This window comes from Pteronotus mesoamericanus, unplaced genomic scaffold (assembly GCF_021234165.1).
Source record: "Pteronotus mesoamericanus isolate MK-2021 breed Mesoamerican mustached bat unplaced genomic scaffold, CSHL_Meso_final contig_105, whole genome shotgun sequence".
NCBI lineage: Eukaryota > Metazoa > Chordata > Mammalia > Chiroptera > Mormoopidae > Pteronotus > Pteronotus mesoamericanus.
Window position 1 is genome coordinate 4,075 of NW_026555006.1, and position 141,605 is coordinate 145,679.

Consider the following 141,605-nt stretch of genomic DNA (forward strand, 5'->3'; position numbering starts at 1 on the left):
ATGACCTTGAGGAAGCCTAAGACCAAGATCAGTCCAGAAGCCCACAGGCCCAGGTGAGAGACGCTCTCAGAGAGTAAGAGAGGCCCCATGGCTGGAGTCCCAGTCACCTAGGCTCCTCCTGCTGCTTTCTGGTCTCCTTATACACCTGGCCAGGTCCTGCCCCCAGCCAAAGAGCAGCAGCTACCCAGAGTGGGTGGAGCTTCATAAGGCACAGTCAGCAGTCCCCGAAGTCAGCAGACAACAGAAGAGACAGCCTGGCTGACCAGTCTCAAAACGGCTGCAGAGGAACCAGGTGGTGGACTTCAACGAAAGCAGACAAGGTGCACCATGCCTTAGTTACTTGGAGGAGCAAACGGAAGGCAATTTTTGTTACAATCGTTGGCATAAAACTGCTTTTTCGTAGAAGCACCTTGTTGTTTCAGGAGGTTTCTACACACTGTGTCTATTAACCCCAGTGAGGAGGTGGTCATAGGTACTCTCCCTACACCCATTTCCAGGTTAAAAAAAACTGAGGCTCAGCTTGCCTGAGCTCTCATCTTTCCCTTGCAATATGGGCCACTGGGAGGCTTGCACTTAGGTGAGGCTCATGACACTTTGAGTCCTTTTCTGAGAGGTGCAGTCAGGGACAAGGTTCTAGCGCCAGAAGGGAGATCCTGGATCAGAGAAGGGCCAGCTTCACCCCAAGGCCACAGGACACACTTGACACTAAAGAACATGGAGTGCGACTTTCAGGAGGATGCGGAGGATCGTCAAACTCAGTGCCGCCTGGATTAATGGAACAAGCCACTTGGGCCCAGAGAGGGGCAGGGAATTGTCCAAAGCTTCACACAAGGCAGGTGTAGCTCTCAATTGCCCAGCCCAAGTTCTGTGAAAGACTAAGGTTGGTCCAGGCCCCAGCCGTGCCTGGGGAAGGGTCTGCTATTTCTACCTCCAGTCCTGGGTGTAACAGTCAGGGTCCCACGGGAAACAAGTCACTGGAGGTGTTTCAGATGAAAAGACATGGATGCAGGGCTCTTTCTAGAAGGAGAGCAGAACTGAGGAGCCAACCAAGGTATGATGTGGTTTCCAGAGACTGGCAGCAGCAGCAAACCCACGGACATCCCTAAGCTGAAGGAAAAAAGGGACAGCGTTCCTGAAGCCTCGTAGGGGCGACTACTGCCAGAGAAATGATGCCGGAGACGGAAGAAGCAGAGAGGAAATGTCCAAGCCCCTTTGTTCTCCGACACTCCAAGCTCCTGGTGGTATCTCCTTTCTGCCAAACCCAACCTCATGGCCTGTGAGTCTTCAGCCTGGGAATTCCTGAAGGTAGGGGCAAGTCCCCCTCCAGGACCCATCCTTGGGTCCTAGACATAGGCTGCAGAAGCCCAGCTGAAGCTGCCTCTTCGGGCTAAGGCTTTTGTTGTGGTCGGCAATTTCCAGACCTAATTTCAGGGGCTCATGTTAGAGAAAGTGGTCTAGAGCCTGCGGATGGTCATGGCTGGGAGGAAATGTTCCCCCGTGTATAGCAACATCTGTCCGATATGGCTATGTAAAACAGCTCTGTCTTCTCCAGAGGTCCTGAAATATTCTTGGGGGACATAATTATACCCAAACCTCACCTACATACTCCCTACAATTGCAAATGAGCATCATGGTTAGCACTGAGCTCCTTGGAAGCCACGGACAAAGGGAACCACAACGGATATCGGCATTTTAGGTTTGCAGATCAGCGCTCAATCCACAGAGCCACACCAGCCAGGGGGATGTCAGCATTTTAGCTCATGAAACCCAACAGAAGGTGTCAATAAAGGTGCCTTCAATAAGCAGTTCCTGAGTCAAATAAACCTGAGAAATGCTGCCTATAGTCCCCCCTACATCCTGTTTGAAGATTCCTAAAGGCATTAAATGTTGAAGGCTCAGAGGCATCCAGCAACTAAATTCTTTTTATTCAGAGCTTCACAAGGTTAATTGATCATGGAGACCGTGTTATATCTAAAATTTATCGACATTTTGCAAGAAATCAGCATTTTGGGTAGATCAGTTTGGAAAATGCTCATATATGTAGTTTTCCAGGTGGGGCAAAATATTTTTTCCTGATGTTAAATTCTAAGGAAGGGCCAAGTATATCTCTGTTTCCCTGCCAGTTTCTCCCTGCCCACATGTCTGAAGCTCTCTCTGTCTCTGTGACTCTTTGTCAATATCAATGTCCTCCAAATTTCTGAAGGTTTTGGGGCCCAGGATAAATTACCCTGGCGGAAACTCATCTATGGTGGTTTATCAAGGTTAGCGGGTGAAGCCAAATCAAAACTTTGGAGGTGAGCACAACTCCCTCCAAAGAGGGAGAAATTGGTCCCAGAGTTGCAGAGAGAGGGCATTACAAAGTGTAGCGAGGTCTTGAGACCCTTACCTGAATCCAAGTGGGTTTATACTCAGAGACAGCCTTGGGTTTAGCCAGTTGCCTTTGGTGACCTCCTTCCACATTTCCCTGTTCCCTGCTTTGGGGGAGATGGGCCTGAGGAGCAGAAAGAAGGATTATGCCAAGAGATGCAAAGGTTAAAGGCCTGCAGGTCATCCTGGCCCTGGGTTGAGCCTCTGCCTTTTCAGGACTGAATCCTGAAACAGAACTGGGTCCTTGGAACAGGCTGACGTAACCTTGGAACCTTGACTCCTCCGGGCACACAGTCCCCGTCCCATTCCATCAATATTTGCCTGAAGCACGACTGTCTCTGCCACTAGAATGGAGCTCCTCGAGGGCAGGGCCAGGTATCTGTATCTTCCCGGGGTTCCCGGCACCCAGCGTGATGGGGGAAGGGGCATCAGAAAGTGCTTGGCCATTAACACTTGTGGCGTAGCTCAGGTTTTCTAAAATGTCCGCAGTCATGATCTGGTTTGGGATTCACAGCAACAGTGTGAAACATGGGAGGGATCATCACCCCATTTCATAGCAAGGAAACGGAGGCTCAGATAGGTGGTGATATATCCAACCTTCCTACGGCTGGTGAGTGGCCGTCTGCATGCTACACCGCGCCTGCAGCTTCCGGAGGGATTCCGACTGAGGCTGGTGTCCTCCCGCTTGGGACGCTTGGTATAGTGGGGTGCCTGCTCTGGGTGGGGAGACAGGGAGCTCTGCCTGGTCTAGCACCTGTGAAACTCTTCCCAGTGGAGTCTGTGCAGTTTGGCCAGCAGAGGGAAGCATCGCATCACAGAATTTTGGAAGCCCAGGACTCATTTGGGTTCACCCTCCCTTCGCAACAGAACCTCAGCAGAGATCTAAGCAAACATAATGAATGCCATTTACTGACCACCTAGTGTGTGTCACAATTCTTATTATTTCCAATCTTCAAAACAACTATGCATGGAAGTGATGACCGTCTATCTCCATTTTCCAGCCAGAGAAACTGGGTCACTTGCTTGAGGCCATGGACTTAGGAAATGGTACGCCAGGGATTTGAACCAGCTCTGCTGGGTCCAAAGGATGGTGCATCAACCGCAGCAGGCCCAGGACAAATGTCTGCAGAATGAACTTGTCGAGTGATGCCAAGGTAGGGCGCCCCCACTCTCAGGGACCCTGCTCCTCCCAGTCACCTACTCCTCTGAATGAACACCGCACAGCGCTGAGTGCAGATGGCCCGCTCCAGGAGGAAACCATCCTGCTCCCGCTTCTACTGCCCGAGCTGTTGCTGCCTGAAGTCTCCCAGATGCTTTCCTCTCTCTCTCTCGTCTCTCTGGCGCTGCCTTCGGTGATTCTTTTCCATTCAAACAGGAGCTGGGGACTGGAGTCAGGGACATTGGACCAGGCTGGATTCTGACCTCTGGCCTTGCTGATGGTCCTGGCCTCCCTTCTGCTCGTGCTGCATGCAGGTGATCCTCATGCCACTGCCCTATTAGAAGCCTCCAACACCTCTTGTCAGCCCTCCTCACTGCTCTCCCACCCTCCAGGCCTCCCCACACTGTTCCTCACTTCATAGCTAGAGTGGGTCTCGCAGGCAAAGCCTCAGTTTCCTTCACACCCCGCAGTGTTCCCCGTGGCCTCTAGGGCAGATCCGGGCCTGGCCTCCCTCTCTAGCCTCTTCCTTCCATCTTCCCCACCGTCATGCCCATGCATAAGCTTTCTCCCACAACCGGCCACCTGTCCCCTGCCTCTGTGCCCTTGGCCACATTACTTCCTCTGCTAAGGCATACTCTTTTGTCTTTCCAGACTCAGCTCTAGGGAAACCTCTTCTGGGAAGCCTCCCATGCCCTCTCTTCTCTTTCCACCCTGGCCGCAACAAATTCTTCCTCCATTCCCCTCCTTGCCGTTCCAACACCAAAAACACTGGGCCACCCTAATTTATTTTGTACCTTTCACTGCCATTCGTCTGTGAGGTCCTCGATGGCAGGGAACCATGTCAGAGCTCTGTGTCCCAGCCCTCAGCACTGGGCCCAGCACATAATAGTAGCTTAGCGCACGAACTTGACCGCAGATGGCTTTGCCGCTCAGGCCCACGCCTTCAGGCTCCTGCTGCTCCGATCTCCTCTGAGGTCACAGGGAAACTGTGCAAAGTGATGTCAAGAATGAGCTGGCTTCGGTGTCCCCGCAGGGGTCAGGCCACCCATTCCTCCAGACACCCTTCCACAATTAGGGCACATCTCCCCCCGCATCCCACCATGGCCAGAAGGAGACCCTGCCTTTGAGTTCTGCCTTGTCATAAGCTTTGAGACACAATACCTGTTTCCTTCTTCCCCAATGACTCCCCCTCCAAAGGTCTGTCCCCAGTTTTCATAGTCTCTGTGCAGCTCCCAGCCTCCCACATTACTCATCCCCTGTTGCTGTCATTTATCAGGAGAGAAGAGGGAGAAGGTGAGGTTGGAGACAGCAGAGAGTGAAGGTGCAGAGGGGGAGGGATACAGTGGTCCTCCTTTACCCATGGGGATGTGTTGCAAGGCCCCCAGCGGATGGCACCACAATAGTACTGAACCCTGTGTATACTTATTTTTTCCTTATATGCATACATATCTATGATAAAGTTTAATTTATAAATAATGCAACTGAGACCAACAACAATAACTCCTAATAAAATAGAACAATTATGACAATATACTGTAGTAAAAGTTATGTAAACGTGGCCTCTCAAAGTACCTAAATGTACTGTACACACAGTGTGGATACACTGAACAAGTTGATGGTTTATGCCCCTGACAGACACAGAGCAATGGCGCAAAATTTCATCACACTACTCAGAATGGCACACAATTTAAAATTCATGAATTGTTTATTTCTGGAATTTCTCATTTAATATTTTTGACCTCAGTTGACAGTGAGTAACTGAAACCTCGGAAAGCAAAACCGTGGATAAGGGGGGACTGCTGTGCCTTGTATCCTAGGGCTTCACTCCTCATGGAACGACAAGCACGGGGTAAGCAGAAGCAATCCCTCCTGTCCGGCACGTGCTGCCGGGAAGGGGACCGTTGCTGTACGGCCAGAGTCCTCAGCATCTTCCCAGGGAGGGCCCTCGGAGGCAGCCGGAGAGGGCGAGCCCCGTGCCCTTTTCTTTCTTTCTTTTTTGTCTTCTTTTGGCAGAACTGGATTCACATCTTTGTCCCTTGCCTTGTCCTCTCCATTCACAGACATGTTTGCTCTACATACAGTCCGACCAGTTTCTTTTAGACACTAATTGTGGTGTGGAGGGATCCATTTTTCAATCTATCTGTGCCGACGATAATTGCCTGATTTAGTTTGGGCGTTTTGATCATGGGCGAAATATTACCCACCTCCGGGTATGTCCAAAACAGTCTTTGTCAGTCCCAAAGTCAATTCCAGATGCTCGTTCCCAAGTCTGGAAACGGCTGTACCTTCTCTTGTAGAGATATTTCCCTAAGTATCATAAACGTGACACGTTCATCAGATGAGAAGCAAGTGCGTGCCTGCCATGCAACCTGAAACCCCGAACCCTTCCAAATGCCCCAGGTTACCCACCCCACAATACTATCCAATGCCCAGGGCGGAGGGTGGTGAACTTACTGTCCACTGATGGCATCAGGTAAACGAACCGGTGCTACCACCTTGGGTTCCTCTAAGTCCTCCAGCCTCTGAGGTCACCCTGCCCTTTGTTACTCAAACAGAATCATCCATACACGGTGGGAGAGAGAGCATGCCCCTCACAATCACTATTTCAGAGATTCTCAGGGGCTCGTGCTTCCCTGGGGACCTCTTGGTCTTCGTGTCTGTGATATTCTCCCTATCAAGAGTTGGAGCCTAGCTCTCCTCCCCTTAACTGGAGGCTGTTCTCTTTGATTTGCTCCTGATGAACAGCATGAGGTGGTGGTGATGCTGGTGGGTGCCTGAGGCTGGATCCTACAAGATTTTGGCCCTTCTGTCAGGCTCTCTCTGGAAGCTTGGTTTTGGAAGGAGCTGCCGTGTTGTGAGTAACCCCAGGCCACTCCGGGAAGCCACGTGCAGTGTCCTGGCCAATAGCCTCAGCTGAAGTCCAGGGGTCATGTGAGTGGCACGAGAGTGAGGAAGCCCTTGAGAGGACTCAAAGTCCAGCTACCGCCTGACCGCCACCACTCTATGTCCTGGCGGCGCTGTCCGCTTCCCTTGCTTCTTGGTTCCACACCCATCATTGCCCTTCCTCCTTCAGCCTCATGCAGCCTCACTAAGGCAAAGCTAGTGTGTGCGGTGGGTGAGGTGGAAGATTAGGGGCCGCAGAGGGGAGCTGCATCAAAGACCAGACAAATGAGGAGTTCACCTTGAGCAGTATTAAACCCACTTTGGCCAATGTCACGGGTACTACCTACCACGGGGGACTTTTGCTGGTCCTGTCCACACTTGGCCTGACGCTTTCTGCCATCTTCTTGGGCTTCTCTTTCTGCCCTCACCCTCTGTCCTCCTCTCCTTCTTTAGGTGCGTTAATCTCCTTTTCCTAGGAGCCCCCCAGCCAATAAATGAAATGCTTCTTTCCCCTACGTTTAAACTCACTAACGTTTTCCCAACATTCTTCCTACAACTGGCAGAAATGTATTTACCTCAGTCTCTTCAGGGTCTCCTTGCTCCCTCTGCCAGGTGTGTGTCAAGGTCTAGGGGTCAATGCTACTGAGGCTGGGTGTGGGGTGTCTATTCTCGGGGGGCACGCCCAGAGCTGTTCGCGGTTCTGTTTCACGCTCATTGTCAGAACATGAGCTTGGCTGCTGTGACCTCATTACCAACCGTAAGGTCTCTCCAGGTCCGATTCCCTCCCAGCCAGCCCTGAACCCTGCCTGGCTGCACAGAACACTCATTCGCTCCTGTGCTGCGAGGGTGTTCAGACCCATCAGCCTAGAAGCGCCATGCTGCTCCTTCTTCGTCACCCTTCCAGAGCCACACGGGCATTGTTGCTTTCCTGGGCTTGACCCCGGAGGGACATGTGTCCTTTTTGGCTCTCTGAGTTCCCAGCATAGGTAACACAAGGTCCTCTCTCGGGGACTCGTCAGAGTCATCTCTTCTCCATGACTTTCTTCCTCATTCAGTTCAGTTCTGGTCTCAGCTGTGGGAAGGTCACTCTGACTGACCATGTATTTCTCCAAAGCTATTTTTTATGTTATAGATTTTATGCTCCAACTCCTTGAGCGCTTAGGCTTTTGAAGTTCAAAAGCCCAAATTTTTGCAACTCAAGGTCTGGGGTTTTGAATCCCAAAATCAAGGATTTTACCATGATTGCTAAGAGCTGCAGGTCTAGCTTCCTGAGTATGGATTGGGAAGGCGAGGGGAAGGGGAAGGAAAGGGGAGCGGTGCATAGACGTAGCAGAGTGCTGGGGAGTAAGCATCTTACACAGAGATTTAAAGAGCCTTTGTCCACTCAGCTCACATCTAAGTGGTATCCATGGAATTTCATCAAAGTATACTTTCTATGGTCTTTCTCCAATCAAAAACAAAATGTTCTTTCCCTGAGAACTATTCTAACTTTTTCCTAAGCCAAGAGTGCAGATAACTTTTAAAAATAGCACTTTCCCCCTCCTTGTTTCATAATTATAAAAATGTGTAACCAGAGCTATTGTGGAAGCCAGCACTGGGGACCTAGGGCAGAGAGTAGGCGAAACAGACTGCAGGGTGCACCACGGAAGACTCCCTGGAGGAAGGGAGCTGGCAAGAGCATTCCAAGAAGAGAGATCAGCACAGAGGTGCTGCAGAGGCTGTGCTGGGGACGATGAGCGGGAGATGTGGAGGGAATGCAGGGTGCAGGTAGGGAGGGAACACCAGAGCGACTTCAAGGAATCAGCTTGTGCGGGGCCTGAGTGGCCAAGGGTTTGGCTTCCATCCTGAGGGTAAGGGATGCAATTCCATGGGTGGCTCCTCGACAAGGCAGTGCCATGATTCAGATAGTTTTCTCTCTGTTCCCTCTCCTGTTATTTGCTCATTCCACTCTCCCCATCTGAAGGGGCCAGTACCATTCTTTTTCTTGTATGGGAAAGACTTCTGGTCTCCCTGAGTCCCTGCGTCCTACCTCCTTCCCCTTTACTCCTAAACCCTCCGTCTCCTGGCACCTTCATTACAGCTGCTGTGAACTTGCAACTTGTGAATATCCTCTTTACTCTTCTTCCTCCAGGTCTTGCTTTTCTGTTCCCTCCCCCCTGAAATACCCTTTCCAGACGCCGTCTCTGTCTGGTTATCTCTTATTATCCTTCAGGCCTTGGCTCTGTAGCTGCCTCCCCATGTGATAGTGAGCCTTCTTCCCACAGATGTTTCTGATCTGTGTCTTCTCTAGTACCTCAGAGGGGAGCCCGCCTAATGCTTGGCCTATAGGCTCACATCCCACGCGGAGTGGTGGTCCCTGAGTGGGAGTGACGGGAGACTGAGAAAGGACACAACAACACAAAGACACAACACAAGACAATTTAGAGAAAAGTGAGGGCCAGGTGGGACATTGTTCCTCTGATGGAGAGACAATGACAATGACCACAGTCCCCACGTTTATTTTATAGGGGTTGGTTAGATAAAGCTCAGGGGAGTTTTGCAGACTTAGGGGAACACAGTGGGCACAGATTGTTCTGTTCCCAGGCTACCTACATGATAAAACTTTCTTCTGCAAAGGTCGCAGTTGTCTTCAGCAGAAGCTTGGGGTTATCTACTCCCTTCTCAACCCTCCCAGGCTCGGGCGGTCGCCGGTGGCCAGCTTGCTCTTGCTTTGCAGATAACAAGCGGTCGAGCGCGGCTTTGCCAAGCGCTTAGCCTGGCTTTTGACATCAGCCTTCACCATCCTCCACACCGGCCTAATGCTTGGCCTCTGGGCTCAGTCCTAGCCCAGACCTGCCTGGGCAAGCTGGCTGAATTGTATCCTGCCGTGGATTTCTTTGGCAGAAGGAGCAGGGAGGTGGGAGTGGGCAGTGTTCTCAGGCCTTAAAGCCTGTTTCTGCCCAACATCCGGGGCACATAGTATACAATAGTTGATGTTTATCACATTGATGTTCCTCTCTCTCCCTCTCACTCCCCCTTCTCTCTCTCTCAAATCAATAAACACATGCTAGGGTGAGGATGGAACAAAAACCAACATGTCTAAAGAACTTGGTGCTCCAGGCATTATTGCAGGAATTGCAGTTATCAAGAGAGGCCTGTGGGGGCCCTCAGGAGAGAGGGATTCACTCTGCTTGGGGTGAGCAGGTCCTGCCTGCCCACCAGCGCTGGCCACAGGACCTAGCTTACCATCCAAGGAGGCTGCGGTCCCCACTGACTATGCCCTCTCTGCTCCGGACAGTTCTGCTCTCCGTCAGCTCCCCCGGTATGCTGGGTCCCAGCCCTGCCCCGTGTCCTTTCCGACTATTCCCGGCCTTCTCTGGAAGGCCACCGTTTCCTACTCAACTCTCCTCCTCAGGGCAGCCTCCCCTCTGCCCACGGTTGTCTCCTCCTGCCTGGGAAGGATCCAGCAGTGTCCTTCTCCTCCACACCCCCTCAACATTCCAACCCCCTTTCTGCCCCTTCTCCCCCTGGGCTCAGCCAACCCTACACTGCAGTTCTCATGTCCTCCGTGCTTGGCACCTGAATCCACCTCTGTCCTGCATTCTCAGCCTTGTTCACTACCAGCATCTTCCCTTTGGCATTAAAAAATGTTCAGTCTCCCCACCTTAAAAGTCAAACAGCCTCAGGCGTTTACTGTTGACCTTCACTGTGTACATTCCTCACCTCCCATTCACTCTTCCAGCCACAGCGTTCCACCTTCTGGCCTGTAAGTTGTTCCCCTCACGTGTCTTTGGCCCACATTAGCAAGGCACTGCCCACCCTCCATCCCTGCTCAATCCACGGGACCTTTCTCTGAGCCCGTCTCTTTTCCTCAACCTGCCCAGCTCCCCGACAACAGGCCTGAGGGCCCCCGCAGTGTTTGCTTGGCCCCAGAAACGGAAACTTTCCCAGGGTAGGGCAGGAGGCTGAGCAGGGAGCCAAGGTACTGAGTGAGCTCTCCAAGGTTTTGGAAGCTGTCCTAATCCTAAGTAGTGTCCAATTGCTTGAGCACACCCGCGGATGGTGTTGCTGTAACCTGAGCCAGGCCACCCCAGCGTCCTTGACTGTCCTTCCTGGAGACTGGGCCACGCTTGGGTCTCTTTTGTTGAAATGAAGCCCTGTTCCCTGAATTAGAGAGGAAGGAGTTTCTGAGGGCGTTGATTCAACCCCTCCTCCTCTACCCCACGGACTGGAACTCCAGCTCTGTTCGGTCACTTCCAGCGATGGGGAGCACACGGTCTCATAGCTCAGCGGCACTTGCCGGGCAGGCTGGTTGTGTAATGGGCCCGGCATGGTAAGAGCTCTGTAACTGTGAGTTCCGGTTCTCTTGTCCCTTCCCTCTCTCCAGGCAGTGCTTGCTGCACATCGTAGAATTTTTTCCCCCATTGGGTCTGGTACCATGCCTTTTTGATGAGTCCCTACATTTGGCTTCACCCTGCCCTACAGCCCAGGAGAAACCCAATGAAATATCGAGTCATCTTCACGAAACACCGTCTTTCTGTGCATATGCAAATGAAATCTTGGCATTTGATCTTCACAGGAACCCTGCCTGGAATGGGTGGTATGTTTTGGGGGTGGAGTGGGGACACCTAGAGAACTTGTTTTCTGCACTTACATAACAAGTACTCTGTTTTTTACTTAAACTGTACTTCTGAGGGACATGTTTGTGGGAGACTCTTGGAGTCTATTCAAGGTGGGGGGTGAGCTAAGAAACCCAAATTGCTTCTTGGGCTCTGTCACCAACAGTGTCCTCAGTATGCAGCTGTAGGGCTTCCCCACTCTCCCCCTCTCAGCTGCGTGCAATGTTGGTCCTCCCTTACCCTCCTGGATGGGGTCATGCGATCTTTCTTCCATTTTATTTAAGTCTTTCTAATCTTTATTACTACAAGTGGCCTTTCCCACTTTTTCTATAATGCTTTTCTCTTCTTGCTTTCTTTTAGATTGATGGAACACTTATTCGCACTTTTCAGCTACAAGTTTAAATTTGTTATATTCTTAAGTGTCTCCCTAAACACTTTAACATGTATACTTTACATATCAAAGTTTACAGTTAAAGTAAAATTAAGACTTTATCCCATCCCGAAAAATTCAGGGACCTTTGAACACTCTTCCCTTGTCCTCCTCCTGCCCACATATTATTACTACCAGTTAATTTAGTTATATCTTTTTAAAAACATTCCACAAGACATTATGAATACTGTTGTATACAGTCAATGCTTAATTGCACTGACCCACGTGCCTGCCGCTTTCTACTCACCATTGCAACTCGGACCTTCTTTGTCGGATTTACTTTCCTCAGTGTTGAAGTATATTTTTTACACTTTTCGTCAGTTAGGGTCTGATGGTGACAAACTCTCAGCTTTTCCTTGTCTGAAAATGTCCTCATTTCCTCTTCATTTTTGAAAGGCCATTTGTCAGGGTATACAAATCTAGGTTGAAAGTTGTATTTTATTAGGCTTTGAAGATATTAACCTACATATTCTGGCTTTAAAGTAGCTGTTGATGAGAAAGTCTTTAGTTACAGCTAAAATCTTACCCTGGTCATCCCTATTCCCTTCCTCTCTCCATAACAGTCTAACCTGAAATAAGTATGCTTCCAAACAGGTTTTTAAAACTATGGTGTATGTGTAACACGTAGTATTGCTGTTTGTGTTTCAGTGATATTGAAATGTCATACATGATAACAGCAGATTTATAAATCAGTATGGATAAAGGAAATACAAATGGTGCTGTGAATAATGACTGTCCATGTGGTAATGGGAAAATGAGATCACTACCTCATATCGTGCACGAAATTTGAAATGGATCAAAGCCCTGCACTCCCCAAACTGTTTCTCCAGAGACCTGATCCCGGCCCCTCAGCTAAAGGCCCTCGGGCCACTGTGGAGATAAGAGTCTGGCTTGCCTTACTGTGTAGGGACAAGGTCGGCTCCTGGGCTTCCTGATCCCGCCCTACCCTACCCACATTCCACAGCCAGAGCCTCCTCCCTCCACTTAGTACACACCTAGGCCTAGGTACAATACCAGCCAGGGGCAGTTGGGATTATTCGGAAGCAACTGTATCTCAGTGAGATGAGTTTTGGGGAGCCAAAGAACCTCCAGAACCCAGGCTAGAAATTATCTCACACATTCTCCTTTTATTGATTGTTACTCACCCAAAAACAGCTGTGTGAATATTTAGTTTAATTGTACTGACCACTCCATGTGGATGGAAGCTGGGTGCTTTACACACATCTTATTTAATCCTCCAAACAACCTTATGAAGTAGATAGTATTACAACCTACAGATTAGAACAACCTAATGTGTTCTGCAGGTTAGCAGCTGAGATTTACAGAGGTTAAGAGACTTGTCTGGGGCGGGATGTGTATCTCAAGACAGTTACATCCACTTACCATTTTCTTCGCTAGCCCTCGTCTCCTCCCAGGTGAATCCTAAATGGTTCTTGCTGGGAGCCATGGCTCCTTCATCAGGTAGGAACTCCCTCAGGCTCCCCCAAACACTCCATTAAACCATCAGGCTGAGACCACACTGATAAATAAATTCACCCTAAACTATGGAAGTCTTCTGATAGCCCTTCTTGCAGCCTCACTCTCTGACCTGGAAGGCCAGCTTGCTTTTATTTGTTTGTTTGTTTGTTTGTTTGTTTGTTTGTTTGAGAGATAGAGAGAGAGAACTATTGATGTGCTGTTCCACTTATTTATACATGCATTGGTTGTTTCTTCTATGTGCCCTGACCGTGGATTGAAACCCCAGCCTCGGTGTATTCGAATGATGCTCTAAGCACCTGGGCTACCCGGCCAGGGCCTTGGATGACTTGCATTTGAAGTGGAGCACTCAATGTTCTGATCTAATGCAATGGAGCACGCGTGTGCGATTTCAGACCTCTCTCGGGATTCCTTTTATTATTCTGCCACCCTGCCTTCTCTGTCTATGGGAAGACTGGATAGGGTGTTTCCCTAGCAGAGGAGCTGGAGACCATGTTGGCATTTACCATTCCCCGAGTCAGTGCCTGCCATCAGAGTTCAGAGATCAGAGTTCTGAGTCCACCTGTTTTCTGGTTGGTCCCCGACCATCCCCACGCCAGGCCCAGCCGTTGCTCTTCTTGCACTGCTGGGAGGCTGATTCCCATGTGCCGACTCCTCCGGGCTCCCTTGCCCTCTCACCGGAGGTTGGGTTTGGCAGAAAGGAGATACCACCAGGAGCTTGGAGTGTCGGAGAACAAAGGGGCTTGGACATTTCCTCTCTGCTTCTTCCGTCTCCGGCATCATTTCTCTGGCAGTAGTCGCCCCTACGAGGCTTCAGGAACGCTGTCCCTTTTTTCCTTCAGCTTAGGGATGTCCGTGGGTTTGCTGCTGCTGCCAGTCTCTGGAAACCACATCATACCTTGGTTGGCTCCTCAGTTCTGCTCTCCTTCTAGAAAGAGCCCTGCATCCATGTCTTTTCATCTGAAACACCTCCAGTGACTTGTTTCCCGTGGGACCCTGACTGTTACACCCAGGACTGGAGGTAGAAATAGCAGACCCTTCCCCAGGCACGGCTGGGGCCTGGACCAACCTTAGTCTTTCACAGAACTTGGGCTGGGCAATTGAGAGCTACACCTGCCTTGTGTGAAGCTTTGGACAATTCCCTGCCCCTCTCTGGGCCCAAGTGGCTTGTTCCATTAATCCAGGCGGCACTGAGTTTGACGATCCTCCGCATCCTCCTGAAAGTCGCACTCCATGTTCTTTAGTGTCAAGTGTGTCCTGTGGCCTTGGGGTGAAGCTGGCCCTTCTCTGATCCAGGATCTCCCTTCTGGCGCTAGAACCTTGTCCCTGACTGCACCTCTCAGAAAAGGACTCAAAGTGTCATGAGCCTCACCTAAGTGCAAGCCTCCCAGTGGCCCATATTGCAAGGGAAAGATGAGAGCTCAGGCAAGCTGAGCCTCAGTTTTTTTTAACCTGGAAATGGGTGTAGGGAGAGTACCTATGACCACCTCCTCACTGGGGTTAATAGACACAGTGTGTAGAAACCTCCTGAAACAACAAGGTGCTTCTACGAAAAAGCAGTTTTATGCCAACGATTGTAACAAAAATTGCCTTCCGTTTGCTCCTCCAAGTAACTAAGGCATGGTGCACCTTGTCTGCTTTCGTTGAAGTCCACCACCTGGTTCCTCTGCAGCCGTTTTGAGACTGGTCAGCCAGGCTGTCTCTTCTGTTGTCTGCTGACTTCGGGGACTGCTGACTGTGCCTTATGAAGCTCCACCCACTCTGGGTAGCTGCTGCTCTTTGGCTGGGGGCAGGACCTGGCCAGGTGTATAAGGAGACCAGAAAGCAGCAGGAGGAGCCTAGGTGACTGGGACTCCAGCCATGGGGCCTCTCTTACTCTCTGAGAGCGTCTCTCACCTGGGCCTGTGGGCTTCTGGACTGATCTTGGTCTTAGGCTTCCTCAAGGTCATTCGTCTGCTGATGCGGAGACAGTTTTTGGCCAGGGCCATGGACAGCTTCCCAGGGCCCCCCATGCACTGGCTCTTTGGGCACGCCCTCGAGGTATGTGGCGGGTATGAGGAGGGTGGGGTGGATAAAGACAAAGGCGTCTTTTGCTTCAGGAAATATGGCCCAGGCACCGGGGCGCCAAGGAAGGAGACCCTCCCAGGGCAGGGAAATGACGTCTCGGGAAATGGTTTCCATTCAGCTTTGCCACCAGATCTGCCCCATTCGATCCTGCCTTCTGAGCGGGCCTGGGTCAGGGCACTTAAATGCTGGAGTCCAAGCAGGCCACAGGCTCCCTCCCATCGTTTAGAGGCCCAAGGCTCAGACAAAGCCTCTGCTAACGTATTAGCATCAGGGCAAAAACCCAGGACAGTCTGATAAAATTAGGCAGTCTCGTTTAAAGTTTAACCAGCATCCCCTTTATCTGTCAGTGTAAAGGATTCCATTTTGACGCGGAAAACTGAAGGGAAGGCAGAGATGAGTAGTGTCTCCTGAAGACCTCCCAGGCCATCTAAGCCGTAGGTGCCCCCAATGGCGGGATTCTCCTGGCCGTGCCTATGGGCTGGGTCAGGGGATGTGGCATCCTCTTGGGTTCAGATCGTCACTTGCTGCCTCCTGTTACCTCAGGGTGCGCAGACCACCTTAACACCCATTGTCAGGAACACCTCTTCGCTCCCTACCTTCATGGGGCCTAGGCCAGAGGTTTCTGCACACGGGGCGAGGAACACTTGCAATGGAATCAACTGGGAGAAGTTGATTCCTTGGCCCTCAGCCCCGGGCGATCCTGATTAGCGTATTGAAGCAAGAGCCTGGATTGCAAAACTCTATGAGTGTTGGGCTCTGAGCCAGGTTTGGGGATCCAGGTGTGGATGCTAGAGATTAAGGATCAGAGAGAGGCATGATTACTTGCTTCTCCTCCGTCATTGGTGCTGAAAAGGAACTTGGCTTTCAGATGCGGCTCGCCCAGGCTTCTTCTTGCCCCCACGTCCAACTCCTCTCTCAGGAAGGCTTAGTAACCTATGTGCACGTTGGAGACACCCAGGAACGGAAAGGACGCATCAGAGGGGTGAATCACCCAGGCCCTGCTCTCAAGAAGCTTAGTGTCCAGAGGGGAAAGCTGACACCAGGGGCTTCCCTGCCCCCGGCTGGTGGGGTGCCTAACCAGGAGTTTGCATCAGCCTCATGCTCTGTATGTCAGCACTTGTCTCACTGGGGTGTCATTTTCTGTCGGTTTGTGCATCTTCCCCACTAGCCTATGACCCCTAGAGGATAGAGATCGGGTCTGATTCATCCTTGTACCCTCAGGGTCTAGCACAAAGCCTGGCTCAGAGTAGGCATCACTGAATGAAGAAGCAGTGGATGTGGGAGAGCGGGGGCGGGTATCAGTGGAGGGGAGAGAGTGCAAGGGAAGACAAGAGGAGGAACCAGAAGGGGTTTGGGAGAGGCTTTGCTAAGTACAGAAAGAGCTCATGGGAAGGCTGATCTGACCCTACTGGTGGTATGAGAGGCATTTGGGAGACCTTCAATCCCTATTCTCTCACAGCCCCTTCACTTCCTCTTGCCTCCATCCAGCTGGCTTTGCTAGGACTGAGACCTTGCTCCCCTACTCTCATGTCAGAGTTTGCTGGTTTTTTTCCCCTCAGATACAATCCTCTCCGCGCCCCACCATGACCCACTTTGAGAGTACATAGAAGGCCTGGAGCATGGCTTAGCTCTGGCTTCTTGGCTCCAACACAAGTACATGAAGGGTCGTGGCACCAGGAAGGGCCGGGAGGGGCGGGTGCTCTCTGGGACTACTAGGGTTTCCTGGAAGGCTCAACAGCTCTGCACTCCCCTAGGACATGGCACCTCTGCTCTGGTCCGACTCATGCCTGGGCTTGAGGAATACGAGGGAGAGGGGACGGATTATTTTTCCTAATGTGTAGATGAATTTGCCTATGTCCATGGCGTAGCTTAGGAATTGAGTTGAGGCTGGACGGAGGACCCCCGCCTTTTCATTCAGGATATAATCAGGTCCTAAAAAGTGACCAGTGTGTTTGGGTGGGAGAGGGAATGCCAGCTCCCACCCAGAAAAGACTGTCCCTTGAGTCTGCATGGAGTTGTTGGGCTGCTCCTTACCTGGGCCCTGCGGAGAAGGGCATGACGGTGAAATGCTGGTGTCTGGGCATGTTCTGAGGGCAAAAGTGCGGGGCGGTCAAAGGCCTGAGGGGACAGGCCTTACTGCAAACCCTGCCGGGCCCAGGGTGGGGTGATTCTCACAGTAGCCCACTGGGCCTCTCGGCCCCGGGATAGGGTACTGCATGGTGGGCCGCACTGCGCTTTTCTCTGGAGGGCGTGGATGTGCAGAGAGATCAGGCTGCCTGTGGGCAGAGCAAAGGGTGGGTGACCAGTTGTGTAACTTTGAGGAGCTGGCCAGGCAGCCATGTGACACCCCAGATGGAGGACACCCCAGGGCTTTGAATGGGGCTGCAGCTCCAGTAGTGGGACAGGTGCTGAGAGCTGTCCTCACTCCTCCCAGGTTGCTGGGACGATCAGAGGCAGGTAGGAGAAAGCTGGGCACGGGACGGCCGGGGCTGGTTCAAACTGTGGATGCGGTCAGCATGAGGCCAGGGTCTCCGGTCCCGGGTGGGGATGTCGCAGAGGGGCACAGTCATGGCTGAGGAGGAAGGGAGCGGGGCTGAGATGAACCAGGTCAGCCCAGGGCTCCTTCCAGCCTTGAGATCCTCTGAGTCTGGCTTCCCGGTAACTTAACCCCCTCCTGCCCCGTCCACCTGGGCTTCCTGGACTTGGGGAGCATGGAGCGGAGGCGAGCAGTCATGGTGATGAGAAAGTAAGTTGGCGAGGGAAACCCAGGAGAACAGATGGAAACATAGGAGAGACTCGGGATGAAGGGTTCCTTCTAGGAACGCCAACCAGCAGGGAGGAACAAAAGGGGTCAGGGACACCAGAAGGTCCCTGTTACTGGTTGATGGAAATGATGTTTTTCCCTTTGTGTAGTGATACACTTTCTGACATTTTGTGCACCAGGGCAGTGAAAAGACAACCGCTCCCATCCCCGGCTCCCGGGTTGAACTCAGGAAGGTAATTCAGGGGCAATGAGTGAGAAGATCAATGGGGAGAATGCACTGGACTCAGCAGAGGGCCTGGGAGGAGAAGAGCCCCAGAGGGGGCAAAAGATGGGTGGCTGGAGACCAAAGTAGGCAGGCCCAGTGTCCAGGGCCCCTGGGGAAAGTGGTTTGGGTCAGACATCATCAGGTGCTCAGTGTCCTCCTTCAAGCCTCTTTTCTGGAAGACACATGAATTAGTTGCGTGGGTGTGGACCCTGCAAGGGAACTTTACAGGAAGGAAAAGCAGGGCCAGCACTTGCACAGACCTTAACACGAAGGGCACACCCTCGGACTGTGCAGCACACAATTTATGCAACTGAACTCAGCAGCCCTGACAGACTTCACTGTGCAGAAGGGACTGTGAGGGCTCTCCCCTGAGTCAGAGCGGTACTAACCCTCAAGCAATAGGCAAGTCATCGTATCTCCGAGCCCCAGTTTTCTCATCTGTAAAACGGGGGTAATTATCCATTCTGCACGAGGCAATCTATGAATTCACTCACGTAGTACCTGACATATCTGTCCCCTTCCATTTTCTATGTCAAGAGGTAGAATGCAGCCCTGACTGGTGCGGCTCAGTTGGTCGGGCATCATCCTGCAAAACAGAAGACCGACAGTTCAGTTCTCCAACAGGGCACTTGCCTGCGTTGTGGGAAGGTCCTTGGTTGAGGTGTGTGAGAGAAGCAACAAATCGATGTTTCTCCCTCACGTTGATGTGTCTCTCCTTCTCTTTCTCCCTCCCTTCCCCTCTCACTAACATAAATAAATCTAATATTTAAAAAACAGGGATAGAATGTAGAAACAAGCACCAAATCTGGATTAGCCAGAGCAGGCATTTAGAGCCACCTGGGAGAAACCAAAAAACCAAAAAACATCTGCAATGCTGTTTGGCAGACTGACTCTCCAGATTGAGCAAGACTTTGGGCTGGTTCCTCATGAGATCGACGATCCCTGCCCAGAGTTTCCATTGACCAGATGCTTTGCGTGCTCTCACCCCTCCTATCTTGTCTTTGTTCTTTTTCATATCCTGTATTCATTCTGTTCATTCCACACACACTTTATCAACTACGTACAGTTTCTGAGGCCTTGTGCTAAGACCTGCAGTGACCTGGAGGTGCCGCAGATGTGAGCTGTGCCCTTGCAACTCACAGCCCAGAGTGGAGGCTTGAGTCCTGGTATGAATTCCACTTCTATTGCTAAGTAACCACGAAACAGAGAGTCCCTACCTCATCTGTGTAGTGGGGATTATGACAGTGTCTGTCTCGTAGGATTTTCTGAGCATTAAATAGAAGGATTTGTATATCAGGATTAGCACAGTGCTGACCACGTTAAATGATCAATGAATGCCAATAGGAACATTATTAACATCTTTGGCCAAGTATGCAAGCAAGTATAACACTAAGCAGAACATGGGTTCGGTACTAACAGTGCTGGAGTGGCCGGGAGGAAGCAGATTTCAGCTGGTGGAGGATAGAGAGGTCCCTGGAGCAGGGCATTCAGACTCTATGTCCAGGAAGAGGCAGTGCTCAGCTAGAGGGTGTACGTGGAGCAAGGAATGGAACAAGCAAAGGCACAGACAGGGTGCCACCCTCCAGGAGGCTGTCTTAGTTTCAGACATTCAGACACACAAGGCCGCCATGGGCACAGGTAGCATCAGACATCTCCGAGGATACAGGCAGCTTGCCAGCAATGGTGTGTCAGGCATTCCTCACAACACCCACATCAGCCATCAGCAATCCACCTGCTCCTACGCGGCTGGCCGGGGGCATGGAAATGAGACCCATGTCGGGGTGGTGTCTACCATGTCTTAAATCCTCAAGCCCCATGGCCTCCCACTGTCTGTCCCAGGGTTCCTGCAAGGGCCATGCACTCACACTCTGGAGAACCCAAAGCATGTGTCTCTGTCAGGTGCTCCTCGTTCACTCATGGTTCTTCGCAGTCCAGATGTTATTTACCGACCAAAGTTCATTTTTGAGCCATGTTGCCGACAACCCCGTTGACATCCTCCAGGTATGAAGTGTCCAAACAAACAAAGTTAGAGGAGTGTAAGCCAAGGTCAGCTTCCATGTGACAGGGGACAAGGTTTGGTTAGTCCTTTACCCCCAGGTGGAAGTATCTTAGGGCACTCAAATGTTCAGGGCACATTTTTCAGTGTAGCTGGGGCATTTGGGAGTAGGATCTGTCAGCAGATGCAGGGAGGGGGCTTGGAGGAAGATGTTGGGGAGAGGTAGGTTTGGAGGGGAGGGAACTACTTGCAGAGGGCACACCTTGTGCAGAATGCAACTCTAGGTGCATAGTTCATCACTGAAGGGCCTCGAACGGCACATGACAACACCTAATAACACACATGCCCTGCATGATTTCTCTAATGCCGAAGCAATCCTGTCAGCTAAGTATTATCAGCCTCATTTTACAGGTGAGGAAAGTAAGACTGAGAGAGCTGAAAGAACTTACCCAAGTTCACACACCCAGAAAACAGGGGACATTTGTATTCAAGCCAAGTCTGTCAAGCTCTGAAGGTTGCTGGCCATTGAGTCACCTTTCCTGTCTCCCATCCGGCTTCCCTGACATGCCGTCGGTCCTCGGCAAGGAATCTCAGATCTCTGCACTTTAGGCTCCTCTGCCTTAAAAGGGGGCCGAATAGAATTGTTGTAACCATTGGATGAGGTCAAGATGTATGGTGCTTAGAAGAGTGCCTGGCACACAGCAAGTGCTTAATGAGGAGTAGCTGTGCTTCCTCACATATGAGGAAGCTCAGACTTTATTCTGAGACCCACGGGCTGGTCACTGAAGGGTCTGAAAGAGTCTCTCAAAATAGGGGAAAATGGATAAATACATTATGTTACATTCCTATAGTGGAATCATATGTTATTGTTAAAAAAAAAAAAAGTACTGACGGACAGTTAAATGCACTAGTTCGAAAAGTAGGAGGAGATACGTTAAATTTTTTTAAAAGGCAGGTGTGGAAAGGTATTTATTGTAGACTCTATTTTCACAGGAACACGTCTGGGTGAGTAGATGTGCTTAGTAAAACCCCCAGAGGGCGCACACCACCCTCTGAATGGTCTCTCCAGACTCATGTCCAGCTGCTGTCCCACCCTGAGGCAGTTCCTGGAAGACACCACACTGGGTCCCACCCCAGAGCCTCTGTACCTCCGCTCCCTGGACCTGGAATGCCCTTCCTTTACTCTTCACATGACCAGCCTCTTATCATCCTTCGTGTTTCACCTTCAGTGTCATCTCCGACCAGTGGCCCTGTGGATCGCTCTTATCCCAGCCGGTCACCGTGTTAGTCTGTCTTGCAGCACAGCATTTAGGTCTTTCTTAGAACTTACTATTGTTTGAATCATTTTGCTTAACTGTTTGTTTCTTGTCACGTCTTCCCCATAGAATGAAAGGGCAGGATCACGATTGTCTCATTCTTTTGAGATTTCTAGACAATGTCCTGCGCATAGGAGGTCCTCAAAGAAATGTGTCCAGTTACTAACAGGATGGACTCGTGGTGGTTCACTTTTGCAAAACAAGCTGGTGTCTTTCTAATGAAAAGCAATGCTGAAAGTAAAAGTCTTTCTTGCTGCAGTGTAGATAGAGGGTGGTGGCAGTCAGTAGAAGGCAGCAGGTTGGCCATTTGGGGGTTGTTGAGCCAACCCAGGTGCAGTAAGAGAGGGGCTTGGATATGAAGCAGTGGCTCTGTGGCTGGAAAGGGGACTGAGCCCAGAGATGGTGAGGCCTCAGTGAAAGGCTGGGAAGGGGTGGAGGAGGAAGGAGGGATGCTCCCAGCGCCTTCCTGGGCAGGTTGAGGGACTCAGGACGTGCCTGGTAATGTTGGGTTCCTGAGTGGCCTGGCCTTCTGTCACCATTACAGGTCCAGCAGACAGGGAGCCTGGACAAAATTGTTTCCTGGGCCCACGAGTTCCCTCACGCCCACCCACTCTGGTATGGACGGTTCCTTGGCTTCCTGAACATCTACGATCCTGAATATGCCAAAGTCGTGTACAGCCGAGGGGGTGAGCATTCTCTGGAGAGGGGAGGACCTCCTGAAAGCAAAGGGCTCAGGGGACCATGCGGGGAGGAGTCCTGGGCCAGCACCCTAAGTCTGGGCAGCTGAGATTCATATCCTATTTCTCAATGAGCTTTTTTGGGGAATCCCCCAACCCTGGCTTGATCTGATCTTCTCTGTCTCTTACAGATCCTAAGACCCCTGATACATACGACTTTCTATTGCCTTGGATTGGTGAGTGGTCACCCTCCCTGCCCTTGGTGCTGCGTGATGGGATCCTTCCCTGTCCTGCCCTCACTCAGTCTGTTATCCTGGGAAGTAGGGCCTTCTCCTGCGGGATGTGTCTTCAGCTCAGGACAGGCAGGACGAGGGGTCAGGGAAATGTGAGGGTGTGAGGAAGAGCTTCTAAAAGGAGGTGGCTGTAGACTGGATCCTAGGAGATATTACAGGTGGTAGTGCCCAGGGCTAGGGCTCGAGGAAAGGCATGGTCAGGGGCCCAAGGCTGGTGTCGCCAGAGGCTGTGTGGATGAAAGGCAGAGCTGGGTCGGGGTGTGAGGGAGAGCTGGGACGACTAGGGTGGGGTCGGGTGGGACAGGCCTGCTTAGCCCCATTTGGGGCAGAATTGTGTGCACTGACTAGCCCTCCCTCTCCCACCCCTTCCCCAGGGAAAGGCCTGCTGGTCCTCCATGGACCCCAGTGGTCCCAGCACCGCAAGCTGCTCACACCTGGCTTCCACTTTGACGTGCTGAAGCCCTATGTGACGGCGTTTGCCGAATCCACGAACTCCATGCTCGTGAGCTCCCCTTGCCAAGCCCTTGGAGGCGGGGGCTGCGGGCCAATCTGTCTGGTCCAGTTTTCCCGGGGAGAGGGAAGTGACAAAAATCCCTGAGGCCCTGAGGTCCTTCCTGCGCGTAGCGGTGCAGAGACTTGCTGTGCCTGACACCTTCTGCTTGCCGGGTGCTGTCTAGGTGCGGGGTTCCAATTGGCCAGGCGTCCCCGGCCCTTGTCTGGTCCCGATACCCAGATGCTCCGCAGAAACCAACAGGCCTTTGTGGGACTCAGTAAGGCTCCTACTATAGTAGATTTGAAGGACGCCTATATTTGGGAATATGAGGAAAGCCATCCATGTTTAAAAAGTGGCTCTTCCCTCTCTACGGCAACTGCCTAAAACAGCACGGCACCTCATTCTTAAAAGGGATGCCAGGGGCCAAGGTCAGGCTCCATATTTCAGGTGCCAATAATCCCCAGAGGTTATTCAGGGTAGTCTTTCCCCTTGCAGGACACTCCTCCGCCCGCATTGTTGCCCGCCTGACTGACACACACATTGTGCTGGGGCGCTCACCACCGCCCCCCACGGCTGCCCTGACAGGGAGAAAGTGTCCGTGGGTGCTGTGGAAGGCCTGCCTCCTGGTCCTGGCCTTGGAGCCTGATGCTTTGCCTGCCCCCACCCCCACAGTCCAGCAGGACAGTAGGCAGGCCAGGGCCTGGGTGCCTGGACAAGCTGCCTTGTGGTCCCCTACTTCACTCACCCTCTCTGGCCTCCAGGACAAGTGGGAAGAAAAGGCTCGTGAGAATAAGAGTTTTGACATCTTTGGCGATGTGGGTCACATGGCGCTGGACACACTCATGAAGTGCATCTTCGGCAAAGGACACAGCGGCCTGAGCCTTAGGTCAGAGGCACTTTTGGGTGACCGTAGTCTCACCCCAGGCCAGCTCAGAGGGGAGACTTGGCGGGACACCTGGGCCATGGCCTGAGAGGAGACTGGGTCCTGCCCTAGGAAACCCCTGCTGGGGAGAGCAAAACTTGCCCTCGGTGGGGAGACAGATTCTGCCGTACTGGCCGGGAGAGGAAGGGAGAAAGCAGTGACGCTGGGGCTGGATTCCTGGAATGAAGCAGCGAGGGGCTCTGCTGCAGGTCAGGGCCTGAGCGCGCCTCCTCCTCCTCCATCTGCTGTGCAGGGACAGTAACTACTACATGGCAGTCAAGGAGCTCACTCTGCTGACACAGGAGCGCATCCACACCTTCCATTACCATAATGACTTCATCTACAAGCTGACTGCACATGGCCGCCGTTTTCTGAGGGCCTGCCAGGTGGCCCACGACCACACAGGTGGGCCTCTCCCACATGGTCCAGCCACAAGAAGTCTAGGTTCTAATGGGCTCCTCGGAGCCCCTCTGGGATCCTGCCCATTGCTGGATTCTGTTCCCGTACGGGCAGAGGATGGGTCCCCAGGCAGTGACACCCTGTACTTCTGGCCTAGACCAAGTCATCCGGGAACGGAAGGCAGCCCTGCAAGACAAGAAGGAACAGGAGAGGATCCAGAACCAGAGGCACCTGGATCTTCTGGACATTCTTTTGGGGGCTCGAGTGAGTGCACAGCTGCCATCCCCCTCCTGAGAACCGGTTCCAGAGGGATATTCGGATCATGCTGCAGGGGCAGGGATCACTGCGCAGCAGCGGGGCAGTTAGGCATTTTCCTCTTCTTTCTCCGGCAAATAGGACCTGTTCCTTGTCGATGACGCATATGAGCACAGACTCAGAGGTGGGACGGTGCTGGGTGTGGCTGGCTGTGGCAGTGGGGAGAGATGTAGCAGCAGGAATCCTGGGTAACAAGCCAGAAGGTCTGAAGACCAATTCCAGAGGATGAGATTCTGAAGAATCTCAGCGCCCGAGAATTTTAGAATCTGAGACTTCATTCATTCATCCATTCACTCACTCATTCATCCATCCACTCCAGAAACTCACAGAGGCTACTCCGGGTCAGCTCCCGTGCTAGGGATTCAAAAGAGGAGAAAGACCTGGCACTGCCCTCCAGATGCTTACAGTCTAGCGGGGAAAACAGGAGGTGGATGCTGAAAAATCCCTCCCTATGTCAGGTGGCTTTCTGTGTGTCAAATGAACAGCATCAAGAGTCCATGCTGGGTAATGTCCCAGGTCACTTGGCCAGAGGGGTCAGGAAAGGCTCCCTGGAGTAGGCGGTATCCAAGGTAAGGATGGGAGATCAGACAGGAATTTGGGGGAAGGTCCTAACCTCAGTCTGAAACACAGCTTTCTCTACCTCCCTTGGACTTTCATTTTACAACTGATGTTACGAGGATTTCTTAGTCCCAACCCCAAATGCCTTGGCTTGCTCCACTATGCCTACCCTAACCCAGGATGAAAGTGGCATCAGGCTGTCGGACGCTGACCTCCGGGCTGAGGTGGACACGTTCATGTTTGAAGGCCATGACACCACCACCAGTGGCATCTCCTGGCTTCTCTACTGCATGGCCCGGTACCCAGAGCACCAGCATCGCTGTCGGGAGGAGGTGTGTCAGGTCCTCGGGGACAGGAACACCATCCAGTGGTGAGTGAGTCTGCGGGTGAGGCCAGTCTGTCCAGCTCAGCTCCAGGGAAGAGCTGCGCCCGTGCTTTCTGGTGTCATCACAGATGACACAGGGCCACCTGAGGGAAACCAGGTGAGGACAGTGGCAGCTTTGCTGTTACCTCCGGTGTGTGGATGCACCCCTGAGCCCATTCTCCCACAACAGAGCCTTTTCAGATGTGAGTAGTGTAGGCAAGGTGGTCAACCGGAGGCCGATTTTTTTGTGTGTTGCCCCTGATGATAGAACCTGACTCCTCAGTTTGCGGCCCATGTCAGCGTTTAGGGAGATTAACTCACATAACTGAAAAGCTAGAGAAAACTGAAGAATAAGTGACACCATGTTGCAGGAAGAGAAATCAGAAAATCAGAAGGGGTGGGGTTTAAGTTGGCTTCGTAAGGAATGTGCAACTTGAGCGAAGGGAAAGAGAGCCCTCATTCTGGTCTGGGTAAGACATGAACATGCCTGGAAGCAGGGAGATGAAATACAGGGTTGGACCAAAGGTTTTTGTTTCTTTCTGTAAGATGGCTCTAGTAGTACTTAGTTTTCTTTAAATTCATTTGAAACAATTTTGTTAGATTGGATTTTGACACCCGCCATACAGCATGCATTAAAAAACAAAACTTGTGAATTTTTGTGTAGCCATTTTAGTATTAAGGATGGAAGAAAATCGACAACATTTCTGGCATATTATGATTTATTATTTCAAGCGAGGTAATAAAGGAACAGAAACACAAAGATAGACTCGTGCGGTGTATGGTGAACGTGCTGTGACTGATTGAACCTACAAAACTGCTTTGTGAAGTTTCGTGCTGGAGATTTCTTGCTGGACAATGCTCCCTGCTTAGGGAGACCAGATGAACTTGATAGCGATCAAATCAAGACATTGAGAACAAACCGCATTATATCACGCAGGAGATAGGTGACATAATCAAAATAGCCAAATCATAAAGCTATTGGTGAAAATGGAAAAACAGGTGCCATTTTTTTAATGCAAAAATCGAAATGGAATTTTTGGCCAACCCAGTACTTAACTTATTTTCACCTCATTCTGTGTAGAACTTGAAGCAACTTAAAGGAGGCTTATTCGATAAAACAATAAACCACAAATGAAAGAAGAACACTGCGGGGAAGACCTAGGGGCTGCATAATAAGGTGTTGCTCAGACCTCTGGACTTCCTAGTGGCAGCTGGGCGTTTGCCCTTGCTTCTGCATTTATTACTGCATTCAACAATGACTCTTAGCCCCTGTTCTTTTCCAGTCCAGCTCCATAGGGAAAAGTGAGCAGAAGCTAAAAGACTGTTTCTCGTGGGGCTTCTGCGGGGCTCTCAGAGACACAGGGGTGACCTTGTCTCTGATGGCTGGGTGCACTCACACCACTAGATTCCTGTGCTTTCCCCCCCTAGCAGTGAAGATGAGGGAGGGATAGAGTAAGGTTGAGTCAGAGCCGCTGGTCTGAGTGGCCACCCCATGTCCAGTCTGGCCCGAACACTTGGAGCACTTGTGTTCCTCTGAGCCTTGGGTGTGCGATGGTAAAGGGGAAGTTGGGGCTGGAGCCTGTCTTCCCGCGGGACCCCACTGCTTCCCATCTCCAGAAAATCCTGGTTGTCTTACTGGCAGGGAGGATCTGGCCAAGATGACCTACTTGACCATGTGCATCAAGGAGAGCCTCCGCCTCTACCCGCCTGTGCCTCAGGTGGGCCGCCAGCTCAGCAAGCCTGTCACCTTTGTGGATGGCCGCTCTCTACCCACAGGTGGGAGAGGGTGAATTTCGGGCTGGAACCGGAGTCCTTGAGGATGCTTCTCTGACACTCTCTGTGCTTTTGGCCAAATCTTTGTGCCCATAGCAAAGAACTCACGCTTTGTGTTTGGCCTGGGTCCGTTCCCGGCTCTGTAAAAGGAGTAAATCCCTCCACCTCTAAGCCCCTATGAACTCTTCTGTAAAAGGGGCGTGAGGAGAGGACCTTCCTTACAAGGTTGCTGCCAGGAATAAATGGTCAGGGCTGCCCCGTATCACCACGCAAGTTGTGCCCTGAACAACTTCAGGAGGCACCATTCACATGGACGGTGAGGCTATGCTGGACCATCCTGTACAACGCTACGCGGAGGCTTCATAAAGAAAGTCCACCTCTGAACCTGGCACGTGGGCCACAGGCAATGAGTGATAGCGGTCGCTATGGAGAGCATAGTGTTATGAACCACTTGCCTTGAGAGTTAGTTCATTGAAAGCAGAAAGTGTGTCACGGACCTTGTGAGTCCTGCCTTGTGGAGGGGGGGTCGTTCCTCTTTTGTTCCACTCCACAAATGTCTGTGTCGGATGCGATGCCCAATGCTGGGCTACAGAAAGGAGGTGTGAAGATGATCTAAGGCACTTCGGTGTGTTGAGGGTTGTCACGAGTCTTCTGCCACTAGCAGTTTTGAGGCAGAGGCTGGTGTCTGGTTTGGCAGGCAGGATGGGTTTCTGGCCCTGTGAGGAGGTGGGCCTGGCTGTCCCAGCCCCACGTGGTCACCTGTGCTCTGTTCTTCCCACAGGCAGCCTGGTCGCTCTGCACATCTATGCTCTTCATAGGAACAGTGCCGTGTGGCCTGACCCTGAGGTACCCCATTCCTGTGTGGGGAGGTCAGATGGGGTGGGGCCTGTGGAGAGTCACACTCCCTCAGGACCTAACATGTATTTAAGCCAGGCCTGTCCCCTCAGGTCTTTGACCCCCTGCGCTTTTCCCCTGAGAATGCGGCTAGACGCCACCCCTTCGCCTTCATACCCTTCTCCGCTGGGCCCAGGTAAGGAGAAGCCCAATATCTCCGGGGTTGGGGAGGCAAGAGCGGTGGGTGTTGTGGGCAAGGCAACTCTTTGAGGAACCCTGGGTTAGAGTCACCATCCTGGGATGTGTCGATTCTAACACAGGGCAAGGTCCGAGGACTTTCTTCTTGCTCTTAGCACATTCGTGTCCCTAGCAGGTGATCAGGTGGGTGCGTCACTGCAAAAGAGACTCCCAAGCCAGATTCCCCAATGTGACTCTACCTACCAGTAGTCTGGGTTCCACCGTGCACCCACAATCTGTTTCCTAAGCCCAGGTCGACCAACCTTTCAGCCAATAGTCACCCAAAGTAGTTATTGATTGTTGTTGTCCACTGAGAGCACTGCATTTCATCAGTCTGCACACCCCACGGCCCGATGCCTCTTTGTGCCGATCACTGCAGGAACTGTATCGGGCAGCAGTTCGCCATGAATGAGATGAAGGTGGTCACAGCTCTCTGCTTGCTCCGCTTTGAGCTCGCCCTGGACCCCTTGCGGCCACCCATCAAGGTGCAACAGCTGATCTTGCGCTCCAAGAATGGCATCTACCTTCACCTGAAGCCACTGGACCCAGGATCTGGGAAGTAGCTCTGCCAAGAGTGGGGCCCCAGCAGCCCAGGCTGTGGCCTGTCCCTGGGCATGGCCCCACCAGGCTGGGTTGGGGAGCAGCTGTGGCTCCCTGTCCTCGGGAGCCTTGTATACAGAAGGGGAGTGGGGACCCGCCTAGACAGTCACCTCGAGGGTGGTGGCAGAAAACATGTTTGTCTATGAATGCTTACCGTCCATGTGTCCTAGAGCTGGCTCATTTACTCAGCAAACATGCGGTGAGATCCTACTCTCTTCTAGCCTCTTCCTTTTCCTTTTGTAACTGATACTCCTTCTAGAATGAAGCAGAAACGCACATTCCAGCCTGGGTCACACAGTGAATACAATGGAAGCTGCGGGTATGAGCAGGCATTCCCAGTCTAAACAACAGAGGGATGGCTTTGGGGCTTGTCACTGAGACAGGTGTCTTTGTTGAACTTTGCATGTGTGTTTGGAAAATGGCAGAAGGAATATTTGCGAAAAGCAAAAGTGTCCAGAACAATGAATTTCTAAAGCACACACCCAGGTAACCACTGCCAAGGTTAAACAAGATGGAATATGATTTCACAGGTACTTTTTCTACCCTCCTGAGATGGGTTTCTGTGGCAGTGCTGCCGTCATCAATGTCTGTGTCGCAGTCACCCGGTGCTCTGGTTGTATGGGCCGCAGTTGGTGAAGCTTGCAGAATGACATGAGAGGGGAGCTTACGGGAAGAGGTGTTTGAATCAGGCCGTGAGGCAGGGTGAGGTATGAGGTGCAAAGAAGGCGTTTTGGGGGGAACCTCAGGCTGGCCAGCAGGATGAATCAAGGATCCTTCCCCAGTAGTCCCTGCAGCAGCTCTCTCAGGGGCACATATACCAACAGGGTTCAAGGTCGAAGGACATTACCGAGCTCCAGTCCGGGAATTAGACGCGTGCGGAAGGGAGGGCTCCTGACACCGGGGGAGGAGCAAGAAAGGAGAATTCTAGCCCTGGGACGTGGGGATGTTTCTATGTTGCTATGAGGACGGACCCTCTGAAGACCCATCCTTCCCATTGTTGGTCCCACAGCCCTGGAAGGTGGGCCATGGGCACCTGCTCGCTCCTGCAAAGCCCCGCTAAGACCTCGACGTCCTTGTCCACCTATGGCTGGGATGCAGAAACCTTAGTGAGAGTGCTCACCATGCCACCAATGTCCCCCTCTGCCCTGGCCCTGGACACACCTTTCCCCGCACAAGTGAAAGTACCTTTTCAATAGCTGTCTCCTGGGAGCTGAGCTCAGTGGTCCTGACCAACCCTGGCCCATGGGTGGCGCTGACGTGCAAGACGTGTCTTTTTTTCCCTATATTGGGACAGTCAGGAGGCCTGTGAGCCAAGAGTGGAGGAGGCTGTTATCCCTCTTCAATACTAAGGGAAGGAACCTGCCAAGATGCTCACCAGGGAGGAGCCTGACTGAACGCCTGACTCTGGGCCCCTTTGACCAAAGCTCCATAGGTAGTACTGACTCTCTGAGGGCTTGTGATGGTGAGAAATAGAGCTGAGAGCTCTGAGCCGGAGGGAAAGGGGAGGCTCCGTGTGGGAGAGGAGTATTGAGGTTGGGACCCGAGAGCGCCAGAGATGGGTCCGCTTCATGCTTCCAGCTCTCTAACACACCCTACTGTGTGCACGTGTGTGGTACAGTGTGGCGTGTTACACAGCCGGTAGGATGCGTCCTTCTGGTCATTGCCTATGAGGCAAAGCTCCAAACACAGAGTTTGGTGGAAATGAAAGGAATCTTTTATTTAACAATCGAAAAGAAAAAGCTATTTAAGTGTTTGTCATTGCAACTACTTCACAGATTCAAGAACTGAAATAACTCAAGAATAAAAATGTGCAACTAAGGAAGGCATACTCACTTTGGTCTAAGTCACACAGAGGAAAATCTCCCTGTCACCCTCTGCCAGCTCAGTGTTTGGTTGTGCCAGGAACCTCTTCTCCCACCCAAAAGTATCATAAACGTAGGTGGCTTAGCTGGCCTCTAGTCACTGTTTAGCTTCAGGCATCTGTCAGAGGTGTGCCTCCAGGCCTGCCACCCGAGGTGCACTGTCCCCTTTGTGTTGCCACTTACAGGTGTGCACTGGCAACGCTTGCCAGGTACTGGCCAACCTCCCTCCCCCCACCCTCACATGGGAGGGGTGTGGGGCCTGAAGCCTTAGATGAGGGAGGTGGCAAGTTAGGGCAGAGGCTGGGGACCTGCCATTGACAGCCGTGTGCTGTGTTGTAATGAGATTTAAATGTGAAGCTGGGGGCAGGGGGGTCCTGCTCCTAACAGGCGGAGTCTCCTCCTTTCCCCTTGTACAGTCCCTAATATCTGGGGCCCAGGGCTTCTGCCCTGGTAAGGAAGAAGGGGAGACCAAAAGGAGGAGCCGCCTTTCTATGCCACCCCGCCTTTTTAAAATGAATCCCTTGCAAGCGCCAGTAGCAGTGGCGCAGCGCCCTAGTTGCCAGGGCAATGCAAGTGTCTGTAACTCAAGCCCACCCCTATTTTGGGGGACAGGGTTCAGTTACCACTGTTACCCCATTACAGTGAGCGAGGGTACATACAGGTGTGGCTGTCCAGGTGTGTCTCTGTGTGTGCGTCAGGTGGCTGTGCATGTGAGCCTGAACTCAGCTTGGGTTTTCCCATTTCCTGAGCCAGCTGGGTCACTCCCTGGTCCCTGTCCTCACCCCTGTGGAATGCTGTGGTTAGAGCACTTGGGCTTGGCTGAATTCCACCTCGAATTCCAAGTCCCCATTGTCCTGCGCTCTCTGAACATGGCCACCGAGCCCTTCTGCACCATCTGATGCCAAGGGACCTGCTGAACTCCCTGCCGAGGATGCTCCCACCTCTGTTTCTTGCTCTCTGTCTCAGTCAAGCACTGACTGTCCATCCTGCCCTTCTTAGAGCGCTGAACTAGTGCAGGGACCCAGGAGTTCAAGGGAATGGACGGGAGATCCTGGCTAAAGGTACCAGGTGAGGAATAAGCCCTTCAGGGAGGCAGAAGGAGGCTCCCCAACCACGGGCACAGTGGCGCCTAGAGGTCGCTGCATGGCATCCAGGAGCCTAGGCTAGGAATGGCTAGGGAGGGACACAGGAGAACCTGTGTACAGAACCAGCAGGAGAACGGGGCTGGGCTGGGAAAGGTTGGTGGAGGACTACAACCGGAACAGAGCACAGTCACCAAACGTGGCAGAGTTGGAGAAGCCCCTCTGTCCTTAGGGTACCTGACCAGACATGCAGGGGACTGCCAGATCCTGTCCTGTGGGAATGCGTCACCAGCTGTCCTCTGCCATGCTCTTTCAAGGGCCACAGCTACCTGCCCACCTGGGCTCCTCTAATCCCTCTTGGACAGCTGTCCCCTCTTTGGTCTCTGAAGTGATGGGTCCTGGCACCGCAGAGCAGATATCTCCATGCGTTGTCTTGTCTCTCTTCTCAACCCTGCTTCTCCCTTGCTTCTCTCCATCTAGCTCCTCCCAAGGGATAACAGGCGCTACATATGACATTGTGAACTGTAATCCGGGGAGGAAGAAAGAAGGAGAGGGTGTGAGATTGACAAATGGGTAGACAGGAAACACAGAGAAGGCAACTGGGAACATGAACTGATGGCAGTCACATAGGGACCAATTAGGCCGAATGCTGGCTCATACGATGTCCACGGTCTAATCCCTGCAAGGTGTGACGATGTCTTCTTTTATCTGAGTGAGTCCATGTAGTCACAAATGTCCTTATAAAAGAGAAGGCAATGTAAAGACAGAAGCAGAGAGATATTTGTAGGTGCTATAATAAACAGCTTATTATATGCTTGAAAGACAAAGGCAGGACTTCTCTCCTAGAGCCCTGGAGGCAGCATGGCCCTGCCAACATGTTGGTTGTGGTCCCGTGAAACCCATTTCGGACTTATGAATCCAGGCCCTAAGAGAAAGTTGGTGGTGTGTTATGTCACTGAGGTGATAGTAAATTACAGCAACTAAAGGAGGCTACTACAGGGAAGACAACCAGGCAGAAAGTGAGAATGACAGGTTAGAGGGGCAGACCGTCAGAGGGCCAGACGGAGGTCAGGTAGAATGGCAGGTAGGCAGATGGAAAGCAGGAATTGGTAAGATTGACAGAGCATAGCATCACGTTCCAGGGAGACAGGATGGCAGGAAGGAGATCTTCAGAGCTTGTTGTTGTCCCAAATGGATTAGAGGAGCTTCCTGAGCTGCAGGTGGATTCCATTCTTGGAACTCAACACAACTTTTGGTACTGGGATGGGGTCTCTGAGTGGATCCACGGCCAGCTCAAAGCGAAGCAGGGTCAAGGCCACGGCCACCTTCAGCTCGTTCATGGCAAAATTCTTCCCAATGCAGTTCCTGGGCCCAGGAGGAGAAACAACACGAGAAGTGGTCTTAAAGCCTGTTTCGAGCTGGGCAGCCATTGGCCACTGAGCCCCTGTGAGGAGTAAGGCATTCAACGTGACTCATTCCGATTCCCTTTTTTTCCTAGCTCATGTGCACTTCTATCCCTCTAGTCTTGTTTCACATTCTGTACTTGAACTTTGACAAAGCCTATCGCTCTTTTAGGAGTGGTAACTAACTCCTACTTTTCTTTTTCTAACTCCTACTTTTGCCCTCAGCAGGCCTGAAATCCTGTTAGTGGAAGGCCATTGCCCTAACCCACCAAGTGGAGTCAAAAGAATCATTGACAAGTTAATTATTGATTTCTTCACTCCTACCACAATCAGTTTCTGATTTCGCAATGTGGAGGTCAGGTCAGGGTATGATGTGGAGTGGGGTGGGCCACACTCCCAGGTCCTCACCAGCTGGGGGATGACAGTGACCCTGATCCTTATAAAGAATGAGAGACGGGGCTGTGTAAGGAAATCTGGGTGTCAAGGGGGAAGCTATGGGGCTAACTCAGGATCAGTGACCTTCAACCAGTTGTACCATCTGCCTCCCAATGGATGGTCCAGACTCCTGCCTCTTCCTCATGCCCTCAGTCAACCAGCTTCTGTAGACTTATTACTCTACTGATGAAATGTCCCTCCTTGACATTCATCAGTTGTAGGGGGCCACTTTAAGTGGTATCAGAAACTGGTAGTCCCACGCAAGCTGGGGCCTGGGAGAGGACCCGTAAGACTTGGCCAGAACACTGGTAATGCAGTTGAGAGGCAAGACCCGATAATAACTCTGAGGGCCTCCGGGGGAAATCAGGCCTAGAAATAAATTACACTCCTTGGAAGCATGCTTTGTTTCTCCCTCAAGCTCTGTTAATCTTATACCAGACAACCAGTTCAAGGCTGGGAAGGAATTTACAAAGTTCCTGGGCCCTGACCCGAATCCCACCTGGCACCACAATGTTTGCTCATCTCAGACCCAAGCAGTTCGATGTGTTCCTGCCATTGCCTTCTTTAAACAACACCTATTCTCTGGGTGTTTAAGCTACTGATGTAGTTAGATTACCTATACATTCCTGCTACCTATCCCCCGCTCATAACCCTCTCACTCAAAGCCAAGTTAAATTTTTATGAAAAATTTTAACTTTGAGAATCTGTTATTCCTGAAGTAAAGAAAACACCAGCGTCACTGAAGTTTAAAACAACAACTGACACTGAATTGTGGGTGGCAAATAGGGAAAGGAACTGTTTGGAGAGTTGCAGACCAATATAAGCCTCTCTGGTTTTGCAGTCTATCCCACCAGAAGTTTGACTGCATATTAACATTCACATAAGTGTGACAACCTTTCAAGTTGGAAAAATTCTTTGTATGAAGTGGGATTTTTATATCATAGTTTCGCTGTCTACATAGTCCGACGTTGACAAAAATCATAAAATTAGGGGTAATCAACTGCTTGCAAAAACTCTGTGGGTAAAGTGTCTGTGTGCTGGCCTGAAATGTCCCCTTCCTTTTGGCCGTATAGACAAATGTCTCCTATCCAACACATCAACCTACAAGCTCATAACTATATATAAATAACCACATATAAAAATAGGAGATGACAAACATATGGGTATGCATCCGGTGATGCACCTCCACCCTACTGAGTACAGGTGCCTCACCTTGATCCTCCCGAGAAAGGCAGGAAAGCATGGCTGTGTCGATCCGAACCCGGTACAAAACGGGAAGGGTCAAACACCTGCAGAAAGAGCACCAGGGCAGGATGGGTAGGGTCAGCCCCTCCTTCCAATCCACGGGGCCACAGGACTCCCGAGGCTGGAAACAGGAGGAGGTGTTAGTCTATAGAAATCAGCCCATTCTCCTTCCCACATCCGTCTTACCTCTGGGTTGGGCCACACCTTTGGGTTGTGGTGAAGACCATAAAAGGAAAGTGTGATGTGGATTCCTGCAGGGCAGGCAGAGGAGAGAAGACTGATCAAACACATTCCAGCAGGGGGCAGGTGCATGTCCAAAAAGCTTGGGAGTCACAGTGAGTGTCACTCTGAGTGGAATGATCCTATTGCAATAGAGGAGGGTGGACATGACAAGGCACATGTGCTCACATTAGGAGTAGATAACCATGTCCCAGGACTGAGAAGCAAGAAGGAATTGAAGGCCTACTTTCTGTAGCAACTCAAGTTAAAACTCAGATTTATCATGCCCTCCATGAGCCCTTGGGGATTGTGCACTGACTCATTCAATCCTCACAACTGCTCCCCAAGGAGGACACTCCTAGTCCCACTGTGCTGATGAGGCACCTGAGCTTCCTAGAGGCTGAGCACATTGCCTATGTTATGAGTGTCGCAGCTAGGACATGTCAAGGTTGAGATTCAGACCAAAGGTGAGCCATGAGGCGGTCTCCAAAAACGGCAGGAGTCCTGTATCTGGTCATCACCTACTCTCTGCCATCAAACTGAGGGCTCTTTCAGATATTAAACGACCTGACCCATGGCAGTGGATGTGCTGATCTTCCTCTTCCGCCTAGACCCCAGCGGGAGGAAGCCACATCTACCCCTACCCCTGTTTGATTGTCTGGACAAAACTCACGTCTCAGAAAACTAGAGTTTTAAAGGGAAATTCCGGAAGCTTCATTCAGAGTACATCTCCTCGTGAAGAACATTTTATGGACAGAGTTATTATATGAACTGGTATGTCTAGAGAGATTTGCATTTGTCACAAAGGAATTATACACACATTGCATCAAATATAGAGGATACTCAAATAGATGTGACAATGCAGACAGAATTGCCCCTAGAGTTTTGTAAGATGGAGGGGGGACTGGAGCATGGAGTGTTACAATCATAGAACATCAGTGCCATTGAATGGAATTACTGTGCAGTCATAAAACCATGGACTCTAAATGTGATGGGTGCTAGTCCTGGAGAATGAATGATAGAAGTTTGGGATTCTATTCATGTGAGATGTCGGAATTGAGTTGGAACCTATTTAGGGAAATGTACCGATATGATTTATTCTCAATGAGTAGAACGGGGAACTAGTATTTATAGAACTTTGTCTGTGGTTGAACTGTGTGCCAGGCATTTTATATTCCTTATCTAAACTAGAAAGTAAGTTTCCCTTTCATGATGAAGAAAGAAGACTAGACAGGTGAGAACTACTCTAGGACATGTGGATCTGATGTGCAATCTGTTCTTGCACAGTGCCTAGGTTAGCGAGTGAGGTGAAGTCCAGACCTCTGGGTAAGGTGCGTCCATCAGGGAAAGTGATTGGCTTGCTGAGCTCTCTGCTGACACTTGGAACAGGTGGGTAGAGTCGCAGTGCCTCCTTGATGCACATGGTGGTGTAGGGCATTTGATCCAGGTGATTCCTGAAATGAATGCAGCCCAATGTGAGGACAGGCTTGGCCCAGGCAGACCCAGGCTTCTTGTGTAGCTGAGTGGGCAGAGCTCGCCCATCTCTTGAGCTCTTACCAGGTGATGGACTCGCCGTCCCCGAGGAGGCCCCGGATCTCCATGCGGCACCTGTGCTGATGCTCGGGGTGTGCAGCCAGAGCATAGAGGATCCAGGAGATGCCACTGGCTGTGGTGTCATGGCCCTCGAACATGAATGTATCCACCTCGGCACGGAGGTCCTTGTCAGTCAAGCTGTTCCCGTCTTCCATCTGGGGAAGGCACGGAGAGAGTGCAGGGTTTGTTTCTTCTTCTGTTCCTGTGGGCGAAGCCTCAGGCTCATCCTACACACACTCACTCTGGCAAAGAGGAGGATGTCCAGGAAATCCAAGTGCCTCTTTCTCCTGACCTTCTCCAGCTCTCCCTCCTCCTGCAGATATGCCTTCCTCAGCTCGATCGCTCGATCTGTCTCAAGACAGTGGACCCCAGGCAGAGCTGAGGGCTCAGGGTGCCCAGTAACAGCAACCCACTGTGGACCCACCTGGCCCTGACCCTGCTCCAGCCTGGGTGCCATGAGTCAGGATGAGTGTGGGAGTGGGTGTGCACATCGGTGGGGTGAGCTCCAGCACCCTCTGATCGCAAGTCAGGCCTCCTCTCAGCAGCACACCCATGGACCTGGCTCTGCTGAATGCTGCTTGCAGCGGGTGACATCAGCAGTTGGTGACACAGGTCAACCCCCGCACAGGCCCTGGCACAAGTACATCTCAGTTCCCAAGCCCTTCACCAGGGACGTAACCTGTGTGGGTGTGTCGCAGCTCCCAAAGAGCCAGCAGCAGGGGGCCTGGCTCTTCCTGAGGGTCAGGGCCAGTCCCTTTGAGATGTGCCTAAGGAAGGACAGGAGCAGCCCAGCAGGTGGATCCAACCTGTGTGTTGATGGGCGAGCTGGCAGGCCCGGCGGTTCCAGCGGCCCTCCGGGGTCAGGCTGTAGATGATGTCGTTCTGGTAAAAGAAATTCTTCACTCGAGAATAAAAGAGATTTTTCATATCAGTGATGGCCTGGAGGTAGGACTGGGAGTTCCTGAAGGGAGAAAGAATGGAAAAGAGTAGTGTATTGCGAGGCCTCTGTCCTTGCAGTGTAGGAGGGCTCTAAGTGGGCGTTTTCATGCATAGTGGGGACAGGTGACACTGAGGCGTTCATCAATTCTGTCATACAAATTGAGACTCTCAGTCCTTCACAAGTGATATGAACAACCAGGATTGACCCTGTGCCAGGGATCAGGCATCTGTGGCTGAGTCAAGGTTTGGTCTGGACTGGAATTTGTCCGTGGCCAGCAGCTCTCCAAAGGCTCTTGCTCCCTACTGCCTGAACTCCCTCTCCAGTGAGTCCTTATCAGTTGATAGAAACAAAAAGTCTACAGCTGAGGGGTCATCACTGACCTGTCCGTCTGGACTCTGCCCCGCTGGCTGAAGGCGCACTTCATGATGGTGTCCAGGGTCATCAAGGAGACGTGTTCAAAGATCTCCAAGTGGGAGTCCTGGCTGATGAGCTCCTCCCATTTGTCCTGTGGTAGGAGGGGAATACTGAGCCCACTCTACTGTCGTAGATGGCCTCTGCTGACAAAGCTAAACTGTGTCTCTGTCTCTCTAGACACCTGTTTTGAATCCCTCACTTTTCAGAACAGAGACATCATAGCATATTGAGACTGTGAAGCAAGTGATGATAAAATGAGAAGTATATTCTCAGAACCTTTGTTATATAATTAGACAGGTTTTCTCATAATGGCCTGATATATTTTTGGATTTTAGGAATAAATTATGATGGTAAGTACCTTTAAGCAGACTGGAAAACATTGTTTCTCAGGGGACAAACAGGGAATCTTGTCTGAGGTTGAGCTAGACCTGAGGGACACCTGGTGCAATTTAACACTGGGTAGCAAGTATGTGAAGGCAAGAGGAACCCTAAATGACCAGTACTAGGGCTCCTGAGGGAGGGACAAGGGACTTTAATTCTCTTCATTCATCAAATGAGCATAGTTGTTGATCAGAGATCAGGTAACAGGTGATGTGATGGCAGGATCCAGCTCTGTGAGTGAGGATGTATTCTCTACTTCCTTCCATGGAGTGGCTCAGTTTTTTGCTGAAGACCTGAATACCAGGCCAGAACCCACCTGAATGACACCTTGGGATGTCCACCCTGTCACTGAAGCTGCTACTCAGTAGTGCCAGTAGCAGTTTGTCTTATGTGAAAGTGAAGGACCATTGTTCTAGTCTACTGTGCTAAAGACATGGTGAGAGGAGAGTGGACCCTGTTTCTTCCATGGCCCTCCTTTCTCTTGGCAATGTCCAAAGTCATGGTGATCCAAGCTGGGGCCTAGGTATCTCCTGTCCCATCCACATTTGGGAAGCTCTGTCATGGTAAATTCAGATTGGTTGTGTTGTTCTGGTTGGCTGTATCTGATGGATGTCTGAAGGACCAAAATGTCCTAAAATGGACCATGTGGGTTGTGCTGTGAGTGGGTGTGTGCAGGTGAGAGAGGGTAAGACTTACCAGCATCACTCGGACAGAGTCAGCTATTAGCCCCATGTAGGGCTTCAGGATGTCAGAGTGGAAGGCTGGTGTCAGCATCCTCCGGTGCTGGAACCATGTCTGTCCATTTAATAAAAGCAAACCATACCCTGGAGCACAGATAGGTGTGTGGAGAGAGGTGAGAAGAATCAGGATGACTGGGGACAATTTGGAAGAAACCAAGGGTGTCAGAAGAAGGCACATCATGGGCAAAGACAGGAAAAGCTAGTATTTTTCAGGAATGTGAATTTCCCAAAGTGGAAGGTGCATGGGATGACCTATGTGAGATGAAGGCTGAAACAGAGTTGGGGTGGGGGGCAGGTCATAGAAGAACGTAAAGAATTGTCACTCTGAAAACATTGGGGAGCCATGAGAAATGATGGGAAGAAGCTGAGTTTCAGTGGTGCTCATAGCATGACCCAGAATGGGTGAGGGTTTTATTAGAAGAGAAATGAGGCTTGATTTAGAGGGGAGGGTGGTGATATGGTGCTGGTTACCTGTTGTTCTCTGTGAGCAAGAGAGATAGTTCTTGGTAAGGCAGGGAGACCACACAGTCCTGGTTAGATATACTTACCAATCCAGGGAGCCAGAAATCTGTATGAACCAGGAGCCTTTGGGTCTGAAAGGTCAAAAAGGGCATGACAAGAAACTAGATGGGTCCCAACAAGGCAGAGAGCTCCTAGGAGGCGGTCGTGATCTGGACCATGAGCTGCCATCCCTTCCTGAGATTGTCAGCTGGTAGTTTGTCTCAAGCAACTTCCACATGCCTCCTATCCCCGAGTTTCTCTGTCAATAGTCACTGTGGGTTCAGGAAGACAGACTCAGTGTCCCAGCAGCAGAACACCCATAGGACTAAGATGGTCAATCAGCCAGAAATATGGGCTTTATCCTCAGCCAGAGAAATCAGTGAATTCTGTGGTCTTCCTGCATTTTGTGGTGGTTTTACGAATCCAGGATAGGCAACAGTTAGAAGTGGGAAACCTAAGTCAGCGTTGATAGGAAATTCATGTCTGGGGAAATTTACATAGCAGATCATCTCAATTTGGTTAAAAAGAAAGGAAGAAAGAAAGAGAGAGAGAGAGAGAGAGAGAGAAAGGAAGGAAGGAAGGAAGGAAGGAAGGAAGGAAGGAAGGAAGGAAGGAAGGCAAGAAGGAAGGAAGGAAGGGAGAAGGAAAAGAGAGAATGAGTCAGGAAGGAAGGGGGTGGGAGGAAGAAAGGAAGGAAGGAAAGAAGGAAACTAAAAAATAACTAAAAAGTACAGAAAAAAATTGACCCAGCAGGCTGTTTAAGCATTTAGTTATGGCTGATATTCTTGACCTCAAGGTGATTTGTGGTCTTGGAGGCTGGTTGGTAGAGGGTTCAGATAATGAAGACAGAACTAAAGTCTCCTCTGGAATTTCATAACACAGAGGAAAGAGCTGCTCCAGCTGCAATGCAGGTTTCGCTCTCACCTGATCTTCCTAGGATCATCTTCATATAGTCAGGGTCATAAACCAGAAAGATGACTTTGCTCCCCCACAGCCAGCGAGGAGAGGCACATGGGAATTCCTCTACCCTTTTTTGAAGCTGTTGTAGCTCCTGGCTTTCTTGGAACTGTAAGGAAGGGAAAGACAAATCAACAAAACATTTCCCTTTAGTTCTAGTGTTTGGAGAAGTAGTGAAGTGTAGGACAACCACAGGGAGATAATTCTGGGTCTGTCAGCTGTGATTGGGAACTTGAAGCTGATCTGATGAGCCAGGCTGTGATCTGGATCCTTGTTCTTCATCAAGACTTGATCTAAGGTCAGATTCTGGCTTCTGGTTGAACCCTCACTCAGAACGGCCCTTAGGAGCTACACATAGTACATGTTTGATAACTGTTTAGCTATGGACTGAATGGTGCACTAGCTTTTATCACAGACTTATGTTAGAGTTACTAGTCAGATGTGTTCCTTTCAAATCCATATGTTGAAAAGTTTAATCCCTAGTAGGTCATAATGTGACTTTATTTCAAGATAAGGTCTTTATAGGAGTAATGAAGTTAAAATGAGGTCATTAGAGTGACCACTAATCCAATATAAGTATCTTTATAAAAATGGGGAAATTTGGGCACAGAAATAGTCACTCAAAGAGGGAAGATGATATGAAGAGACATGTGGAGAAGATAGTGGTTTACTAGCCAAGGAGAGAGGCCTTGAGCACATTGTTCCTTCACACTCTTCAGAAAGAGCCAACACTACCAATATCTTGACTTAGGACTTCTAGTCTCCAGAACTGTGAGGATCTCCATTTCTGTTGTTTTAGCCACCCAGTTTGTCAAGCAGCCCTAACAAAGCTGTGCGGTAGTGTAATGATTAAGGCACACCTATGAGTGGGAATGGATTATTACTTTATCCTGTTTCACTGAAGAATGAGGTAACCTTGAAAGGATATGCCCAGGTGAGCTGAATTTACACCAAAACCTGCTGACCCCAGCATTCCCATAGTCACCTGGGTGTTTCTCTATTATCATATCTCAACTCCGTCTTGTAATTGCTGGGCTGCATGTTGGCAAACTTACCTTTAATATCTGTAATCTCTGTTTTCTTAGAGCATGGATTTTAGGAATTATGCATTATTTTTAAAAGAACAAAGAAGCATGAGAAGGAATGAATGCACATGTGTAGGAGAGTGAATGAATGAGTCTGGATTAAAATTTTTGTTGCAAGTGAGAGATATAATTTTGAGTTAATGTAAGAAAGAGAAAAGGGACAAAGAGAAGGCTGAGAGCCCCAGGCTGTTTGACAGAGCTTAGAGCAGGAGGCAGCCTGGGTATAGAAGGGGCAGAAACAGGGACTGGAGAGCGGCCAGGACTGAGTCACTGATTCTTCCTCTCTGTATGTACATGGTTTCCTTCTCTTACCAAGTGTTTACTGGGGTCTACATGAAAATTTTCTAGAAGCTGGCAATACAGTCACAGGCAGAGACAACAGTCTCTGTGCTCACTGAACTGGGTCCTTGGGGAGAAGAAGAGCACTTGTACACTTCCCGATTGGCACTAATCTACCACACACAGTGAGGTGCATTGTGAATCTTATTTAAAATCCTGATTGTAATATGGCCAGTGTGTTCACCTGCTACAGACAACTGTGGCTGGGGTTGAATAGGGCATGTAGGGACCCACCTTTTGTGGGGAAAGCTATCTCAGAGCAGGTGATCTGGGAAGACATCCTAAAAGTTTTCCACTATAGTGGATGAAGAAATACACAAATGAGCAGATGAGCAGATAGATTCAGTAATTCATTTATTTGATAACTATGTTTTGAGCACATTGGGTTGATTGCCATCCTAGTTGCTAGAGATTCAGCAGAGAACACGTACAGTCTCTGCTATAATGGAGTTTATGTTTGAGCGGGGGTGGGAGACAATTTGCTGTCACCTGAGAAGTGTCTTGTTTGAAGTGCTTAAGAAGGATACTTTCTGCTCCGAGGTCATGTGCATTATTGGGACTGCCCTTCTTCTTTGATCCAAGGTGGGGACTGACCAATGGGAGCCTCTTACCACCCAGCTATGTTAGCTGGTCCTCTAAGGTCCCCTTCTATTGTCCCAGAAGGGGTCTGGGAGACCCTGTTTCAATGCAGTAGCATGCCTTCTTCTGATCCCTTGGGCCCCAAGCCTATCAACTTTCCGAAAATTCTGCTCCTGGGCATTGTCATTACTTCCCTTTGGGATCCCAGGGAAGCTAATTCTGCCTTTTTTAAAAAGGATTTTACTTATTATTTTTAGACAGAGGGGAAGGGAGATGGAAAGAGAGGAAGAGAAACATCAATGTGTGGTTGCCTCTTGTGTGGCCCCTCAATGGGACCTGGCCCACAACCCAGGCATGTGCTCTGACTGGGAATTGAACCGGTGATCCTTTGATTCGCAGGCCGATATTCAATCCACTGAGGCAAACCAGTCAGGGCTGCCTTTCCATATTTTTTCTCTAGCTCATTTGGGCATCCATTGGTCTGCTGCTCTCCAGTCAACCAATTGGGACTGTCATCTGTCCCAGAGCATGTGTGGCCAGAGCCAGTTGAAACCCTTGTAGAGGGGATGGTGCCCATGGTGACAGGAGTGACAATCCTGTAGGTAAACACCCAGTGCCCACCTGACCCCCAGGCTTTGGCCACTCCAAGCAAGTAGTGCTGCCCTGGAGTTGTCCTCAACTGGATGATCCTAGGAATAATAGCCACAAAGAAAGTAGGTGGGCAGGGAATGATGTGGCCACAAAAACAATTGTCAGATGTGGGTTCTGTTGGCATGGTAGGTACACCTGTTTCAGAGAAATAACAAAGGGTAGGGTGGGGGCCCAATGGGGCAGTTTGGGTTATTTGAATCCCAAAGACATTAGTTCCCCTTCCTATAGTCCCTGTGGGATTCTACCTGTACTTAATGCAGTCACCTTGAACCTTCAACATGGTTGTCCTTCAAAGGCATTAAAATTATTTTAAATTCATTTAAATTAGAGTAGTGTAATGGTGGCCCTTGGTCTGTGCCAGGCACAATCCTAACATTATAATAATGCACTTGAGAGCTATAACTGTCATCATATCAAACTTACAGATGAAGAGACCGAGTCATAGAGCGGGCATTTAAAGTATGTGGCAGAGCTTGGATATGAATCTAGGTAGCTCGGCTACAGGGCACATATGATTAACTGTCCTTGTCACTTGTTATCTGGTCTGAAAGGTTAGCTTCAATGTGCATGGAACATGTGGCATTCAATTCCTGACTTAGGCAATAATAGAGGTATTGAGTACATGAAAATCTCAGGCAGTATTCTAAAAGCAAGGAAAATTTGACTGCAGAATTTGAGTGATGTTTCATACCATAAATAATATTAGTTATATAAATATATAAATATCCACTTACTGAATCTACAAGTAATCTAAGGCCATCAGCGTAATGAGAAAATCACAGGAGGAATTTGTAGTAGTACCCTCCGTCAAACCCTAGCTCAGGAAGGTGACAAGTACATCAACAAAAGTCACAGATCCTCCAAATCAAGAAATAGTCTGGAAGTCATTAGTACCATAGTTTTCACGAACAAAGCGGGCGTTGGCTGTCTTTCTGTGGCTGCCATGAAGAGTTTGCATTTTTGGCTCCACTCTACGGATAATCGCTTGGCCTCCTTCTCTCCTCAGGTTTGTTCAGTTCACAAGGCCTTGGTGAGTCCCCTCTATGCAAGCCCTTGATCTGCACCCTTCCCCCAGAGACTAGTGCTAACAGAGCTGGCTGGGTAGCCCTGTCTGTCACCCAACTTGCAAGCTGCTACTTTCTCTGTTAGTCCGCACACCGGGGTCAAGCATCCCTCGTATCAGGGACTGTGCTGGGTCTGAGGGTACAGAAAGGGGATTGATATTCTCAGCCCCAAGGAGTTCACAGGCCAGCGGTGTGAGGAATGAGAGCTGAGCTGGGGGAAGAGACTCTTTTTAATGGTGCAACTCAAATATCAGTGCTCCTTACTGAGACCATCCTGGAAGCCTTCCTGCTCATTTGTGCCAGTAACTTGTCAGGGTTTTAGCACTGCCATCACCAGTCTGAAAAGTCGCACAGTCTCAGGCCATCCAAGCTGGTGGGTCCCCTACTTCTGATTTTACCTGCAGCCACCTGTGGGTGAGCCTCTCTTCCTGTGACTTGACACCTTTTTTAAATCCCTGTCTAAAGACTCCACAGACTGAGAACACCACAGGCAGGAATCCATGACACCTACGTCTGTGTCCCAGGAAGCTCAGGGCAAGGCAAAGGAGATGGAATTGAGTGGACATGGGCTACAAGCATCTAGAAGTTCTGTTCTATGATCCTGGAGCTGGGAGACTCAGGAACAGCCATTGTCCTCAGAGTGCTGGGCTGCCCAAAATAGCCTGCAGATCTGCCTAAGGAAGGAGGATCTGACAGGCTGAGTGCACCAGCACATGGGATGAGGAGCCACCATCTGGAGGGTAAACTGGGTTTTGCCCCAGTTTCTCACACAACAAGGCTTTGTCCTACAGACTTATTGACCATGACCATGCTCTGAGAGCCACTGGCCCCCTTGCCCTCACAATACCCTGTCCTGTTCTCTCTTACCTCCTGCTGGTGCCCGAACAGCCAGTGGGAAGGAGGGGACGGGAACTGCTGGAGGGCTTTGAGCAGCCACTGTCTGCGCAGGTAGAGCTGGGCTGCCTTGAGCAGCAGTAGAACCAGACTGAGCAGGGAGGCCACCTGCAGGAGCCCAGAGATGCTGCCCAGGGCTCTGGTGGGGCTCAGCACAGACTCATTCATGATTCAGTGGTTTCTGGGTGGCTAACTGTCTCTGACCACATCAGGCCAACCTGGCAGTATTGTCCCACCCACCTGTGGGGAGGGGACGGGGGAAGGCAGAGCTTAGAGCTTAGCCACCAGAGCTGAATAACTGTGCTGAATCCACCTTGGGGAATAGGAAGATAAGCTTTTTTGCTGACAGTAACAATGGCTGTGTACTTTGAACTTTCCACAAATCGGTTTCCTAACAAATATGTAACAAGAACCTATTATGTGCCAGGCAGTATTTTGGGTGTTGGGACACAGCTTCAAGCAAAACATACATGGATCCTGAGTTCTAGAAATCACAGTCTACTTCACCAAACTTTAGTAGGTATGATTTTTTTATTATTATTTTCATTTCAGAGGTAGAAACTAGTTACAGATAGGTAAGGTGGTCATTGAGAGTTTGAGTTGGGGTTAGACCCCTTCTCTGTTGTCTCCAAAACTCCCTGCCCACCTGCCTCGGTTTTCCTCAGCACTTGTTCCAGTCCACCATTTAGCTGTGATGCAAGGTGAATGTTCTGATGGGCAGAGCACTGACCTTGGTTTCAGGAGGTTTGGCCCCAAGTCTGGCCCACTGCATATGAAGTCGGCAACTGATACTCTCTGAGCATGAGTTTTTCCTTTTGTAGGTGGAAAAATAATCTTTTTCCTAAGAACGGCATAAGAATGCTCATTCATTCTTTCATCCATTCACTGACTCAGCACATATTTCTCAGAGTACACATTCTAGTTTGTATGGTCCAGAAACAGAACAGTAAAATATGATAAGGCCTTTAATGGACCAATGGGTGCTGGGCTGGGTCTATCCAGGGAAGGAGAAAAGTAAAGGAATAGAATGGGGACTTCGTGGGCGAATAGGAGTTCATCAGGAGGAGAGGGCCAGAGACAGGGATGGGCACTGAAAACGTCATCGAGATCATCTGTACAAGACAAAGGCATGGGGCAAGTTAATATCTTTTTTCAGTGTTTCCACAACTGTCTCCTCCAATGTCAAATCCAAATCCCATAATTTGGCTACTAAACAAAATATATTTCAGGAAAAATTCCTCGGCAGGAAGCCTTCCAAGGGACCCCGTTTCCTGCTGACCTGTTCCTTCAGCCATCTACACTCTCATCTCAGCACCCTCCTCCATGGACCTACCTCATGACATGTGACTCCTCACACAAACTGAGTTGCTTTCTCCCCTCCCCCCCGCCCCTCCCCAATCCTGGGCTCCTGTCCAAATCCAAAAGCCAGAGCACTCATCTTTCGCAACCTTCACCCAGTTCGTGGTTATTTTCCATCCCTTTGGCTCCCATCCCAGGGTCTCTTGGACCCTGACTTCCCTTACTTGGCTCAGCACCTGCTTTCAACATCAACATGAGGGACAGTAGTGGACTTTAGAGTCAGAAAGCCGGGGCTTAAGTTTTGGTTCTAACTCTTTCTCTCTCTGAGTCCTCCATTTCTTATATACAGTTGGGCTCATAGTGCTTGGTGATAGCTAACATTTAGTGAACACTTTCTGTTTTCTATGCACTGAGCAAAGAATTTATGCTTCCCCCACAACAATTGTAAAATATTTTTTTTAAAAATCCCACAGCTCTAGGTGAGCAAACTGAGGCACGGAGAGGTTAGCTGCCTGCCCTGGGTCACCCTGTTGGTAAGGGGTAGAGGCAGGATTCAAACCCAGGCAGTCTGGCTTCAGATATTTGCTGTCGACCATTAATGTAAAGGGATAATTTGGGGGTTGAGACTTCAGTCTGCACTTGGCAGTGCCCATATTACGAGGAAGCATGTCATGTTTCATGTGTTTTATCCAGTGTTTCCAAGTAGCAGATGAGAGTTTCATGAACTCCACATATTGGCATAAATGCAAGCCTTACTATCCAGGGCCGCTTTTGTGAGGATGGGTTGGGCAAATCATGTGGCTAGATGTATCAGTCATCGAAGTAGTATTCATGGAAATTTTTTAATAATATGAGAAAATCTTATAACAAAATGATCAAAGCAGAATGTACAACTCTCTGTTGAGTGTCAGCTTAAGTCTTAGAAAGTTGTGCTTGCATTGGTTCTTATTTATTAACTAGTAAAAATGTTTTTCATTCATTTGACATCCAGACACTCTGATCGAGGTCTCCATGAAGTTGTAACTAGGAATTCTATGTCCCCATGCTTATAGCCTGGGCCAGAAGACTGTGCCCACTCATGAGGCCCAATAAATACTGACTAATGAATGAAGCAAGAAGGGAACAGGAAAACCTTAACTGGCTAAGTCACCATGTTAAACAGACTGGGTTCAGTTTTGGCTGTCGTATTTTAAAAGGACATTAATATTTTCATTCATAGAGGTTTGCCAGTTCAGCTTTAGGCATCAGAAAGGCAGAGGAGGTGGACTGCAGTCAATCTTCAGAGCACCCACCTGAAGCATTACTCCTGTGAGTCAATTTCCCCAGGAACCACTTGTTTTCTAGATTTGATGAAGCAGGATTTGATGCTGATGCAATTTATCCTATCTTGTTTACTTTTGCAACTCTACAAAGACTGTACATAACCAGGCAAAAACTTTTTAAAACTAAATATTTGCTTGTTTTTCCCATCCAAGGGAACACACAGAACTATCATGTTTATTTTCAGCTGGAAATTTTGGTATCATGACCTCCTACCTGAAATGAGATATACGGACAATTTTGAGAAAATACTCAGGCCCCTGCACAGTGCTGTCATGCAGCTAAACTTCCAAGAAATGTCTCCTCAGTGTTGGCCTAATGCTTATGCTTTCCGCACAAACACAACTACTCCTCACTTTACCAAGTGTTATTAACCTTATTCTACAGACAAGAAAACTGAGTCCCAGCAAAGTTAATTGACTTTTTCAAGGTCACAAAGCAAGTAATTGTGATAGTTAGGACCACCACCTCAAATTACTAACTCCAGGTTTCCTACAACTGGATGCTCATTTATTTTGTATAATGCTTACTATGTGCTGACAGGGTGCCAAATGCTTTCATATATTATCTACTTTCACCCTTAGAATAACCCTGTCAGAGCACACACGACCCTCTGAATGGTCTCTCCAATGTCATCTCAGGCCACTGTCCCACCCTGAGGCAGCTCCTGGAAGACACCACATTGTGTCCCACCCCAGACCCTGTGTACTTGCTGTTGCCTTGACCCAGAATGCTCTTCCCTTACTCTTTACACGACCAGCTCCTTATCATCATTCGGGTTTTGCCTTCAATGTCATCTCCAACAAGAGGCCACCTGGATCACTTATACCAGCAGGTCCTCCCTGTTAGTCTCTCTTGTAGCACAGTGCTTATTTCCTTCTTAGCACTCACTATGGCCTCAATCATTTTACTTTACTTTTTACATGTCTTATCAGTTTTCCTTATAGAATGAAAGGGCAGGACCATGTCTGTCTCATTCTCTTGAGATATGTAGATAGATAGTACCTTGCATTTAGTAGGTCCTCAACAAAAATGTGTGGAATTACTTAACAGAGGTGGACCTGAGGTGGTGTTTCTTTGAAATTGCAGAGCAAGTTGGTATTATCTTTCTTTTTTAAAAAATATATATTTTATTGATTATGCTATTACAGTTGCCCTATTTTTTTCTCCCCTTCATTCCCCTCCACCCTGCACCACCCCACCCTCCATCATCCCCCCCACTTCGTTCATGTCCATGGGTCATACATATACTATTTTTGGCTTCTCCATTTAATGTACTATTCTTAACTGCCTATTATGGACCCTATGATGGATCTACTGCTTATGCTGCTTATTCCTGGTACCTTTTCCCCCATTCTCCCCTTTCCCCTCCCCTCTGATCTCCATTTCTGTGATTCCATTACTGTTCTAGTGTTTGCTTAGTTTTTGCGGGTATGAGCAGGCATTCCCAGTCTAAACAACAGAGGGATGGCTTTGGGGCTTGTCACTGAGACAGGTGTCTTTGTTGAACTTTGCATGTGTGTTTGGAAAATGGCAGAAGGAATATTTGCGAAAAGCAAAAGTGTCCAGAACAATGAATTTCTAAAGCACACACCCAGGTAACCACTGCCAAGGTTAAACAAGATGGAATATGATTTCACAGGTACTTTTTCTACCCTCCTGAGATGGGTTTCTGTGGCAGTGCTGCCGTCATCAGTGTCTGTGTCACAGTCACCCGGTGCTCTGGTTGTATGGGCCGCAGTTGGTGAAGCTTGCAGAATGACATGAGAGGGGAGCTTACGGGAAGAGGTGTTTGAATCAGGCCGTGAGGCAGGGTGAGGTATGAGGTGCAAAGAAGGCGTTTTGGGGGGAACCTCAGGCTGGCCAGCAGGATGAATCAAGGATCCTTCCCCAGTAGTCCCTGCAGCAGCTCTCTCAGGGGCACATATACCAACAGGGTTCAAGGTCGAAGGACATTACCGAGCTCCAATCCGGGAATTAGACGCGTGCGGAAGGGAGGGCTCCTGACACCGGGGGAGGAGCAAGAAAGGAGAATTCTAGCCCTGGGACATGGGGATGTTTCTATGTTGCTATGAGGATGGACCCTCTGAAGACCCATCCTTCCCATTGTTGGTCCCACAGCCCTGGAAGGTGGGCCATGGGCACCTGCTCGCTCCTGCAAAGCCCCGCTAAGACCTCGACGTCCTTGTCCACCTATGGCTGGGATGCAGAAACCTTAGTGAGAGTGCTCACCATGCCACCAATGTCCCCCTCTGCCCTGGCCCTGGACACACCTTTCCCCGCACAAGTGAAAGTACCTTTTCAATAGCTGTCTCCTGGGAGCTGAGCTCAGTGGTCCTGACCAACCCTGGCCCATGGGTGGCGCTGACGTGCAAGACGTGTCTTTTTTTCCCTATATTGGGACAGTCAGGAGGCCTGTGAGCCAAGAGTGGAGGAGGCTGTTATCCCTCTTCAATACTAAGGGAAGGAACCTGCCAAGATGCTCACCAGGGAGGAGCCTGACTGAACGCCTGACTCTGGGCCCCTTTGACCAAAGCTCCATAGGTAGTACTGACTCTCTGAGGGCTTGTGATGGTGAGAAATAGAGCTGAGAGCTCTGAGCCGGAGGGAAAGGGGAGGCTCCGTGTGGGAGAGGAGTATTGAGGTTGGGACCCGAGAGCGCCAGAGATGGGTCCGCTTCATGCTTCCAGCTCTCTAACACACCCTACTGTGTGCACGTGTGTGGTACAGTGTGGCGTGTTACACAGCCGGTAGGATGCGTCCTTCTGGTCATTGCCTATGAGGCAAAGCTCCAAACACAGAGTTTGGTGGAAATGAAAGGAATCTTTTATTTAACAATCGAAAAGAAAAAGCTATTTAAGTGTTTGTCATTGCAACTACTTCACAGATTCAAGAACTGAAATAACTCAAGAATAAAAATGTGCAACTAAGGAAGGCATACTCACTTTGGTCTAAGTCACACAGAGGAAAATCTCCCTGTCACCCTCTGCCAGCTCAGTGTTTGGTTGTGCCAGGAACCTCTTCTCCCACCCAAAAGTATCATAAACGTAGGTGGCTTAGCTGGCCTCTAGTCACTGTTTAGCTTCAGGCATCTTTCAGAGTGTGTGCCTCCAGGTGTCCTGCTGAAGGTGCGCTCCCCTCTTCCTACTGCCACTTACAGGTTCGCACTGGCAAGCCTTGCCAGCCAGTGGCAGACCCTCATTCCTCACCCGCAACTCCACTCCCACAGCCCGCAGCTGCCCGAGGGCTGTGGGGCTTGAGGCGTTTGCGGGGGTGGAGTGGGCGAGTTGGGGCGGGAGGATCAGGGTCTGCCATTGATAGCACTGTGCTGTGCTGTAATGAGATTTCATTGTTGAAGCTGGGGGCGGGAGTGGGGGCTGCTTCTTACATGCGGAGCTTCCTCCCTTCGCCGCGTCATGCAGTCCCTAATGTCCCGGGCCCAGGGCTTGCCACCCCGGCCAGGAAGTTGGAGAGATCTAAATGAGGGGCTGCGTTTCTGTGCCTCCTCTCCCCCGCTTTTTAAATGAATCCCTTGCTCACACCAGCAGAGCAGCGCCCTAGATGCCAAGGCAGCCAAGCATCTGCAACTCAACCCCTCCCCTATTTCTGGGGACAGAGTCCCGGTTACCCCTGTTACCCTCTTCCACTATGTGAGGTCACATACAGGCGTGGCTGCCCAGGAGTGTCTCTACGTATGCGTCAGGCGGCTGTGCATGTGAACCTGAACTCACCCTGGGCTTTCCCATTGCCTGAATCTAGTAGGGTCACTCCCTGGTCCCTCTCCTCCCCCTGTGGAATGCTGTGCTTAGAGCACGTGTGCTTGGCTGACCACGCAGAATTCCAACTTCCCATTGTCCTGTGCTCTCTGAGTATGGCCACCGAGCCCTTCTGCACCACCTGATGCCAAAAGGCCTGCTGAACTCCCTGCCCAGGGTGCTCCCGCCTTCCTTTCTTGCTCTGTATCTCAGCCAAGCACTGACTGTCCATCCTGCCCTTCTTAGAGCACTGACCTAGCACAGTGACCCAGGAGGCCAGGGGACTGGGTAGGAGATCCTGGCTGCAGGTCGCAGGTCAAGAAGCCCTTCAGGGAGGCAGAAGGAGGCTCCCCCACCATGGGCAGAGGGGTGCCTGGAGGTCTGTGCATGGCATCCAGGAGCCTAGGCTGGGAATAGCTAGGGTGGGACAGGAGGAGAACCTGTGTGCAGAACCGGCGGGAGAACGGGGCTGGGCTGGCAGAGGTTGGTGGAGGACTACAAAGGGGACAGAGCCCAGGGCCAGGGGACCACGGCCCAGGTAGTCACCAAACGTGGCAGGGTTGGAGAAGCCCCTCTGCCCTTAGAGTAGCTGAACAGACATGCAGGGGTCTGCCAGAGCAGTCCTGTGAGAAGGCGTCACCTGTTGTTCTCTGACATCCCCTCACGGACCACACCTACCTGCCCACCTGGGCTCCCCCAGTCTCTCCTGGACAGCTGCCACCTCTGTGGCCTCTGAGGTGATGGGTCCTGGCACCGCAGAACAGATACTCTCTCCCTGCCTTTGCTCATCTCCCTTCCCCAACCCCCTTCTCCTTCGCTTCTCTCCATCCAGCTCCTCTCAAGGGATAACAGGCGCTACATATGACATTGTGGACTGTATTCCAGGGAGGAAGAAAGAAGGAGAGGGTGTGAGATTGACAAATGGGTAGACAGGAAACACAGAGAAGGCAACTGAGAACATGAACCGATGGAAGTCAGATAGGGACCAATTAGGCTGAATGATGGCTCATAAGATGTCCATGGTCTAATCCCTGTAAGGTGTGACTATGTTCTGTTTTATCTGAGTGGGCTCGTGTAACCACTAATGTCCTTATAAAAGAGAAGGCAGTGTGAAGACAGAAGCAGAGAGACATTTGTAGGTGCTATAATAAGGCAGCTTTAGATGTTGGAAAGACGAAGGCAGGAATTCTCTCCTAGAGCCCTGGAGGCAGCGTGGCCCTGCCAACACGTTGGTTGTGGTCCCGTGAAACCCACTTCAGACTTATGAATCCAGGCCCTGAGAGAAAACTGGTGATGTGTTATGTCACTGAAGCGACAGTAAATTGTTATAGCAACGAAAGGAGACTAATACAGGGAAGACAACCAGGCAGAAAGTGAGAATGACAGGTTAGAGGGGCAGACCGTCAGAGGGCCAGAGGGAGGAGGTCAGGTAGAATGGCAGGTGGGCAGATGGAAAGCAGGAATTGGTAAGACTGACAGAGCACAGCATCACGTTACAGGGTGACAGGATGGCAGGAAGGAGATCCTCAGAGCTTGCTGTTGTCCCAAAATAGATTAGGGGAGCTTCCTGAGCTGCAGGTAGATCCCGTTCTTGGAACTCAACACAATTTTTTGTACTGGGATGGGGTCTCTGAATGGATCCACCGCCAGCTCAAAGCGAAGCAGGGTCAAGGCCACGGCCACCTTCACTCGTTCGTGGCAAAATTCTTCCCAATGCAGTTCCTGGGCCAGGGAGGAGAACAACAACAACAGGAGAAGTGGTCTGAAAGCCTGTTTTGAGCTGGGCAGCCCTTGGCCACTGAGCCCTTGCTAGGAACAGGGCATTCAGTGTGACTCATTCCGAACTCCTTTGTCTCCAGGTCACGCGCATTTCTACCCCTCCAGTCTTGTTTCACATTCTACTTGAACTTTGACAAAGCCTATCTTTCTCCTAGGAGTGATTTCTAACTCCTACTTTTGTACTCAGCAGGCATGAAATCCTGTTAGGGGAAGGTCATTGCCCTAACCCACTGAGTGGTCAGCAGAATCATTGAAAGATTAATTATTGATTTGTTCACTCCTGCCACAATCACTTTCTGATTTCACAATGTGGTGGTCAGGTCAGGGTATGATATGGACTGGGGCGGGCCACACTCCCAGGTCCTCGCCATGGAGGGGGACGACAGTGACCTCGATCCTCATAAAGGAGGAGAGATGGGAATGTGTAAGAAAATCCAAATGGCAACGGGGGAGCCACTGGGGCGACTAAAGGTTAGCGAACTTCAAACAGTTGCACCACCTGCCTCCCAATGAATCGTCCAGACCCCTGCCTCTCCCTCATGCCCTCAGTCAACCACCTTCTGTAGCCTTATTACCCTACGGACAAAATGTCCCTCCTCGACATTCATCATTCTCCGCGCCTGGACTTTTCTCTCTCCCTGACTCCCCTCCCCTCTACACTGTAGCCCCTTCTATGCCCCCATCACAGGTAGGGCATGTCCAAATGCCCCAGCTGGCATCAAAACTCACTACGGGCTGTTGCTTCACTCGGCTCTTACCCGTCCAGCTCTATTTCCTAACTGGGCTCGTGTTGCTGAGTCACAGGGAGAGCCCTCCTTCCACCCCTGCCTGCCACATGCTCAAGGTTAAGGTCCAAGGACATCCTGTTCTCACCCTCTCGCTGCCTGTGCCTTTTCTTCCCCAGATCCCTAAGGTACCATTAGTGTTTTATTCAAGGATACATCACAGTCCGGTGCCCAGGACCGTGCAGGGAATCCGCTCAATGAGTGAAGGAGTGATTTGAAAGACAGCATGAACAAATGGTGTTTGTCTTGAGTAGAGGAATTTGTTTCTTGACTGTGAACACCTGGAGACAGGGACAGTGTCTTTCCCATCTCCTGCCACAAGACTTGGCTCACAGAGACAAGCTGAAGGAATACTATTATACTTGAATGAAGTTAATTGAATTCTAAAAGTACATTAAAATTGAACGAATGAGTCAACAGGAGCTCTGACCTAGGATTTGAGCTGCCTAGTGCTCTCCTGCCCTCTAGTGGCCGGCACATGACTTGCAGCCATGGTCCTTGAGGAAAAGACAGTGCTGGGAGAAACCAAAGCCTAGAGCCAATCATCCTCGGGAAGAACAATGTGTTTAAAGCCTGCTCTGTGAAAATTGGTTCACCATTTGAAGAATTCACAGACTTATGGGTTCAGAAAAAGCTCGTTTCTAGTAACCTTAGTACCAACGTTAAGGATGTTACTATTTCATTGGAGGATCTTTGTAGCCTTTGCAGATTTTCCAACCAGCCCTTCTGGGGTGTACTCGTCCTGGGCAACAGCTATGTCAAGGATGCTCTATATTCCACACACCAGGAACATTTCAAATGCCACGCGCCATATACAAAACAGTGGGTTTCTCTCAGAAGCAGGGATCGTCCTTAGTTTTAGGCCCATTGCTAACGTCGGACTGCGTAGAGGTGGGAGTTCTGTATGGAAATCCCGCTTTACATAAACAATTGTGTCAACTGGAAAAGTAGTCGTGCTTATGTGAATATTAATACGCAGTCAATCTTCTGTTGAGATAGACCGCAAGAACAGAGGTCCACATTGGTGTGAAGCATCTTGGTGTGCACCGTTCACGAAGAGGGTTTCAACAGTCAGGACCGCAAGGAAATCTAAACACATGCAAATACCGCAGATACAGTGAGTGGCAGATCAGTGATGCAGACAAGGCAGTGGCTGGACTGCTCTGTGAGAAGAGAGAAGGAAAATCTCTTCTTATTACTACGGATAACTGAGAAAAGCAATCAGAAATCAATTTTTATGAAAAATTTTAACTTTGAGAATTCGTATTCCAGAAGTGAGGAAAACACCAGAATAACTGAAGTTTCAAAGGACTGACACAGAATTGTGGGTGGCAAATAGGGAAAGGAAGTGTTTGAAGAGTTTCAGACCGATATAAGCCTCGCTGTTTTTGCAGTCTATCCCAACAAGAGGTTGGCTGCATATCAATATTCACGTAAGCATGACAACTTTTCAAGTTGGCAAAATTCTGTACCCGAAGAGGGATTTTTACACCACAGTTCCACTGACTACATAGTCCAACGTTGACAAAAATCATAAAATTAAGGACACTCAACTGCTTGCAAGACAATCTGTGGGTAAAGTGTCTGCGTGCTGGCCTGAATTGCTACCTTTCTTTTGCACATGTAGACAAATGCCTCCTACTCAACACACCAACATACAAGGGCATATGTGCAGGCACCACAGATAAATGTAGGAGGTCACAAACATCAGGGTTGGCAGGTGGGAATATGCCATCCCCAAGTACAGGTGCCTCACCTTGATCCTCCTGAGAAGGGCAGGAAAGCATGGCTGTGTACATCAGAACCCAGTGCAAAACGGGAACCCAGTGCAAAAAGGGTCAAACACCTGCAGAGAGAGTGCCAGGGCCAGGACGGGTAGGGTCAGCCCCTCCTTCCAAGCGGTGGGGACACAGGACTCCCAAGGCTGGAAACAGGAGGAGGTGTTGGTCTGTAGAAATCAGCCCGTTCTCCTTCCCACATCCGTCTTACCTCTGGGTTGGGCCACACCTTTGGGTTGTGGTGAAGACCATAAAAGGAAAGTGTGATGTGGATTCCTGCAGGGCAGGCAGAGGAGAGAAGACTGATCAAACACATTCCAGCAGGGGGCAGGTGCATGTCCAAAAAGCTTGGGAGTCACAGTGAGTGTCACTCTGAGTGGAACGATCCTAATGCAATAGAGGAGGGACCACATGTGCTCACATGAGGAGTAGAAAACTATGTCCCAGGACTGAGATGCAAGAAGGGATGGAAGGCTTACTTTTTGGAGCAACTCAAGTTAAAACTCACATTTATCAGGTGCCCTCCATGAGCCCTAGGGATTATGCATTAACTCATTCAATCCTCACAACAGCCCTCTGAGAAAGGTGCTCATGTTGCCATTGTTCAGATGAGACACCTGAGCTTCAGAGAGGCTGAGCACAGTGCCTATGGTCACACAGCTGGGATGTGGCAGGGTGGGGATTCAGACCAAAGGTGAGCCATGAGGCGGCCTCCAAACATGGCCGGAATCTCAGATCTCGTTGTCAGCTGTTCTCCCCCATCCACCTGAGGCTCCTGAGACACTAGACCATCTGACCCAAGGCACTGGACTTGCTGGTCTTCCTCACTTGCCTAGACCCCAGAGGAAAGAAACCACATCTACCCCTGCGCCTGTCTGATTGTCTGGGCAACCCTCACATCCCAGAGAATTAGACTTTTAGAGTGAAATTCCAGAAGCCACATCCAGACGCCAACATCTCTTTGTGAAGAAGATTCTATGGACTGAGTTTATTATATTAATTGGCATGTGGACAGCTCTTTCCATTTGTCACAAAGGAGTTATGCACACACTACACCAAATACGGAGGGTGTTCGAATAGATGGGACAAAGCAGACAGAACTGCCCCTAGAGTCCTGTAACTTGGTGTAAGAACTGGAACGTGGAGTGTAGAATCATAGAACATCAGTGCCATCCAATAGAATCACTGTTGCATCATAAAATCAAGGATCCTAATTGTGATGGGATTCCAGTCCTGGGAAACGGTAGAAGCTTGGGATTCTATTTATGTGAGATGCCAGAACTGAGATGGACACTGTTTAGGTAAATGTACCGATATGATTTATTCTCTATGACTAGAAAGGGGAACTATTATTTGTTGACTATTTGCTGTGCTCCAACTCTGTGCCAGGAATATCATATTCTTTATCCAAACTACAAAGTAAGTCTCCACTTACTTTGATGATGAAGAAACGAGACCAGAGAAGTTCAGGGTTGCTGTTGGACATGTGGATCTGATGTGCAATCTGTTCTTGCACAGTGCCTAGGTTAGCGAGTGAGGTGAAGTCCAGACCTCTGGGTAAGGAGCGCCCATCAGGGAAAGTGATTGGCTTGCTGAGCTCTCTGCTGACACCTGGAACAGGCGGAGAGAGTCGCAGTGCCTCCTTGATGCACGTGGTGGTGAAAGACATCTGAGCCAGGTGATCCCGGAAATGAATGCGGTCCAACCTGAGGGAAGGCAGACCTGGGCTTCTTGTCTAGCTGAGTGGGCAGGACTCTCCTATCTCTTGAGCACTCACCAGGTGATGGAGTTGCCGTGCCCCCGAGGAGGCCCCGGATCTCCTTTCGGCACCTGTGCTGATGCTCGGGGTGTGCAGCCCGGGCATGGAGGATCCAGGAGATGCCACTGGCTGTCGTGTCATGGTCCCCAAACAGGAATGTGTCCACCTCGGCACGGAGGTCCTTGTCGGGCAAGCTGCTCCCATCTTCCGTCACACTGCGCAGCGGCTCTAGGCGCGCGCCGCCGCCGGGGAGCGCCGAGGGGAGCGCAGTGCGCCCTGAAACCTGAGGGAAGCCGGTTGGGGCCAGCTGAGGTGGGAGCAGGGCTCTGAAACTCGCAGAGCCCGTCCCGGGGTTGTCACGGAGGAGCCGGAATAAACACAATAACGTTGCAAACGCTTCTCTGTTTGCCAGGAGAGCAGACGGGGCACTTCCCTCCCACTAGAGAAGGCTGTGGCACACCCTCTAGTGGGGAAGGCCCCGTCGCCCTTTGTTCCAAGGCTTTTATGGAAAAATTTATCAATGGGCTAGGCGACAGGAATGCATACGTACACTCGTTACATTAGCATGTTAAGGTTCACAGAGAATAGATACACTTAAGAAAACAAGTGACAGGGATTTACTGAATTACCTGGGAATGAGAGGGGACTAGTCTAAACAAAAGAGAATGAAAACAAGGGCAAGTGCCTTAATGATAAAGGGTAGGGGTGTAAATAATGTGAAGGTCTTTCGCAGCATGAGCTGACCAGCGATATGAGGGAGAGAGAGAGCTCGCTCCAAAGAATTTACTTTTAAGCCTGATTACCCTGGCAGCCGCCAGGTCTGATTTAGGGCTGTTTTTCCTGCACTGTTAGCCAGGCGGGAACCACCAAGGGATAAGGAGACTGCTTCTCGGCTGTAATGAGGACTCTGGCCACGGCCAAGCAATGTCGAGAGGTGCGGGGGCCTCTTGGCCCCTTCTCCGTGTCCCCCAATTTCTTACCCGCTGCCCATATCAGCCAATGCCTGTCTTAGGTTGCCCCTCCCCCCGAGGGGTCTTACCCGTCTTTGGCAGAGACCATCACAAGGCAAAGCAGGGGGGCAGGGACTACGCCCCTGCCTCGGGGAACAGGTCAAGTCGCCTCAGAAGCCTGTTTCTCCAAGGCCTCCTGATTATTTGCAGCCTTGAGGCCCTCCAGGCTCTTGTCAGGGTTACAGCTCCTGAAACCAGGCCAGGCGTTTCCCAACAATCTTCCATCTGGCGAAGATAACAAGAAGTAGGAGGGTTTGTTCCATCTCTGCTCCTCTGGGTGAGGCCTCAGGCCCTTCCTCCACACACTCACTCTGGCAAAGAGGGGGATGTCCAGGAAATCCAAGTGCCTCTTTCTTCTGACTTTCTCCAGCTCTCCCTCCTCCTGCAGACGTGCCTTCCTCAGCTCGATCACTCTTTCTGTTCCAGAGCAAAGGACTCCGGGAAGAGCCGAAGGCTCAGGGTACTCAGATACAGCAACCCACAGTGGACCCATCACCCCCAACACTACTCCAGCCTGGGCGCCATGAGTCAGAATGAGTGTGGGAGTGGGTGTGCACATCGGGGGCGAGCTCCAGCACCCTCCGAGCGCAAGTCAGGCCTCCCCTCAGCAGCACACCCATGGACCTGGCTCTGCTGAATGCTGCTTGCAGGGGGGTGCCATCAGCAGTGTGGAGGCGTCGGTCAACCCCTGCACAGGCCCTGGCACCTGAACATCTCGGTTCCCAAGGCTTGCACCAGGGAGGTACCCAGTGCGGGTGTGTCGCAGCTCCCAAAGAGCCAGCAGCAGGGGGCCTGGCTCTTCCTGAGGGCCAGGGCCAGTCCCTTTGAGATGTGCCTAAGGAAGGACAGGAGCAGCCCAGCAGGTGGATCCAACCTGTGTGTTGATGGGCGAGCTGGCAGGCCCAGCGGTACCAGCGGCCCTCAGGGGTCAGCCCGTAGATGATGTTCTTCTGGCAGAAGAAATTGGTGATTTGAGAGAAAGAGAGAATTTTCACATCCCCACTGGCCTGGAGATAGGACTGGGAGTTCCTGAAGGGAGAAGATACAGAAAAGACTAGGGTATTGAGAGGCCTCTGTCCTTGAGGTGGAGAAGGCTCTAAACGGGAGTAGTGGGGACAGGTGACACGAAGGCATCCATCGCTTCTGTCATACATCCCTTGAGACCCTCAGTCCTTCTCAGGTGATATGAGCAACCAGGATTGGCCCTGGGCCAGGGATCAGGCATGTGTGGCTGAGTCAAGGTTTGGTCTGGACTGGAATTGGTCCGTGGTCAGCAACACTCAAAAGGCTCTTGCTTTCTGAGCCGGTGAGCATCCCAGCTGCCTGAACTGCCTTTCCAGTGAGTCCTTATCAGTTGATAGAAACAAAAAGCCTACAGCTGAAGGATCATCACTGACCTGTCCGTCTGGACGCTGCCCCGCTGGCTGAAGGCGCACTTCATGATGGTGTCCAGGGTCATCAAGGGGACGTGTTCAAAGGGCTCCAGGTGGGAGTCCTGGCTGATGAGCTCCTCCCATTTGTCCTGTGGTGGGAGGGGGACACTGAGCCCACTCTACTGCCCCAGAGGGCCTCTGCTGACAAAGCTCAGCTGTACTTCTGTCTCTACAGACACCTGTTTGGAATCCCTCACTTTCTAGAACAGAGGCATTATAGCATATTGAGACTGAAAAGTAAATGATGATAAAGTGAGAATGATATTCTCAGGACCTTTGAGTATATCACTGAACACACTTTCTCATAATATACTGAAATATTTTTGCATTTTTGTAATAAGTTATGAAGGTGAGTACCTTTAAGCAGACCAGAAAAGATTGTTTCTCAGGGGTCAACCTAGGGGTCTTGTCCTGGGTTTAGCTAGACCTGAGGGCCACGTGGTGCACTTTAACACCAGGTAGCAAATATGTGAAGACAAGAGGAACGCAAGTGACCAGCACTAGGGCTCCTAAGGAAGGAATATCAGGGACTTTAATTCTCTTGATTCATCAAATGAGCATAGCTGTTGAGATCAGACCAGGTAACAGGTGATGTGATGGCAGGACCCAGCTCTGTGGGTGAGGATATATTCTCCACTCCCTTCCATGGAGTGGCTCAGGTTTTTTCTCAAGACGTGAGTCCCAGGCCAGAGACCACCTGAATGACACCCTGGGATATCCACCCTGTCACTGAAGCTGCCGCTGCTCAGGCAAGCCAGTGATCATTTCTCTTGCTGTGAAGGGGAAGGGCCAGTGCTCTAGTCTACCGTGCTGAAGACCTGGAGGTGAGAAGTGAGCAGACCCCGTTCCTTCCAGGGCCTTCCTCTCCTTTGGCAATAACCAAAGCCATGTGGATCCAAGCTGGGGCCTATGTGCCTCCTGTCGCGCCCACTTTGGAAAGCTCTGTCACATAGTAAATTCTGATTGGCTGAGTTATTCTGGTTGGCTGTATCTGGTGGATGTCTGAAAGACCCACATGTCCTAGAGCGGGCCATGTGAGTTGTGCAGTGAGGGGCGTGTGCAGGTCAGAGAGGGATGGACAAACCAGCATCACTCGGACAGAGTCAGCCACGAGCCTCACGTAGAGCTTGAGGATGTCAAAGTGGAAGGCTGGGGTCAGCGTCCGCTGGTGCTGGACCCACGTCTGTCCATTCAACAGGAGCAAACCGTACCCTGGATCACAGAAAGGTGTGTAGGGGGGAGGTGAGAAGGATCAGAAGGATGACTTGGCACAATTTGGAAGAACCAAGAGTGTCAGAAGAAGGCACACCATGGGCAAAGGCAGGAAAGGCCAGTATATTTCAGGAACACGAACTTCCCAAAGTGGAAGGTGCATGGGATGTCATTATCACAGCTGTGAGATAAAGGCTGAAATATAGTGGTGGGGGGGCAGGTCATAGAAGAATGTAAATAAATATCACTCTGAAAACATTGGGGAGCACTGAGAAGTGATGGGAATAAGCTGAGTTTCAGGGGCACTCATGCCACAACCCAGAATGGGTGAGGGTTTTAATAGAGAGAAATGAGGCTTGATTCAGAGATGAGCGTGGTGATACGGTGCTGGTTACCTGTTTTCCTCTGTGAGCGAAAGAGATAGCTCTTGGTAAGGCAGGGGAACCCCACAGTCCTGGTTAGATATACTTATCAACCTAGGGCGCCGGGAATCTGTACGAATCATGAGCCTTCGGGTCTGAAAGGTCATAGAGGGCGTACAGGAAACAGAAGGGGACTAAACAAGGCAGGGAGACCCCAGGAGGTTGCTGTGGTCCAGACCATGAGCTGCCATCCCTTCCTGAGATTGTCAGGTGGGAGTTTGTCTCTAGCGGCCTCCACATGCCTCCCATCCCCAAGTCTCTGAGTCTGAATAGTCAGTGTGGGCTTAGGAAGGCAGACTCAGTGTCCCAGTAGCAGAACACCCACAGGACTAGGATGGTCAATCAGCCAGAAATATGGGCTCAATCCACACTGCCGGAGAAAACACTGAAGTCTGTTATCTTTCTGTAGTTTGTGGGAGTTTCACAGCTCCAGTACAGGCAATGATTAAAAGTGTGAAACCTAACACCGGGTGATCAGAAATTGTTTTTCAGATCTGGGAAAATGTACATAACGGATCATCTTGATCTGGTTGAAAGAGAAAGGGAGGGAGGGAGGGAGGAAGGGAGGGAGGGAGGGAGGGAGGGAGGGAGGAAGGAAGGAAGGAAGGAAGGAAGGAAGGAAGGAAGGAAGGAAGGAAGGAAGGAAGGAAACCAAAAACAAAATCAATAAAAAGGACAAAAAAAATTGGCCCAGCAGGCTGCTTAAGCATTCAGTTACACAGATACTGTTGACCTCAAGCTGGCTCGTGGGCTGGGAGGGTGGTTGGTAGAGGGTTCAGGTAATGAAGACAGAACAAAACTCTCCTCTGGAATTTCACAACACAGAGGGAAGAGCTGCTCCGGCCACAGTGCCTGTTCTGCTCTCACCTGATCTTCCTAGGATCACCTTCATGTCTTCAGGGTCATAAACCAGGAACTTGAATTCACTCCCCGAGACCAAGCGAGGACAGGCACATGGGAATTTCCCTGTTTGGAAGCTGTTGTAGCTCCGGGTCATTTTGAAACTGTAAGCAAGGGAAAGATAAGTCAAGAGAACCTCTCTCTTTAGGCCTAGTGCTTTGAGTGGTGGTCAAGGGTAGGGCGACCACGGGGAGATAATTCTGGAGCCATCAGCTCTGATTAGGAACTTGGAGCTGCTTCTGAAGAGCCACGTCGTGATCTGGATTCTTGCCCTTCATCAAGACTTGATCTAAGGTCAGATTCTAGCTTCTGGTTGAGCCCTCACTCAGAACGGCCCTTAGGAGCTACACATAGTACACGTTTGATAAATGTTCCGTTGTGGACTGGATGGTGCACAAGCCTTTTTCTCAGACTTGCGTTAGAGTTATCTGTTGAATTGCGTCCTTTTCAAATCCATAAGTTGCAATATTTAATTCCTAGTACCTCAGAGAGTGGCTTTTTTAAATATAGGGTCTTTAGAGAAGTAAGTTAAAATGAGGTCATTAGAGTGAGCCCTAACCCAAAATAACTGTCTTTACAAAAAGAAGGAAGTGTGGGCAGAAAAACAGTCTCTCACAGAGGGAAGATGACAAGAAGAGGCAGAGAAGATAGCGGTTTACTAGCCAAGGAGAGAGGCCTTGAGCACATGGTTCCTTTACAGTCTTCAAAGGAGCAAACCCTACCACCATCTTGACTTTGGACTTCTAGTCTCCAGAAGTGTGAGGCACTCCATTTCTGTTGTTTTAGCCACCCAGTTTGTCAAGCAGCCCTAACAAAGTGGTACACTTGCGTAACGATCAAGGCACACCTGTGAGTGGGAATGGATTATTACTTTATCCTGTTTCACTGGAGAATGAGAAAAGCTTGAAAGCATATGCCCAGATGAGCTGAATTTACACCCAAGCCTGCTCGCCCCAGCGTTCCCACAGCCACCTGGGTTGCTGGGCCCCGTGTTGGCAAACTTACCTTTAATATGTGCAATCTCTGTGTTCTTGGACCATGGATTGTAAGAATCATACCTTATTTTAAAAGAACAAAGAAGTGTCCGGAGGAACGAATGCACATGTGTAGGAGGGTGCATGAGTGAGTCCTTATTAAACTGCTTGTTACAAGTGACAGATATAATGTTGAGCTAACGTAAGAAAGAGGCAAGTAGCAAAGCAAAGACTGGAGTGTTGCACAGAGCTTAGGGCAGGAGGCAGCCTGGGTATAGAAGGGGCAGAAGCAGGGACTGGAGAGCGGCCAGGACTGAGTCTCCTATTCTCCCTCTCTGTAAGCAAATGCTTTATTCTCTAACCAAAGGCATACTACGGTCTACATGACAATTTTCTAGAAGCTGGAATATGGTCACAGGTAAACAGACAACTGACAGCTGTCCCTGTCCTCATGGAGCTGGGTCCATGCGGAGGGGAAGAGCACTTGTCCCCTTTCCAGTGGGCACCATTCTACCACGCGTCGTGTCTGAGGGGCACGGGAAATCCTATTCCAGAATCTGACTGTAATAAGACCAAGGTGTTCACCTGCTACAATCACCTGTGGTGGGGTTGGATGAGACACTCAAGGCCCCGCTCCTTGTGGGGGAAGAAATCTCAGAGCAGGTGGGCTGTGAAGACACCCCAAAAGGTTTCCACTATAGTGGGTGAGGAAATACACACATGACTAAATACGTAGGTGGACTCACTTATTCATTTACTTGAGAACTATGTATTGAGCACTTCCTTTGTGTCAATTGCCATCCTAGTTGCTGGAGATTCACCAGTGAACACCAAAAGTCCCTGCTATCATGGAGCTTATGTTCGAATGACAGCGTGCGTGGGCATACAGTCCCAACATGACCTGGGACATGTCCTGCCTCAAGTACTTAAGGAGGATACTTCCTGCTCCCAGACCATGTGCATCATTGGGGCGGCCCTTCTCTTTTGATCCAAGGTGGGGACTGACCACTGGGAGCCTCTTACCACCTCAGCTATGCTACCTGGTCCTCTAGGGTCCCCGCCTACTGGCCCAGTAGGGGCCTGGGAGACCCTGTTTCAGCACAGTAACGTGCCTTCTTTCCAACTGCTTGGTACCCAAGCCCGTCAGCTTCCCCAAAATTGTGCCCCTGGGCACTGTCATTAGTTCCTGTCGGGGACCCAGGGGAGCTTAACTTTGTTCTGCCTTTCCATTCTTCTCTCTAGGCCATTAGGGCATCCAGTGGTCAGTCAGCCCTCCAGTCAACCAACTGGGACTGCAATGTGTCCGTGAGCGTGTGCGGCCAGAGCCAATTCTCTTGCAGTGGGGATGGTGCCCATGGTGGCAGGGGTGACAACCCTGTAGGCAAATACCCGGTCCCCACCTGGCCCACACACGTTGGCCACTTCACACAGATAGTGCTGCCCTGGAGTTGTCTTCACCTGGCTAATCCTGGGAACCGCAGCCACAAAGAGAGTGGCTGAATAGGTAACGACGTGGCCACCCAAGCAATCGTCAGATGTGAACTCTGCTGGCATGGCAGGTACACCTGTTTTGGTGGCAGGACATGGAAGGAAAGGCAGAAAGGATGGAATTGTATGGATGCTGGTAAGGAAGCATCTAGAAGTTCTGTTCTATGATCCTGAAGCAGGGAGACTCAGGAACAACCACTGTCCTCAAAGTACTGTGCTGCCGGAATATCCTACACATCCGCCTAAGGAAGGAGGATCTGACAGACTGAGCGCACCAGCACATGGGATGAGGAGCCACCACCTGGGGAGTAAACTGAGTTTTACCCCGGCTGTTCTGTGCTTCTCACACAACAAGGGTTTGTCCTACAGACTTGCTGACCATGAGCATGCTTGGAGATCCCCTGCCCTCCCTGCCCTCCCACTGCCCTGACCTGCTCTCTCGTACCTCCTGCTGGTGCCCGAACAGCCAGTGGCAAGGAGGGGACGGGAACTGCTGGAGGGCTTTGAGCAGCCACTGTCTGCGCAGGTAGAGCTGGGCTGCCCTGAGCAGCAGCAGAACCAGACCGAGCACGGAGGCCAGCTGCAGGAGCCCAGGGATGGTGCCCAGGGCTCCGGTGGCACTCAGCACAGACGCGCTCACGGTTCAGTGGCTTCTGAGTGCCTGACTGTCTCTGACCACATCAGACCGGACCGCAAGTATTGTCCCACCCACCTGTGGGGAGGGTGGAGAGTGAGGGCAGAGCTTAGAGCTTAGCCACCAGGCCTGGTTGGCTGTGCTGGATCCACCTTGGGGAAGAGGAAGAAAAGCTTTTTCAGCTGACAGCGACAATGCTTGTGTACATTTCCACTTTCCACTCTGTTCCCGAACAAATATGTAATGAACATCTACGATGTGCCAGGACAGAGCTAAAGCAAAAAAGTCATGAAACCTGTTGCAGGAAATCCCCAAAAGACTAAATTCAGGATCGATTCAAAAGAACTGACACATAGCCTTAGGAAAATTCATAAGAGCTTTAATAGGAGTAGAAGAAACTTTTACAGACAGGCAAAGCAACTTCTTGCTCCCAGTGATGGCCAGCCAGAAGAAAATCCACCCTCTCCCAGGACAGGATCTCTTTTTTTTATAGGGGGTTAATAGTAAACCCATATGGCGGGTAGTCATGTAGACCACCAGAAAGAACAAAGCATTGTCAAGTCAACAGATAACAACAGGCAGTTATCCACGCTCTGTACATTCATTAACCTCCTTCCTGGAGGCTTGACGTTCATCTCTGGGTGGCATTCTGTGTTTCTAGGTAGTGAGCCAACCTGAGGCTGCAGAGAGTTGAACAGGTCAAACAGGGAGTCTAACGTTTCCCAGAGGCCTTTCCTGCTGGAGTCGTATTGCATCTCTGACTTTCCCCTACAAGTACACTGAGTTCTTGAAATCACAGCCTAGTTCACCAATGTTCAGCCAGTGTGGTTAGTTTATCGTATCCATTTCAGAGATAAAAACTCGTTACAGAGGTAAAGTGGCCAGCGAAGAACAGCCATTGAGAGTTTGACCTGAGGTTAGAATCCTTCTCAGTTTTCTCCAAACTGCTTACATACCTGCCTAGGAAATTTTCCTCAGCACCTCTTGCAGACCACCATTCAGTTGTGACACAAGGTGCATGTGCTGGTGGACAGAGCACGGACCTTGGACTCAGGAGGTTCAGCCCCAGGTCTGGCCCACTGCATATGAAGTCAGCAACTGATACTCTCTAAGCCTCAGTTTCTCCGTTTATAGGTGGGATAATAAACTTTTTAAGGAACAGCATAGGAATGCCCATTCATTCATTCATTCATTCACTCGCTCAGTAGATATTTCTCGAGTGCAGAATCTAGTAGGTAAAGTCAGAAAACACTTAGTACAATAAAATATGATGCGGCCTTTAGTGGACGAACAAATGTTGGGCTGGGTCTACCCAGGGAAAGAGAAAACTAAAGGAAGAGAATGGGGTCTTCACGGATGAATAGGAGTTCAACAGGAGGAGAGGGCCAGAGAGGGGGATGAGCGCTGAAATGTCACGGAGCTCATCTGTACAAGAGAAAGGCATGGGGCAAGTTGACGTCTTTCCCTCACTGTTTTCACAATACTCTCTCCCAGTATCAAACCCAAGGTCCATATTTTGGGTAGTAACACAAAATGTATTTCAGGAAAAATTCCTTGAGCAGGAAGCCTTCCAAGGGGGCCCATTGCCTCCTGGCCTGTTCCTTCACCCATCTACACTCTCACTCCCAACACCCTCCTCCACAGCCCTACCTTGTGACAGGTGACTCCTCACACAACCTGAGCTGTTTTCTTCCCCTCCCGCCTCAGTTCTGGGCCCCTGTCGAAACCCATGGGCCAGAGAATGTAATCTTTTATACCCATTCCTCCCAACCTCCCTCTACTTCTGAGGATAATTTCCATCCCTCTGTCTCCAAACTCGGGGACTCCAGGACCCTGACTCTCCCGTACTTGGCTCAGCACCAGCTTTCACCATCAGCACAAGGGGCAGTAGTGGACTTTACAGTCGGAAAGCCTGGGTTCAAATTCTGGTTGTAACTCTTTCTCCCTCTAAGACCTCCGTTTCTTCTGCACAGTTGGGCTCATAATGCTTGATAATAGCTAACATTTAATGAACACAGTGTGTTCTAGGCACTGAGAAATAAGTTATTTCTCTCTCACAACCATTCTACAAACCTGATTTTAAAAAATTCCAGGGGAATGACCACTGCTCTAGGCATGGAGATGTGAGGAGAGCAGAACCTGTTTCTCCCATGGGCCTGCTTTATCTTGGTAATGACCACAGTAGTGTGGATTCAGGCTGGTGACTGGGTGCCTGTCTCGTCCACTTTTGTGAAACTGTTAAAGAAATACCTGCAAGACAAAAAAAAATTGTTTTGAAAGAAAAGGTTTATTGAGCCATTTGATAGCCAGGGTAATGCTCAGGTCCTGGGGCATGAGTCTAAACCACCAGTAGCAGCATTGGGTAGAGAAGGCGACATGTTTGCTGTTGGAGCTGACAGGCCTTTTTAAAACATCAAGTAGGAGAATGAAAGATGTGAGTAGTTTGGAAAGGATTTGCGTCGGCTACAGATAAAGGCGGCGCAAGACAGTAAAGCAGAAGTAGTTCTGGGGTAGGTGCAGAGATCATAAGAAAGGCATGCTTGTTCCTCTTGATGGTGTGAGCAGCAGGCCAGAAAGTTCATAAGTAAGCAAAGCATACTTGTGACGTTTCCAGAGGTTGGTGGCACCTAGTTCTTCTCCTGAGGTAATTAAGGAAATAGCCAGTTGGAAGTTAAGGCGAAGTTTCCACATACACAGAGGAACACAGGCATTCTTTGTTGGCTTTGTCCTGCAGTTCATTAACCTTTCTTTTCTCATCCTTTCACACTCTGGCCTTCTGCAATTCATTTAGGACATCTCAGAAATTTCTCTTTTTCAGTAGAGACCGTAAGACTTTGAGAATGAAAGGTAAAAAGGGGCATTACAAGAAATTGGAGGGGCCCAAAAAAGGCAGGCAGCCCCTGGGAGGCATGTGTGGTCCAGACCATGAGCCACCTTCCATTCCTGAGATTGTCGGCTGGCAGTTTGTCTCAAACGACCTCCCATCCCCAAGTCTCTCCTTTAATAGTCACTGCGGGCTCAGGAAGGCAGACTCAGTGTCCCAGTAGCAGAACACCCACAGGACTAGGATGGTCAATCAGCCAGAAATATGGGCTCTATCCTCAGTGCCAGGGAAAACTCTCATGTCTGTGCCCTTCCTACAATTAGTGGGCACTTGGTCATCTCATGACCCAGGATAAGCAACAATTAGAGGTGCCAAACTTAAGACAGGATCGACAGGAAATTGTCTTTCAGATTGGGGGAAATTTACTTTAACGGATCATCTCAATCTGGTTAAAAGAAGAAGGAAGGAAGGGAGGGAGGGAGGCAGGAAAGACTGAAAGAAGGAAGGAACGAAGGAAGGAAGGAAAGAAGGAAGGAAGGAAGGAAGGAAGGAAGGAAGGAAGGAAGGAAGGAAGGAAGGAAGGAAGGAAGGAAGGAAGGAAGGAAGGGAGGAAGGAAGGAAGGGAGGAAGGGAGGGAGGGAGGAAGGAAGGAAGGAAGGGAGGAAGGGAGGCAGGAAAGACGGAAGGAAGGAAGGAAGGAAGGAAGGAAGGAAGGAAGGAAGGAAGGAAGGAAGGGAGGGAGGAAGGGAGGGAGGAAAGGAGGGAGGGAGGGAGGAAATGGAGTAGCCAAAGAACCTACACATGACCCATGGACCTGAACAATGGTGTGGGGATTGCCTGAGGGAGAGGGGGGTGCTGGGTGGGGGGGGAGCAAAGTGGGGAAATTTGGGATGACAGCGATAGCATAACCAATAAAATATAATTTTAAAAAAAGAATATACTCAGGAGTGGAATTGCTGGGTCTTTCTTTGTCTCTTCTTATAGCCTTTGTTTTGAAGTTTCTTTTGTCTGGTATAAGTATTGCTATACCAGCTTTTTTTGTTTGTTTGCTTCCATTTTCATGAAATATTTTTCCCAACCCTTTACTTTCAGTCTGCATGTATCTTTTGATCTGAAGTGAGTATCTTGCGGACACCACATGTAAAGGTCTTGTTTTGTTATCCTTTCAGCCACATACGTCTTTTGATTCGAGCATTTAATCTATTTCCATTTCTAGTAATTGTTGATCGATATGTAATTATTGCCGTTTTGTTACTTATATTTTTGGTCTTTTCTCCTTCCCAAGAAAGAACATTTAACATTACTTGTACTACTGATTGGGTGGTGATGAACTCCTTTAGCTTTTTCTTGTCTGGGAAACTCTTTGTCCTTGGATTGCAAATGATAGCATTGCTGTGTTATCTTGGTTGTGCATCCTTGCTTTTCATTACAGTTAATATTTCATGCCATTCCTTTCTGCCTGCAAAGTTTCTGTTGAAAAGCCAGCTCGCAGTCTTGTGGGAGCTCCCTCCTAGGTAAATAACTGCTGATCTCTTGGTGCTTTTAAGATTCTCTTTAATCTTTGGCATTTTAATTGTGATGCATCTTGGTATGGGCCTCTTTTGTTTCATCTTGTTTGGGACTCTCTGCACTTCCTGGACTTGCATGTCTCTTTCCTTCACCAGGTTAGGGAAGATTTCCAGCAGTGTATTTTCAAATAGGTTTTCGTTGCCTTGTTCTCTCTATTCTCTTTCTAGAGTGCCATGATGGGAATGTTGGTAGGCTTGAAGTTTTCCCAGAGACTCCTTAAAGTATGCTCATTTTTGCATTCTTTTTTCTTTTTGTTGTTTGGATTGGGTGTTTTCTGATATGCAATCTTCCAAATCATTGATTTGACCCTCAGCTTTGTCTACTCGACTGTTGATTCCCTTGTTGTATTATATTCTTCATTTGTTAGTGTACTCTTTTCTGAATACACTGTGACTTCTATCTTCCTTTGTATACTTTCTACCTTCACTTTTATATCTCCCCTTTGTTGAAGTTCTCACTAACTTCATCTACTCTTCCTTGAAGTTCACCGGGCATCTTTATAACCAGTGTTTTGAACTCTGCATCTGGTAGATTACTTGTCTCCCTTCTGTTTAGTCTTTTTCTAAATTATTGCTCTGTTCTTTCATGTGGGACTTGTTTCTTTGTCTGCTCATGTTGTGTGCCTCCCTGTGATTGTTTCTATATATTAGATAGAGCTGCTACGTCTTATGGTTTTAGTAGCATGGCTTTATGTAGTAGGTGTTCCATAAGGCCCAGTGGCACAACTTCCTTGCTCACCCAAGCTGAGCACTCCAGGCTCGCCTTTGCGTGGGCTGTGTGCACCTTCTTGTTGATCACTGTTGGCACATCAATGGAAGGAATTTTTGCCCAAACCGATCAGTCGCAAGCACTGGCCATGATCACAGTGGACGATTGATGTGCAAGGCTAGCCCCGCAGAGAAGCACTTGCTTCAGAATGGCTCTGGTGCCCAATGATTCCACCCCTTCAGTGTGTCACTTGTGAAGGTGAAGGTATTCAAGTACGGTGTGAAGTTTTCCGCTGGGTGTGCTGCCTCAGGAGTCTCCCAAAAGTTGTAGGCCAAGGTCAGCCACCGCCTGCGTACTGCCCAGAGCAACCTGGCATGAGCCAAAGACTGATCTGCTGATGGCTGCTACTTGTGCATGCTGGGGGGCAAATATTTGAACAGAGGTCAGCTGCCAATAGGATGATGCCAGGGGCCACATAGCAAAGTGAACTGGGCACGCCAAGGCCAGATTCTACTTGTATGGGGTTTGTAAACCTTTGAGAGATTTTAGGAAAGTCCACAGCTTGAGCCAAGACAGAATGTGTATAGGAAAAAGCCACTGGCGGGCCCTCAAGTTGACAAGGCGGGGTCTCAGGGAATCACCGAGGCGAGGTGCACAGCGTTAGCCAGGTTCATGGGGACTCAGATGTGGCACCTGTCTGCTGGTTCTGTTGGTAGAGGGCTCAGCAAAGAAACAATGGCCTCTGCTAGAACTTCTGTCTGGCGGAAAACTGTTCCTCAGCTCATGCCCTGAAGCCGGGCCATTCAGTTCCGCCCTCTATGTCCCTGAAGTCTTTCGAACTACTGCACCAGCTTTGGAGCTCAGAGCAAGTGAGCCCGAGTAAATGTGTGCATGGGCCCTTTCAGTGGAACTGCCTGGGACTCCAGAGGCCCTCCGTCTCACTCAGCCACAGTCCTCACTGGTTTTCACAGTCCAAAGTTATGGTGGCTTCTCTTCCCAGCACTGAAAACCTGGACTGGGGGCCTGGTGTGGAACTGGGACGACTTGCTCCTCACGGGGACCGCCTCGGCCAAGATATCCCTCCCAACTCTTAACCACCACAGGTGGTTGTGGGGCCAGCTCATTCTGCGTCTCTGCCTCCTGTACCCGTCCGGATGTTGCTTCCTACGCATATCTTGAGTCACAGGACTTCTGCTTAGCTAGAATTTAGACAGTTCTGAGTGATGGTTCTTCTGTACTTTCGTTGTAATTTTGATGTGCTTCTGGAAGGATGCGAGTGCCATTTTATCTACTTGACCATTTTGATTGGAAGCACCCCAGGTAGGGTTGTTTTTTTTTTAAAAAACTGCAAGAGTCTGAAAGTTCACTTGTCCCCAAAGTAAGTCAATTTGTCTGAAACAATAGTAAGTCAAGCCTTTTATTTAATCTTTTTACCTAACTCAACTTCTGCACGTTTGAAAAAGATTTTGACTATGTTTTTTTTCTTTCGCAACACATACAATAATCTCAAGCTTTCAGCTTCATTCTAGGGGGAAAACCACCTCATCATTCTCTCAACAGTGGGCTGTTGTAGCTGGTTCATTCAGAGTTTTTGAAAATGTAGGGATTAAGGCACTTAAGAAAAAGGCTGGAACCATCGCTAATCATTCCCTTAATATACACTCACTAGGTGGGAAATATGGGGTAGACTGTAAGCTGCACGACATGTCTCTAGCTCTTCGCATAGCTGCTTATTGATGGAATATATTTAGTATACATATTATTTCTTTAATGTACATTTGTTTATGGCTGAATGGATGAATGACATACCTCTCATTTCACTTCCCTGACTCTCCCTGGCTGGAGCCATTGTTTCTCGGATAATAACAATATTGGAAAACGTGTGCACTCACTGCTTCAGCACGGAGCTCAGTGTTACATGTTTGTTAGCTCATTTATCTCACAATAACTGATGGTAGTAGGTGCTATTGTCGTTTCCATGTTTTTGTAATTGGGAGAACTGAGCTTTAGAGTTGTTACCGCTTGCTTAAATACCATGTGTCCGGGAGTTATGTCCCGTTCACTAAGGCAGCACGTTTCAGGAAACTGGTCAGAGATTTGCCTTGTAAATTGATCCGAAACAAAGCAGGATAATTTTTGCAAACATTCATCCACATTTCCCTTTTTCCCGCTCCCATTTATTGGCCCAGGGATTTCGTGTCTTGGGAAGATTTAATGCAGAGCAGGGGCAGGGGCAGATAGGCCAGTTCTCCCACTGGCTGAGCATATCCAGACTGATATGCTCCCAACTCATAGCAGATTGTTAGGCAAAATGGTTCTAAACATCATTTTTGTTATGCAGTTGACAGCGAGATTACTTGGCAATGATAGTATTGCCAAAACTAAACTACAGATGCCGACATGCATTTGTTCTTTCAACCCAGTTGTTTCAAGTGGATGAGAATCTATGGTAAAATATGTAAAACTTGCAATAAAAATCAAGTGACTCATCAGAACTATTGCCAATACAATTATTTGACAAAATAAATAAAAATGAAATTGAACAATTAATGCTTCTGCCAATATGCTGAGATTATTACCATAAATACGATCAATATACATGCAAGTTTTGCAAAGCAGGTTCTTCACTAATTCTATTTTGATAATCCCCATTTTTGTTGCTATAGTGGAATGCCTTTAAGTAACAGAACCATGATTAATAGAGCTAGTGCCGTTTACCATGGCAGTTCAAGCAACTGAAAAAAAAAGGAATTGTTGTAATTTGGCTAATGTCAAGTCACAAGGAGGAATAGTTTAAGTTTATTAAAAATTGTAAAGTATGCTTATAAATACAAACTGTATTCTTTATTCTTTGTCAAGTTTTACCTTAAAGTTTTAAGGTTTCATATTTGTTTACATAGGGTTTTGGCTTGTCTGAATGGGTACCATTTTATTAATAAAGTTAGGTGGTATTTATGTTTAAAAAAATAAGCTCTTTTTTTGCCCACTGACAAGTCTGGGTTCTGATGTACAAAAATGTAGGAACCTGGGTATATTTTTCTAATGTTGAATAAGTCCAGAACTCATTCTAGCTGGAGTAGGGAACTCTGCTCTAAGCTTCGGAAGTTTAAGTAATTTAAGGAAATATGTACAGTGGTCATGTGGAAAATTACTTAGAAATAGATGATCAAAATGTGGTGATAGTGAACATTTCAAAATGTACAATTCAGACTGATTTTCTATTTTTTACCAGGGTAAGATGTTACTATTTAGTCAATAATGAATATAGATTAATATTATCAAATTTTGGTATATTTATGACTCACTCGTGTGTCTGAGAAATGAGAAAGACTGGCAGGAGAGGGGACTTGGGATACTGTGGAGGCCCCATGAGATACCCAGGACAGACCTCAGCCAAGTTACTGTGCGTAATTAGGCTTCCATTTGTTTATCTGTAATGGGGATCTGGTAATGCCTACCTGTGAGAATGGAGAGATATATATATGTATGAGTTCAATATTATTTTGATGTTATTGTTACTATTCCAAATTAGAGTGTAAATTAGCAGAGGCTATGCCTAATAGTTATGCTACTTATTGATACTCAGATAAAATTATTTTTTGAATTGCACCCAATTCAAACAAATAAAGTGGTTTAGTGAACGCATTTGTTTAACTTACTGTTGAGACTTTATTTAACATAATGTTATACAAGTTGAGGAATAGAGTACAGAAATAAAATGAATTCACTGTACAGTCAAGCTACTAAATTACTAAAATCAAGTGGGTTAAGGCATGAGGAAATATTTCTACTCTAGCTTTATCTTGCCCAGAGACTTAAAATTTTGAACCCTATACATCTTTATCTGCATCTGTATCTGTATCTACCTGTGTCTCTATCTATATCATCCATATCTCCTATAGAGAACTCCCTGACTTCCCTCTGAAGGACTAAGAAAAGAATGTTCATATCTCCAGACCGCCTGCCATGTATTATCGAGACCATTGGACATCTGAATGATTATCATCTCAGACCATCCAGAGACTAAGAATGCAGAACTGATTCTCCCCAAAAATGTACTTTTTACTATAATAACTCTCAGCTTTATTTCTTCTTTGGAACACTCTGCGTATTGCCTAGTTGCAGTTTTGGTTTGCAAACCTTATGACCCTTGAATTAATCTTCGTCATTTCTTTCTAGTGAAAACCCCCTAATTAATTTATGCTCAATCAACAAAGTGTATCATTGATCAGATGACTTCCATGCACTTTAAAAATTTTTTTAAATATTTATTGATTATGCTATTACAGTTGTCACTGTTTCCCCCTTTTTGCCTCCCTCCACCCAGCATGCCCCTCCTTCCTCAGGCAGTCCCAACATTATTGTCCATGTCAATTGGTCATGCATGTATGTTTTATGGCCACTCTATTTCCTATTCTGTACTTTACATCCCCGCAACTATTCTGTAACTCCCATTTTGTCCTTCTTAATCCCATCACTTTCACCCTTCCATCTGGCAATCATCAAAACGTTTTCTGTATCTATGATTCTGTTTCTATCCTGTTTGTTTATTTTGTTTTGAGATTTATTGTATAATAGATATGTAATTATTGCCATTTTACTGTTCATATACTGGATCATCTTCTTCCTAAAGAAGGCCCTTTAATATTTCATATAATACTGGTTTGGTGATAACGAGCTCCTTCAGCTTTTTCTTGTCAGGAAACTCTTTATCTGTCCTCCTATTCTAAATGACAACTTTGCTGGTTAGAGAAATCTTGGTTGAAGGTCCTTGTTTTTCATCACTTTGAGTATTTCGGGCCAATCCCTTCTAGCCTGCAAAGTTTCTTTTGAGTAATCAGCTGAAAGTCTTACGGGAGTTCCCTCATAGGTAACTAACTGCTTTTCTCTTTCTGCTTTTAGTATTCTCTCTTTGTCTTTAATCTTTGGCATTCAATTATGATGTCTTGGGGTTGCCTCTTTAGGTTCATCTTGTTTGGGACACTGTGCTTCCTAGACTGTATGTTTATTTCCTTCACCAATTGGGGAAGTTCTCCTTCATTATTTTTTCAAATAAGTTTCAATTTCTTGCTCTTCCTCTTCTCTTTCTGGCACCCTTATGGTTTGGATGTTAGATCACTTAAAGTTGTCCCAGAGGTTCCTAAGCCTCTCCTCATTTTTTTTGAATTCTTCTTTCTTCATTCTGTTCTGGTTGAATGACTATTTCTTCCTTGTGCTCCCTATTGTTGATTTAACTCTGGTTTCCTTCCCTTTACTCTTGGTTCCCTTCATATTTTTCTTTATTTCACTTTGAATAGCCATCATTTTTTCCTCCATTTTGTGATCATACTGAACCATTTCTGTGAGCATATGATTACTGGTGTTTTGAACTGTGCATCTGATAAGTTAGCTATCTTCATCACTTCTATTTTTAGAGCTTTGATCTGTTCTTTCATTTGGGTCATATTTCTTTGTCTCAGTGGGCCTGTTACTTTAGAAGGGGTGGAGCCTTAGGTATTCACCAGGGTGGGGCAACCTAGGTTGCTGTGTTGTGATGCTATATGTGGGAGAGGGGCCTGAGTGGAACAATGCCACTAGTTCAGCTGTCAGCTGGCTTTCAGTCACTTCCCCAGCTACCCACAAGCAAATTGGGCCCTTCTGGTGCTGATTCCTAGGTGGGTGGGTTTGTGTATGTTCTAGGACCCTGTGGGTCTCTCCAACAAACTCTCCTATGAGGCTGGGAGTTTCTACCCAGCCACAACACCCACAGGATTTTACAGCCAGTGGTTTTGAGGCTTTCTGCTCCTGCTCCAGAACCCTGGATTTCTCAATCTGTCTCACTCCCAGTTGTCCCTCCCAGTTTAACCACATGCAAATTTGTGGCCTACAGCTACAGCCTCTCCTCCCTGGTCCTTCAGCTGCCTCCTTGCCGTGTGTCGTGTCTGCCCCTGCTGCCCATCTCCGCCCCTCCTACCTGTCTGGATGAACATTTCTCCTTTATCTCTTGGTTACCAGACTGACATACAATTCAATTTTTTGGCAGTTCTGGTTATTTTTTGTTTTTATATTTGTTGTTGTCCTTCTGTTAGTTGTACAAGAGGGTAAAGTGCATCTACCTACATCTCCAACTTGGCCAGAGGTCAATTTCTCAAAGTTCTAAGTGATAGCTCTTCTAAATTTTAGCTAAAACTTTGATGTGGTTGTGCAAAAAGATAAGTCGTGTCTGCTTATGTTGCAATCTTCACAGAAAGACCTGAACATTCATTGTTTTGTCTGATGGTCAATCTAACTTTTCACCCTGAACCAGAAATTAACAATATTTCAGACTCTGTCCTCATCCAACTCAAGACTAAAGCATGGGAAACTAGAAAACTGGGGAGGCCATCAATTATGCCCCCTATCAACTTATCTCTATAATTAAGTGTATGGGTAACCTACTCCCCTAACAAAAGACAATACTCTATAAAACCTGAGGACTTAAAAAGCGGTTGAGCCCCTCCTTGAAAAATATTGAAAGCATGTGCTTCTCAGGCCCTGCCAGTCAGTACCCATGAAATACCCCTATTCTCCCAATACAAAAACCAAATGGAGAATACCAGGGTGTACAGGACCAAACACAGTACATAAGGTTTTAATTCTGTTACATACTGTAGTTCTAACCCTCTACAATAACTCAACTTGAATCCCAGGAGAAGCCAAATATTTTATTCCATTAGATGTAAAGGATATTTTTTTTCTGCAGCCCCCTTCATCCTGACTCCCCATCCTTGTTCGCACTTGAAAGGACTAAGCCTCAATCTAGAAAACCTGCCAATATGCATGGACTGTGCTCCCTCGGGGCCTTAGGGGCAGTCCCCATTTGTTTGGAAATGCTTTAGCCAAGGCTTTAAGAGAACTCCAATTAACCAATGAGACCCTCCTACAATATGTTGAGGACATTAATTTCTACTATTAACAAAGAGTACTCAGGTAAAAATTTCATTCTGGTGTTAAACTTCCACGCAGGTAGAGGATATAGAGTCTCTTCCCAAAAGGCCCAAATAACCTCCCAGCAGGTCCAATACCTTTCGTACTTATGTAATCCAGGAGCCCAGACCCTGTCACCCAAAAGACAATGGGCCATACCGGCTCTCGGAATCCTACAACATAAACGACAGCTTCTAGGATTTTTTGGACCAGCCTGCTTCTGCCGCCTATGGATACCAGGTTTTCGGCTAACTGCTAATCCCCTATATGAGGCTTTGAAGGGAGATGACAAAGGACCTATAGACTGGACTCCTGAATACCACCATGACTTTGAGGAATTAAAAGTCAAGCTCTGCAGTGCGCCCCACCACATTAGAGCTACCAAATCTACAAAAGCCATTTACCCTAAATAGGGCAGAAAACAGCAAAAAGCACTAGGAGTCCTCACCCAGAAATTAGGCCTGAGTCAAAGGCCAGTAACTTACTTTTCAAAACAATTACATCCTATAGCAGCCAACTGGCCACATTGTTTATGAGGTGTAGCAGTCACTTGCAGGAGAGGTCAATTACCCTGGGACAGCCAGGAGAAGTACAAACCCCCCATCAAGTACAAGCTCTGTTAGAAATAAAGGGACATCGATGGCTCACAGGGGGAAGGCTAAGTAAACAGTAGGCTCTCCTCCTTGACCCTCCTGAAATAACCCTGAAGGTTTGTCAAGCTCTCAATCCTGCCACCCTTCTAACAATAAACACAGAAAGCCAGGTCACACACCCATCCATAGAAACTATTAAACAAGGTCAAATCACTTGAGCAACTTATAGCCAGCTGATGAATCACAAGGTTTTATTTTCCCTAACAAAAGACGGTTCGGAGCAAATGGTTTACACAGTCCAGGCCGTCATGGGGCAGACTTGCCTTGGTCCTGGTCACTCTTCACAAATGTTCTTTAAAAATACGACTGACCAAAAATAACCCCTGATCCCTCTATACCCATTCTGATGAAACAGAATATTGAAGGCAACACCTGAAAATCTAATGACTATTCTGTTAAAACCCTCCCTTGAGACCTCCCCTAGCAATCCAGCTGGCCAAAGGAAGTTAAAAAGCCTCAAGGCAAAGAAACCATGTCACGCTTTCATTAAAGCACACCTATGCCTCCTACTTCTGCTGTCTTCCTCTAATTCCTAAGTGACCCCATGAGGCTTGCAACCAGGGGAGCAGTGGGCAGCAGTAGCTCATCCTGGGCTATCCCCCTATACCTGTCTCCAGGGCCGCCTTCCAGTTTTCCCTGACTGTCTCTCTCCGGTTGCACCTTCTACCTTAAGCCCTTCCTTTGTTTCACTGTCCCCAGCTTTAATAAACATACTCTCAAAATCACCTGAACTCATGTTGTGAAATGTTTCCTACCCGAAGACAAGAACCCACATACTGCTAGTGGGCCTGAGGCAGATCTGCTCTGAGCCAGACCCCATACTATATCAGTGACAATGAGGAAAGGAGAATCTTGAAATTCTCAGCCTGGAGAGAAGGGCCTTATAGCAAGTTGCATTTCTTTTTTGCATTAAATTTCATTACTTATAAGATAGAATGAGTCTTAGATAATCTGTACGGATCCTTCCAATGGTAGCATTTATTCATTGCACTGTGTGTGTCTCTGCTTATTTATCTGTCCCTTGCACTGGATTGTGAACCTCCCAAGGAAAGGCTTACCCTTGATCCTTCTTGGCTTCCTGGCACTGCCCAGCACTGGCTGCTCTCCTGGAGGAAGCAGTGAGAGTGGGGACTGGCTCCATGCCTCCTTCCTGAATATTTCCATATTCTTTCCTCCAGGCTGTTAAGGAAGAAAATAATGGAACTACCTATGTGCTCTTGGACATAGAAACCTGCTTTGTATGAAACCTGCTTTGTAAATTTGACTGGTTACTCAATATTTTAACGATTTGTTTGCCAATGCCCTCTGCATCAATTGTATAAACCATTAGATTCTCCTACTCTGTCAAATAATTTAGCTGATGGATGGAGGTAGGCAAGAGGCGGAAAGGTCTAGGGAAGAAAGGACTGAAGCAAGGAGTGGCACAGAATGGAACATTCAAGGGGCCAGTACTTGTCCAGATGAAATCATTACCCCTCAATTCTGTCTTAACCATTAACCTGCCAAATCAAACCTGGTCCAGAGCCTGGGATAGGTGCTGGAGGAGTGGGGACCAGTGACAGGGAGAACAGAAGTGGTTACAGAGATTGGGTTTATTGTTCATGGCCGTGCCTATCTTAGCATAAATAAATGAGTGAATAAATGAATTTTGGACAATGCCTATAAAGAAAGCTGGGAGTAGCGGATGGCAGCCTGGGAAGTCGGATCTGCAAATCCTATGTTACCACCTAATAGCTAATTTATAAAAAACAAAAAACAAACAAAAAACCTCATCACTTTTTAACTACTTCACTACATTTACTATTATCTATGTTCTTGAGATTTTTTTACGTCTCTTGTGTCCAGGGCTAGCTTCATGAGTGTGGAACCTGAGCAGTGACATGGGACCTTGAACTCAGAAGGATATGCGCCTGGTCTATTGCTCTCCTGTCATCATCTTGTTAATAAATTTTTAACAAGGGGTCTCACATTTTCATTTTGCACCGTGATCCAGACATTGTGTTGCGGGCCCTGGTTGGAGCTGTGTGGTGGAACCACTATACGATGGTAAGCTGCTTAGCCTCTCTTCCCAAATCAGGGTTCAGGGTCCTCTGTTGGCAGCTTGAAATAGGGCATGTGGACATCCGCAAACCCTGGAAATCAGAGGAAGCGCCCGTTGTAAAGCTTTCACGAGCGCACCACTGGACAGGCCACACTTGTACAAATATCACGAGCATTCACGCCCACCACCAGCCCACAGAACCCTGTGGGTTTTCATAAAATTTCAGAACAGGAAAGAAGGTCTTTTGGCAGAGCAAATTAATTTTATTTGCGCAGCAGTTTTGCATAGCGTTTATTGTGTGAAGAAAACGGATGACCTCAACCTTGGCATTATTTCAAAACCTAAATTCAAATCTGCCTTGATTGAAAACTGTCCCGTTTGAAATGTGTCACTCCAGCAGGGTATAAGAAGTCGCCCTGGATCGAGGTTTGCATCAGTTGATAAAGACTTAGAAATCCGGGAACTTGAGCCTGCCTCCTCTGGCCAGGCCTGAGCTGCTGCCCCCACCGCTCTCCCTCCTGCCTGGGGACGGGGCGGGGGGGAACTTCCCGGAGGGCAGAGAGACGCAGTGGGCTGGGTGACCCTCCCCAAGCGCCGGGCTTCAGAAAGATCACCCTCTCCCGGGATCCCGGGAGACTGCCCGCAGCCGGCAGCGCCCAGTGATGGAGTCTCCATGGCTGGAGACGCGCTGGGAGAGGCCCTTTTACCTGGCGTTCGTGTTCTTCCTGACCCTGGGGCTGCTGAAGACCATCAAGCTCTACCTGCGGAGGCAGCAGCTGCGGCGAGATCTGCGCGCCTTCCCCGGGCCAACCCCGCACTGGTTCACCGGGAACCAGGAGGTAGACGAAAGGGAGGGGCGGAGGACGGGGCTGGAAACCCGGCGGGCAGCGGGGCGGCTGCGAGCACCCTCCCTTTCTCCACCTTTCCATCCAGCACAGACATCTGTGGCCCAGCCTGAGGCTCTCCGCGTCTTTTCACTGTTGTAAACGTGCTCCCTCAAGGCCCTGCAGGGAAAGGGACACACCCTGGAGCCGCAGGACAGGAAGCTTTGGTGGCTGGGAGCGGGTGTTTCAGAAGACCGAATCCGGAGAACGAAAGCGCGCTGTAACTCTGGTCTGCCTGCGCTTCACCCATCTCTCTCATTTATGTACCGCATTTAAAAAGACTTCCACACTTGTAATTTTTTTTTACAGTATCATCCTAAATAATATTTATTAATTGCAGAAAATGTGAAAAATTGGATTCAGTAGTTACCAACCTTAGTCGATTCCAACTAGAGAAAAAGAACGTTCTTTTGCTGAGATTCTTGTCAATTAGGGAACAGCCCCAGCCAATCACTCAAAAAATATTGACTGATTTAAATTTGTACGGTAGAGGAAGGCTGGTACCTTTTAGTCTACTCTGTTCTCTAAATCCACTCCCACCCCTGGTTCCATGTGTTATTAAAAACATAAAGTACTAATTCTTCTAAATGCATTATTTTCAACAATCATGTAAAAAACAAAAAGTGAGTTACAAACCACTCGTACAACAACACTAGCTTTTATAATTGCCCACGCATTTACCTTTATTGAGATCTTTATGTCTTCCTATGGCTTTGGATTATTTACCAGTGTCCTTTCATTTCTCCTTTGAGCATTTCTTACAGGGCAGGTTTAGTGGTAATAAACTCCCTCAGCTTTTGTCTGTCTGGGAATGTCTTAATCTTCCCCTGAATTTGGAAGGGCAGTTTTGCTGAATATAGGACTGTGGTTAACAGTTGTTGTTGTTTATATGTGTGTGTGTGTGTGTGTGTGTGCACGCACTTGCACTTTGAATATATCGGCCCCCTGTTTTCTGTTCTTCAAAGTTTCTGATGGAAAATATCCTCTATTCTTTTTGAGAATCCTTTGTACATAAAGGTGCCTTCTCTCTTGCTGCTTTCAACGTTCCCTTTTTATATTTAATTTTTTTTTACTTAAAACCTTTTATTTTGAAATATGGATCAGTTAAATTTCAGTAGAACTAATAACTCCTAGACTATCAGATGTGTGTTTCATCCTGACGCTTATCTCCATTTTGTTTAGCTCTTTTTCTGGAATGTTGACCTCTTTCCCATTGGGGCACTGCTGTTGTTGTTTTACTATATTTTATTGATTGTGTTATTACAGTTGTCTCCTGACTTTTCCCCCTTTGCCTCCTTCCACCCAGCACTGCCCTTTCCCTCAGGCAATAATACCCCACTCTTGTTCATGATCACCGGTCATGCGTGTTAAGTTCTTTAGCTACTCCATTTCCTATACTGTACTTTACGTCTCCGTGGCTACTCTGTAACTACCTATTTGTACTTCTGAATCCACTCACCTTTTCACCAATTCCCCGACACCATCCCTCCCATCTCTTTATCTTTAACCTTTGGCATTTTAATTATGATATGTCTTAGGATGAGCCTCTTTGTGTCCATATTGTTTCGGATTCTCTGTGCTTCCTGGACTTGCATGTCTATTTCCCTCACCAAATTAGGGACCTTTTCTTTCATTATTTTTTCAAATAGATTTCCAATTTCTTGCTCTTTCTATTCTCTTTCTGGCACACCTATGAAGCGAATGTTGAATTGCTTAAAGCTATCCCACAGGCTGCTTCCACTGTCCTTTTTTTTTTTTTTTTTTTTTGATGCTTTTTTCATCTTGTTGTTCTGATTGGTTGATTTCTGCTTCCTTATGTTCCAAAATATTGATTTGATTCTCAGCTTCATCCACTGTACTGTTATTTCCCTGTAAATTGTTCATTTCAGTGAGTGTATCCTTTGTTTCTGACGGGATCGTTTTTATGCTGTTGAGGTCCTCACTAAGTTACTTGAGCATCATTATAACCAGTGTTTTGGGCTCTGCACCTGATGGATTGCTTATCTCCATTTTGTTTAGTTCTTTTTCTGGAGTTTGGATCTGTTCTTTCACTTGGGCCATATGTCTTTGTCTGCTCATTTTGGCAGTCTCTCTGTGCTTGTTTCTATGTATTAGGTAGAACTGCTATGATTCCATGTCTTGGTAACGTGGCTTAATGTAGTAGGTGTGCTGTTGGGTCTAGTGGCACAGCCTCCCCTATCACCCCAGCTGGGTACTCGAGGTAAACCCTTAGTGTGGGCAGAGTACACCCTCTTCTTGTAGTTGAGACTTGGTTGCTGTTGGCAGATCAATGGGAGGGATTTACTCAGTCCAACTATCTACAATTGGCTGTGACCACTTACCACCAACCTCCAACCTCTGTGGAGGATCAGGGGCAGAGTGGTAGTGCTCTACCGTGGTCTGTAGCTGTCCACTGGGTGTGCTGGCCCTGGGATTTCCTGGGTGGTGCAGGTCAACATCTGCCCCCACCTGTATTTTGCACAGAGCCATCCTGCCTGAGCTATAAAGCAATCTGAGATGGCTACTACTTGTGCTGGGCTTGGAAATTTCCTGGCAAAGCCAAGCTGTGACTCTAGGCTGCTAGTTCAGGGTCTGGGGCTCAGTGAGGCCAGCTGCTGCTTGTTTGAGAGGATTTAGGAAGTTGTGAAGCACGATCCAAGACAATCCATTCCTGCAGAAAAGCAGCTTGGGTGGGCACTGTTGGGGGAGGGCCCAGAAACGGAACAATGTCCATTGCTCATCTTGATGCCAGATACCTCAGCCTTCCCCTGCATAGCACTGGTGCCCCTTATGTGTTATCGCCCCTCCTATCAGTCTGGATGGATGCACTGTATTTTGCCATGTATAATGTGCACTCTTTTGCCCACATTTTTGAGGGGAAAATAAAGTTGTGCATTATACTTAGGTAGTACTGATTCTGTATCTATATATATGTTTTAATTCTTTTTTCATGCTTATGTGTTAAAAGTGAAACTCTAGAAAGCAATTACCATATCCATATGCCAAATAAGACCCAGGAATATGCTCATGGGTTTTGTGTTTATATATAGATAAATAAAAATATGAATTAAAATGTTAAAAGAAAATATTTTTTTCCTGAAAGTTTGGGTCAAAAACATGGGAGCACATTATATAGGGGGGTATATTATTATACACGGCAAAGTACGGTAGTTTCTTTAATTATGTAGTTGTCAGACTCCACTCAACTCGATTTCTGATGGTTCCGAACGATGGTTGTTCTATATTTTAGTTGTAATTTTGTTGTGGTTGCGTGAAGAGGTGAGTCATATCTGCCTATGCCGCCTTCTGGACTGAAAGTGTCCTTTTGTCTTTGGCTTTCAAAAGTTTGATTATGATGTGTCACATGGTAAGTCTCTTTGAGTTCATCTTATTTGGAGTTTTTTAGTTTTGTATATGAGTTTTTTCGTTTTAATCCTCACCCCAGGATATGTTTCTTGATTTTTTTTTTTTAAGAGAAAAAAGTAGGGAGAGAGAGAAACATGATGTGAGAGATAAACCTCTCTTGGTTGCTTCCTATACGTGCCCTGCTGGGAATTGAACCTGCAACCTACATATGCGCCCTGGCTAAGGATCGAAACCACAACCTTCTGGTGTATGAGACAATGCTCCAACCACCTGGGCCACTGCCCAGGGCAAGTTTGTTTTTGTTACTATAATACAAAAACAGTTATTGGCTTCTTGCTTTCACAGCACCGAGTGTCATATTCCTGGGCATCAGGAGGGCCTAGATGGCAATAGCAAGAGCTTATATCCAGGAAAAGCAGTAGCATATGTTAGATACATTCCTTACGTTATGCCTGCACAGAGCTGACACACAGTTATCAAAACTGGAGTGAGAAGATAGAGTAGATGCCTCAAGCCACAGGAAATCCTGTATTTCTTCTTAGACAGTAATTTGGATGTCTTCCCTTTTGAAACCTTTCTCTAATGTGGACTGGGTCAAATGTGATGAGTCTTTTTTCACACCAGAGTGAGTCATTTAGGCTGACATCAATATAGATAAGAATCACTGGCTAATTGAAATGTTTTCAGTTTTCAGCAGTGAAGAGAGTTCAGGGTTTTTTGTTTTTGTTTGTATTTAGAGATGGGGGCAGGGGGGAAAGGAAGGAGAAGAGAGGTAGGAAAACATGGATATGACCTGGAGCTGAACTTGCAACATGGGCATGTGATCTGACGAGTCAGACAGGCGACCTTTCTCTTTGAGGGATGACACGCACCAACTGAGGCATGCCAGCGAGGGCTGTGATGCGGTTATTTTAAACTGTCTTCTTTCCTATCTTCCTGCTGGTCAGCAGGGTGGAATGGTCATGGTGTGGCAGTTTACTTACTGTGAGAGGTGATGCCTGAGTGAGGGCTGTGCAGGGGCAGGTGGAGCAGTGTTTGGGAAGAGATGGTAGTAGCTGCGAGTCCTCCACTTGGGTTTGCTTCAGGTTTCACACCCCTGTATAAATGAACCTTCTGCTGTTATACAGCACAAGAATTGGATTTTCTTTGTAGATGGAGTTGGCATGTTTTTGGAGAGAAGCATTTACTATCAAGTCATTAGAAAAAATCACTCATCAGTAATTAGTGAGAGGAAAGGGAGAATGGTGAGCAGGATGCTGGGTCATGTTCAACCGCTAATAGTTACCTTTCCACATAGGAGAACAATCTTTTTCAGCCCAGACGCCACTCCTAATCCAAGTGTGTGGCCTTGGCAGGTGAGGCAGGGCATGCGACTTGGCTCCCTTCACCCTCTCAGTTGGGAAAAACAGATCACAGTGGACGTCATTTGACCGTGACTTGGTCTGGGGATACAACATACATTTATATCCGAAAGATAAGTAAACTATCCTTGTTTAAAATTCACACCCCAAGCTTAGAAATCCCAAGGAAAGCATATTCACCCACTTTCAGAAAAAGGGTCAGGGCCCCCTTCCTGGTGACCTTATCCAGACCCTGAACTCAGCTCCGGTCTGTACAAGGGGATGAGTCTCGACTGGCTGGCATCTCTAATTTCCATCGCTTTTCTCATTGCAGTTACTTCAGAGAGATAAATTGGAGGAACTTGAGGAGGTTTTCAAAAAATACCAGTGTGCCTTTCCCATCTGGATTGGGCCCTTTGAAGCATTTTTCTATATCTGTGACCCGGAATATGCAAAGATATTTCTGAGCAGAACAGGTAAGAAAAGGAATGAATCTCAGGAACCTCATCTTCCTAGGACTGACATGCACAACCCCCAGGCAGGATTCTGAAGGAATTCTGCAGCAAAGATTAGTACTGGGCCTTAGGAGACACTGGAGTAATTGTGGAGAGGCTTCCCATCAATCCTGAAGGAGATTCCCACATCCCCCAGTCCCTGTCTAGTTCAGACCTCCATGGGCCCTTTTAGGTCTCTGTAGCTTAAAGCCCAGCTGACACCACACAATCACCAGGGGCTTTCTTTCCTGAACCATTTGGTTTGGTACTTCAGTGTCAGCCGCTCTCCCCACCCCCATCCCCTTTCTTGTGTGGGAGTCTTCAGGTAGCTCTGCCTCTGCTCGTTCAGAATGTACACCTCAAGGCCAGATCATTACTTTGCTCAGACTAACTTCTTCAGTGTGGTCCAAATTTTGTTTTTGAGTTTTTGACATATTTCTCAACTGTGTTCCCCTTTAGGTCTAGGTCCTCTGACTCTCTCATCCAATTTGTTTTCAAGGTTTCAATGGTACATTATCTCATAGCACAAAATTAAAACGTCCAGTCTTTGTTCCATCAGCTTTGTAAATTAGGGTCTGATACTCAAACCTTTCTTCCTTGTGCCATTGTCTCCATTACTCTTCACAAAACCTAATGAAAGAAAGCAGCCTTTCCCATGTTTCCTATTTCCCCATTCTCTCAGATTGGTCTTATGTTCACCTCCTAAAAGACAAGAGCTATAAAACTCCTCTACGTTAGAGTTCACGAGAACCCCAATAGGCATTTGTACCTTGCTTTCTAGTGTTTCCCCAACCCCTGTTGTAATAGGTAATTTGCTTTCCAAAAAACATATGATGGGTTTTCCCAACTCCTATTCTGGAAACTGTAACCTGTGAGTAATATCTGTGTCTGAGGTGTAAAGTGTAAACGAGGAAAGAATCTGGGTTTGTGTACCTGTCTGCCTCGTATGCCTGTTCTCTGATTCCTGAACCAAGGTTTTTACCATCTGCCTCAACCCCTAAACCTGCCAAGGGCTGCAGGGAGTAATCCCTGGGCTCCCTCTTGCTGCCTGTTTGTGGTTAATGTAGGAAAATGAAGAGAAACTTCACCAACTTGGATAAATTCCCTCTAATGCTGTTGTTTGTTTCCTCTGTTTGACTCTGCAGATCCCAAGTCTAAGTACCTGTACAAGTTCTTGATTCCACTAATTGGTATGTACGTTTAAGTGAGAGGGATGACCCACTCTCTTTCTCGAAGACCCCTTTCTACAGTAGATTATTCCAAAGAAACTCACTTCAGATTTCAAAAGCATTAAGAATGTGGTAGATCTACACTACAGGTTATCTAGGGGGCAGGTCAAGAGAGAGTGCTGCAGTCAACAAAGCACAACTTCCTAGGAACCCTCCTTGTCCACTTCTGTCCCTTAAATCTCATTCTGAAGGCAGCATGTGTGTGTATCTGTCCCATTTCTGTCTTTAAAATCTCAGCGTCACTGTCCATATTCTTTTTGTTATCCTTCCTCCTCTCTTGTATTCTTATCTCCTTCCCTTCCTTTGTGGAGTTACCGATTTCTGCATGCAAACCAGTAAAATTTTTCTCGAAAGTACAGTTTGCAAATATTCCCTGAGCAGATAAATTAAGACTTTTAGTCATCTATTTGGTATTTATGTTAGACAAGAAAAGAATTAAATGCAAGTGTATGGCTTTTGGCGTTACAGTTACTTGGATTTGAATCCTCCCCTACCCTTTCCACTGACTAGTGGAGTTGGGAAGTCAATTAATCTCTCTAAGCCTCTGTTTACTCATCTTTGAAATGAGGAAGAGAGTTACATATCCAGACTGTTGCGAGGACTAAGTGAAACACATGTTCATGCCATGCACAGCAAGCCTGGTATGTTCTAAGCCTTAAGTGAATGATGGCCATTATATGTTCATATGCTTTAAGGTTCTTTTAAAGCTAAATCTTTAGTGACCCACTGGTGCAGGAGATTTGAGACATTAGCCTTAATGATCATTTCCAGTTAGTATCATTTATGGGTGTGAAGCGCAACCTAGGGCTCAAGGAGGGGACATCTGGGAACATAATGGACACTCTTGTCTAGTTTCTTGTGAATTTTGTGTTCACTACATAGTTTGGATTGCTCTGGAGTGAAAGAATGAGAATATTTGTTCTGTTTCTACTGTCAGCTAGAGATCAGTCTAGGTGCCTTATAGATATACTTCGATTTAATCTGCACAACAACACAGTGAAGTAGATATTTATCACACTTATTCATTGAGAAAATCAAGCCCCAGGAAGGTTAAGTGACTTGCTCAATAATGATGCAGCTAGAAACTAATGATTTCAGGATGAGCACTCTCCTAAGGCTTCATAAAGTGGATGTTTTCTGATAATTCTAAATACATTCATCCCAGATGTAAGCATCGAAACTGACCTCAATCTTAATATATGAGCACTACTTTGATACTGCATCATGTCATGACTGCAACATGGTCCCTCCGTGGTGTGTGTTCCTCACATCCCCTTCACCATCCCTGCTAATGAAATGCTTTTGTGCCTCTTACTTCTCAAGGAGAAGGACTACTGAATCTACATGGACCCAAGTGGTTCCAGCACAGACGCATACTAACTCCTGTATTTAATTTTAATATGCTGAAGTCTTACGTCAAGGTGATGGCCCAGTGTGTGAATGTAATGCTGGTAAGTGAAGGGATAAAAGTGCTCTAATGTGTTGCAAAAGACTTCGAACGAGGATTACTGGGTAGTGAAAGTCAAAGGGGGATGAGTTCTAGAAATCAATCAATGTACAAGTACCCTCTGGAAACGGTTTGTATATACGCCTTTGCTATGGTTTTTGGGTGATAAGAAAAGAAGATCCAGTTGTCTGTCTTAGATATATTTTGGGATCCTATGGCAATAAATCAAAGTAATAAGATTCAAATGGTAAATGCTGTGGGTGACACGTAAGGAAAACTGGAATAGCTATAACAGCTTCAGATTCAGAGGACACTCAGATTTATCATGAAACAGGAGGTGGATTTGAATACGTGAATAACATGGATGAGGGAATTTAGGCAGAGTGAGTTAGCATGAACAAAGATTTAGTGGTCGGAATGAACTTGCCTGATTGCCATCAATGGCCAGGCAAATGATAAGTGTCTACATTACAGTCATAGATATGGGTTTCCTCCTGTAGGCAACAGAGGATCATTAGGTACTGATCAGCACTCTTCCAAGGGGACAGCAGGCAGTTGCAGAAGGATGTTCCTACCCGTACTCCCTGATGTACACATGAGTTCTATTCCAAACCTCCCCTTGCACAAGATAAAATTTTACATTGTACCTGTTTAAAAATCATACAAGCAATTCACTAATACAGTTTTATCATTAATGTTTCCAACACCGCAAACAAAGCCAAAGTTTCCCCCCTTCATCTGAAACCTATCCCTTCCCATGAGACCTCCTGATTGGCTGGGTTCTCAGCCTTGCTCCCAGGGACGAATTTAACCTCCAGTCTGCTGGGACAGTGGTGAAAGTGAGTACCAGTGTGAGTTGTCCAGGCAGAGAGCCTGAAGTGCAGGTTAGAGTGGGAGAGGGCATGCTCTTCCGAATCCGGTGCTGTGCCCCATAGGCACAATTGCGTATCAGCCAGTGGTGGTATTTGGTATTTGAGTTTACCACCATTTCAACAAACCATTCCTGTCTCCCTCACCTCTAGGTCCTGCATTTCCCTGAGGTTCTTCTCACAGCTCTTCCCTCTGCTGCATTGTGCCAAAGTGCCTCCCGCTTTGAGCCTCCCCTTTGCTCTCATTTCTTCTAAATTCACTTTTGGACCCAGTAAAACTTACATAATTCAGGGTGAAAGCAATTGACGAACAGTTGACACTTAGGTAACAGCTTGAAAACCATCTCTTTGTCATGGCCTCTGAATCCTTAGGATGTAGCTATAGGCAGAGGTGCTCAAATGTCAGTTGATCTGAACTTATGCATTTAGATTTATTTGCATTTTTGCTCTTAATGTTCCAAGCTTATTTTAAGTGTGTTTATGGTGGTTGAGAGTAGTGATGGGGTGGTGTGTCTAACAGTTTAGGGACTAGAGATGGAGAAAGCCCTGAGGAGCCCCCTTGTAATTATGGGTCTTTTGTCAGAGAGCATCTGTTTTACTGGAACTCTGATCTGTTTTAAAGCACGATTATGGTACTACTTGACAGGGCAACGATACTGAATTCAGCCGTTTACTGGATACCTAGTTTGCTCCATGCTCTTGCTTACTCAGCGGGGTGCATGGTGTCCCTGTTCTAACTCCAAGTAAACAGCTTTTTGCCTGTATGAATTTTGGCTCCTGCTAGGTCAGAGTTGTCTCTATTACATCTTAAGGGCAGGGTCAGGGAGACACCTTCAGATAAAGGCACTTTGATGGTGATGTTGTTCATCTTGACTTCCTATATCAGGGTAAATGGGAGAAGATGTGCGGCACTAGCGATACGCTTGTGGAGATCTTTGAGGACATCGTTTTGATGTCTATGGACATACTCATGAAATGTACCTTCAGCCGGGAGACCAACTGCCAGATAAACAGGTCAGTAATAGGAGGGCAGAAAAGACATTTGTTTGCTATTATCTAAGTCACATATTGACATATTATCTCCACTTTCTCTCTAGCTCCCATGATGATTATGTAAGGGCAATTTCTGAAGCCAGCCAAATCATCTTTAAACGCATGTCCAATTTCTTATATCAAAATGATGTGATTTTCAAATTCACTCCCGCTCACCACCGCTTACAGAAGATAGCCAACATTCTACATCAGTACACAGGTATTTCTGGAGTTTGGGCTGCCTGAATACAACCACTGTCAGAACTGTTTTGTGTCTGTGTAGAGGAGTAGGCCTCAGTGTGGAAAAAGAAAGCGTTCTTGTTTTTAATGGAGCTTTTATATGGACACTGCTCCAGTGAAATGCAAGTCCTTTAGAAGAGCTTGCTACATCCATCGTTGTCATCTTATAAGTTTTCTACATATTATGTATACTTTTTGCATTATTTTTATTAATACAAATATAACTATTGGGCACTTAACTAGTTCAAAGCATAAAAGACATTTGGCTTTTCACACCATGACTGCAGTAGAAATGACTTGTGAAAAATATTCACACAACATAGGAATGATGCGGGGAGAGAGTAAACGTGACCATACATTCCAAAGAAGGAAATGAGTTTTCCAACGGGTATGAAGTTCAAGTTATGGAAGATGAGTAAGTTCAGAGAACTGTTCTACACATAGTGCCCATAGTTAACAAAAGTGTATTGTACACTTAAAAATGTGTTAAGTGGGTACATCTCAGGGTAAACATTCTTACCAGAATAAAAAAATTTTAAAAAGTTAAAAAAAAGAATAGTTCAAAAATAGTTTTAACAAAACCTAGACATAAAAGTGAAAGAGGTTTAGCTTTCTAAGCAATTCAGCTTTACTTTAATGAACACCGTAATAGAGAATGTTTATCAAGCAGTTAATTCACCCATTTTTAGCTCCACCACTTACTAGCAGGATGACTTTGGGCTAGCTACTTACTGCTTTTCTCATAGTTTCATCTGTAAAATGAGGGTAGAAAAATGATCTAGCGCATAGGTTTGTGGTCATGATTAAATATGTTAATATATTTAAAGTCCCTCAGGCAGCCCCTAAAACCAAATAAATGCAACTATAGTATATATTTGCCCCTGGGAAATTTGCAAGGCACACCCTTTATCAGATGATTCACTGGCAAAAATCTTCTTGCATTCATCAGGTTATCTTTTTGCTTTATTCATGGTGTATTTTGCTGTGCAAAAACTTTTTTGTTTGATAAAGTCCTGTTTGTTTATTTTTTATTTTGTTTCTTTTGCCTAAAATAATCAGAAAAAATATTCCTAAAAGCAATGTCAGAGAATTTACTGCCTATGTTTTACTCTAGGAGTTTTATGGTTTCAGGTCTTACACTTAAGTCTCTAATCCATTTCGAGAAGGTAGTCTAGTTTCATTTTTTTGCATGTGTTTGTCCATTTTTCCCAAAACCATTCATTGAATAAACTGTCTTTACCTCATTGTATATTTTTGCCTCCTTTCTCATAGGTTACTTGAACACATAGGCATGGGTTTATTTCTGGGCTCTCTATTCTGTTGCATTGATCTATGTGTCCGGTTTCTGGCAGTTATGCTGTTTTGATTATTATTGCCTTGTGGTGTACTTAGGTATCAGAGTGATACCTCCAACTTTGTTCTTTCTCAAAATTTTTGTGACTACTTCAAGACTCTTTTGGTTCCATATACATTTTTGGATTATTTATTTTAGTTTTGTAAAAAAAAAGTCATCGGTATTTTGATGAGGATTCCATTAAATCTATAGATTGCTTTGGGTAGTGTGAACATTTTAACGATATTAATTCTTCCCATCCATGAGTACGGTATGTGTTTCCATTTGTTTGCATCTTCTTCAATTTTATAATTTTCTGAGTTCAGGCATTTTACCTCCTTGGTTATGTTTATTCTTGGGTACTTTATTTTCTTGATTCAGGTTTTTGGGGTTTTTTAAAGATTTTTATTCATTCATTCATTCATTCATTCATTCATTCATTTATTAAATTTATAAATCATGTTTATTCTATTACACTTGTCTCAGTTTTTACCCCTTTACCCCCCTCCACCCACCCCACCCCAAACCCCCCCCCCCACAGTCAATTCCCACTCTGTTCTCTGTGTCCATGGGTCATTCATACATGTTTTTTGTCTAGTCCCTTCCCTTTCTTTCCACCATTGTTCTCTTCCCCATCCCCTTTGGTCACTTTCAGTCTGCTCCATGTTTCCGTGCCTGTGGTTTATTTTGTTCGTTAGTTTATTTCCTTGAATAGAGTCCACTTATAGGTGAGATCATATGGTAATTGTCTTTCATCAACTAGCTTATTTCACTTAGCTTAATGTTCTCCAGTTCCATCCATGTTGTCACAAAAGGTAGGAGTTCCATCTCTCTCTCTTTCTTCTTAAGTGCAGATTGATTTTATTTATTTTTTCAAACATCGAAGTTAATTCTAAAATATTAAAAAATTTAAAACCATTATAAAGTCTCAGCAGTTAAACCAACATGACACCAGCACAGAAATAATGAAGTAGATCGATGAAATATAATGAGTATTCTAGAGAGAAATGTATATATCTATCTAACAATATAGGATTAACTTGATATTTCAAATCAATGGGTTAAATAAGGCTTATTCAACAAATAAGGTGAATGGACCACTATTACTTGAAATAAAACAAATATAGAGCCCTATTTCACACATTATACAAGAAATATTCAGGTGACTTAAAAATCAAAATGTAGACTCTAAGGAGTTTTAGAAGAAAATAGAACTACTATTTTTCATGTCCTGAAGTAAAATATTCAAACCCAGGAGCTATAAAGTAAATATTAACAATATGATTATATTAAACATTTAACTATATGGTAATATATGTATAAAAAAGTTAAAGGACAAGGGATATAATAGAAAAGTATTTGCAACACATCTAAAACATCATTAATAGGTTTTTTTGTTTTTGTTTTTTTGAAAAAAAGTTCTACAAACCTTTAATCAATAAATGGATAAGACTACCAAAAAGTCTTTTAAAGTTTTTTTTTAAATAATAGAAATAGGCAAGAACTATACTAAAACAGGTTTAGTTTCAACAAATAGTAAAGGAACAATTAAAATAACATCATTATCACAATCAGATTAATGAGTATTAAAAATATTGGTTATATCAAGTATTGGTAACTCTGAAAGGAACTGGGTATTCATAGAAACTTTTTATTCATCTTGAAGCAGTTCCTTTAGCATATATTGCAGTGCTGGTTTGGTGGAGGTGTATCCTTTCAGCCTTCTTTTATCTGGGGAAACTCCTTATTTCACCTTCCATTTTAATTGAGAGCCTTGCTGGGTAGAGCAGTCTTAGTTGCAGGCCTTTGTGTTTCAATACTTAGAATATTTCTTGCCATTCCCTTCTAGCTTGCGGTATTTCTGTTAAGTCAGATGCTAACCGTATTGGGGCTCCCTTATATATTATTTCCTCTTTCTCCCTTGCTTCCTTTAGGATTCTCTCTGTTTGTCTTTGATATTTTCCATTTTGATTATGGTGTGTCTTGGAGTGGGCCTCATTAGGTTGCTCTTGAATGGGACCCTCTGTGCTTCTGGGATTTGTGTGGCTTTTTCTCTCCTCCAATTGGGGAAGTTTTCCACCATTATTTTTTCAAACAGGTTCTCTATCCCTTCCTCATCCTCTTCTCCTTCTGATATCCCTATTATATGGGTATTATTACATTTCAGGTTGTCCTGCATTTCCCTAAATGCCTCTTCATTCTTTTTGAGTCTTTTTTCATTTTCTTGCTCCTTCTGGGAGCTTTTTGCTACCTTGTCTTCCAACTCGTTGATTTGGTCCTCAGCTTCATCTAGCCTGCTTTTGATTCCTTCTACTGTGTTCTCGAATTCAGAAGTTGTATTCTTCATTTCCTCTTGAAGAATAGTTTCTATGTCCTTTTTCATGCTGATATAGTTTGCGGTAACTTCCTTGTAGTTTCCCTATAGTTTTTTGTAATTCTCTCTGAGCTCATAGAGCTCATTGAGCTTCCTTAGAACCATTGTTTGGAATTCAATATCTGATAGTTTACTTGCCTCTATTTCATTTAGTTCTCTTTGTGAGGATTCCTCCTTTCCCTTCAAGTGGGGCGTATTTCTTTGTCTTCCCATTATTTGTGAGACTCTTCTCTTTTGCTTCTGCTTCTTAAGTTGATCTGTCTTGATATCCTGACTTTGTGGTGTGAACTTATATGATTGGAGACCTATTTTTTTTTTTTTTTACTTTTTGGATCTACCTCTGATGATGTCAGATGTTGACCCTGTCTGACCTTAGGCAGTCTGTTTGAGACTTCAGGTAATCTATTGTCTGTGGCTGTCTCCTTCAGCTGTTAATCTATTCACTCTGCACTCAGCAGGCTGCCTTAGACAGCTCAGGGCAGGGCAGAGACCCTCCTGGGAGCAGGGCTATTGGATCTTCTCATGATGGTGCATACAGGGGATGAGACCGCACTAGGATCCCACCGGCTACTCTCTCCATTCTCTCCCCAAAGCTTCTGTCCCCAGTCTCTCCTGAAGTGTTGCCAGACCTCTCTGCGTCCCCTTTAGCCTGGGATCTACTGTCTGCGGCTGCCACTCTGCACTCTGCAGGCAGCTTAGACAGCACAGGGCAGGGTGGAGTCTCACCTAGGGGCGGGGCCATTGGGTCCTCTGACACTGCTGCCACATGTGGGATGAGTTAGCACCGAGATCCTGCTGGCTACTCTCTCAGTTCTCTCTCCAAAGCCTCCTTCCCCAGTCTCTCCTCAGACGTCTCTAGCCCACTCTGCCCCCACCTTTGCCGGAAACCAGGGTAAGTGGCTGCAAATAAAAATGTATGCGTTGGCCCTTTAAACAGTTCTTTGCATCTCCAGCCACCTGTCTCTGGCAGAGAGCAACCCTGCCACTTTTCGCAGCTGGCTGTTTTCTGTGCACTTTTTAGGCTCTGATGCTGTGGGCTAGAGATCCCCGCTTTTGGTTTAGAGCCTGCTCTCCTCAGGGGGATCCAACTGGCCATTTCAATGTCGTTCTGGTGCTGCCGCCTGTGGGCACCCCGTCTTCCCTCTTTAGTCTGTACCTCACTCCTTACCAGTGAGATTGCGCTAAATCTGATTCTTCTGTCTCCAAGGTTACAAGGCTCCTCTCGCGCTATTGTTCAGTTGTTTGTTCCAGGTGATTTCTCCACAATTTAGTTGTAATTCCAGGTTGGTCCTGGGAGGAGGTCACCGTGACTTCCGCTCACTCCTCCACCATCTTGATTCCCTGATTCAGTTTTAAATGGGATTGTTTTCTTAATTTCTCCTTCTGATAGTTCATTATTGGTATATAAAAATGCAACCGATTTCTGAATAGTATATTTTTATCCTGTTATTTGACTGAATTTTTTTTATCAGTTCTAAGAGTTTTGAAGGGGTTTTTTTGTTTACTTGTTTTTGGTGGACTGTTTAGGATTTTCCATATATAGTATCATGTCAATTACAAATAATGAGCGTTTTATACTTCTCCATTTCCATTTTGGATGCATTTTATTTCTTTTTTTCTTGTATGATTGCTATAGCTAGGACTTGGACTACTATATTGAATAGAAGTGGTGAAAGTGGACATCCTTGTCGTGTTTGATTTTAGCTTTTCAATGTTGAGTATGCTGTTAGCTGTGGGTTTGACACATGTGGACTTTATTATGTTAAATTATGTTTCCTTTATTCCTACTCTGCTCAGAGTTTTCTTTATCATAAATGGATGCTGGATTTTGACAAGTGCTTTTTCAGCATCTATTTATATGATCATATAATTTTTATCTTTCATTTTGTTTATGTGGTGTATCACATTGGTTTGTGAATATTGAGCAGACCTTGCATACCAGGAATAAATCTCCTTCATCATGGTGTATGATCTTTCTAATCTATGACTGAATCCAGTTTGCTAATGTTTTGTTGAGGATTTTTGCACGTGTGTTCATTAGGGATATTGGCCTCTTGTAAAGTCTTTGTCTGGTTTTGCAATCAGGGTAATGCTGCCCTTGTAAAATGAGGTTGGGAGCCTTCCATCCTCTTCAATTATTTGGAATAGTTTGAGAAGAAGAGGTGTTATTTCTTCTTTGAATGTTTGGCACAAATCCATGTGAAGTGATTTGGTCCAGGACTTCTGTTTTTTGGGAGGAGTTTTCTGATTACTGCTTTGTTTCATTAGTTGTAAGATTTTCTGTTCAGATTTTCTTCTTGATTCAGTCTTGGATGATTGTATGTTTCTGGGAAGTATTTCCACTTCTAGGTTGTCCAGTTTGATGGCATATAATTGTTCATTGTATTTTCTTATAGAATGCTGTATTTCTGTGGTGGCAGTTATCACTTCCCATCTTTTATTTCTGTATTTATTATTTGGGTTCTCTCTTTTTTCTTGATGAGTCTGGTTAAAGGTTTATAAATTTCATTTATCTTTACAAAGAGTCAGCTCTTTGTGTCATTGATCTTTACATAATATTTTAGACTTCATTTTTTTTTATTTCCACCCTGATCTTTATTATTTCCCTTTTTCTAGTCACTTCGGGCTTTGTTAGTTGCTCTTTTCTAGACACTTTAGGTGTAAGGTTAGATTGTTTGTTTGAGATTTTTTTTGTTTCTGGCAGAATGCCTATATTGCTGTGAAGTTCCCTCGTAGAACTACATTTGCTGTATTCCACAGATTTGAGGTCATTTTGTTTTCATTATCATTTGTCTCAGGTATCTTTTGATTTCTTCCTCCATCTCATATAAACTCATTCATTGTTTCATTGCATGTTATTCAGCCTGCATGTGTTTGTGTGTTTTTTTTAGTTTTCTTCTTGTATTGATTTCTAGTTTCATACCATTGTGATCAGAGAAACTGTTCAGTATGATTCAATCTTCTTAAGATTAATGGGTCTTGTTTTATGACCTAACACGTGGCCAACCATGGAAAATATTCCATTTGAGCTTAAAAGCAATATATATTCTTCTGCTTTGGAGTGAAATGTTTTTAAAATATCATTTAAACTCATCTGGTCTAATATGTCATTTAGGGCCACTGTTTCCTTGTTATTTTCTGTCTGGAAGATGTATTGATTGCTGTCAATGGAGCATTAAAGTCCCCTACTATGTCTGTATTACTGTTGACCTCTCCCTTTATATCTGTTGTTATTTGCTTTATATTTAGTGGCTCCTCTATGGGGTGCATAAGTGTTTAAAGGGTTATATCCTCTTATTGGATTGATCTTCAAGTCTATTTTGTCTGATATAAGTATTGCAGTCGCATTTCTTTTTATTTATTTATTTATTTATTTTTTATTGTTCAAATACATTTGTCTCCACCTTCCCCCCACCACTTTCCCCTGCCCCCCTCTCCCACCACCCTCCCTCAATCCTTTCCCACTTTGGCTTTGTCCATGGGTCCTTTATACATGTTCCTTGACTTGACCCTTCCCTTCCCATTCCCTGCCGCGCACCCCTCCTTCCCTCTTGATTCTTTTGGTCTCTTTTTTCTTTCAGTGTTGCTCGTTATATTTTCCTTGCTTTTTTGTTTTGTTGGTTAGGTTCCATTTATAGGTGAGATCATATGGTATTTATCTTTCGCCCCCTGGCTTATTTCACTTAGCATAATGCCCTCTAGTTCCATCCATGCTGTCGTGAAGGGTAGTAGCTCTTTCTTCCTTTCTGCTATGTAGTATTCCATTGTGTAAATGTACCATAGTTTTTTGATCCACTCATTTAGTGATGGGCAGTTAGGTTGCTTCCAACACTTGGCTATTGTAAATTGTGCTGCGATGAACACTGGGGTGCATAGGTTCTTTTGAATTGATGTTTTGGGATTCTTAGGGTATAATCCCAGCAGTGGAATCACTGGGGCAAAAGGCAGCTCCATTTTCAGCTTTTTGAGGAAATTCCACACTGCTTTCCACAGTGGCTGCACCAGTCTGCATTCCCATCAACAGTGTACTGGGGTTCCCTTTTCTACACAGCCTCGCCAGCACCCATTGTTTGTCGATCTGTTTATGATGGTCATTCTGACTGGTGTGAAGTGGTATCTCATTGTGGTTTTAACTTGCATTTCTCTGATGGCTAGTGATGCTAAGCATCCTTTTATATGTCTCTGGTCCCTCTGTATCTCTTCCTTGGAGAAGTATCTGTCCAGGTCCTTTGCCCATTTTTTAATTGGATTGTTTGTCTTCTTCGAGTGGAGTTGTGTGAGTTCCTTGAATATTTTGGAGATCAAACCCCTTTCTGATGTATCATTGGCAAATATATTTTCCCATACCCTTGGCTCCCTTTTCATTTTGTTGATGTTTCCTTTAGCCATGCAGAAGCTTCTTATTTTGATGAGGTCTCACTTGTCTATTCTTTATGTCCCTTGCTTTAGGGGATGTATTGATGTATATATTGCTGTGTGGAATATCTGATAGTTTCCTGCCTATGTTCTCCTCTAGGACTTTTATGGTGTCATGACTTATATTTAAGTTTTTTATCCATCTTGAGTTTATTTTTTGTGTATGGTGTCAGTTGGTGGTCGAATTTCAATTTTTTGCATGTAGCTGTCCAGGTCTTCCAACACCATTTGTTGAAGAGATTATTTTTACTCCAATTTATGTTTCTGCCCCCTTTGTCAAAAATTAATTGACCATAGAGACATGGGTTTATTTCTGGGCTTTCTATTCTGTTCCACTGATCTATGTGCCTGTTCTTGTGCCAGTACCAGACTGTTTTGATTACAGTGGCCTTGTAATATAGTTTGATGTCAGGTATTGTGATCCCTCCTACTTTGTTTGTCTCTCTCAAAATTGCTGTGGCTATTCAGGGTCATTTATGGTTCCCTATAAATTTTTCAAATGTCTGTTCTATGTGAAATACGTCATTAGTATTTTAATAGGGAATGCATTGAATCTATAAATTGCTTTGCGTAGTATGGACATTTTGATGATGTTAATTCTTCCAATCCATGAACACGGTATATACTTCCATTTATTTGTGACTTCCTTAATGCCTTTCTTCAGGGTGGTATAGTTTTTGCAGCCTCATTTCTGCTTTTGAACTCTGCATCTGGTAACTTGGTTGCCTCCATTTGTAGTTCTTTTTCTGGGGATTTCTTTTGTTCTATCATTTGGGGCATGTTTTGTTTTCCCCCCACTTTGTCTGCCTTTTTGTGTTTGTCTCTGTGTATTGCATAAAACTTCTATGTCTCCCATCTTGTTATCATGGTCTTATGTAGTCGATGTCTTGTGGGACTCAATGGCACACTTTTCCTGATCATCTTAGCTAGGTGCTCCAGGAATGTCTTTTGAGTGAGTTATGTGAGCCCTCTGGTTGCAGCTGAGTCTTAGATTCTATTGGCCCATCCATGTGCTTCCCAATTCTTAATTACCACAAGTGGGTGTAGGAAAAACTGGTTTCACGTCTCCACCCCTTACCAGCCTCAACGTGGCTTCTTCTTGATATCCTTGGTTATGAGAGTTCTGTTCACCTAGTGTTCAGGTGGTTCTCAAGGGTGGTTGTTCTGTAATTTTGTTGTAGTTTTGAGGTGGTGATGGGAGGAGCCAGCACAGCATTTACTTACCCTACCATCTTGACTGGAAGCTTCTGTCTTTGGAACTTTGATCAAATATTGTCATTTGATAGGAAAAATAAACATCTGTAAAAATTAAATCTGTTTAAATAGGTATGCCCCCTCTGACTTCAGGAAATTAGGCAAGATTTGAAGCTACTCATGGGCCATGGCTTGCTCTATAATTTATTTTATTTTGATTTACTTTGATGTCACTTTCTTAATGGGGGATATTTACTACCACAGAGCTGATAATCCAAGACAGAAGGAAGTCCCTCAGGGATAAGAAGGAACAGGGTAATACTGAGAAGAGGAAGTTTCAGGATCTTCTGGATGTTATCCTTTCTGCCCAGGTAAATCTTCCAAATTTCTGAGCCTGCTCATACATCTAGTTCATTTTTTGGGTAGGTAAATAGGAAGTGGAAGGAGAGGAGACAAAGGCAAAATTGACCAACTAAATTTAACAATGCTTTTTAATTGATGAGTTGGCTCTGTACATTTTGAGGTGAAGGTAGAGCTCTGCAGCTTTGTCACTAGAGAAAATCAGGTAAGACTAAAGTTTTTCATTGATTTGACTGGTTGGGTGACTATCATAAAGATACTTGATAGGTGAGTAAATAAGAAAATTCACCACAGAGTAAGCTGATAAAATATTGATGATAATGTGCTGGAAATTCTGGAAAAATCACACAGATTGATTGGAGGAACTCTTTGCAAGGCCTGCTTTGCTTATCTAAGTTTGGTCCTGTTTTATGCTCTCAGCAAATTGTTTCTCATAATATATATTTGTTGAACCAAATTAAAATGGAAACTCTCATTGGAAATGCCATTTTTCTCCTTAAGACCATGTTTTGATTGGGACTCCAAACATCTATAAACAGAAATTTCATGAAAATATCTCCATTGTACTTTCTAGGCTGAAAATGGCAACAGCCTCTCAGATACTGACCTGCATTTCGAGGTGAACACATTCATGGTGGCAGGGCAGGACACCGTGGAAGGGAGCATCTCCTGGCTCCTCTACCACCTGGCTCAGAACCCTGAGCATCAGGAGAGATGCCGGGAAGAGATCAGGGGCATTCTGGGGGATGGGTCTTCTATCACCTGGTAAGATCTGCATCCCTAAACATTTCATCCTGGGTTTCCTCCTGGGATTTTGCTTTATTCTTTCTTGTTCTGGCATGCTGATGACTGTAAATGATGCTTCAAGGATGTGTATGTGGAAACAGAAGAGGCAGGTTACCATTCTGCTCTTTTTCTAAGGTGCTCCAAATTATCCCTTTGCATTTGGAAAAGAGGTTCACACATTCATAACTTAACTGTTTCATTGTTTTACTAATCAGTAGGTGCAAAATGTCTTATTTCTTTCTTTCACCCACTTTCTGGTGCATTGGATATGGGAACTTGATCCTTAGAGTTGCATGTAGAGCTTGAGTGGTAGGGCTCAAGTGGGGTTCCTCCTGCCAGAGACCTGGGTGATCACCTGCATCATTTAGGCCTCATTGCAGACTTTCTCTCCCATCTCCATGTCCATTCATCATGTTTGGCATTAGACATTGAACATAGTACTAAAAGATGCACTCTGAAGTTGCGTTTAGCAAATATGGACTGAGGACATTTTATGTACATGTAAGATTTGGTGGCTCCTACCCTCAATGAGCTCACACCCTAGGACAGGAGTCAGGTCTCCCATACAGATAATTGCAGAATAGCATGGTAAGGACAAAAGAGATGAGCTGGCCACCACAGAGACTTAGAAGACAGGTGCCTAAGCTGGCATGGGGGCTCAAGGAAACTTACTGGGAGATCTGATGCTTCAGGTGCCTCTTATCAGATGGGAAACAGTTAGCCGGGTGGAAAAGTTAACTTCGTTTTGCTAGACTTTGAGCCTGTCCAGCTGTTAATGAAACCCAGGTCCGTGATGCCCCTTAAACATGCTGTTTGCCAAGAATATACATGTCCCGGATATAAACCACATTCTTCATCCTAGCTAGGCAATTCACATATTGTTTTGCTGGTCGAAGGCGCAAAAAAATAGATATGCTACAGGCAATGCAGCACCATGTGAGGCGGCGAAACATTGTGTTACAAAAACAATGGTCAGCTCAATTAGAACATTTGGAAAGGAAAATTTGGATTATATTTGTATAATAGAGATCTCAATTTATATGAGAAAGTAATAGATATTTCCTACTATAAATTAAAGGTCTGTTCTATATAGCACAATGCAGTGTTCACTTGTCATTTCTAATTCACCCATTGAATTTAAAAATGCTATATACTATCTCCCAACATTAATTAGGTATTTTAACCTTGATTATGTTGGAAATATATACAACTCAAATAATGACATGTCTCATTCTTATCTGGCTTCTGAAAACAATAAAGAAATCTTTCCAGATAAGAAAACAATGTGCAGAGGATCTTTTAACAACCATTTATTTTAATGAGAGTAATGGAAATAATATTATAGGGAATAAAATATGTTTATTTCTAAAATATGGCCTTATAGTTACATTTAATGGAATTTATACATAGCATTCTGAGAATTGATGATTCTGTTCAACAAATAATAAAACCACACCACAGAAAGCAATTTTTGGAAAGTCAAAAAAATGTGTGATGTCTCTCTTTCAATTCTTATCAGGCCATTTCTGTTTTGGGTTACAATTCCTCTCTTCTTTTCACACCAGGGCTGAGATGGACAACATTGTTTTTTCTTAATTATGGAAAGTTCCAGACTAAGCACAAGATTGTTTTTATTCTGGGCTCGAGGAGGAAAGAGTTCAAAATTAAAATTTCACGTTACCAAATGGCCCAAGCCTGCATTCAAAATAAGTAACAGAAGAGCAAACAGAAATACAATAAAGCAAATAGACTAAGGGATATATACAATCATTTCATTGAATCAACCTGGCTAGCCAGGATGCAAATTAAAAACTTTATTGTTCTCCTGCCACCACTTCAAACTTGCTGTGTGGGGCAGGTTCTTCAGGTCTGAGATCTGGAGTGAATCTTACATATTGTGGTTGATTTAAATCACAAGAGCAGGCTCATTCCAGTCACTAAGCTGTCTGATCCAGGATAGTATTAAAAACTTCCAATTCCTATCCACTTGGAGCATCTCCCTCTCTCCCAGCTCAGTACATTTTTGAGTCTGGAAGCCAGCGGTGGGTAAGGGGCTGTGGCTGGCTCCTTCTTATTGACCAGCTCCTTCCCCAGCCTGAGGTGTCTGACCCTTCCAGAAATGGTTTCAGGAAGGAGAGAGGATAAGGGGAAAGCGAGGCTGATACTGTTGTGATCTTGCCCTCTGCTTGGTGCATGTTAAAATGCCTCCTTTCCTTCTCAGTGGATACTTCTGTGGGTTTCTGGGAGATTCCCTCACTGGGGCTTTGCAGTGGTGATTCACAGGGCAAGGAAATTCTTGTCCTTAAGAGTTCCCTTCAAGCCGGTACCAGAGCTCTCCCTCTGGCCAGTTCACTGGCCCATAGGCACACAGGAGCATTCTTGCTTTGTCCCAGTTGTTCTGCCCTGCCTCTCTGTCTGTCTGAGTCATGGCCTTTCCTAGCAGTTCTATGCTCCCCAAACTCTAGGGAACACAGGTCAGATCACCTGGCCGATCCTCTTGAACCACCTCTGCTTCATGGGAAGGAACACCCTTCTACATTTTCCGCGGTACTTCGGCACTCCGACAATTCTCTTTAAAGGATTGTTTTACTATCAAAACTCTTAAGCCTCCTTTCTTCAGTCCTATGCATTGTTCATCTGTATGATGAGCTAAGTATTGCAAAACTCATTTTCAGAAATCTCCATAGCAAATCCTCTACTGGTACTTCAGCACTTCACTTTATAATGAAGATATTTGGCGCCTGTCTGGTTCTTCTTCCTCTGGGATTGCAGCTCACCCTATAGCAGAAAGAGTCCCATTTTAACATTCTGTCACATAACCAAATGGAACACTAGCTTTTAGCTGAGGATGATATTCACCAGGAACAATTATGAAGGAGAAAATAATCTATGTTTACAAACTGGATATGGAGTCTGAGTTTCTTTCCCTCCTTCCCTTCTATTCACAGGGACCAGCTGAGTGAGATGTCCTACACCACAATGTGTATCAAGGAGTCTCTCCGATTAATACCTACAGTCGTAGCCATTTCCAGAGAACTCAGCAAGCCCATAACCTTCCCAGATGGACGCTCCTTGCCTGCAGGTCTTTTGCATTATTTTCTTAAGCAGTTCACAGAGACTGTGGGATCCTAGGAACCACAGTAAAAGACCAGTGGCTTTCTCAACTCTGGGAGAAGTCAAAAGACCATCCTAAAGACACCTGGCTTAAGGTTGGGCATCTATAAAGTAAGAGCTCAGTGGGCATCACCTTAACCACATGGCAGTTGCAGAGACTTTCCCAAAGACACGTAACCATTTGCAGCAAAGCTATGCCCAGAACCTGTGTTGCCAGACTCCAAACCCAGGGTTTCTTCCACTGTGAGAAATTGATTTTAAGATAATCCTTGTTTGGTTGGGTTTGAGACCCTGGTGAGACTTCAGGGGAGGTGAGCATCATTATCTTAATCTAAAAGAGCCAAGGGAAGTTTTTGGTTTCATTGTCACAATAATAACACCCTAATAAGTGGGCAGCACTTGGTATTTTACCGAGAGTCTCCAAATAGCCTGTCTCAGTTTTTTCCCTGGAACATGATCTTAGCGAACACTTTTATAGAGCTTTGCTCTTGAAAATCACACTCAAATATTTTTCTTACAGCCCAAATTCTGTCATGGGACCCCAGTGTGCAGAGAGCAGAGCTAGAACTCACACACAGGCCCTGTGCCCAGAGCCAAGGGCTCTTCAGGACAACACAGGTTTCGGAGCAGGGTGAGAGGGAGGCAGAGGGTCATATGAGACACCCTTCCCGCATCTGCTTCATTGTTCTATTTACCCTTGCCCTTGGAAACAAGCCCACAGAGTTGCCTGTAGCAAACACCAACAACCTGTCACTTACTGGGACGTTGTTGACAGATCAAGAATTCATTTACTGGAATTATTTCTGATAACCAAATAATCCTAAATTCTCTCTCCTTTGTCTTTTTCTTTTAATCTCTCAACTACATGGATATTGGCCAACATTTTCCTCCCTCTGTATAGGACCAGCACCAACAGAAACTAGTCCTTGGATTTTCATGGTGGAATTAGAGTTTTGTTTTATGTCCCTAAAATGTCTCCATTGGGTGCTTTAGAGTCCTGTAAAAGATATACAGTAGTCCCTCCTGTTCAGTTACCTGCAGTCGCCTGGAGTCTGAAACTGTTATTTTACTCAGCAATGGCCCCAAAGCACAAGGGTGGTGATGCTGGCACTTTGGATATGCCAAAAGGAAGCTGTAAAGTGCTTTTTTAAAGAGAGAAGGTCAAAGTTCTTCTATGCTGAGTTCACTATTATCTACCATAAAAATAAGTATTTTCTTCGTGGAATTGTGAAGATGGAAAAAAGATTTGTTACAGTCTTTCTGTTGCACCTCAAACTGCAAAAGCTATGGCCACAGTGCGTGATCAATGCTTAGTTAAGATGGACAGGCATTAAATTTGTGGGTAAAGCACATGAAGAGAAAATATATTCTGATGGATGGCAACATGGTGCACCAGAAAGCATTTAGCCTATATGAAGGCTTCAGCACGGTGTCCCCTGAAATGAGTGACACCCAGCCATTTCCTACAAATAAGAGATGGTTCTACAGATTCAGAAACAGGTTTGGCATTTTATCATCTCACAGCATGACAAGTGTGAGCACAGTACAATAAGATATTTTGAGAGAGAGAAGCCACATTCACTTTTATTATAGTATATTGTTATAAATGTCCTGTGGTATTATTAGTTGTTGTTAACCTCTTACTGTGCCTAACTTGTAAATTAAACTTTATCATAGGTATGTATGTACAGGTGAAAACATTTTTATTATAGTATATTGTTATAAATGTCCTGTGGTATTATTAGTTGTTGTTAACCTCTTACTGTGCCTAACTTGTAAATTAAACTTTATCATAGGTATGTATGTACAGGTGAAAACATAGGATACATAGGGTTCGATACTGTCCGAAGATTCAGGGTTTCACTGGGGGTTCTTGGACGTGTCCCGGGGTAAGGAGGGACTTCAGCGCAAGCAATTCTCAGGGGCAGCAGAAACATAAGCATGTTCTCACACGACACCAGTAGCTCTTTGAGACAGAATCGTGTACTAAGGAGGACATCGCTTTGAAAATCAAGGTGCCATCCAACCTCATCTTCCCATGGGTCCTTCACTGCGGCATGAGCTACAGCACACAGAGCTCTGCCCGGAGGTAGCTCTTCCCCTTCTAGAGCAAAAGTCTTACTGAAGGGTGGTATAGCAGTAGCCCACTGCTTGCTCTTTCTCCTGCAACCTCTTCTGTCTCCTTGCTTCCTCAGGAATGAACGTGTTTCTCAGTATTTGGGGTCTTCACCACAACCCTGCCGTCTGGGAAAACCCCAAGGTATGACTGTCTTACACGTAAATACTCAGAGAACTAATGCTAGGCAATTTACTTTTTGTTAGCTAGGCATGGAAGTGGCAAACGATACAGCAAAGAAAAGTAAATGTAAAAACCACAAATGTAAATATTTTCCACTAAAGGAAAGTCATCCTTTCCCTCTATTCCTACTTTATCTCTGCTTCGGATGAACGAATTGGCATAATGTCACACAGGCTCTGAATTGCCAGAGCCCCTTACTGATCAGGCTCTACCAAGCACTTACCTAGATGTCTGCAAGAGTGTAGATGGTCAGCAGTAAGTCAGGTAACTCAAGCTCCATTCCTGCTGGATATAACAATCCCGAATCTGGCAGGAAATCAATGATTCCCGCAAGCTGGGCAATTTGAGGAAAGTTTTATGAAGGAATTATTGGTAAAAGTGTGGGCTAGGGTTTAGGAAAAGTGAAATGGAGCAAATAACTGGCACAGTGCTTACCACTGGTAGGCCTGGCGAGACACGGGAGAGAGGGTTACAAACGTGGAGGAGGAGAGCTCCTGGGAAAGGCCATCAGACAGGAGTTGTAGCTGTCAGCAGAGCATGCAGCCAACCTGAGAGAGCCTGGCAGGGAGGGGCCCAGGGAATAAATACCCCGAATGCTCTCTCCTCCCACCCTCCGGATCTCCTATCAATGCCTTTTTTAACCTAACCCAACAGGACAACAAAGAGGGAAAACGATGCATACCTGAGTTCCTTGATTCAGTGTTGTGAAAAACTTGAAACACAGCATGTGTGAATACTTCCTTTACAGAACTGCTAGGGTCAAAGATGGGTTACATGGAATGGGAAGTTGGACTGCGTATCTCGCTCACGACTGATCATGCAGTGACTTTGACTTGACTTCTTAGTAGGTGCTCTCTTACCTCCAGAGTGAAAATACACCACTGGCTACAGTATTTCTGCTTTCCCCTGACTCAGTCTGGGTAAAGACTAGTGAGTTGAAAAGCCAGACAGGGGAACAGTTCTAGAGTTGCTCTGTCCAAGGTGGTAGCCATTAGCACACCTGGCTACTGAGAACTTGAATTGTGGGTAGTCCAAACTGAGATGTGCTGGGAGAAATTCACACTGGAGTTTGAACAGGTACTGAAAAATATGAAACATTTCCTTAATAACTCTTTATATTGGGTAGATTTGGAATGATCATATTTTCTAGTAAACTCTGGTATTAAAGTTCATTTCGCCCTTTAAAACTGTGACTGCTTGAACATTTGAAATTCTACATGTGGTCCACAGTATATTTCTGTTGATGAGTACTAAGAGTGGCTTAAGGAGTGTGTTAATGCTGTTGGGGGTGCCCTCTCATTGCAGGTCTTTGACCCCTTGAGGTTCTCTCCGGAAAATTATACTAAGAGACACTCCCACTCCTTCTTACCATTCTCAGCTGGACCAAGGTGAGGACAACTTGAAGGTGTTAAAAATATACAAAGATGTTAACTTGGAGACAATGTTTTTCCTTCGGTCCCTCAGCTCTATACTTTCATCCACGGAGACCCATCTTCTCACCCGACCAGAGGAGATGCGGTGCTTCCAGAGCGTCTGAGAGAGCCAGGCAGTTTCACAAAGGACAACGCCCTTCTCTATCACATCCTATATGGCCCTGCCTCAGCAAGTCTTCCCGTGATGCAAGCTTTTGCTCATAGGCTCAATGCAATGTACCTGCAGTGCAGGCAGGCTGCATTTATTATTTTCTAAAAATAGAAAAAACTTTTTCAATCTCAACTTTACTGACATTAATTGACATATGAAACCATAAGATCTTTAAAATGTACATCATGATGTTCTCATATACCGTATGGAAAAGTTCCTCCCCATCCAGTGAATTATCACATTCTTCACATTTATTATTCTGTGTGTGTGTGTGTGTGTGTGTGTGTGAAATATACTCTATTGTGCAACTGTAATTTACTTTTTAGCAAATTACAACTATACAATACAATGTTATCATTATAGTCACCTTGCGTTACATCAGCTCCTCACAGGAGAAACAATTCCAGGAGCAAGTCCAGGTGCCACCTGGTTTAAGGAGGGCGTCATGATGGGGCTCCCAGCTCACGTCCTTACAGGACACACGTAAACCCAAAGAACAGAAGTTTGTATGGCATTTGGAAAGAAAATGTTGCTTTACTGTGAACATCAGACTTGTTACTCCAGCATTTTATGGATTTTTCTCTCTGTGTCCACAGGAACTGCATAGGGCAGCACTTTGCCATGACTGAGATAAAGGTGGCCATTGCCTTGATTCTGCTCCGCTTCAAGGTGACTCCGGACCCCACCAGACCTCCTTCCTTCTCATCCCGCGTTATCCTCAAACCCAAGAATGGGATCCACTTATACCTGAAAAAAATTTCTTAATGTTAGAGTCCTGGGTACAATGATTATATATATTCTGTTTTAAAGTTAAATTATGACTACTGGTATGAGAACACTGAGAGGAAACGAAGTGTGGTGGGAGGGTTATGGGTAGGTGGGAGGGGGGTCTTTTGTGTTCATATTGTCATCTAATTAAATGTGCCCAAAATTTTATTAATAGTAGCAGTGATAATTTTTACCACTTTGCATTTGTAATCTCACTTAATTTCAACAAAACCACAATGATGTAGGAGCTCCTAATTATCTATTAAAATATTTAAATAAATGATATACTATCTTACCATATTGTTGAACATTTTGGTTCGTTTAAATGTTTTATACTAATTTTACTTGTAATTACATATGTAGATTACTAGCTACCAATATACAGATTTCACTTATAGATATAGATGTATATACCCATAAATACACTCATACATGTGTACACACACACATAAATCATTATGACAAAAGATGAAAAAACAAAAAGATTAATATATGCTGGAAAACACTGGATAAGAATCAACATCTCATAATGATTTCAAAACTCTTTAGGAATTACTGGTTGGAGAAATTTTTCTGAGATTTGTAATTTAGAACTCTAGAACGCTATGGCTTTCATATTCATCAGTGACAACCCCAGAAAGTGCGCCTCACAGACAGAGCTGTGGCAAGGATAGTCTGGCTACTACTGAAGGCTTTAAGAAAAGAAAATGAAGAGGTACACATATTTTAAAAGAAGAACAAAAACTGTCATTATTAAAGCCAAGATAGAGTGACTGAAATTGAATAAGGCTAAAATATATGTATCTTTTGAGAGGCAGGAGGGTACCCAATAATTTTAGGCTTTGTCAGGCATGTGAAATAAAATTTTCAAGCATAGCCACTGAAGAACAGAAATAAAATGTATAAATTCTAAATCTGTAAAGTATAGAATAGGAAAAGGTAGAATATTTTTTAAAAACTCAATATATTACCCCCAAAGAGTGTTTAAAGAAAGGAGAAACAAAGAACACAGAGAAGGAAGGACAATCTGAAAGCACAAAGCGAGATTGGAGGAACATATGCAAATGTGTCAATGATCACCAAACGTGAATAGAAGGAATTCAGGAGTTAAGACACAGATGCTGTCAGAGTGCATTTTTAGCATATAAGACCTTCCTAAATCATAGGCTACAGAACTCTTGAAAGTAAAAGGATGGTAAATACATGCCAAGAAATTAGAGTGGCTATATTAGTATTACAAAAGAGATTACATAAAAACAAAAACATCTGAGAGGGAAAAGAGGCTTGGCACTAAAAAGAAAAATATTCAACACACCAGGAAACTATTAAAATTCTAAACATGTAAGCTCATTTAGAAAACACCTAAACAAATTAAAAATTGATAAAACTACAGGAACATACAAAAAAATCCACAATTTTGGTGGGACTCCTAAATGTACTTACTCAAATATTAATTGACTTACAATATTTATAATTATAATACAGTAAGATATACAACATTTATCTATATATATACAATAAGATATATAGAATCTAACATCCAGAAACTAGAAAGAATTCATACTTATGAAGATACAATGAACATTTACAAAAACTGAGCACATACAATGCTATATAGCAATTATCAAAATATTTCAAAGAATTGATTTAATATAAACCATATTCTCAGGCAACAATGTAATTAAGTGAGAAATCAATAGCAAAAGTTAATGCATGCTTAGCCCCTATTCTTTCGTGAAGCTGCAGTCCTAAATTATAATGAACCATCCTATCAACTAGGTCCAGCATGCCAGCAACATTCTTGGATTAGCAATCAGTATATGGTAACAAGAGCTAGACCCTCATTTATCTCCAAAAGACATGTTTTTTCAGCTAATATTTCACACAGCTTCACTGACAATCAAAAGAGAAAATGAATAAAAGGAAAATGTAAATCTACCTTTGACATATACAAAACATACATTTAACTGTCTTAAGGGTACCTCACAAACACTGGGATGACCGCCATTAAAAAAAATCAAACAGAAAATAACAAGTGTTGATGAGGATATGGAGAAGTTGGAACCCTTGTGTACTGTTAGTGGGAATATAAGATGGTGCAGCCACTATGGAAAAAAGTATGGTAGTTCCTCAAAAAAATTAAAAATAGAATTGCCATACTATGCAGCAATCTCAGTTTGGGGTATTTATCTGAAAGAACTAAAAGTAGAATCTCAGATAGTTGCATATCCATATTTATAGGAGCATTATTGACAATAGCCAAGAGTGGAAGCAACCCAAATGTCCACTGATAGAGGAATGGATAAATAAAATGTGGTCTATACATATGCCATGTATGTTACATGGAGTGATCCATGTAATAATGAGAGTTGGAGACATAAATATGAACTCATGTTTAATTTAATGTAGACACAGATGGTTACAATGTAAAGATATTTCTAGATATGTATATATACCTAGGTTAACATACAGACATAAATATCTTTGATTTGTGAGCTAAGAGGGCCTAAAAGAAATGACACACCAGTGGCAATGACCACACCTAGCATTAAGATCTTGGTTTCCAACACCCTTCTCCAATAAAAGGAACCAAGTATCCCTGTAGAAATAGTTGGCTCTAGAACTGGGGCAGGAAATATACAAGATGAGCCTGGAGTAGTGCCAGAAGTTAAAACAACAAAACAAAACATTGGTAGGTTCATGTCAAAGAAGCACAGGAACCAACTGAAAAAGATCTCAATAGCTTAAGCTGGAACAATTTGAACAAGAAAAATAAGGTAGTATTGCATTATAACCCAAAATAGAAAATAAATTCCCTTGAGTTCACACTGATATAAATGATTGAATAAATTAATAAATGGGAGGAGAGACAGATCTCCAATGCAAAAGAATTCCAAATAATTTGTGTATATACTCTACCCTCAAGGAAGAGAAGTATATGAGAACTCCACACTCCTTAGGTGTGGGCTGTGCCTAGAAATTTCCTTGCAATGAAATTATAAACACAAATCCATTTACAATAGCAGCCAAGGGCATAAAATGTATAGGAATAAATTTACAAAAACATGTTCATGCCTATAGACCCAAACTATAAAACTTTGCTAAATAAAATTAGAATTTCCATTTTACTTTTTTATAGATTAAATTATTTTATGAAATTCTCCAACTTTTCCTCTAAATTCTAAAGTGCATTAATTACAGTTATTTTAGTGTCTCTGTCTGGCTATTCAATATTTGGACCTTCCATGGAACTATTTTGATTGCCTTGTTTCTTGTTTTATTTTGCTTTTTGGTCAATTAGACTGTTTCTTGGCATGCTGGCTGAGTTTTTATTAAATTCTGTACCTGGTGTACAGAATTTCTGTACCTGGTGTATAATGAATGGCAGAGGCTCTGCTCAGTTAAAAAGGGTTGAATTGTCTTCTGGTAGTCACGTAGAATACTGGCAGTCTCATGAGGCAGTTGAGAGGAAGTAGATAATTCATTTACTTTCAGTTGTTTGCAAGTTGTTTTGTTTTATATGAGTTATAATTATAGTGTTCATTTATTTTGTACCACTTCTCTCTACTACAGAATCCAAAGAGCTTTAAAAGGCACCCATAAAATTTTGAGGATCAGGGGCATACAGAGAAAGGAGCCAATGGAGATGAGCATATGTAGGACGTGATCTTCATTTCCTTTTCCAAGACAAATGGGAGAGGAGCATTGCCCAGAACCCATATCTGACATTCTCTGAACACCTTTCCTAATGACGCTGGACACCATTATTAAGTATGCCTTCAGTCACCAGGGTAGTGCCCAAGTGGACAGATCAGTGACCAAAAGAAAGGAAGTAAATTCACTCGCCGTGAGCTATTTCATCCATGAGCATGCTGCTCCACTTCTCCTCTCCCAATATCTTCATATCCCTCCTGGAAGCAAAGTTTAACAAAACCAAACTCATCCACCTTAGTCAACACACTTTCCTGTGTCACAGTGACCTGGTTTACAAGTTCAGTCATCAGAACTTCCATTTTAATAAATATTCCCTGGTGGCCCATGAACATACAGGTTCATCTTGGGCTTTGCATTGCTGAGACCTCCCTAAAACAACCAGTTGCCTAAGACACAAACCCTGGTGATGAATGCTTCCTCTGCTGCGGTTGGTGTAATATGTAGCAACCAGGAAGCCCTCAAGAAATAAATGGAATATAAATTTGATGCAAAGCCAGTTCTAGAATCCCAAACAACTAACTTCCAGCCAGGGCTCTCTTTACTAAGGCCACCCCTACATCTCCCCGGGGATCGCATCAATTTCCACTCCACTCAGACCCCTAGCCTGAACGGACTCCCCTAGCTGCACCCAAAAAGGCGGGATGGTGATCCAGCATCTACTATCTTCCCAGGGACAGTGTGAGCTCTGCCATCTGGTGGCTATTCAAGATATTGTAAGAAAAAGGGAGGAAAAACTAAAGGATAGGAACAGGCTTTAGCAAAAAGATAGCGTTTATACTTTGTAAACAACCTTTTAGAAAGTGTTTCGCCTCAGAGTGAATGGGAATCCACTGACTGCCTCTCTGTTTACACTGTGGTGTAACAGAGTAAATGTAAAAGTATTCAACACTTAGGGAAACCAATAGTGAGCATGTGCATTACAAGAGCCACAGAAATGCTCATGTTCTTTGATGGAGTCATTCCACTCCTGGGAGTTTGTCCTAAGGAAAGCTCATTACTTCAAAGATTTAATGGAAAAAGCACAGTAACTAGGGTCATTCCAGAGAGAGGCAGTGTCAGAGTACAGAGGTCCATGGGGAGTGGCTAGGACCCAGACCTTCAGCCTGACCCCAGACTAAACTGGGATATCAGGAACTGGGGTGGGTGGAGAAATAGAGGATCAGGAACGCAGTCATGCAGGAGGATGGTAGGGTGTTAGGAATGAGAAGCTGAAGCTGTGCTTTCCAGGAAAAGAAAATGGGAGCCCACTGGGCTCAGTTGATCTGTCAGCTACCCAGCCCAGCTGGCTTGAAGGCTAATTTTTTACCCTACTTGGTACAGAAGGACCTTTCAGAAAAGGTAAAACACTGTTAGTACTCTCAACTGGGTCAGGTGACAGGAGAGGGCCTAGAGTGGGCAGTAGCTGGTGGGCAATGAGAATGAGCTGTGGTTGGTGAGCAGGTGGCTGTGCATGGTGACCCTGGGTCTACAGGATGCCAGATCTTTACACTGGACTCTCACCAAAACTGTGAAGTAGATCCTGTTTTATGTGTTCACTTAAGGAAAAAAAAAAAAAAAAGCCCTGAGACCCACAGAGGTTAAGTGATTTGCCCAAGCTCACACAACTGACTTAAGTGGCTGAGCTGGGACTGGCCGACACGTATTAGTTCATTCAAAAACACAGAGCACTTGTTCTATGCAAGTACTCTATGCCAGATGTGCTGGAGATGTTCTGCCACCCAGGAGTTAACAGACATACAGTATAGCCCATCCAGTGAGTGTGGGAGGGAAATAGAACCATTCTGAAGGAGGTGAGGCTGGCAGTAGGAAAAATCATGAGCTCTGAACATGGACAACACTGAGATGTAAAACAGTCTGGGAGGGGACGGAGGAGAGGACAGAGTCACAGAAAGCCTCCAATATGTCCATCTAGTGGCTACTCAAAATATTGCAGGCAAAGCGGAATGGAAAATTATGGTGGCTTGTTGCTAACACTGAATATTTACTACATGCTTTCTGCACATATATTAACTCATTTACTCTTTACAACAAACTTATATGATAGCCAGCATTTCATTCTTTGTTTTCATATTCAGGTGCTGAAGAATTGGCAGGGTGGGATTTCCCCAGGGAAGTCTGGCTTCAAGCCCATGTGCACAGTCACTAAGCTGTACTTGCCTGGAAGAGTGTAGTTTATCTCACAGGTGTGAAGGGTTGGACCCTGGTTGGCTCTGTGTTTGAGAAAGCTCTCTCTAGTGGCAGTGTGGAGGATGGTTTAAGCGTTCAGCCAGAGTGAAAACAAAATCTCCCTAGGCAAGATGGAGACTCAAAGCAGAGGAGTTGGGGGTAGGGGTAAGGGAGGGGCATTCAGTATAGGTGGTGGTGCCACCGACAGGAACAAAGGACTTAGGTTGGTGAAAGACTAGAACTTCTATTCTGGACCTGAGGTACTTGAGGAGTTGAGCAGGAGCCAACTGGGTACTGGAGCGAATGGGGTAGAAGGTGCTGATTTGGAAGTTGGGTCCTTCAAAGGAATTAATGTAAATAATGGAGTGAATAAGGTCCCTGTGTCATTCTTTGAACAATTATTTACTAGGGACCTCCTGTATTTCCAGCTTGTGCTGAACATAGGAACACTATGATAAATAGGACAGAGGGGATCTGTGTCTCACAGAACTCAGAGTCCACAGTGTTGTTCAGAGAGCAACACCAGACTTCCAGCTAAGTTAGAGGTGTAGGTAGACACACTTTGCCTCTTTGCACAACCAAAAGAAGGACAACAACAAACTTAAAAACAAAAAACAACCAGAACTGCCAGAAAATCAAACTATGTAGAAGTCCAAAAACCAAGTTGTTAAGGAAGAAACATTCATTGAGACTGGTAGGGAGGGCAGAGACAGGCAGCTGAGGAGGAGAGGATGCGCGGTGAAGTGGCGGCTAGAGGGACCAGGTGGGTGAGAGAGCGGCTGGTCGAGGGAGCGGTCCCACATTTGCATGCAGATAAACTGGGAGGAACAGCTGGGGAGCAAGACAGATCGTGCAACCCAGGGATCCAGAGCTGGAAAAGAAAGCCTCAAAACTGCTGGCTATAAAAACCTATGGGGCTTGCAGTGGTTGAAGAAACTCCCATCCTCACAGGAGTGTTCATTGGAGAAACCCACAGGGTCCTAAAACATACACAAACCTACCCATCTGGGAATCAGCACCATAAGGGCTCAATTTGCTTGTGTGTAGCAGGGAAAGTGACTTGAAAGCCAGCTGAGAGCCAAGCAAGCAGCATTATTCCCTCTCAGACACCTCCCCACATACAGTGCCACAACTGTGCATTGCCCTGCCCTGGTGAATACCTAAGGCTCCACCCCTTCTAACGTAACAGGTGTACCCAAAGAAATATGGCCCAAATGAAAGAGCAGATCAAAACTCCAAAAAAAAGAACTAATCAATGAGAAGACAGCCAACCTATCAGATACAGAGTTCAAAACACTGGTAATCAGCATGGTGACAGAAATGGTTGAATATGGTTGCAAAATAGAGGAAAGAGTGAACACTATACAAAATAAAGAAAAAATATACAGGGAACCAACAGTAAAGGGAAGGAAACTGAGACACAGATCAACGATTTGGAGCAGAAGGAAGAAATAGATATTCAACCAGAACAGAATGAAGAAACAAGAATTCAAAAAAAATGAGGAGAAGCTTAGGAACCTCTGGGACAACTTTAAACATTCCAACATCTGAATCGTAGGTGTTCCAGAAGGAGGAGAAGAAGAAGAGCAAGAAATGGAAAACTTCTTTGAAAGAATAATGAAGGAGAACTTTCCCAATTTGGCCAAGGAAATAGACTTCCAGGAAGTCCAGGAAGCTCAGAGAGTCCCAAAGAAGTTGGACCCAAGGAAGCACACACCAAAACACATCATAATTACATTACCCAAGATTAAACACAAGGAGGGGATCTTAAAAGCAGCAAGAGAAAAAGAAACAGTTACATACAAAGGATTTCCATCTATCAGCTGATTTCTCAAAAGAAATCTTGCAGGCAAGAAGGGGCTGGAAAAAAGTATTCAAAGTTCTGAAAGGCAAGGACCTACATCGAGGATTACTCTATCCAGCAAAACTATCATTTAGAATGGAAGGGCAGATAAAGTGCTTCCCAGATAAGGTCAGGTTAAAGGAGTTCATCATCACCAAGCCTTATTATATGAAATGTTAAAGGGACTTATCTAAGAAAAAGAAGAAGATCAAAACTATGAACAGTAAAATGAAAACAAACTCACAACTATTAACGACTGAACCTAAACAAAAACAAAAACAAACTAAGCAAACAACTAGACCAGGAGCAGATCACAGAAATGGAGATCACATGGAGGGTTATCAGCAGGGAGGGGGAGAGGGGAAAATGAGGGAGTAAGAAGCATAAATGGTAGGTACAAAATAGACAGGGGGAGGTTAAGAATAGTATAGGAAATGAAGAAGCCAAAGAACTTATATGTATGACCCATGGACATGGACTAAGGGGCGGGGAGAATGCTGGTGGGAGGGGAGGTGCAGGACAGAGGGGAATAAAGGGGAGAAGAAAAAATAAAGGGAAAAAAACAAAGAACAACGCCATGACCAACTTGGGAGCCTGGTGAGCGGAGGGCAGGTGGTCAGGAATAACCCCTCAGGAAAAAAAAAAATGACTACTATCCTATTACTTTGAGAGTAGAGTATCAAATAAGCCATTGTATCTTGTAACAAGAAGACAGGACTGTAGTGCCCTTGGTGAGAGCTGTCTCTGCAGAGTGTTGGGTGTGAAAGATGTGGAGTGAGTGGAAAGGGCAGAAGCAGGAATAGCAAATGTCAGCCACTTCTCTTAGATACTTGAAGGGACCTCTCTCCCCTTTCCCAGATGCAGCTTTCCAAGTGGACTATAAGGGCTGCAATGGCAAGTACTGTTTTCTTCTTCAGCTCCCATTTCACACACACACACACACACACACACACACACACACACACCCTTACAGAGAATTCTGTGCTGGAGTAGAATTAGCCATGGATTTAAAGTCAAAAGACTAGGGTCCAATGCCACTAACAGGCTGTGTGACTTTGAGCAAGTCACCTCTCTCTCTCTGAGTCTGCATTTTCTCAAGACAATGGGCCCAATTACACAACCGGTTGGCATCAGAACGGGACTTCAATCAAAAGCATCTTACAAGCCATCTGGTAGGCTTCAGCTTTCATGTAAAAACCACCACCACCATTATCATTGTGCTTGGGTGTGGAGAAATCCCTTCTCAGTCTCTTATTTCAGCTCCTAAACTCTTGGGACTTGGAAGATTCTTCCATCAGCTTCTCCTCACCCCTCTCTCTTCTTTTTTTCTCTACCCATTGGAGCTCCCTCTCTTCTCTGACCCTTTCCCCACTTTGTCAGCAGCTGTCCTCACCATTCCCACTCCACACCCCCCAAGCTTACAGCTAGAACTGGTTAACAGCCCAGTTATTCATTTGCAAAGTCCACATACAGAACTGTACCGGCCTCAGCAATGCAGAACAAACCTGTGTAGGCAGGCCCATTGTGGCGGTGCCTCCAGAGGCCCAGGAAAGCAGCTGGGCCCAGAATGTTCTGTACCTACCAGCCATGCAAAACCTCTAGCCTGCCTCTCACCCTGACTTGTTACATGACTTGGGCAGGTGCCATCCCCTCCTTGGCTTCAGATTCCACAATGCACAATAGGATGGGCTTAAGGATTTTGCTAGCTCTGACACTGTGGTCTTGCATCCAATTCAGTTCATCCTGTAATAATAATAGAAATATTAATATAAAACAGCCCTGGTCTGGTGACCCAGTTGACTGGAGCATTGTCCCGTATACTGAAAAGCTGCAGATCCGATTCCCAGTCAGGGCACATGCCTAGGTTGCGGGTTCAGTCCACAGTCGGGACACATACATGAGGCAACCAATCAATGTCTCTCTTTCACTTATTGTTTTTCTCCTCCTCCCCCTCCTTCTCTTCCTCCTTCTCTTTCTCCTCTTTCTTCTTCTATCTCTATCTCTCTCCCTTCCTCTATCTCTAAAAGCAATGAAAAAATGTCCTTGGGTGAGGATTTTTTAAAAAGCAATTGCTAATACATATTGTGCACTAACTGTGCTAGGCACTAGTCTATGCATTTTACATTCATCGTTGCTTTTAATCGTCACAACACCTCTTATGAGATAGCCACCATTTACAGGTGAGTAAACCAGAGTTCTGCAAGCGGAGTTGACTTATCCAAGGTCACACAGATCCTAAGTGTCAGGGCAGAGCTGTATCCAGGCTGTCTGACCCAAACCTGGGCTCTTAACCTCCTAACTGAATGCAAAATCTCTGGCTCAACTACTAACTGCTCAACTGAACTTCAGGCCTGAACTGTGTCCCCTGCTGTCCTTTTCCATCCTCTACAGATGTCCCACAGGATCCCGATTGCCACATTGTCACCCCCTACACACACACTGCTGCTTGTCTTCTGGCACTTGCCATTCTCAGTGCTATTCACTAGCCTATATGGGGCCTTGGTGAGAATCAGAAATAGGCACCCTCCTCCCTGCCAGCTGACACAGGCCCAAGCCAGCTTTTAGGGCCTGGTTAGTGTAGGCACAGGCTGCACAGCCCAGTGCAGTCTCCCTGGCTCCACCATCTTCCATTTTGCTCAGGACGATACTTGGACTTATCATCCTTGAATAACACACTCTCTCTTTTTCTCTCTCTCCCTCTTCCACTTCTCCAGGGGGGTAAGGTCTGCAGCAAACATGGTCCTAGAAATGTGGTCAGTCTCTTATCTTCTGAAATAATGCCCCAGGGTAGAAGCCACTGGGTTCCCAGACCATTTCTGAGAGAAAGGGAGGTGTGTCATCAGGACCAGGATGACGAAGACCCCAAGAGCTTGGTCCCCACCAGTAGTGCATAGAAGCTGAGATATTCATGGACTTGGCATCTTGGGTGACAAGGAGGGGTCACTGGAGGTCTGGCTGCCCTTGAAGCCCTTGGGAAAACTGAGCAAGGAGCTGGCATAACCTATGGGAGTTCCTAGGGATCCCTGGTCCCAGTGCTTAAGGGGGAAGAGCCCCACCTGAAGTTCAAGTTCAAAGGCTCTGCTGAATCTGTTCTTCCTGTTGAGTGTGCAGCCACCAGATGGCAGCCCAGGTTATAGGCAGAGAGCATTGCCTCTACGCCACTCCCCACACCCCACAAAAAAAGCTACCAAACCAATTAAAAAACAGAAGGCCAGATGGAGCAGTGACACTCAGGAGAGCTTGTCACTGACCCCAGGACCTTCAACCAGAAAGAGAGGGAGAGAGCGTGAGCAAGCCATAATTGAGGGGTATGGACAGACTTACAGCTGGACAGAGGGCTGAGGTTTAGTCCCTTCCTTTGGGTCTCTTCACCAAGCCTAGGGCTTCCCTTCTCCTGAGTCCAGCCCTGTCCTGGGTGTTGATGACACACAGAGAAAAGTGACCCCATTCTTGCCCTTGAGGAGCAATCAGGCCTGGGCTGGAGCTGGGCACAGACACGTAAACAGACAACAAGAGGGTGTGAGTGCAAAGAAGTCTGGAGTAACCCAGAGGAAGCACCTAACCCAGGGTCAGGGAAGGACCTTTCCAGACCAAGTGACATCTAAGCTGAGCCTAGTGGGTCTTCTGGCAAGTCTCAGGTGTGATAATAACATGCATTATCTCTTTCCTCCCAGCAGCCCTACAGGGAAGTCATGGCAGAACCAATTTACTGGCAAGTGAACAGAGCATCTACATAAATGGTCCCATGAGCAGTGAGGAATACAGCTGGAATTTGAACTCAAGACTGGAAGATTCTCAAGCTCAAACTCTTGGCCACTCTGTGTACTTCCAGGGACTAAAAACTGGGAGAGGGGTCCAGGCCCTAAGTCAGATCTGGAGGGGATGCAGGTGCTTCCTGCCCTGATCCTAGAGCACGTCTGACAGCTCCAGCCATCTGAGTCACTTGTGAGGTTGGTCCAAGGGGACAGGACAGAGTGTGTGTGACCTCCCAGCGACCCTCTGCACCCTACACCCCAGCTCTACCCTGGGCTGGAGGAGAGTGCCCAGCAGTAGTCCCGATGTGGTGGCTCCTTGAAGCACAATAAGCAAGCAGTGTTTCTGCTCATGATAACCTAAGCATGAGTGAAGTAATCTTGAAAATCATCTCGATCACCTGGCACTCTGGCCTATATAACAGGTGGCATTCAAGATAGAACTCCAGGCTGGAAGTTCTTTTTCAAGTCTAACTGAAGTAAGCTGTGATGCAATCTACAAATCTGCAGTTCCTGGGTGGAGCCTTCAATGCTTGAATTTGGGTGTAATCTACTATATAACCCTGTGAAAGTCCCATATTTTGGGTAGGGGAGGAAAAAGAAAGGTGCAAGTCCTGTTGCAGGTAGTAGGAGGAGCAAGAATATCTTATAGCAGTAAGAGAACCCGCTGGTCCTAGCCACCGGGGCCTGGGCAATCTCAGCGTTGTGCCCAGAGAGCAGGTGGAGGGATCAAGGGGAGATGATGCCGCACAAAGAAATGAGACTCCAGTGAGGGCAGGGGACTTTCCCCACCAACGGCCAGATCAGGGCAGCTTGGGCAGGTGTGGAGGGCGGGGACGGAGGGGAGAAGGGCTAGAGGGGAGAACCAGCTGGACATAGAGAAGGATGCAAGGAGAGAGAGGGGACGGTGAGCACTGAGCGCAGGTGGAGGGAAAAGGGGAAGACGGGGCGGAGATAAAGAGATGGAGATAAAAAAAACAGAGGCCAGGACACGCACTCAGAAAGAGAAAAAACAGTGATGGAGATCGGAGATCGGTAAAGACTGGAAGAGTCGGGGAAGACACCCGGTCAGGGTGGGGAAGGTCCTAAATGGAGAGAAAAGGGTGGGGAGCGAACGGGAAGGGGTGAAGGAGCACTGACCCTTCGGGGGTTTCTTGCGCGCGGGTCCCAACGCTCCGCCGGCCGGGGGCCCTCCCCCTCGGCTGTCACTCCAGGAGTTCGGCATCCCCTCCCCCCGGGGCCGGGGGCGGAAAGCGCACCTCCCGCCCCGCCCCCAGTCCAGAAGCTCCGCTCCCCAGGCCCGGTGAGCGCCGCCCCTCGGGACCGGCTGTGCTGCCCCCATAGATGGTCGGGGGCCCAGATGGTGCGTTATCAGCCTCCTCCAGAAGCAAGCCTTAGCCACTCAGCGGCTGCCAGTCTGAGATTAGGCCCCCGGGGGGTCATTAAGCGCCGCCCTGGCCCAGGCCCAGCCTCCTTCCCCTCCCTCATTTGACCAGGCCAGCAGGTGGGAACTAGCGATAAGGATTGGGGGCTCCGGCGTTTCTGGGGCCTGCAGCTCCATGCCCTCTGCCCCCTGCCAGGGCAGGAACCAGGGAGTAGGGGGAAGGGCGGTCAATACCAGCACCTGCAAGGACCCCCAGAGTTCCCACCCTCCTGGTCCTGCCAGCATGGACAGGGGGCTGGGGAGGCCCAGAAGGCTGGGGATGTGCCCAGGAACCAGGGCAGGCCCCTGCACTCCCATCCCACCTGGTAAAACCTCGCAGGTGAGAGGGGCTGTCTTCACTTGTAGCAGGGAGACAGAGGGATGGTGGCTCTGCCTTTGGGCCCTAGTGGGCGGGTGGAGGGCCAGACTCAAGTCCACCCCATCCCTCAGTGACAATTTGGGGGCAGCAGTGAGAGGGAATGTAGCTTCAGCTGAGGAGAATCCATCCAGGTAGCCAAAAAGTCCAGACCAGGGGGCTGGAGAGGAAGAAGGGGGTGTCCGTACCTTAGCAGAGGTCCTCTAGGAACCTCCATCTCTCCCCTTCAGTAGGTGAGAGGTTGGGCTGGCCAGTCCCCTAGCTCTGCCCTCTGGTTTAATGAAAGAAGACTGTCTAGAGGAAGAGGAACCTTGGCTGGACCAAGAAAAAAGGAATATGCAGAGTTTAAACTGTCAGAGGTGGGCGAGAAGGCATCAGCCCACGTGATGGCTCTTTGAAGCACAATAAGCAAGTAGTATTTCTACTCATAATACTCTGAGTGACGTAATCTTGAAAATTATCTCAATTACCACATGAGCAAAAGTCTAGAGTGGGAATCACAAGGGCTACATACGGCCACAATTCACTGAGCTGAAACTTAGAGAGGAGAGGAGACTTGCCCCAAGTTCACACAGCAGGGCAAGTGTAGGCCTGGGGCAAAGACCCTGCCATCCCTCTGTTCAGGGCTCTCACAACTGCTGTGGACTGCAAACTGGACCCCAAGGAGGAAAGAAAAGATAATTCAGATTTCAGATGGGTCTCCCTGGAGGTATTTGAGTGAAGCCTTTGAATAGCAGAGAAATGGCTGTGATGGTGAAGTGAGGGGGCTGTGACAGGTTGGGACAGGTGGCAGGTGGAGATCTTGGGGACAAGGTGGACTGCCTCCTACTTTCCAGCCCTACTCCTCTGCATCCGGGAGTGCTCCCTGGTGAATATGACTCAGGTTGTCACCCCAGGCAGAGAGACAGAGTCTGTTCCTGTAAGAAGGACAGTCACGGAGGTGAGGGTCCTCCAGGGTCAGCCAGTGGCTGAATCATGCCTCCTCCCTCCTCTCCTTCCAGCTTCATCCCTGCAGGGACCCTAACTCCATCCCCATCTGGGACTGGGAGTCTGTGGTGAAACTGGCCAAACCTGCCACAGAGGGGAAGCTGAGCTCAGAGAGGGTGGGGACTTTCCCAAAGTCACACAGCAAGTCGGTGGAGGAGTGGGGACTCAGATCTGGGCTTTTTAAGTCCTAGCCCAAGACTTTCCTGGTGCTTCCTCCACCCAAAGACCATCCAGAGACGCTATGGGGAGGGGATTTAGAGCTGAATGAATGAGATAAGCAAACCTCCAGCAATACCAGGCAGCATGGAGGCAAGGAGGATGGGATTGGTGCTGCCTGGAATAAGGGTAGAGTGGGTGAGCCGCCCAGCCCCATAGGACCTCCCAGAGAAGACTTCCTGGGTAATCCTCCAAAGCCACCATGCCAGCGGCTTTGGAAGGTGATTGTCATGATGCAGAGAGCAAGACAGGGGCTCTCTGGAAGCCTGAGGGACTATTCTGAGTCCTGGGAGCCTCAGCCTTGGAAGTACAAAAGTCTTTATTTCACAGAAATAAGGGCCATTTCACTGTGATGGGAAGAAATGTGAGGCAGGATGGGAGGTACTAAGCTGTCTCCTTCAGAAGAGCCTACTAAACTGAACTGAGCAGGAGACCCGCCCCCCACCAGGAGACCCCAGGGCCACAGCTAGCCCTAATCTAGACACAGTCTGAGTTCTGACATTGGCTGGGACAATTTAAGGCAGGGTAGGGTTGAAGGAGTCCGTCTGTTACTGTAGATTCCTGCTCAGAGGAGGGGCATTGATTACAGGTGCCCAGGATTGGTGCTGGTGGCCACAGGCAAGTGGGATCACATGGGGGTGCTCCGGACCCTGCCCTCCTCTGAAGGGACATTCCCATAGGCGTTGTCATGCTCGTCAGACCTGAAAGAGGATGACAGTGGTCATTACACCTTCCATCCTATCCCTTCTCCCTGCCCCATGCTGCACTTGTGAGAACAGTATCTTTCGGAATAAGCATTTGAGTCCCAGAAGGGGGTTCTCCTGACCACATCTGGGCTTCTGCCCCTGAGACTGGAGACTTCTCAGCACCACCTCCATGAACCCCACCTTCCTCCTCCACTGGGCCCTTCCGTACAGTCACTGCTGGGCCCCCTGTTGAAGCCAACTCCCTACTGAGCTCTCTCCCCACACTGAGTGCTCTCACTCAACCCTTCAGAGTCCCTTTCCCTCATTGACCCTCTTTTCCCCACTGCACCCCTCCCTGAGTCCCAATCCGCCCACTGAGCCCTTTGCCCCACCAAGTCCCCATCCCCTTCCTGGACCCTCTCCCCAAACTAAGGCTTCTTGTTCCCATGGAGCCCTGCAGTCATCATAAAGCTCTCATGGCTCACTAGTTCCCCTCACTGAACCCTCTCCCCTCACTGAGCTCTTCCCCACATGAGTCCCCATTCTTCCTGCCCCACCCCCGCGCTGACTCCCTTGTCAGAAGCACGTGGTCCTGAGGTCCCCAGGGGCCCCAGAGCGCCTCACCTGAAGCTGGCCGCCGTTGAGGAGTACTTTCCCTCCATTCCTACCAGGATCCCGTCTGCCTTGTTTCCAATGGGCATGACTGAGTTCTGGGGCTCCCTGTGGACAGGGTTCATCAGTATGACTCTCTGGATCCCCTCCCCTTTAGTTCCCCCGCCTCCCCACATCCAGTAAGACCCTGTTCTGGGCTCCGGTTCTCTCAAGTCCAAGGGCAGAGACTGCTGCCCCTTGGCAGAAACCCCTCTCTCCTGCAGGGCCCCTGTCAGGACCCAAGTCTGGCCCCCGTCAGTACCCAAGTCTGGCCCCCTCCACAGAATCTTACACCTTTGTCCCTGCTCCACAGTGGCAGCACCAGGTCCCAGCCTAAGAATAGCAAGAGATTGACCTGAGGCCCTTCCCAGTCTCCCTTGCTGTTCTTTTGACATCAGCTCTGCTCAGAGCAGACCCAGCAGGGCTCAGCATCTGCCCAGATCTCCACAGGCCTTTCACAGGCCTTTCAGTGGAAGCTGCATGGTCAGCAGCCACTGAAGGCAGAGCTGGGTCAGTGGAGAAAGGAAGCACTTGCAGAGAAAAGCTCCTGGACTCTTATTTAAGTTGAAACCCACTGGGTGTGGCCTCTGCCCCCACCTTCCGGAAACTGCTTTCAGGAGGGTCACAGGAAGCCTTACTGCTGCACACCTTGGAAATCCCACAGGCTCCTCAGACTTAATATGTCCTGATTAAGTTGCCCCAGATCTGCTTTGGTGTTCTCTGTCTCAAGGAGTGGTCAAAAGCCTGGCTGTTTCCCTGTCCTTCCTCCCTCTTACCCGTTGCTGTCCCCCTCCTCCAATTCTCAGAGGACCTGATGACAGCAGACAGCTTAGACCTGTCCCCTCTCTTAGACCTGTCCCCACACCCCCTTGGTAGCCTCCACTGTCCAGACCCTCTCCTGACTGCATGCTCTGCCTCCGCGTTGCTCTCCTCGCCTGCAGACTGGCCCCTACCCCACATGTCCACCACGGGCAGTTGGAGTGATTCTACTCAGGCGTGGACCTGCCTACAATCTTTCACTCAGTTCCTACGGCACTACGGAGAAGCCCCATTTCGGGGCATCGGTGTACAAGGATCTACTTAGCCCCTGCCCTGCCTTCCTCACTAGCTTACCTTGGACCTCTCCATCCCCCTCTCCACCCACGAGTTGCTTGCGTTCCCTCAGTGGGCTGTAGCCAAGGCCACCTGTGTGAGAGCTAGGGGCAGCTGCAGCCTTGCCCCAGAGTTGGCAAGTGCAGAGTGGGCCAGATTTCAGCCAGCAGCCCTCCCCCGCAGTGCTCTGCCTGTAACTCAGGGCCCCAGGGGCACTCTTCCCTCACTGCAGCCCCCTTCCTGTGCCACCTTGTCCTGAGACTGGCTCCTCCTTATTCTTTGGGCTTTAGGATAAAGATGCAATGGACAGAGGCCTTCTTGGACCACCCCCTAGCCTCCAGACGAGGTCAGGCCTCCACTGCACTCTGCACTCCCCTCAGCATCAGCGCTTGCACTTGTGATGGCTGCTTCCATGTCTGCCTTTCCTTCCAGTCTGGGAGCCAGGGAGCCCAGGGGTTGTCTATCTACTGCCTGTCTGTACCCCAGAGTGTGGCACAGCAGCTGACCTTAAGGAAGGATAGAACCTTCCTTTCCAGAGGTTTTCACAGCCCCCATTGCAGGCTGGGTGGCTGTCCCCACTATAAAGATAGACACATTGAGACTCCAGGAAGAGAAGACATTTCCCCGACCTCACAGTGAGTGAGCACCAGAGCTGTGGGGCCATCAGAAGCAGGTCTGGGAGCTGGTAAACTGGCGCTTTAATCTCCAAGACATAGGGCCTCAGTGTCCCTTCCACACAATGGGAGGACTGGACTCAGGGTTTCTGAGGCCCTTCTCACTGCTCCTGGGGCAGTAGCCATGGTCCTGGGGCCACCCTGCCTGTGGTGGCCCAACCCCCGGGGTCCCTGGAAGCACTCACGGCTCCTCTTGGCACCAGAAGTGGTTGACAGCAAAGGCAATTGCGACAAGGACCAGGAACACGGCCACAGCGATAAGGCCCTGCATCCAGGGCTGCAGGTTCCCCAGGCCTGGAAAAAGGGAAGTGAGAGGGTGCTACAGTAGCCTGAGCCACAGGGAGCTCAAGTGCAGAGCGGGGGAGGGAGGGCAGCCCAGGCCAAAGGCCAGGGCCTGTGTTAGAGGCCATTAGCCAGCTGCCAGGACCAGAGGAGACATTCTAGGATGGCAGGGGTGGGAAGGGGGACCTATCTGACCCTCCGCTGAGCTTCAGAAAGGGATGGAGGTTTGGAGGAAGGAAGACAGGAGTTCCAAGAAGGAACAAAGAGCTGAAGAGAGAACAGGCTTCAGAATACTGTGACTGAGATCCAGACAGCTCAGAACAACCCCCCCCCCAAACATGGGTCACATGCAGGGCCCCCCAGGGAGTGCCTGGGCCCCAGGGACCAAAGGGCAGCCCCCTGGACAGCTGGCCTAAGCCCTGCCAACCAGGAGTGGCTCCCCTCCTCCCCGACTCCCAGCAGGCTGGGCAGCCCAGGGCTGAGAGCACTGCGCTGGCATCTGGAAGATCCTGTTCTGTGACAAGAAGGTTCTATGGTGCTGGGCAGGGCATGGGAATGAGAGACAGGCTGGGCCAGGGGTGCTGGGGTGCCCGGAGAGAGGGGTGGGACAGAACGTCTTTGGAAGGCAAGACAGAACTCTCCTCTGGGTCAGCTAGGTGCCCAAGGGAGTAGGCCAGAGAAAGAGTAGGCCCTCTTTCTGCCTTTTGACCCTTAAGAGTTAAGTTTAACTTTTAATACCATCTCTAACTCTCAAGGTTTCCCAGAAGCCTCTGCCCTCAGCCACTGACAGCCCCAAAGAGCTCTTATCTCCCTGGGCATCACTGTGCTCCCTGAGCCTGTGGGAGCTTGGCCTACAGAGGACATGCACACAGCAGCAAGTTGAGGACTCAGAGGGGACAGAAGCTAATGGGAGGCTTCAGAGGGGTCCTGCCTCCAGGCCAAAACACCTGCATTCTAGTGCCATCTTGTATTTTGAGGGACCAGTCTGGACATCAAAAATCTCATTCTGCTTCCCTCTTAATCAAATGTCCTTCCTTGAGTCTACCCTAAAGCCCTCCTGCTATAGTGAAAGCTCTGCCTCTTTTCGGAGCTCTCTCTGAACCTGGCAGGTACTGGAAAGGAGGGAGGGAGAGGTCCCAGAACTCTATGGCCAGGTCAGATCTGGCCCCTTTCCTTGGGTAACAAAAGATTCACCATGTGGTTACCCTGAATTCCATACTTGCCAAAAAGCAATGTTTTGGACTCATTGTCCCCCGCCCCTACCCGCAAACAAAAAAAAAAAACCGTTTTACACTCATCGTTTCCTCAGGCTAATGGTTGCTCAAGGATTGGGAGTTAGGGCTCAGGTGCTGGGAGGCCCCTCCTTGCTTCTTCCAAACTCTGCAACTCCCTGCAGATACACAAGCGTCTACAGTCCCAGCCTCTCTTTCCATGTGGCTCTGGGGTGAGACATAGAGCAAAGGGCAGAGCCTGGGGTAAAAAAGGAGGTGATCTGACCCCTGTACCTATTGCTCTGCTCTGTGATCCACACAAGTTACTCAACCCCTCTGATCTCCAGTTTCCAAGAAGCCTTCCCAAAGACAGAGTTGAAGCAGATGTGTATGAGCGCTCAGGATACCTGCCAATGAGGGTGCCCTGCAAGAATCTTTGCCAGCCCCCTCTGGACCCAAATTCTACATGCAGAATCCCTAGACTTTGGCTACAGATGTGCCCTCACAATGCAGAGCAGACACCAGATCCTGGGGTGTGGTGCTTCACAGCGCCAAGCCCTTCTACACCCCTGACGTGGCAGCCACCCCGGGAGCTGGGCAGGGCAAGTTTATTGTCCTCATTACATGGATGAGAAAGCTGAGTTGCAGAGAAGGGCAGTGATTTGCTCAAGGCCATACAACAAGATAGAGGCAGAGCTGGATAAAGAGTTCAGGTACGTGGTGGGGGCCACACTGGGGCACTGTCCCCTACCAAAGCCCAGGAAACTGAAACAAGAACATAGGCCAAAGCCAAGGGCAAACCAGTGACAGCTCTGCCCCTCCCTGGCACAGGTGGTCGGTCCTCATCCTCACCCTCTTCATAACCCTGACCCTTGTTCTCAGGTCCCAGCTATCTCTAGGGAAATTTCTGCTCCTAGGGCTTGGGTCTCAACTTCTCTCCCCAATCCTAGACCCAACATTTCCCCTGTTGCCTGCATTTCTCACTTGTGGAAAACAAGTTACAGGCAGGAGCCTGGCCCCGAGGTCTCTGCCTTTGGAGCTTCCTCCACGAGCCCAGTTCCTGTTCCCTCCTCCAAGCTGCAGGTGTCAAAAGTGGCGATGAAGGTCAGAAAACACCTCCCCCCCATCCACACTTATGTTGTGGCACCCAGCCCGGCCGTCTGCACCTCACAGGCCCGGTCTTATGCTAACCTTGTTGACAGCTGGCAGGTGGCACCGCCGTGAGCAGGCCCAGAATGACCAGGCTGAGGGCTGACATGGCTGCAGGCAGCTCCTGGGTCTTCTCTCTGGCTGCTGGTGTCTGGGCTCCTAGAGCAGCTGTGGGGTCTGTTGGTGTGCGCTGAGATCAGCTGGAGCTCAGTCTGGCCCTGGAGGAGAGAAGCTAGTAAGGAAGAAGGTGAGGGAGAAAGGAGGTGGGAAGGTGGAAAGAAACTTCCCTCCCTCCCATGGTAATGAGCTGCCAGGACTGGCCTCCCTGGCCAGGGCCCAGCCCACTGGAACTGGCATTTGAGGTCACCTTTCAGAGGCTGGCTAAGGAAGTGGGTCTGTGGACCAGGGGGATACGGGGAGAGTTAGGGCCTTACCTGCAAGCCCCAGGCCTTCCCAGAGTTTTTACATCAGCTCCCCTTTCCTGGCTGTGGGGCTGGGCTTGGGGAAAAGAAGTGACACAGATAATGAGTCCAGTGGGTAGGGCCTCTTGGAAGGCAGACAGTAGGATTAAGAAATTTGCTGGTTGGCTGGGAGAGAGTGGGGGAATCCCAGAGGCTAGAGGAAGGTCAAAGCTGCCCCTCCCACAAAGCCTGGCCTATTCACTGCTCTCCCCTCACCTGTCCCTACTCAGTCAAGACTCAGTCCTGGGACACAGTCCTGGGACAGAGCCCTGGCTTCTGTCCCTCTGCCCCTGACCCAGCTCAGTAACTCTCTAAATCCACCCTCTCCCATGGGGGTCACCACAGAGGGCCCATGGTTCCCAGTCCCCATCTTCCCTACCCAGCCCAGCTGATCTGGCTCAGTCCAGCTCTTCCTCTTGGCCCCAGAAGTGGTTCCTGGAATCTGGGTGGGACCTCTCTGGGACAGGATCTGGGCTTGGTCAGAAGTCTTTACACATACCTCTGATTCACCTCCACCCATCACAGGGAGACAAGAGGCAGAACCCAGCCCCATTGTGGAGGGCAAAGAAAGCCCTTAGGTGGCAAGGCCCCATCTGGGGCCCATACTCCTGGGCCCTCAACCCTCAGGATCACATGGAGTCCATCGGGTCCTCCTGATCAGGAACTAAGAATGACCCAAGTGTCTGTTGAGGCCTAGAGCCAAGGGTTATGCTTGGTCTCCTTGCCCCACCACTCCCCAAGAGTACGGGAAGCCAGAGGTGCTGAGAGTCCAGCTCCACAGACACCAAGAAAGAAGAGCCAGCAGACCAGGGTGAAGTCTCAGAGTTGGAGGGTCCCTAGAGGCAGGGCATGAGCTAGAAACCCCTCCGCAGCTTCCCTGGCCAGAAGCCACCAAACTGCTGCTCACAGGACCTCCTGGGCAGCTTTCTCTATGCAGAAGAGGTCTTCTAGGGGCAACACTCAGACATCATGCCTCGTCCCTGCTTCCTGTATGTGTCTGGGTATGAGTGGGGGTGTGCACATAGCAGTGAGGGCCCATTTCCACCCAAAGATGGGGTGTCTCAAGGTAACCCAGAGAGACTTGGCTTGGAGGCAAATGGCACTTCCCATATATGTAAGACCTGTTCTGCTTCTCTACCCCAACCTGGTGTCCTCAGAATCTTCTGGCACAAAGTTTGTCTAGAGTAGGCACCATGTATGTTAATGAACAGCCACAGACTCACTGCCTGGAATGCAAGGACCCAGGTTGAATTTAACAAACATCCACAATGTCTTCTTCAAGGGTTTTAAGGGGAGTCACATGGTCAGGTTTGCATTTGAGAAAACTCCTCTAGGTGGTGAGGGAAGAATGAGAGGGAAATATACAGACTGAAGACAGGGAAACCAGGGCTGTGGCCTGCACTAGGGGAGTGGCAGTAAGAATAGATCTGAGCCCTCTTTCGGAGGTACGATAGATGGGATGCGGTTGCTAGAACACAACGACTAGCTTGGAGCGGGTGGTGAGAGACAGGGAGGAGCTGAGGGAGACTCCCGGTTCCAGCTTGGGTAACTGGTGAATGGTGGTGCCTAGGACAAGGTGGGGCACGTTTCAAAATATAGGAGGAATGACGAGCTACAGGCCTGGAAGTATCGCGTCTGTGGTGCCTGCTGGCCCCCTCCAGAGGGAAATGCCAGAAAGCAGCCGGATCCCTGGAGCAGAAAGCTAGATCCAGGAGCCATGTGTAGCACAGCTTTGGTGACTGAGGCATGAGAGTGCATGGTCTCCCAGGTATGTGTGCGTGCGCATGTGCGTGCATGTGACAGGAGGAGAACAGGGAAAAGGAGGGAAGCAGTGAGGGGCCAGAACGCAGCCAGAACGCATAAGGGTCTTTCGTGAAAGAGGAGCCAGGATGCAGCAGGAGAAAGAAACTCCGGAACAGAGGGTGTTCCAGAAACCCAGAAAGGAAAGATAAAGAAGACATGGGCAGGGAAGTCACTGCTGTGAGCTCCCCCCACCACTCCCCACCCCACTGCCCCCCCATCAGCCGGTGACTCACAAGAGCAGCCCGGCCTCTCTCATGAGTCCCCAAGTCTCAGATCCTGCCTCCCTCACCTGAGCATCACCCCCACTCCCCTAAAAATCGTGAGGAAGGGCAAGGATTCCCTGGGCCATGCTTTGGGGATGGTGGGGGAAGGGGATAAGCAGGAAGGACATCAGGTGACCAACAGAAGGAAAACACACCTCCCAGGTCAAAGTCCCAAGCTTTAGAGCAAAACAAGCTGTTCCGGAAAGGGGGGTGTGGGTGGACACTGACTTTGAGGCTGGTCCCTGCTCTCTGGGTGTCCTCATCCAGCCGGTGGGGGGTCACCTCCCCAGCTGTATGGACACAGCCCTGGGTCCCCATGGCAACAAGCTGGGCCCCCCCCCCGCCACGGGTCTGGCTTGGACCCAAGATCTGGACACAGGCCTCAGGAACCCCATGGGGCTGGACCCTGTGTCCTCATCTCTGAGCTGCTGTTCCATCAATACTCAGTTCCTTCTTCCTGTTCCCAGCCCACCTCTGCCATCCCGAATCATCAGGCTTTCTTGGACAGGCCCTCTATGTAGCTAAACCTTGTGTGCTTACCCTTCAGAAAAGCCCAAGTGGACCTAGACTGTTTCCTGGAGTCCCCTCTCTCCACACCTCATCCTGCCTGCCATTCCAGTTATTGCCAGCAGGTGGCAGAGCCCAGACCCAATCCCAGAGTGGCTGGAGAGGTCAGAGGGGGCCAATTTCCAGCTGAAGATTCTGCAGCTCCCCTCCCTCCAGCGGATCGTTCACCTCCTTCTGGGGTGGTTTGGAGGAAGGGAAAGTGGACACTATCATGGAAACAGTCAGCGATGCTGGGAACAGTGCTCATGGCATGCTCAGGGCTGTGCCGTAGGGAATTTCAAGGGACTAAATTATTCAGGGAGGCATCCTGGAGGAGGTGGTGCAAGGACAAAAGTTAGCTGAATTGCTGGACTGAGCAGAAAGGGTCCCAGGAGGGCAGCCAGGCAGAGAGCTCAGCCTGAGGGAAAGCAGGGTGTTTTGAGCACAGAAATAAAAGCTTTTTTTCACTCTTTCTTATAATATTTTATCTCATTAATGTCTGTGTTGCGAGCCTAAGAGCATCTGGAGACTTCTATTCTTTCAAACATATCCTGCTTAAACCCCTCAAGGGCTTCCAGTAGCTCTTAAGACAATATGCAAACGCCTTAGCATGGGCTCCCATACCCTTAGCATGAAGACCCCATACCCTGCCCTCACCATCCTCTCCAGCCTCATGTGGCCCCAATGCCTCTTGTCAGTCCTAGCAGTAGCGCAGCTCCTACCTGCATCAGGGCCTCTCCACACTTGCTCTTCCCTCTGCCTGCACTGGACTTCTTGTCCCATTTGCCTGGCAGATGCTAACAGATCCTCTAAGCCTTGCCTTAAATGCTATTTTCTTTGACCTCCCCTTTTCCTCCTCCTTCTGTGAATCCTCCCCCTTCTATGAGTCCTCCCTGCTCGTCTCTTTACAGCCATTATCACAAATTACAATCATACATTGATTTCTGGATTCCCTCACTTAATGTCTGTCTCCCCAGAGGGAAGACATCATATGCTGTCACCCCAGCACCAGCTACTGAGCGTCACGCCTGAGCACACACCCAAGAAATACTGTATGGCAGTAAGTCTCAGGATTCCCAGTGCCCACCTCTGGTCTGACAAATAGGGGAAGCTCAAGGAATGATTGTTGAATGAATAAAGCATTTTAGTTTTCTGTGTCCTTCTTTTTCTCTCTCTTCTAGCTATGGGGACAGAGCCTATGTCTAATTCATCTCTGTATGTTGTTATAGCCCAGAGAAGTTGGAGCTGTCCAGTCCTAGAATGAGAGTGAGCTCCCCATCTCTAGACGTGTGTAAACAGAGGCAAAGAGCCAAGTCATCCAACAGGAGCATCTGCCTAAGGGGTCTGGCCCTTCCAGCTCTGGAAGCCTGTGATTCCATGACTCTGTTCACAGATTAGGATCAATTTTCATATTGTAATCAGGTTCTGAGGAAGCGGGCTGGTGGGCTGTGGCCCCTCTCAGGTCCAGCATTTCTTTTACGGGGCTCCCCTTCACTAGCAATCTCTTCACAAGGGTCCATGGACAGAACTCGGGGCTTCATGAACTTGCGCAGGGAATGTATCACATCTGTTATTCATTAACCTTTAACTGAAATCTACCATTTTCTTCCATTAGGAATGAAGGCAGCAAACCACAGTGCCTCTGTGATATTTTCATTATCACCATACAATTGTGGCAGATATCTGGAGATATCATTTATGCTCATCACTATGGATGTATAATAGTCATTGGACCTTCTGCTAGATCTTGTTATTTAATACAGTGTAAAGATATACATAACTTGCTATATTACAAACTTGTATTTCTAATATTTTGATAACTGAATTTCAATATAATTGATTTCCTTCGCAATGCTACACACTTTATTGTATGCATTTAAAAACATCAATCTGAAGGGCTCCATAGGCTTCCCCAGATTGCTCACAAAGGGACAAAAAGGGTTAAGAAGTCCTGACTCACCTTGGAGCCTGGAACCTGGGGCAGATTGGCTCAAAGAAATGCCACGAGATCTCAACGTCAGCCCTGGGGAAAGACTGACACTCTAGACAGAAGTTTTCTAGGAAGGAGGCTGGGAGCTATGATCAGATTCAATGGGTGCTCACCACTGTAGAAAGCCCTGTGCCTGGGCGCTGAAAGGGGCGGAAAGCACCAGTCAGAGCCAGCCAAGCCAAGGAATGTTCTGGCTGCGACTCCTGGGTCCTAGGCAATCCACTAGGCCAGTGAGATTTATGGCCAGAACCACCCAGCGCCCAGCTGGGGAAGATCAGTCACCTCCTCCCGCTGCCCACTCACTCAGCCAAGAAACAGAAGGGCTGGCCCTGTGCCCAGAGCCCAGCCTGCCAGCAGAGGTCCGAAGGCCAAATCCTTACCTGGAGGTTCAGCACAGCCCTGCTATCCTGCCCAAGGCCACAGGCTGGCAGTGGAACCAAGCTGGGGTGCTGGTTTCTGGAATCACAGTCTCTCCTGGCCTAATGGCTTATCCTGAGTAGTGCAATCTTGCTCCTCATTTTTCAGCTGAGGAAACTGTGACCCAGAAAGAGACAGTCACTAACTGAAGTTATACAGTAAGTTAGAGGGAGAGGTAGGGCTAAATCCCGGACATCCTTATGTCTAGCCCAGGGCTCAGTCCCTTTGTCAGGCACGTACTTGTTGGTCAGTTTCCCCGGCAGCACTCTGGCTTGCTTTCATTCATTCACTCAACACATACTTAGTGCCTGACACAGGACTCGAAATACAATAATGACCAAGCAGAGCTTACATTGTACAATTATCTAATTACAGTTGCACCAGATGTTTCAAAGGAAATAAAAGGGTGCTAAAAGTATATAAATGGAGATACCATTTAGTCTAAGAAAAACGTAGTAGTAAGTCTAAAATTTATTCATTCATGCCCTGCCTGGTTAAGCGCCGGCCTGCAAATTGAAAGGTTCCAGGTTCAACTCCCAGTTAGAGAACATGCCTGGGTTGCAGGCCGGGTCTCCAGACGGGGGTGTGTGAGAGGCAACCGATCGATGTTTCTCTCTCTTCCTCCCTCCCTCCTGTCTCTCTAGAAGTAAATTTAAAAAATAAATAAAGTTTATTCATTCATATAACAAATATATATATTGAATCCCTGCTGTGGATCATGCCCTGATCAAGATGTCAGGAATACAGTGATAAACAAAACAAAGTCCCTGACCGCACAGAGCTTACATCCTAGCAGGGTCAACCAAGAAACAAACAAATAGATAAAATAGGTCATATGGCAATGCGGGAACGAAAAAAACAGGACCAGGAGAATGGGGCGCTGACAGGGCAGGGGGTGCTATTTTACACAGATTCATCAGCAAAGTCTCCTCTAAGAGGCAACATTTGAGCAGAGAGCTGAAAGTGAGGAAGCTTAGCAGTGGATCTCGCAGTCAAGGAGAACAGCAAGTGCAAAGGCCCTGAGACAGTGAGGCTGAGGGAAGAGGGCAAGAAAGATGGATTTTGAAGGTAAAGCCAATATAATTTGGGATGTGAGAGAAAGAGAGAAGCCAAGGGTGGTCTCAAAATTTTGAGTCTGCTCGGCTAGATTAGACTGAGATAGGGAAGCTTCAGGAAGGACAGGGCATACTTGTTCAGAAGGGGCAGGAGTCACGAGTTTGGTTTGGAGATGGGTGTGTGAGTCTGGAATTAAGAGGCAAGGTCCAGGTTGGAGAGATGCATTTGGGAGACGTCGGGCAAGGGTGAAGGAGCTCCCCCAGGACACAGAGAGGTTGAAGTGCTGGGCTTGGGGAAGGGCAGATAGGAAGGAGTGAAGGCAGAGAGATCCGCCTGACTGGGGAGCAGAGGGTGGTCGGAAGGGGGTCCTGAGGGCCTTGGAGGACCTGTGAGGAGGTTTGAACTTTACATTACAGATAACGCAGAGCCATCATGGGGTTTTCGGCAAGGATGTAACAGGGGCACTCTAACATTTCAGCGAGATTGCCCCAACCACAGCTTGAAGAATGGATTAGACAAGGCAGTGAGTACTGAGTGGGTTGTCTTTTGGTGTGGGGAGGTGTGGAGGGGGTCCAGGAGAGCGACAGCGGGCTGGGACGAGAAGAGGGCACGGAGAGAAGTGGGAGGGTCAAAGAGCAATTTATGAGGTACAACTGGCAGGCTAAGAATGTGGGGAGCAAGACACTCAGAAGAGTAGAGTCAAGGTGGTACCTGGTCCCCTGTCTTGGACAATGCTTGGATGTTGGTGCTATTTTTTAAGCTGGAGAATACTAAAAGAGCAGCAGGTTGCGGGGAGGAGGGAGGAGAAGGCATGTGTTCATTCACCTAATAAAACTTTCTGAAGTATCTCTTCCGGGCCCGCACTATATTCAAAGCACTATAGCTCCACGGCCCTGCCCCTGGGAACACACATGCTAGTGGGTGAGAGGAGCCATGAACAATGAGCCCAAGGATGGGTTCCAGTGCAGACAGGCTCAGTTACAGACACAGCTTGGTGTGTCCATCCGGCGATGATGGGAGACATCTGAGCTGGATAGAGAGGCTTGGGATTCAGCAGGTTGTGGATGGTGAATGAAGACAGAGATGATATGGCCCAGGATAGGGAAGGGTGAGAAGTTGGGCCGGGACCAGCCCTAAAATATACCTACTTAAAGGGCCTGGGAGTGCACCTCCACCTGAACTGAAGGGAAAATATAGAAGGGACACATACTGCCTTTACACCACTTATGATCAAACTACAAACGTCAGGCATACCTCGCATTTCAGGGCCTTTGGAACAGTGTAACTGCTTTTATTATATCGTAACTAAAACTGTTTCCTTCTCTTGTTACTAATTTTGCCAGTAGTCTCTTAAATATTTGGAGAAGCTGGTATTTTCCGCCTGTAAAGGAACCGCCTTGAGTGGGGAAGGGGGCTCGGTCTCCAAATATCCATAGGACAGTCCAAGGTCAGAGAGAGAAATTGTGCTCTATGCCCCCTGAGCATAGAGCTGGGGAAGATGAGAGGAGTCAGAGAGAGGCTGGATTTGGTTCAGGGAGAGAAATGCCTGTCTAGCCATGGCAGAGACGCCCCTGAAAGGTGGTGAGCTCCCAAACACTAGGAGCTGCAAGCTTGCAGAGGGAGGTAGAGCACAGCAAGGGCAGGAGAGGGGTGCATGGTGTCAGTGCGGGAGTTCCTGGGGCCCAGAAGGGATGACCTGGGGTCAGGATCCTCACCCACCACCACCTGTATAACCTGAGCAAATCTCTTTACCTCTCTGAGCCTCTGTTTCCAGTAATGCTGCACTGAATTGGGGGGAAGATAAGGCATCTGAATGTCTGGCAGCCATGGATACCTGGTAAATGTTAGGATCACCCAGATCTAAACGGGGGATCATATGTTTGAGCCACACTGCCCTGTTCAAACCAGTCCTTTTTCAGAGCAAAACCCCCAGCAGGATGGTGAGAGGCATTACAGGCCTCATGTTGGCCAATATGTTCACGGCTGCCTCAAACTCAGTCAAGAAGCCACACCCAAACCATGTGACCATTTCACCCTTGAAGCTTTTGTTTGAAAGGTCAGACTTTGACCTTCAAAATGAAAATGACTTTGAAAGGCTGGAGCTGCAGGCAAAAGTTAAACAAAATACAAATAATTTCACAATTGGAGCAAAATATGTAGATTTTTTTCTAAATGAACAACAAAAGTGTACATTGATTAACTGGGCTGAGTTTGTGATTTTTTTTTTTTTGTTTCTTTTTTTTCTGTTCTTTCCAGAATTCCTATAAGAAGGAATGTTTGTTGGAGGGGAGACAAACTCAAAATTTAAAACAAAATAAAATAGATGTGTAGCCCTGGCTGGTGTGGTTCAATGGACTGAGTGCTTGCCTATGAACCAAAAGGTCACCGGTTCAATTCCCAGTCAGAGCACATGCTTGGGTTGTGGGCCAGGTCCTCAGTGGGGGACGTGCAAGAGGTAACTGCTCTACGTATTTCTTATACATCCATGTTTCTCTCCCTTTCTTTCTCCCTCCTTTCCCTTCTCTCTAAAACTAAATAAATAAAATCTTTAAAAATGTGCATAAAAAGGCAAAATCAGGTCACTTTTCCAAATATTTACTAGTTCTCTTAAATAGCCCAAAAGTTAACCAAGACCCTCTCTTTGCCAAAAAATCTGTTGTGGCTAGGTAGGGCCACTAGGGCTCTGCAGCAGAGCCCAGGCTGCCTGTTTTCTGGCTCATTCAAGGCTGCTCCCAACGTGCTCCTTTGGAGAGGCTTCCCAAGCGCCAAGACACATGTGGAAGCATCTGGGTCTTCCCTCACTGTTGGTGACAGGAAGATATGTAACTTTAGTAATGCTACGACTTCTTGAAGGAATGCTTACTCTGTGCCCTACACTGCTCATTGCTTCAGATTCATAGCTCATTTATTCCTCACAACAATATGAAGTGAGCACTGTATCCCATTATACTGAAAAGAACACTGAGGTTCAGAGAAATTAAACTCAGTAAGTGAATCTAGGATTTGAATCCACATGCATTTGATTCTAAAGCTTTTAAGCATTGCATTGTACTTCTCACATTAAAAAATATCAATAGTTAAAAAGCAGTGAGTGTTGTGAAAAGTGTACATAATTAGAACACCAGGGGAAGGAGCCATTAAACTCCCTGGGGAGAAGAAAAGATCAGGGAAGACTTCGAGGAAGAAGTGGCATTTAGTTGGGCTATGAAAGATGACTAAGGTCAGTCAAGATGGAGGTGTAGGTAAACATGACTCCCCCACCTCACACAACCACAGCAAAGTTACAACTAAACTATAAAACACCCATCACTCAGAACCATCAGAAATCTAGCTGAATGGAAGCCCAACAAGTATGGCTTTAAAGAAACCACATCCAACCAGGCTGGTGGGAGAGGTAGAGACGTGGAGACACTGAACAGGCTGGCCCCTCACATGTGTCAGGTGGATAAACATTCAGAAGGAGTATCTTAGGAGTGAGGAGTCCCTGCCCAACATCAGGACCCCAGCCCAGGGTTCCAGTGCCAGCAAGAAAAGTCTCTATAACTCCTGGCTGCAAAAACCCGTGAGGACTGAATTGGTGGAAAAAAACTTCTGGAGTCCCAAGCAATTCCTCTTAAAGAACCACACATGGCCCTGGCTGGTGCAGCTCAGGGGCCTGAGTGCCAACCTGCAAACCAAAGGGTCACTAGTTCAATTCCCAGTCAGGGTACATGCCTGGGTTGTGGGCAAGATCGTCAGCTGGGGACACAAAAGAGGCAACTACACATTGATATTTCTCTCTCTCTCTCTTCCTCTCTTTCCCTCTCTCTAAAAGTAAATAAATAAAATCTTTTTTTAAAAACTTTAAAGAAAAAGAAAAGAACCACACACGAACTTACTCAGACTCACTCTCTCTGAGCTCCAGCACCAGAGTAGAAGCTTGAAAGGCATGAGGGGCATAAGGGAAGGATCTGAAGTGCCTGGCATCAAGGTGAGAGTTGGGAAACAGCTTTCTCTCAGACAGAAAGATGGGCAGAGGCCATTGTTCTTTTTCTGAACCCTCCTCCAACAGAGCCTCAGAGCTTGCAGATGGGTGCCATATCTGACACTGTATCAACCTGGCTAATACTCTTTGCCCCATACTGGAGATCCCCTGAGGCTCTACCCCACCCAACTTGAGGGCCCACCCAAGCTGTTAGCAGTTGCTCTTCCATATGAATGGTTAGTCTTGGCTCATGCTTCACAACTTACTGAATATGAATGATCTCAAACAAGAAACAGCTGAGCTCCCAGACCACCTCTCCTCCCCCACCCCTGTACAACTTGCTAAGTGGTCTCAGGCTCAATACTAGCAGCAGCCAGACTAGCTTCACAGCCTAACTTTGCCTGGGAACCTCCAAACCCAGCACAAGTTACAGCCATCTCAGTTTGCTTTGCAGCTCACATAAGGTAGCCCCAGGCAAAACACAGGTGGGGGATGACGTTGGCCTGTACCACCCAGGAAAACCCAGGGCCAACACACCCAGTGGACAGCTACAGACCGCATCCCACATCAGAGCACCATCACCCTGCCCATGCACAGCTGATCCTCCACAGAGGGCAGAGGTTGGTGGTCAGTGGTCACAGTCAGTCATTGCAGCTAACAAGGCTCATTGACCTGCCAACAGCTAACAAGGCTCAACTTCAAGAGAAGGGTGTACTCAAGCCACACGGAGGGCACACCTCAAATATTCAACTTGGATGATAGGGAAGGCTGTGCCAGTGGTAACATCAGGCCATGCTACCAGGACAGAAAATCATAGCAACTCTACGTATTACACAGAAACAAACACAGGGAGGCTGCCAAAATGAGCAGACAAAGAAACATGGCCCAAATGAAAGAATAATCAAAACTCCAGAAAAAGAGCTAAACAAAATGGAGATCAGCAATCTATCAGAACAGGGTTCAGAATACTGGTTATAAGGATGCTGAAGGAATTTAGTGAGGACCTCAACAGCACAAAAAAAAAAAAAAAATCAGAAACAAAGCATACACTAATTGAAATAAAGAACAATTTACAGGGAAACAACAGTAGAGTAGAGGAAGCCAAAAATCAAATCAATGATTTGGAACATAGGGAACCAAAAAACAACTGATCAGAACAACAATGAGAAAAAAGAATTTTAAAAAATGAGGATAGCATAAGCAGCCTCCGGGACAACTTCAAGTGTCCAACATTTATATCATAGAGAGCATCATATCATGGAGAAGAGAAAGAGCAAGAAATTGGAAATCTCTCTG

General features: G+C 47.3%; 4 protein-coding genes and 1 pseudogene across 5 annotated transcripts; 2 read left to right on the forward strand and 3 right to left on the reverse strand.

The window, feature by feature from the left end:
- Window positions 1-14,729: 14,729 nt before the first annotated feature.
- Window positions 14,730-28,996, forward strand: LOC129069978 (cytochrome P450 4B1-like). Its single transcript, XM_054572780.1, has 12 exons — window positions 14,730-14,953; window positions 21,866-22,007; window positions 22,190-22,234; window positions 22,666-22,793; window positions 23,546-23,670; window positions 23,960-24,111; window positions 24,263-24,369; window positions 25,158-25,348; window positions 26,985-27,118; window positions 27,897-27,961; window positions 28,063-28,145; window positions 28,566-28,996. The coding sequence occupies exons 1-12, from the start codon at window positions 14,774-14,776 to the stop codon at window positions 28,747-28,749; spliced, it is 1,536 nt and encodes a 511-aa protein (XP_054428755.1). The 5' UTR covers window positions 14,730-14,773; the 3' UTR covers window positions 28,750-28,996.
- A 3,719-nt stretch (window positions 28,997-32,715) lies between these two features.
- On the reverse strand, window positions 32,716-45,471 carry LOC129069982 (cytochrome P450 4A11-like). The gene is made up of 12 exons (XM_054572792.1): window positions 45,144-45,471; window positions 40,526-40,667; window positions 39,649-39,693; window positions 39,057-39,184; window positions 37,946-38,070; window positions 37,432-37,586; window positions 36,867-36,973; window positions 36,590-36,780; window positions 36,353-36,486; window positions 35,000-35,064; window positions 34,781-34,857; window positions 32,716-33,095 (listed from the first exon to the last, which is right to left on the reverse strand). Exons 1-12 carry the CDS (start codon window positions 45,336-45,338, stop codon window positions 32,927-32,929), a joined length of 1,533 nt encoding a protein of 510 aa, XP_054428767.1. The 5' UTR covers window positions 45,339-45,471; the 3' UTR covers window positions 32,716-32,926.
- Window positions 45,472-52,915: 7,444 nt separating this feature from the next.
- Window positions 52,916-79,558, reverse strand: LOC129069259 (cytochrome P450 4A6-like; annotated as a pseudogene).
- A 1,353-nt stretch (window positions 79,559-80,911) lies between these two features.
- On the forward strand, window positions 80,912-109,659 carry LOC129069988 (cytochrome P450 4X1). The gene is made up of 12 exons (XM_054572805.1): window positions 80,912-81,297; window positions 86,383-86,524; window positions 87,688-87,732; window positions 89,095-89,222; window positions 90,974-91,101; window positions 91,185-91,339; window positions 100,941-101,047; window positions 101,611-101,801; window positions 104,771-104,904; window positions 107,132-107,196; window positions 108,541-108,623; window positions 109,416-109,659. Exons 1-12 carry the CDS (start codon window positions 81,121-81,123, stop codon window positions 109,582-109,584), a joined length of 1,524 nt encoding a protein of 507 aa, XP_054428780.1. The 5' UTR covers window positions 80,912-81,120; the 3' UTR covers window positions 109,585-109,659.
- Window positions 109,660-124,407: 14,748 nt separating this feature from the next.
- PDZK1IP1 (PDZK1 interacting protein 1) lies at window positions 124,408-130,336 on the reverse strand. 2 transcript variants are annotated; one of them, XM_054572221.1, is made up of 5 exons: window positions 130,244-130,336; window positions 129,852-130,027; window positions 127,353-127,461; window positions 125,375-125,470; window positions 124,408-124,765 (listed from the first exon to the last, which is right to left on the reverse strand). In XM_054572221.1, the coding sequence occupies exons 2-5, from the start codon at window positions 129,916-129,918 to the stop codon at window positions 124,693-124,695; spliced, it is 345 nt and encodes a 114-aa protein (XP_054428196.1). In that variant the 5' UTR covers window positions 129,919-130,027; window positions 130,244-130,336; the 3' UTR covers window positions 124,408-124,692. The 2 variants fall into 2 exon arrangements, with proteins under 2 accessions (XP_054428196.1, XP_054428197.1); XM_054572222.1 differs by having other exon boundaries at window positions 129,852-130,041; window positions 130,244-130,322.
- Between the last annotated feature and the right edge of the window lie 11,269 nt (window positions 130,337-141,605).

What these genes read in the sequence shown, in the direction of transcription:
- LOC129069978 (XM_054572780.1), top strand. Translation starts at nt 14,774, where the DNA reads ATGGGGCCTCTCTTACTCTCTGAGAGCGTCTCTCACCTGGGCCTGTGG. An exon ending in AGTCGTGTACAGCCGAGGGG is followed by an intron (nt 22,008 to 22,189) that starts GTGAGCATTCTC and finishes TGTCTCTTACAG; the next exon opens with ATCCTAAGACCCCTGATACA. An exon ending in TGGCCGCTCTCTACCCACAG is followed by an intron (nt 27,119 to 27,896) that starts GTGGGAGAGGGT and finishes TTCTTCCCACAG; the next exon opens with GCAGCCTGGTCGCTCTGCAC.
- LOC129069988 (XM_054572805.1), top strand. Translation starts at nt 81,121, where the DNA reads ATGGAGTCTCCATGGCTGGAGACGCGCTGGGAGAGGCCCTTTTACCTG. An exon ending in AGTGTGTGAATGTAATGCTG is followed by an intron (nt 89,223 to 90,973) that starts GTAAGTGAAGGG and finishes TTCCTATATCAG; the next exon opens with GGTAAATGGGAGAAGATGTG. An exon ending in CCGTCTGGGAAAACCCCAAG is followed by an intron (nt 107,197 to 108,540) that starts GTATGACTGTCT and finishes CTCTCATTGCAG; the next exon opens with GTCTTTGACCCCTTGAGGTT.
- PDZK1IP1 (XM_054572221.1), bottom strand. Translation starts at nt 129,918, where the DNA reads ATGTCAGCCCTCAGCCTGGTCATTCTGGGCCTGCTCACGGCGGTGCCA. An exon ending in ACCTGCCAGCTGTCAACAAG is followed by an intron (nt 127,462 to 129,851) that starts GTTAGCATAAGA and finishes CCCTTTTTCCAG; the next exon opens with GCCTGGGGAACCTGCAGCCC. An exon ending in TTCTGGTGCCAAGAGGAGCC is followed by an intron (nt 125,471 to 127,352) that starts GTGAGTGCTTCC and finishes CCCTGTCCACAG; the next exon opens with GGAGCCCCAGAACTCAGTCA.
- LOC129069982 (XM_054572792.1), bottom strand. Translation starts at nt 45,338, where the DNA reads ATGAATGAGTCTGTGCTGAGCCCCACCAGAGCCCTGGGCAGCATCTCT. An exon ending in GCTCGCCCATCAACACACAG is followed by an intron (nt 36,974 to 37,431) that starts GTTGGATCCACC and finishes GTCTTGAGACAG; the next exon opens with ATCGAGCGATCGAGCTGAGG. An exon ending in TGGACGCACCTTACCCAGAG is followed by an intron (nt 35,065 to 36,352) that starts GTCTGGACTTCA and finishes CCTGCCCTGCAG; the next exon opens with GAATCCACATCACACTTTCC.